This window comes from Papio anubis, chromosome 18 (assembly GCF_008728515.1).
Source record: "Papio anubis isolate 15944 chromosome 18, Panubis1.0, whole genome shotgun sequence".
Lineage (NCBI taxonomy): Eukaryota > Metazoa > Chordata > Mammalia > Primates > Cercopithecidae > Papio > Papio anubis.
This window is the reverse complement of record NC_044993.1, coordinates 37,753,727-37,897,905: the sequence shown is the minus strand read 5'-3', so window position 1 is coordinate 37,897,905 and position 144,179 is coordinate 37,753,727. Positions and strand designations below refer to the sequence as shown.

Genomic DNA, 144,179 nt, shown 5'->3' with positions numbered 1-144,179 from the left:
TTTTGAATGAATAGATGCTCCAATTATACTTGCAATGTAAGTAGAAATTGCAGAAATGCATGGTTTTCCTAAACAAAGAAAACTGTAGATACATCATTTGGTTTTAGTAACAAAATAATTTTTAAAAATTGCATGTTCCTTTCTTTTCTTCAGCTAGAAAAATTGGGATATGTTTCATGATGGGGAATGAGATCCACTTAACAAATGTGTAGTCCACTCGTTCCTCAGGGATATATATACTGAATTACATTTCCACTTGCACTACTTAATTTAGGAATTGATTGAATGCAGTCAGGTAAAGCGTGAGGCTTTTTTTCCCCCTACACATGAGTGTGAGTGATAGAAAATATCAGCAAAGGAAATATTGGTATACAGATATTACCTGGTTGTAATATCTATTAAAAGAAAATGCACTTCTGTATTATTAAGGTAAAGCCTTAACACTATGCATGCCCTTTGACCCAGCAATTTCACTTCTGGGAAACCATCCCAGGGAAATAATTAAGAGCATAGATAAAGCTCTTGGATTCCTACGGTTGCCATGCAAAAAAGTCTAGGCTGGCCTCGCCAAGGAAGAGAAGTCAACTGGTCATCCATCTGTCACAGCTGTCCTTGCTGTCCTAGCCAGTACCAGCCACCAGATTTGCAAGTGAAGCCAAAGATGAGTCCCTAAAACTGAAGTCACATGAGTGATCCTACAAGACCAGCAGCAAAATATCCAACTGAGCCTTGCCCAAATTTCTGACCCACAAAATCACCATTCCAAACCATTATGTGTAGTCTATTTCATTTGCCTTTGGAGGTAACCTTGATAGTACAGATTCTGTTACCTACATCTCCAAAGATCCTATTAAGCAACCAGTGGGTATATTGGAAGGCACCAATGGAATGACCTGAGATGTCATAAATGCCATAGTTTGTCAGAGGTGCCATAATGAAGTACCACAAACTGGGTGGCTTAAACAACAGAAACATATTGTCTCACAGTTTTAGAGGCTAGGGGTTCAAAATTCAAGGTGTTGGCAGAGTTAGTTCCTTCTAAGGACTGTGAGGGAAGGATCTGCTCTAGGCCACTCTCCTTGGCTTGTAGATGGCCATCTTTTCTCTATGTCTCTTTCCATCATCTTCCCTCTAGTCTGTCTCTGTGTCCAAATTTCCACTTTTTATAAGAACACCAATCATATTGAATTAAAGACCACCCTAATGAGCTCTTTAACTCGATTACCTCTAGTTTCAGTAAATACAGACAACTGTAAAGACAGCTATGTGTTGAATGCTATTTAGGTACCAAGGTGGGGAGACAGACGGTGCACAGAAAACAGACTTTCTGTCTCTTCTGCTTCATCCCTTATCTGTGTTCCAGAAAAACTTGGCACTTGGTGCTCATGCATCACAATTGCAGAAGCAGTTTTCTCCAGCAGCAAAAGAGTCTGGCTGTTTGGCCCTCCCTCTTTGGGGGCTCAAATGGCAAAAACCCTACACAAGCCTTTTGGGCCAGCAGAATGGACAAATAATTGAGGGCATCAGGTACTCAAGGTCCCAGCTCTGTCACTCACCAGTTCTGACTCTGTACAAATGGGATGGAAAGTAATTCAAGACTTCTGTCTCTTTTTCCCCACTGGATTCTGCTGGGGCTCCAGTGTCTTCTTCCCATCACCATTCTGTTCATTCTTGCTCTTCCTCTGAGCTATGGCACCCATGGCTTTTCTTTTACTTCTCTATCCATCCTTGCTTGTGGAGAACTCAGATAACTCCGTGAGGATGAATGGTTTTGGCAATAACAACAACACAACTACAACAGCACAGCAACAACAACACAACTACTACAATAGCAGAACAATGAAACTACTACAGCACAACAACAACTACAACAGCACGACAACACAACTACAACAGCACAACAACACAACTACAACAGGAAAACTACAATAGCACAACAAAACTACTACAGCACAACACAACTACAACAGCATAACAACTACAACAATACAACTACAACACCACAACACCCTGACAACACCACAACTACAATGGCACAACTACAACGGAACAACAACACTTGCTGAATGGTTTCTAGCACCAAGCACTGGTCTGCCCGTTGTAAATGTATTACATTTTCTAATTCTCACCATCATAAATACGTGAAATATGCATTCTACTTATACTCATTACATACATGAAGAAACTGAGTCATGAGTTTAAGGGACTCTTCATAGTCACACAACTGTTAAGTGGGAGAGTTGAGATTTAAGCCCAACTCACACTATTACCCTATACAACAAAAGGAAGAAAAGAGCTAACACCGTAGTAAACGTCTCTTTCCAGGCAATGAAAAGGATGATATCCCCCCATGCTCCATGTGCTTTTTTCCACATCTATTACCACCAGATGTCCCTTTTTGAAGGGGGAAAACTTTCACTGGAAAGCAAAAATATCTCATGGCTTCCATGGTTCTCTAGTATTTTCCAACCTTGTTCTTCAGTATTTTCCAACCTTTTCCCCAAGACCCCCTGTAAATGAGCACATGAAGATGTCACAGAGGCAACGGCCCAGGGACTGCAGCAACTCCATACATGGTTGACCTGAGCCCAGTCAAGGCACTGTACCTGCGGTTTTGAAACCTGTGCGGTTTTGAAATCTTCCCAGGAGAGCTGTTCCCAATTATTTCAGCCAACAAAACCCCCAAGGGTGCTTCCTCCATTAGCTGGTGAGGCTGCTCTTCTCATGCATCCAACACCACTTAGGACAAATGATGGGTGAAAATGACCCAAACGTGATCACCAGCGATGAGGAGTAGACCCCAACAAGCAAGAAGATTGTTTTCTCCACTCAGTCCCTTAAAGGAAGAAAAGAGTGCTTAGGATCAATGATACATCTACTAACTAATGATTGAACAATGCATGCTTATCCTAAGAAGAACCATGAATCTTCCTTTTTCTTAGTAGATACCACCAGTTCCGACTCATATCCATTCAGCAGCCACACCACCTTCCCAATGAATGTGAACAAGAGACGCAACATGGACTTATCTTTGGTTTGCAGAATATTCAAGTGTCTCCCATATCACCAGCCTTCTTCCCACACCACCATTTCATCTGCCACCCATCAGTGTCTGAATATGGGGTCCCATAAATGCAAAACTTAAAAGGGCTGACTGCACTGAATTGCAACTTGTTGCTTCTTTTCTTTAAAATTCTAGCACTGCAAGGCTGGACTCTTTACTAGGAAAACTATGCCAGGACTCTTCCCTCTCTTGGACCCCTAGACCAGACCAAGAAGGTGAGGATACCACAGTGTTTCATGCAGTATCTATCTTCTGAATGTAGGAATAGGAGAAACATGCTGTTCTGAGAGCAGAAAGCCACCAGACAATACAAGAGGCTTCCTCCCGCACTGGGCTACTACCCTTTTGATTAGATTTGGGAAGTTAGTACAAGGAGATAAGTTAGGTTCAAGCTATTGTGGCTGCTCCAGCCAGCCAATTAGGAAGGGTTAACTTAAGGACTACTATGTGCCAGAGACTTAGAACCCTGTTGCCTAAGAACTTATGATTCCACAAATGAAGAGAAGACAAGACAACACACACACACACACACACACACATACACACAAGTGATTTGATAGTAATTCAAGGCAAACATCCTTCCAGGTTGACTCTGATCCAGCCGGCTACATAGCCAAGTGTTTGTCAAGTGGTTGAATCTCTTCCAATGTTTGTTTTCTCTTGTTGTTTCTCTCTGCTATGTTATCTCTTGAATTCTGGTCTCTGTCATACAACCTCACTCTATCCCCAACATTACTTGTGTCCTCTTTCGACAAGTACAAATTTAACATTTCACATTTTTATAGCAAATATTTTCTCCATATCAAAAAGTGACAACATCATTCTTCTGATTGCTCCAGTCAAAACTTGGATGTCATCTTCCTCTCCTCTTATGTTTTTGTCATAGCTGCATCCAATTCCGTATTTAAAAATATATCAGAATCTGACAACTTCTTCCCTCCCCCTCCCCTCTTTGGTGTCAAACTCTTCCCTTCCCTCCTCTTCTCCCACCACAGCATCCATCTCACCTCTGCTAAATGGTCTCTCTGCTTCCCTGTGGCACCCCACCCACAATATCTGTTCTTATACCAGGGAGTAACCACCAATAATACCAGAGAGATGCAAAGTCCTTCCAAAAGTCTCAGACACTCTCCATGATCTGATTTCCATTACCTCTCTGACTGTGTCTTGCCTCCCATAGTGCAAAAGGATTTCATTCAATCAAGCAAGTAACTGAGCAGCAAATGGAGAGGCAAAAGAGAGACAGCATAATCACCAAGAAGGCCGAGCAGTGACGAGGCTGATAGATAAGAGTAGGACTTCCATTTGCAGAAGAGAGAGCAAACATCATAGAGAGTGGCATCTAAGCCTCTGTCTCTTTCCCTTTGCTCCTCTGCATGAAAATGAAATCCTGCGGTAATCATATTCATTGCGTCAATTTACATGTACGCCATGTTTCCTAAGATCCCTTGAGTAAGGTAATTAACACGCCCTATTCTTCAATTGTTTGTCCTTTTCTTGCCTTCCTGCAAGTACTGCAGCCAGCAGCATCTCTGCCATGGCTGGGACCTGCATCACTCTGTCCGAGGTGTGCAATGGGTGGGTTCCTGAGGCTCTTGACTAGTGTCACCAAGACCGTGCCTGATACACTTATTTTTGTCCCTGCCCCCTCTCTTGTACAACTTCCCTCTACTTTAATAGAAAACCCTACATCATTATAACTCTCCTGTTTCTCTCGGCATTCTCAGCAGGAGTGGAGGATACCTTTACAACCACAGGCAAATAAATGGTTCTAGGCTTTACTAAATTGATTAAATGAATTACTTGTCATCCACACACTTCTATAAGGCAAATCATCCAAGCTGATGAGACAGATGAAGGGGTAAGGGGGTCATAAGGACAGGTTGGGTTGGGTGGGGGTATCCTGTGTAAAAAAAATGAATAAAACAAAAACAAATAGATAACACAGATCCAGTGAAATAAAATACGGAAAGCCAACATTTGCCCAGAACTTTACTGTTGCAGAGCACTTCCACAGATGAAGACTATTCTCACACTTTGCTAGCCCATTTATGGATCACGACTTAGAAACTTGACTGTGGTTCATAGGTTTTAAATCCTGAGTTTTTCTTCAGGACAAATTTTGGGAGGCAGATTTACCTTAAATGCATCTATTAAAATTAGATATGCTAAATTTCCAAGATTTTGAAATCAGCCTTTGTTTTCCACTTTTTGGCATTTCTGAAACTGGGATGTACCCTACAACTGATGTGTAAGTTTAATCTGGCAATGCTTCTTTCTTCTTCTTCTTCTTCTTATTTTTTTTTTTCCCGGAAGGCTATGACTGGATCAATGGCGTGTCTTGCAGTCAGCAGAGTCTTAGGATTAAGGAAACAGAGTGTGCACACTTGTATGAAATGTGAGCATGGACGTGTGTACTTACCTTTCTGGGTATTTCCATTCTTAGCTCCTTTTTACTATTAAATGCATACCAACACAGCCCTAGGGTCCTGGTAGGGCCCTTGGTCCAGACTCCACTAGTCAGCCTATCGTCTTCAAGGAGAGCTACAGCCCTACACAATCGATTTCTATTCTAAAGGGAGAAGCCTCCATAAGCTCCCAGCATCATCAGTAAGCCAAGAAAACCCTGCGATTGCCCTTGTTGCTATATCCTTTGAGGCTCAGAGGATGCCCTTGGAGGAGTTCAAACTCTTGGAGTTCCTTGTTCCTCTCTGTGCCTTGTCCTTCTCTCTGTCAGCTCTGCAGAGGGACATCCTCTCTTATCTGGCACAGAAACTGTCTCTTATCTGGCACAGAGGAGGACAGAGTCTGAACTAGGACAGAGAGGGACAAGGACACAGGCCATATGCCTCTCTGTTCCGGGTTCCTATTGGAGACACCAAGGCCAGAAACTAAACTCATGCAAGAGGGAGCCATCCTCTGCAAGTAAGGAAAAGGTTTCAACATTTAAGCAGAATTTCTTTACAAATTCCTTAATTTCACCTTCCTGAATTTTACACTGAATTTTGTCAGTTTATAAATTTGCACTATAGCTTGGCACTGGGAAGAGGAGGGGGGGCAGATAATCAAACCTACGGGTGTTTTACACACAGACACTGAAAAATAAAGACCATTAGCAAAAAGTATAATTAAATTAAAATGCCAACTTGCCAAGGAAGCTCAGTAAATGGGAAATATATCAAACTGTGATAATACAAATGGGCTATTTCTCAAGGTGTGAGAATGTCAATGGAATAAACTCTGATAATTTGCTGACTTTTTATGCTGAAGGTAGAGTAATACCTTAAAAATAAATGACCACAATAACACAGACACACACACACACACACACACACACACAACCATGCAGTATGTGCCCAACTGTTTAACCATGCTAATAGCACAAGCCTAGGAGCCCCCAGGGCTGGAAGATCTAGAAAAATCACTTAAAGCCCAATTTCTCCTTTTGGGTGAGTTGGCCAGTCCCCAAATCCCAGCAGAAATTTTTTATTAGTCACTGGATCTACTTTCTTAGGTCCATTCAGCCTAATTTATTTTGAATGCGTGTTTGCCAGTTAAGTTTAACATATCCAGTTAACGATAGCTGAATATTCTCTAAAAACAATCTTATAATGAAGCCACGGTTCTTTGTAGAATATTGAAAATTACTTTTGGCATGCAAGTTCGTTTTCTTAATTCCTCTTTTAGTGTGCAAATAACCTTTGAAAACCTGCTTCTAGGTGTTTATGTGTCAGGACAGTATCAAAAATTATTCAATTGCCAAGTCACATGTCAACACTTCTACTACAAAGCCTCTGAGAACCCTGATTCTCACTACTCTGCTGCCCTCTAGTGGAAACCTGACAACCCCTCACCTTCATTTCGATTTATTTATTTCAATGGAAGCATGGAATGGAAAACTCTTTGCATCACACCATGACAGTAAGAGGCACTTTAAAAAGAGCAAAATCTAAATGACCTGAAAACAGGGGACTCAGTTGAAATCCCTTGGAAGAACATTTAACGGAGGTGAGGCTGTCAAATATTTACTAATTATTTATCTAAGAATCACCTGCCACTACAGCATGCCTCGGAAACAAAAGACGGGTTGGGGGCGGGCGGGCGGGCGGGGCGGGGGGGAGGGGGGCAACCCCTATGTTCATATGATGGGCTGAATAGACTGTCTGCTTATGGGATGTTTGGGAATGGCCTAGTCTCTCAATTCTAGAGTCACAGGGCACAGGCCCGAGTGTCAGAGGGAGAAGGGACATTTAAAGTTCACTCATCCTAATGCTGGATGATTTCAAGCAACGTAACAGAAATATTCAAATTCTTAGGTGAATTAAAGAAAAATCACTACATATATAACAGCACAGCAGGTATGCAGTTATCACAATGACGTGCCATTGATGAGTCATTTCATTTCCTTCCGTCATCTGATGAGAAGATAGATGCCCAAAGAGGGGAAGGGACTTGCCAAGCACTCAGAGCTAATAGGTGGCATAGATGTCACCAGAATCTGGGTCCTATGATTCACAGTCCAGGTCTTTCCCTGTAACAACATTACAACAGGTGCCTTCAAAATTTATTTTTTACTTCTATTATCGCAGCAGGTGTGGAACACGTTTTCATAATCAGTTGCAATGGGCATTAACAAGTAACCTAACAAATAAGAACTGAATTATGGAACCTTATGGAACATATACTTTTTAGGAACAAATTAGAGTAGATCCCAGTTTATTCTTGTAACTGCATCACTCTTGGAATCCATGAGTGGTTTGCAGGTGGTGCAGATGCAGCCATGAGGAACTGTTCATGTGAGAAATAGAAATTTCGATTCATAAATACTGATGTGTGAGAAATGTAGCTTTCTTTTAAAACTCAGTTTCTATTTAGACCCCCATCTCACTGAGTGGTGGAAGCTTAATTTCAGTTGATTCAGGGTTGGTCTGTCTTCCCACTTTATCTGGATTCGAGTAGAGGGGCCAATGTAGTGGGAGAGCACTAGAGAGGCAGGTGCAGCCCTGGTCCTCAGTGTCATCATTTCTTTAAGGTGGCACCCAGTGAGATTTCCTCATTCCTGTCAGGTGTTCCATGAACAGTCTTGAGACCTGCCAACTCCATCAGCTCCTGAATTAAACCCAGCATGCCCTAGTGCCTAGGAAACTTCTACTACTTCCCTACCATGAGCTGCCCTGTTGACCCAGGTATGGCATGTGGTTGTGTCCACCCTGGAAGCTTTGTTCCCACCCCTAGTCTTTACTTGAGAAGAAGCATCGTTTTCTTTTGCTCTTGGATCTCATTGATGTGATGTTTCCATTGCCAGCACACCCACCATACACCCCACCCACCTCACAACTGCCTTTATGTGGCAAAAGGCAAGGCCATTCCTCAGAGACCCACCAGCATCAAATACACCTCATTCATTAATTCAATCAACATTTGTTGAGCTTCTCCCCTGTGCACTTAAGACAACCTCATGAGTAGACTGACCAGGTACCAGCCCCAAAGGGGCTCACAATTTAGTGATGAGGATACCATTAAACAAGCAAAATGTACACACAGTGATCTCAGGGAAGAGTGGGAAGAGAGTGATGAGGAGTGGTGAGGAGGGATCTGATTTCAAGCTGAGTGGTGAGAAAAAGCTTTCCAAGGAAGCGACATTTGAGCAGTGATTTGCATAAACATCCAAGCAGGGACATTTCTAGTCTTGGAGCGTGGAATTTCTGCTGGAACTTATCTATTCTTACAAATAGCAAAAGCAAAAACACCTTATTTTTGTGTGTTCGCCTTCTTATGTTCCATGAAAGTGGAGTTCTTAGCTGATAGGGCACACTGGGCCTCACAGAAAGTATAGAGAAAAATATCAGCTCATATTTCAAAATATTATTTCAGGACACATCCACTCTGGGCAGGCTTTGGGAGGAACATCCCTCATGACAAATTATCTGCCGTGTGTGATGAGGAGGGGAAAATAAGGCTGATACATTATGTAAAACAGCGTGGAGTTTCCTCAAAAAACTAAAAGGAGAACTGCTTTATAGTCCAGCCATCCCACTTCTGGGTTTAGATCCAAAAGAACTGAAATCAGTGTATCAAAGAGATATCTACACTTTCATGTTTATTGCAGCACTATTCACAATAGCCAAGATATAGAATCAACTTAAATGCCCATCAACACATGAATGAATGAAGAAAATGTGGCATATACACTGTTGAATGTTATGCAGCCATAAAAAGAATGAAATCCTGTCATATTCAGCAATGTGGATGAGGCTGGAGGGTATTATGGTAAGTAAAATAAACCAGGCACAGAAAGACAAACACTGTCTGTTCTTACCCACATGTGGGAGTTAAAAAAAATTGATCTCATAGAAGTAGAAAAGAGAATAGTGGTTACAGAAGCATGGGAAAAGGAGGTGGGGAGATAGTGGATGTTGGTTAACTGACAAAAAATGACATCAAAGCAGGAGGAATAAGTTCTAATGTTCTATAGCATTGTAAGATGACTATAGTTAACAATTTATTTTATGTTTTCTAATTATTCAGAAGAAAGGATTTTGAATGTACCAAACAGAAAGAAATAATAAATGTTTCAGGTGACAAATACACTAATCAACCTGATTTGATCATTACACATTGTTTACATGTATTGAAATACTATTCTGTATCCCATAAATATGTACAATTACTACATGTCAACTAAAAAGAAAAAAATTAAAAAAATTAAAAAAAATAAGACTGATTGTATCACTATTTAGAGTCAGACTGCTGGTGGCTCAAGACTTCCTTGAGGTTTACTTTTTGCCTCTGGAGAGCAGAGACCTCAGTCGCTGTTGCATCCTCATGCCTATGCCCACCCAGCCCTCTGGCATGGCACCATGGCCACTGAAGACACCCACCCGAGAGGCTGACCTGAAGGAATGGATCAAACCACACCCATGCAAGCAAGAGTCTGAATAAGGCACCTCTAACTCAGGATAGAACTCCTGACTCCAATCAGGAATAGCCTTCAGAAAAGAAAAGTGTTTTTATGGGAGCCTCCACCCACTTGTTAGTCATTTATCCACATGAATCCTTAGTCCAGGTGTCCAAAATCCAAATACTCTTGGAGACTTAGACAGGTGACATAAATAAGAGAAGTGGGCTGGCTAAGGGATGATTCTTCACCTTCCCAAAGAAATATTTTCTTTGCCATTTTCTTTGACTTGTTCTTCTTTCTTATAGGTTCATTATTCTGTATATTATAGAGACAAGGGAAAAAAATTTATATCCCTCTTTACTATTGGTCCATGAAAGAATTACAGTAAATGGCATCTAATTCTATGTCTCAATGGCAGAAAACCACCAGGGTGAAGAAAAGAGCATGGTGAATTGAAGAGCACAGGTCTCATCTAAATAAGGAGGAACTAGAGCTAATTGTCCCCTCATGGGATTATGGGCTCAGTGTTGCCTGCTCTTTTTTCAAAAGATGCTGGAACATATTCTTGTGAAATATCCTAATATAGTCACATGTACAATTAATACATATTTTTTTAAAACCTTGTGCGGGAAACAGGGGATACATCTTTGGTCCAGATTCAGGGTATTAATCACCAATTTAGAGCCTGAATTTTTGTCACATTCTTCAGCTCTTGGGGTATCAACCAGATATAGTAGAAGAAGTCTTGGCCTGTGAATCTAGAGGCTGGGATGGGCGTCCTCATTCTACTATAAACTCTGTAAAAATGTGGACAACTTGTACCCCTCCCTGATCATCTCCTTAACTTCTCTGAACAAGGAGGAGATTAGATGACCAAATTTATTTTTATATGCACATCTAGAGTGTAAACAGCTATAATAAATAGACTGTAAAATGCATATGGCTTAAAAAAAATAAACAAACGAATAGAAGCTTCACTCTCAGTCACAGAACAATCCAGGGTGGGACAGCTGGAGCTTTCCTCCACCCTGTGATTCCAAGACCTACTCTCCTGTGATTATGTTGGCTCCCATGGCCTTGCCATTGTCTAACTCTTGCTGCTCTCACAGAAGAGATATGGTAGAGGAAATAAACACTTGCTTCTTGAAAATCATGACCCAAGATCTATACAAATCATTTTTACATACATTCAGTTGGTAAGAACTGGACACACAGCCACACCCAGATGCCGGGTGTGACATGACTACACTGTGGAAGGGAAGAACAGATTTTAGTGGATGTCTGGCATTCTTTGCCACCTATGCTTCAAGAAAATGTCACGCATGAATCCAATGTATAAAACTCATACATCATGTAGCTGTATGAGTTGAAGATGGAATAGGGAATTCCTAAACTCCATGATGAAGGTTGCATCACTGCTCAAAATATTTTTTTGGTCATGGAGAAAGAAGGTGTTGCTTTGTTGCACTGACATCAGGCTTGGCCATGTGACTCACTCTTGCCCTAGAAGTAATGGGTGCTATTGTTAAACAGAAGCTTTGAAAGCCATGGTTCACCACTCTTCTATTTTCCTTCTGAAGGAAGACCAGTATGTCCCAGAAAAGAGCTTCTTTTTCAGTAGAATTAGATTGAAAAAGATAGGAAATAAAATCAGAGCTGCTTCATGATGGTCATGTCACATGAATGAAAAATGCATCTTTAATTTTGCAGGCCATTAAGATTTGGTGCCATTTGTTACTGCAGTACAACTCAGCCAAAGCTGACTGATACACTCTCATGTCCAGTGTCCTCTTGCCTCATTAGGGGCCTGGGAAGCATTTCCTTATAACTTCTAGGACTTGGCAAAGTATTAGACTCAATCATTGCTGAGATCTCTCAAAGTCCCAGCATTCCTTGATTCTGTCTCCATGTGGCAGGGTGTCTATATTCCTAGAGGCTTTGAAGGATCTTTGTAATCCTAGAGCCTAACACCATGCAAGGTATAAAGTAGGTGCTCAGTAAGATTGCTGAATATGAAACATATTGTTTTGGCAATTTCCTGCAGCATGAAGGTTTCTAATCAGTGTCTTCCCTACAGGCCATTCTTTCTGCCTAGAGTGCCCTTCTCTCCCTCCTTCCATGTGGTAGACTTCATATTTCAAGCCAAGCTCTGGTGTTCTCTTCCCTATGACAGTCTCAGACTGGAGCCTGAAGAAGTGTGTCCCTTCTCTGGATTCCAATAACTCTGAAATTTCCCTAGGCTCTTCCATGCTATATTCCTTTGGAAGCAATGCTTGGCTTAGTGATTTTTCATTCTCTCAGTTTCTTGGATATTGTCTGATTCAACAATAAGTACTCAAAATGTTCTTATTAAATAAATGAATCAACATAGTATTTCCAAATTTGTCATGATATAAAAACTTGAAAGAATTTGATGTCAAATATGTATATTAAAATATAACCTTTATGTGGTTTGAAGTCTTTAATATTAGAAAAGTAATACCTTTTGTATGAGACACATTGTCTTTCTCAAGAACCTGACACTGTATTATATTCTAAGGTACATGTTGTATATAAATTATAGCATTTGCCATGCATCCCCTCGGGCTAAATACTGCCCTTCCAGTCATAAAAAAATGTGTTTAAAGAAACTTTTCTCTGGAAGCAAAAGTACACCAAATCATTTATACTCTAGTATAAATTAGTTAATCAGTTCACAAGTTTGCTTCTCTCTGTCTCTCTCTCTGTATATATATACACACACACGTATATATACATATATACACGCACATATATGTTTGCTCTCATTTTAAATCTATTTGAATATTTAGTTCTTAATATTTCTGCCTTTTTATAAACAATGCATTCCCGAGAATGTCTTTCCAAGATTGTGTTTAGGTTTGGACTTTGGAAGCCATGTGGATCATTGTGCTGCGGGGTTTGAATCTGTCTCCACCATCTACTGGCTGGTAAAGCTGGTCAAGACAGTCAAATTTCCTAGCTCTCATTTTCTCAAAATGAGATAATTGGTGGCTAATAAATGGTACATCAATCCACATGTATTAATCACTACTAAGGAAGAAAATGCATTTAGAATTTAGATTGATATAAATCATAGCATAAAATACAATGTTTGGAGGCTTCTCCTTATATTGCACCCACCTGGATGAACTAAACAAAGACACCCTTACTCAGGAGACTGAGGAAGGGGGATCACTAAAGTCCAGGAGTTTTATACCAGCCTGAACAATATAGCAAGTTCACATCTCTACAAAAATGATAATCATAATCATAATCATAATAAAACAGGCATAGTGGTGTACTGGTGGTCCCAGCTACTCAGGAAACTGAAGCAGGAGGATCTCTTGAGCTCAGGAGTTCACGGTTGCAGTGACTTATGATCGTGCCAGTTCACTCCAGCCTGGGCAACAAAGCAAGACTCCCTCCCCACCAACCCCCAGAAAAAAAAGGAAAAGAAGATATTCTGAATGAGAGAGGCAGGTCTGAAACAAAGGTCATGAAAGCCTCTAGAACTCTCATTTACAAATCCAAGCCACCTTTTCTTCTGTAACTAAAACAACAGGAATATTTTCTTCTTTTTATTCAACTCCACCATCTTTAAATTGGAGACTCAATGAAACTGAAACTCCTGCCCTTCCAGAACTTAAGTGACTGTGCTTGCATTGATACAACAAAAAACAACATGGAACAAAGAAAATCAACCCTGGTTGGATCACATATTTTTTTCTAACTAAGGAGATTGATGAATTGCTTCACTACATCCAGCAGAAACTGGAAATGATAACTCTTTCCCCCAGTCATAATGACTAACTATTAAACTTGAAAGGATAAAACAAAGGAAGAATCTTGTTGCCTCCCCTAAGTTACAAGCACTACAAATGGGACTGACACCTTTCATCTTCTCACTCACAACAGCTGGCTTCTGAGGAATAGCCTCCGGGGATGACAGGGTGGCTGGGTGTGCTGGGGGCATCGTGCGGAGAAACAGCTGTTTCTCAGATTTGCTGGAAGGAAATTTTAATCAGGGTCAGGCTGGAATTGGTTTGTGCAGACTTGGGCCTAGTCATTCCTTTATGGGAGACAAATGGCAAGGTGCTTTCTGGGTTATGAAAACTCCAAACTCCAAAGTCGTGCTGGGACCTGCTTCATTTCTCCCTTCAGGCACCCGTGGACTGGCTTAGGTCCGTCTGCTAACTTAGGTTACTCGGCAGCTTTATCGTGTATATAGCAAGAGAACCTCTAGGCACACACATTTTGCTGGCCCTTCTATTGAAAGGTGATGCTACTAGCTTTCAACAAAGAGATAAGCAGTGAGCACAGTTCAAACTCTGAATCTCCCAGGTACCAAGTGCAATGGTTAGTTCTATGTGCCGACGTAGCTAGGCTATAGGACCTAAGTATTTAACCAAACAGTAATCTGGGTGTTCCCGTGGAGGTATTGCGTAGATGTGGTTAACATCTCCAACTAGCTGACTCTAAATAATATGGAGATGACCTTCCATAATGTGGGTCGGCGTCACCCAATCGGTTGGTGGCCTAAAGAGCAAAAACTCTGAGGTTTTCCAAAAAAGAAGTTCTGCCTCAAGACTCTACCTTTAATTCTTGCTTGAGTTTCCAGCCTGCTGGCTCACTCAGTAGATTTCTTTTTTATTTCAATAGCTTTTAGGGTACAGGTGGTTTTAGGTAACACGGATAAATTATATAGTGGTAAATTCTGAGATTTTTAGTGCAACTGTCACCTGAGTAGTGCACATTGCACCCAACGTGTAGTTCGGTGTCCCTAGTCTCCCTCCTACCCTCCACCTCCTGAGTTTCTAAAGTCCATTTATGACTCTGTATGCTTTTGCATACTCATATTAATAGCTTAGCTCCCACTTACAATTGAGAACATTCAGTTTTTGGTTTTCCACTCCTGTGTTACTTCACTTAGAAGAATGGCCTCCAGCTTCATCCAAGTTGCTGCAAAAGACATTATTTCATTCCTTCTGATGGCTGAGTAGTATTCCATCATGTATATGTGCCACATTTTATTTATCCACTCATTAGATGATGGGCACATAGGTTGGTTCCACATCTTTGCAATTATGTATTGTGCTCAGCACATTTTGGAATTGCCAGATCCGCAGAATCACAAAAGCCAATTCCTTAAAATAATTCTTTTAATATTGACATATATACATAAAAACAAACATAGAGTTCTGCAAAACTAAAACATTCTAAGATGATAGTATACTATTTCTAGAACATTACAAGTGTTTGCCTGATCCTGGGGTCATGAGGAATGGCTAAAGTCAGAGTGATTCAAGAATTCCTCAATATTTTGAATAACTTTAGGGTCTTTTCCTGACTCCTTTTCTGAAAAACACAGAGAAGCCAAAATGGTCTGGCATGTATTGCTCCAAGGAAGAGAATGGATGAGAGAGATAAAAACTTGAATCAATACTTACCTTTTGAGTTTCAAAAGTCCTACCCTTTGTGATCAGAGTGGGTTTGTGCATGGAATGGAAAGATTTTAGGGTACAAACAGGGGGAAGAATCAAACACCTCTTTCTGTGAGCCACGCCTGCAAACTAGCTAATGATGCTTTGGTCCGAGTGGGGAGTTGGAGATGAAGAAAGTTTTGGGAAGGCAATATGGACTCTGATGAAGATCAGCCCTGTGCTCTAAATTCATCCCCTCCCACCCCTTCTCAGATCCTTTCTTGCTGGAGGGAATTCAAGGACAGAAGGCACATGAGCCTAGCTTCCAGGTTAGAAGCAGGAAGGCAGTCAACCTTAGAATGAATAGTCATTCATTCATTCATTCATTTAACAAATGTCTACTGAGTCTCTGCTATGTGCCAACTATAGTCCTAGGTGCTCGAGTAGACAAGAAGGACCAAGTCCTCACCCTACGAGAGCTCATATTCCCTTACAGGGTTCCTCAGCCATGGCTCTGTTGATAGCTTGAGCTGGATTGTTCTTTGTTGTAGGGGCTGCTTTACGCATTGTTGGGTGTTTAGAGGCATCCCTGACCTCTACTCACTAGATGCCTGCAGCAATCGCTCAGTTATCACAAACATAAAGGTCTCCAATATGCCGAATGGCCCCTAAAGGTGGTGGATGGAGTTAATGAACCCCAAGTGAGAAGCACTCTTCCAATGAATAAACACATTATAAATACACAAATAAAATGTTACAATACAGTGTCTGGTAAAGGTAAGTGGATAGAAGATAGTGAGGGATGGGGGCTGGTGTGGTCAAAGATGATCTATCTGAGAAAATGGTATTTTAAGACTCCTAAATGAAATAAGAGAGCAAGCCACAAGAATATCCTTCAGAAGAGCTTTCCAGGCAGAAGGAACTGCACATTTATAGGCCCCGAGAAGGGAGTGTGTTTATTGTGTATGAGGAACCAGAAAGAAGTCCAGCCCAGTTTTGTATTACTCTCATGATTTTTCTAATGATTTTATTTAACCTTCCTGGAAACATTCTAGATGCTTAGAGTGTTCCAAGAACAGGAAGCAAGAGGAAGAGTAGAAGGAGAAGATGTTGCAGAGGCTCCAAGGGCCAGATCACACGAGGATGCTGGGCTTCATTTTAAGTACGATGGAGAATTTTGAGCAAGGGAACGATATGAACTGACTTGCTTAAAGGGGTTATGGGGGACAGGAAAGGCGTGGGAGCAAGGAGATAGTTTGAAAACCACTAGAGGTGTCCATCTGAGTTACGATGGTGGCCACATTTGGGTGAGAGAAGAGGAGGTCATGAAAAGTAGTTGAATTCCAAGTATGTTCCAAAGGAAGGGATGATAGGATTTATGAGGATTTGAGTGTGATATGTGAGAGAAAGAAAAGGCATTTGCGAATTTTAAGGTTTAGGATGGATGGTGGTGTCATATACTGGGGTGGGGGTGACATTTGCGGAGAAGCATGTTTGAGAGGGTCATAGGAGTTAGGTTTTGATCACATTGATTTCAGAAAGCCTATTAGATATTTGGATATTTCATGGAGATATCAGTAGGCAGTCAGACATATAAGTCTAGAACTTAGGGAGTGGGTGGGGCTAGAAATAAAAATTTGCAAGGCATCAGTATATGGCATGTTTTTAAAGGATAGGGTGAAATGGCTTAGAGAGTGAATAAAAATTGAGGAAAGATACAAGGATGGGCACCTGGGGCACCACAGCATTCTGAAAAGACCCAGAGGTGTGGCTGGGAAGATACACTCTTTGATGGCCTCACATTATTATGGCATGGGAGCAGCATAGTAACCCGCACTGTCAAGAGAAGACAAAAGTCCGAGACAGGCCAGGACTCAAAAGATTCTGTAGGTGGAAAGTGCAGGTGACTCAGCTACCACTTTCATGAATTAAAGACAGCAGTCATCAGTGACTAGCACTTTTCAACACTGTCACTGTTGTGAACAGTAAGGAAAGACAGAGGAACAGTGGTCAGGGGAAGCTAAGTGAAGACTACACAGAGAATCTATGCACTTTCTTAGCAACTTTTATATAAATCTAAAATTATTCCAAATAAAATAATAATTATTATTTTTTTCTTTTCTTTTGAGACGGAAGAGTCTCTCTCACTCTGTTGTCCAGGCTGGAGTGCAGCGGCACGATCTTGGCTCACTGCAACCTCCACTTCCCAGGTTCAAGCGATTCTCCTGCCTCAGCCTCCTGAGTAGCTAAGATTACAGGCACCTGCCACCATGCCCAGCTAATTTTTGTATTTTTAGTAGAGACAGGGTTTCACCATGTTGGCCAGGTAGGTCTCAAACTCCTGACCTCAGGTGATCCACCTGCCTCGGCCTCCCAAAGTGCTGGGATTACAGGTGTGAGCCACCACCCCCTGACAGTTTATTACATTTTTATGAACAGGAGACAGTGTCTAAAGAATCGAAGAACAAGAAAGACTCCAGTTGCCTGTATCCCGATTAGAATGAGCACTTCTTAAATATCTACAATTTGCTGGGTACTGTGTAAGTCTTATTACCTGCATTTGCTTTAATAATTTCCTAATAATAATCCCCTAATAATCCTGTTGAGTCTGGAACATTTCACATTTATATAAGAATATAGAGCCCTTGGGAGGCTAACCAACTTTCCCAAGTTTACAAAATATGGAAAGGGCAGGGCAGAAAATGCAACCCAGATTTGTATGACTCTCATTTTTCTCTAACGATTTTACTTAACCTTCCTGGAAACATCCTAGATGCTTTGAAGACCAAATAAAAGCAATGGCTATCTTGCCAGAAAATACATATGTATAAAGAATGTTAATTACCATATCAGGAGATTCATGGGTACCCATACAGTATCCAGTAACCACCACTTAAAAACCCTTGTACCACACTCCACTGTATCTGAGATCTCAATGAGACATAAGAAAAACAGATGAAGTGAAAGAGAAAGAAACCAGAATGGTATTTAAAGCCTTCTTTTGGCACAGTTTAAAAATTTAAGCTCAGCCGGTGCCAGAATTCTCAATATATTTACTGTTTCCATGATTTAAAATATGATAGAAAGCTGAGGTCTTACCCTGGTCTCTAACATGGTCCTGGGAACACCTGGAAGGAGAAAGCAGCACAGGTGAGTAAAAGTCAGACACCACTGTGTTCTGGGCCACGGCAGTTTCTGCTACCTACATCCTGGGCTCCAGCAGGATACCTGGCCCCATGCATTATTTAGAGAGGTGGCCCACATTAAACAAATAATTAAACAAAGAGGTGGCCTAGAAGATCACTAACTAGGCCAGCAATGCCTGTAGCTGGAGACACATGATCCCAGTGCACCTGCATGCCAAGAGCATTAGCTCATTACCGAACATCTCCGAGCACCCTCAGAACACGTGGTCCTCGGTGACAAATTCAATTGAACTTGGCACAAAGCCATGGCGTTATTCACATGCCATGTCTCTGGGCCTTTGCCAAGGTTCTGCAGGATGTGGCACTCATTGAACCCAAGGTGTAGGCCTTGTCCACAAAAATGAGAGGACAAGTAGGAGAACCAATGGAGGCAAAAGATGGGACAGGAGATGAGAAGTAAGAGAGCAAAGTTACTTTTATACCCACACGATTATTTTCATCATTATGGGTATCAATTTCCAATAAGTGTTCCAAATGATTCCCATCCTCAGTAAAAATTTTCAGATTTTACTCATTTGGTTTATCTTAGTTCTCTTCACAGCCAAAGACAAACATACAAGCATTAAACTTTTGGCACTCAAAAAACCACAAGCAAACCTTATAAACTGGCACCCCTAAGACAAATTCAGCCCTTTGGAGGTGGTTTGCTCATTCTTCACTTGCATTCCACTTGGGGCAGGGGGCAGTTGTGCGTTTCTAATTTGAAACTCTTGAAGCATTTTCTGCTTCCTCCAGATTGCCTCAGTTCCCACCTGGCCCACTGTGCTCCAAAGCCATGTGGATTTGCTACCCCGTTTTAGAGAGGGCCAGCCTCGCCCTTCTTCTCCTGCCTTTTCCTTTTCTTAAATGTGGAAACCAATCTATTAAGGAATAAAAAGATCACAAGAATTAAAGAGAAGGAGAGGGAGGTGCCAGATCCAATCTCTGTCTTCTGGTGTGCCATCCTGTCAAAAATTGCAACATTAGGGTCCCATTCCTTTGGGTTAAGGATTTGTCTGTCAAGGAGCTGAGCAGAGAGGGACAGCACAGACTATATCCCCAGAAACCTCTGCTATCTACACAGGGTGCTGCTCACTTTGGCATCTTGAAAATATTGTAAATCCTGCGGGCTTGGTGGTTCATGCCTGTAATCCGAGCACTTTGGGGACCAAGGCGGATCATAACCTGAGGTCAGGAGTTCGAGACCAGCCTGGCCAACGTGGCAGAACCCCATTTCTGCTAAAAATACAAAAATTAGCCGGGTGTGGTGGCACACGCCTGTAAGCCCAGGTACTTGGGAGGTTGAGGCAAGAGAATTACTTGAACCTTGGGGGTAGAGGTTGCAGTGAACTGAAATCATGCCACTTCATACCAGTCTGGGTGAAAGAGCAAAACTCCGTATCAAAAATAAAAAAAAAAAAATTGTAAATCCTCATGGCCTTTCAAGAAAATACCCCAAATTTGTGATTTAAGATGTGAGTGGGTGTGTGTAAATATGCATGTAAATATATTTATATATGTTTTACGTATACATATATATTTTACATACATGTAACTTCTCTCCATAGTCTCTCTTCCTCTTTGAGGCTTTTTTCCTGATTCTCCAAACCTCTCCGAATTTTTTATTCAGATGTTGTTATTTGTGATCCCAACTCTAAAACATATCTATGTTGTGTATATATATGTATTAATATAGAATATTCTTATATATAAGAATATATATTCTTCACATATATATGAAGAATTCTTTTGTTGGAATGATTTCAGATAGAAGCAGAGCTGGTGATCTGGCTGAAGGGAGCAGTGTTACACAGAGCCCCTCAGATCTTGCCCATCTGGAATCTTCTTCGTGCAGGCTGTGCACACACCTGTCTGCTTCCCTGAAAGACACTCCAAGCTCATTATCCCTGAGTGAGCGATTTTCGTGTTTTGAGTGCCATTTAGCTAAGCTCTTTGAGAGACAAATCCTTAACCCAAAGGAACGGGACCCTAATGTTGCAATTTATGGCCGGATGGCACACCAGAGGAGGAAAGAGTTTGGGCCTGGTACCCTCCTCCCCCTCTCTAAACCATATGCCTAACACTGGCAGTGACTCTGGGAAATGAACCAGTAGGGTTATCTTTTCCCTATGATATCAAATTTTACAACCCAGTCTGAAGGATCACTTTATTTCAAGAAACAGACACTCACTTAAGCTAGCTTTGGCAATAAGGAATTTATTGGAAGGATGCAGAAAAATCTCGTGAAACCTGTTTGAAGAACTACAGCTGGCCCTGGAAAGTCACCAGCTCCCTCTGTTCTTTATCTCCTCATTTTGGGGACCACTTGAGCTCTCACGGCTGTTTCTTTTTGCAAGCCTCTTCCATTCTCCCCATGGTTTCTCTTTCTCTCTGAAGCTCTTTTCTTTGCTTCTCCAAACCTCTGTGGATTTTTTTACTCGGATGTTGCTATTTGCCATCCCAACTGTTTATGGCCTCAGTTTCAAGGCCATCATCGCTGGCTGTATTTTTCCAAGCCCTTCATGTTTTTGAAAGAAAGACACTGATTGGTTCATCTTAGATCAGGTGACTCTCTCAGTCCAATCAGCTTTGGTAATAGGGCAAGGTAAACTGGCACAAAGAAAGTTAGAGATAAGGCTTCCATTAAGACTAGGACTAGTAGGAGCATTCTGAAGAGAGGGACAGCACAGCTTCCCGAATCTGTGTTTCTCTTCCTTCCTACCTCACAGGGTTGAGGGTGAACATGGCACTCTGGCACAAGAACCACACATGAGTTTAGGGGCAATCAGCTTCAACTGTTTCCCAGGTACAGCGCAGCAAATACAGTCTTCTCCAGGAGATTTCCTCCATCACTCCTCACCCTGCTGGGGCAAGTGCATGGGATGGGCTAATTCAAAGCCCCTAGGGTGGAAAGAGAGGAGAAGGCTACAGGAGGTAGGTCCAAGCTCAATCAAAGGAAGTGCAATGTAACAGTGAAGGTGACTGTGGAGAAGGCCATCCCCAAACCTCCAGACTGGGGCTAGAGGGAGAGGAGCTCCCTGCAGGGTGCAAGGCACCATGGTAGCTCCTGAGGCTCCTTCCTTCCCCATGTTGAGAGGTGAAGCCAGCTGGGCTTCTGGGTCGGATGGCTACTTGGAGAACTTCTGTGTCTAGCTAAAGGATTGTAAATGCACCAATCAGCACTCTATAAAATGGACCAATCAGCAGGATGTGGGCAGGGCCAAATAAGGGAATAAAAGCTGGACACCCGAGCCAGCAGACTCAACCCGCTGAGGTCCCCTTCCACGCTGTGGAAGCTGTGTTCTTTTGCTCTTCACAATAAATCTTGCTGCTGCTCACTCTTTGGGTCCACACTACATTTATGAGCTGTAACATTCACCGCAAGGGTCCGCGGCTTCATTCCTGAAGTCAGCGAGACCACAAACCCACCCGGAGGAAAAAACAACTCCGCAGGCGCCACCTTTAAGAACTGTAACACTCACTGCGAAAGTCTGCGGCTTCACTCCTGGAGTTAGCCAGACCAAGGACCCACTGGAAGGAAGAAAACTCAGGACATGTTTGAATATCTGAAGGAACAAACTCTGGACACACCATTTTTTTTTTATACTTTATGTTCTAGGGTACATGTGCACAATGTGCAGGTTTGTTACGTATGTTTATATGTGCCATGTTGGTGTGCTGCACCCATTAACTTGTCGTTTATATTAGGTATATCTCCTAATGTTATCCCTTCCCTCTCCCCCCACCGACAACAGGCCCTAGTGTGTGATGTTCCCCTTCCTGTGTCCAAGTGATCTCATTGTTCAATTCCCACTTATGAGTGAGAACATGCGGTGTTTGGTTTTCTGATCTTGTGATAGTTTGCTGAGAATGATGGTTTCCAGCTGCATCCATGTCCCTACAGAGGACATGAACTCATCCTTTTTTATGGCTACATAGTATTCCGTGGTGTATATGTGCCACATTTTCTTAATCCAGTCTGTCATTGATGGACATTTGGGTTGGTTCCAAGTCTTTGCTATTGTGAATAGTGCCGCTATAAACATATGTGGTCAAGTGTCTTTATAGCAGCATGATTTATAATCATTTGGGTATATACCCAGTAATGGGATTGTTGGGTCAAATGGTATTTCTAGTCCTAGATCCTTGAGGAATCACCACACTGTCTTCCACAATGGTTGAACTAGTTTGCAGTCCCACTAACAGTGTAAAAGTGTTCCTATTTCTCCACATGCTCTCCAGCACCTGTTGTTTCCTGACCTTTTAATGATTGCCATTCTAACTGGTGTGAGATGGTATCTCATTGTGGTTTTGATTTGCATTTCTCTGATGGCCAGCATTTTTTCATGTGTCTATTGGCTGCATGAATGTCTTCTTTTGAGAAGTGTCTGTTCATATCCTTTGCCTACTTTTTGATGGGGTTGTTTGTTTTTTTTCTTGTAAATTTGTTTGAGTTCTTTGTAGGTTCTGGATATTAGCCCTTTGTCAGATGAGTAGATTGCAAAAATTTTCTCCCATTCTGTAGGTTGCCTGTTCACTCTGATGGTAGTTTATTTTGCCGTGCAGAAGCTCTCTAATTAGATCCCACTTGTCAATTTTGGCTTTTGTTGCCATTGCTTTTGGTGTTTTAGACATGAAGGCCTTGCCCATGCCTATGTCCTGAATGGTATTGCCTAGGTTTTATTCTAGGGTTTTTATGGTTTTAGGTCTAACATTTAAGTCTTTAATCCATCTTAAATTAATTTTTGAGTAAGGAGTAAGGAAAGGGTCCAGTTTCAGCTTTTTACTTACGGCTAGCCAGTTTTCCCAGCACCATTTATTAAATAGGGAATCCTTTTTCCATTTCTTGTTTTTGTCAAGTTTGTCAAAGATCAGATGGTTGTAGATGTGTGGTATTATTTCTGAGGGCTCTGTTCTGTTCCATTGGTCTATATCTCTGCTTTGGTACCAGTACCATGCTGTTTTGGTTACTGTAGCCTTGTAGTATAGTTTGAAGTCAGGTAGTGTAATGCCTCCAGTTTTGTTCTTTTGACTTAGGATTGTCTTGGCAATGCAGGCTCTTTTTTGGTTCCATATGAACTTTAAAGTAGTTTTTTCCAATTCTGAGGACACACTGTCTTCAAGAGCTGTAACAGTCAGCATGAGGGTCCGCGGCTTCTTTCTTGAAGCCAGTGAGACCAAGAACCCACAAGAAGGAATAAATTCCGGACACAATGTGTCTATCATCTCACAAGTCACACACTATTTAGCAAGTTAAGAAAGATTCTACATTTTAGCATCCTTGCTTCACTTGGCCCATTATTGCTCCATGATTTATGAGGAGAGGTAGCAGCCTATACAGTACAAGCGGAGAATAACCAATAGAATCCCCTTCCCCCAAACCCCTTCCGCCTGCCCTGCAGAAGTACCAGAACTCCACACTCCAGCTGTGCTTTAGCCAAATAATGTCCAAGCAGCAAAGGATGGAGAATACAGAATGCCCAAGATATGATAGAACATAAAACACAATCCCACAAGAAATCAGCTCTAGGAATTATGAAACATAAATCACAGTTCTCTTTGTTCTGTGATCATGTCAACACTGCAAATTTTATACCTAAATAGAAATGAAAAACAAAGAACTCACGGGATGATCTATTTCAATCATGCCCATAATATCAACCTTTAACAGGAAAGGTGTGTGGTGTGTATGTGTCTGTGCATATGCATGTGGAGAAGAGAGCAACTGGAATGTGGTGAAGCTACTCCCTGAAATTCTACCATGTGTCCATACTGGGGCTGAAACCACAAGCATACGATTTTGGCACCTGTATATACAATTTGCATTTTTAAACACCTTCAATTTCTAGAGTAGGCAATTGCTCAGTTCTCTTTCGGTTCTTAAGGAGAACTACTCTGGTGCTAACATGGCATATTCTCATGCCAGCATTCTATTTTCCTTTGCTTTCTGGCTGATGGTGATCTCCGAAGTGAGTCCAGAGTCACCCCTCTGGGAGTGCTCCCCAAAACATACACTTGAAGTGACATTTCAGGGAACTCTAGGTAATGCCTATGAGGTGCTTTGGGAAGTATTCTCTTAGTCTCTCCACCCCGAAGAGCTCAGTCATGGACTGCGGTGGGGTGGGCGTTATTGGTTTGAGTTTTGTGGCCCACAGGGCAGCTGTTCTCCAGCAAAGAGAGGCTTTTAAAATGCAAACACCATGGCACTCCCCACCTTCATCTGATAGCAAACACCCTTCAGTGGCTTCCTGTTGGTCCTCTGGGATAGAGATGATGGGTGATGGCTCCATCTTCTGCTGAACTGCCCTCATCCTTCACTCTGCTTACCCTCACCCTTATGCCCCAGCCTCGTGGCCTTCTCCCAACTCTCAAACAACCAGACATCCTCCTGTCACCACCACAGCTTTCCCCCATCCTTCCCTCTCCTTGGAATGCCACTGTCCTTCCCTTCCACCTTCCGTTCACATCTACTTCTCTTTCACATCTCAGATCAATGTGACTTCCTCATCTCTGCCCTGATGGGGTCAGTCTCTCCTTTTAAGGCCCTCAGAGCACTAAGCTTCTTTTCTTCCTCCTACAGTTAGGATTTTCAATCTCTACTTTTGTTTTTTCTTTTAAGAGATAAGGTCTTGCACTGTTCCCCAGGCTGGAGTGCAGTGGCACGATCATAAATCACTGGAGCCTTGAACTCCTGGGCTTGAGTGATCCTTCCACCTCAGCCCCCTGAGTAGCTGGGATTACAGTTCGGAGGGAAAGTTCCCTAGGGTATCATCCATGTCTGTCTTGTTGGCTGCTCTACCTGGGGCCAATAACAATGCCTGATGCATATCAAATATGTGTTGTGTGAATGGAATGAGTAAAAGAAAGAATGCTCAAATACCAGCTCTTATAGACAAGGAGAGGCTGGGCACAGTGGTTTACACCTGTAATCCCAGTACTTTGACAGGCCAAGACAGGAGAATCCCTTGAGCCCAGGGGTTTGAGACCAGCCTGGGCAAGATGGTAAGACCCCTTATTTATAAAAATTTAAAAATTAGCTGGAAGTATTGACATGTGCCTGTAGTCACAGCTACTCCAGAGGCTGAAGCTGGAGGATCACTTGAGACAAGAGTTGGCTGCAGCCAAGAGGCTGCAGTGAGTTATGATAGCACCACTGTAGTCCAGCCTGGGCAACGGAGTGAGACCCCAAATCTGAAAAACAAAGAAACCGAAGAAGTGTAAGGGAGAAACAAAGAAGAGCTAGTATGTAATCTTAAATCTTGTAGTAGACGTATTCCAAACAAAACTGGTGAAATTAACTTTATTTTACTTTTTTACCATACTCAGTCTTTGAAATGTGGTGTGTATTTTAAACTTAACACAACTTCTCAATTTTAATGGCTACTATAGCAAACAAAATAGCTCTAAATTGATGAGCAACCTTTACCTTGAAGTCAGTGATCACCCCCCGAAGACTTAGATGGTGGCTGTATCTTTAGAAGTTTTATAGGGGGAACCAAATTCAGCCCGTGGGCAAAATCTGGCCAGCTGAGTGTTTTTGTACAGACTGCAAACTCACATGGTTATATATGTATAGTTAAGCTATTCTCCTGCCTTAGCCTCCTGAGTAGCTGGGATTACAGGCATGTGCCACTATGCCCAGCTAATTTTTGCACTTTTAGTAGAGACAGCGTTTCACCATTTTGGCCAGGATGGTCTTGATCTTCTGGCCTCATGATCCACCTGCCTCAGCTTCCCAAAGTGCTGGGATTACAGGCGTGAGCCACCGCCTACAGCCGGTTTTATATTTTTTAATGACTAGGAAAAAAAAATTCAAGGGAAGGATAATATTTCATGACACACGAAAATTTTATGGAATTCACGTTTTAGTGTCTGTAAGTAAAATTTCACTGAAACAAAGCCATGCCTATTTGTTTCCATTTTGTCTACACCGTTTTGTGCTGCAACAGCAAAGTGAAGTAGTTATCTATGGCCTACAAAACCTGAAATATTTACTATCTGGTTCTTTATAGAAAAAGTTTGACAAACCTTGGGTTTAGGGTTGCCAGATAAAATAGATGATGCTCAGTTAAATTATTCTATCAGATAAACAGCAAATCATATTTAGCATGTCTCAAATATTTCACAGAACATTCTTATACTAAAAACATATTTGACGTATGTCTGAAGTTCAGAGGTAACTGGGAATCTTGTAGTTTTATTTGCAAATCTGGCAACCCAACTGGGCTAGAATATAATTATTTACTCACAGTAAAGACCTGTCAATATCTCATTGACACAGAAGAGCAAGAAGTAATAAAAAAGACTTTCTGCTCTTCAAATCAACCATTAACTTTTTGGAAACCTTCACTTTAGTCTGAACTCAGTTCAAGGGCTCTTGGAGTGACTAATACTCAAAAAGAGTTATTAGGACAATGACTTAAACTTTATTTTGTTAATGTTCAAGAAGATGAGCCCAATCAGGCCTAGGTTAGAAAAAATCCAAAAGAAGCATTCTTGTTTTATATTAAAATAGTTAGAAATATATTCCAAATACATGTTTTTCAAACACATATGCTCATATCTTATTATTATTAGTATTTCATGCTTTTTATAGTCAATTTTGTACTTTTAAGATAGGAATCTGCATCGAGGAACAAAAATCCAATTGATAACCTTTACGCAGGGTGTAAGGGGGTCCACTTAAAAGAGTTTGACTCTCAAATATCCTCCAGGAATAAATTAAACCAAAGTCAAGGGTCACCTACAAAAATTAACTTTGGCTTCTTCTTCGTTTTGCTGAAAGCCAACCCTACAATTGCCTGGAGATGTTGAAAAGAAATGTTCCCTTCAGCCGAACATGAGTAGGCTTATGTAAGACACAGGTAAGTTCTCTATTACCGTCTGGGCCCTGGGCCGTTAATATTTGATGCACTCCTCATCATCTCTGTTTGTGTAATTTGTCAACGCCCAACAGGTCCTCTGCCAGCTATGCATTAAAACTATTTTCAAAATATGTCATTGTCAGCCCTTGGCACACTCATTACTTATTAAGATAAGAGGCCGGATGAGGCGAACAGGAGGTGGCTTGCTTACTTAAACACACTTGACTCAACTGCAGGGGAATCAAGCGATCTAGAGAGTCACAGGATGGAATGGCTTCTAGGGCCCTTCCCCCTTCATTGGGCAGATGGAGAAACTGAGGCCCAGAGAGGGGAAGGGCTTGCACAATGCCATACAGAAATTTTAAGACAGAGATGGAAACAGAACCCAGGTTACTTAAGCTCTCAGCCCAGACCCTTCACCACCATCATTAACGGCATTCTCCTGTGTGCACACATTTTAAAAAGAGGAACAACTCTCCAGCTATTATCTCTTTGAACATCAGGATCAACCAAAATGGCAATTAAGACAGTGTTTTTCAAGTATTTATCTTCGATACTTGAAACTTAAGTTTTCAAGTATATATTTCAACCCCTAATGCTTCTTAAGATGATTTAAGATGTCAGACAAATAAACTTTTAAAATCAAATATTTTTATTTTATTGCATCACAAAACATACATCAAAGTTATGATTGAAGGGGATGTGCATCAAACCCATGAATTTGTAAGTATTATTGCTGAAGTTAAAGCCAAGGCATCAAAAGGGATTTAGTTTAAAATCAATTTCAACATCATTATTATGCAACACATATTTTCAGTAACATACACACGCATCTTTTAAAAATTACTTTATATCATCAACTTCGGTATTTTAAAGATAGGTGGGCTGGGCACAGTGGTTCACGCCTGTAATCCCAGCACTTTGGGGAAGCCGAGGCAGGTGGATTGCCTGAGGTCAGGAGTTTGAGACCAGTCTGGCCAACATGGGTGAAACCCTCTCTCTACTAAAAATGCAAAAAAAAAAAAAAAAATGCAGAGATTGTGGTGGCGTAGGCCTTCCTGTAATCCCAGCTATAGGAGGCTGGGGCAGAGAGAATTAAGCAGACAGGGAGGTGGGGTTGCAGTGACGGGGTGGCTGCCGCTCCCATCTCAGGAGCGGCAGAGGTGAGACGTCTCAAAAAAAAAAAAAAAAAAAGAAAAAGGTGTTAGCATTCAGGAACTGAAATTAAAACACTCACACAACTCATGATAGCACAGGTGTTTACAGACAGCAAGAATAATAAAAGTGATATTGGAAGAACCAATGTTTAAGGAAACCTTAAGTTATAATATTTAATTAAAAATTATTAACATAAACTTCAGCAATAGTTAAAAATTTATAATGTAAAAGTATGTACTTATAAGTTATAACTGTAAGTTAAAATATAATACCTAAGCACACTATCACACAGGAAAAAAGAGAAAGTTCTAGAATATAAACTGTTAAAATGGCCCGTGTTTGGGCCCAGTGCCTCAGCCTTTGCTTTAACTTCCCATTTCTGAGGTCCCAGTGTTTACACTCTCACCTATTCCCTGTGACATAGCTTACTCTTAGGGAATTCAAACTAAGGTGCTCAGACTGCCCTGTATCAATGTACTCACCATTCCTGAAACAACTGCTTTCACATAGGAGGCCCATGGGCCTGCTCCACTCAAGCCAATGAAATGGAGCACTAATGGTGGACATTCCAGTCCTCATCTAGAAATGGGAAGAGATACTGGAAAGTTCAGCAGGCCTGCAATTTCTGCCTAAATTCCTTTTTGTCAAACCAGTCAACACAAGGCCAACCAATAGAAGCTTGGTGTATTATATTTTGGTCAGATGAGTGATATCTAATAGAGGCCACTTCAGAATCCTAATGTTTTCTTTATAGAAACCTCATGACCAAGAAAAAGAGTAAGGACTTTAGTTCTTTGCAGATACAGCAATAATGGATGATTTGAGGTTACATGGAAACAAGATCATTGGAGGCTCCCTTGCCACAGCCACAGTTTTGCTCAATTTAAGCATGCACAGAGCCTACTTGTGCAGGATGTGCAGCGATGCTTGTGTGCTCTGTGAGGAAGACAACATCATCTATCTTATTCCCCATTGTATTCCCAGCCTAAGAGCACAAAGAAGGCATGCAGCAAAAATGTGTTCAACGAATAAATGAATGTTGAATGCTTGCTAATGTGTCTTTTAATTAATTAACTCATTAGTTAATTGGTTAATTGAACAAACCTATTCTCAAGGTGTGGGTCAAGTTCACTCACTCCATCCACAGCTATTACATACCTGCTCAAGCCAAGCTAGGGGTGTGTTGAAATAATAAAGGCCTCCAGGCTCTTCCTTTGGGGCTCATTGAGTATTTCATGGCACTTGACATTTTATCAAGCGCTTTCCTGTGGCTTATCTCATGGGGCTCATGTCTACAAAGCAAGCATGACTGCCATTTGACATTGGTGACAGTGAGTGTCTGATAAATCAGGGATCTTGTTTCAGATCACTCAGATAGCAGGTAGTATGGGCAAAATGAGGACTTAAGTCTTTGTACTCTAAATCCTGTTCTTTCTTTGGAAACCAATGCCGCTCACCTTTAACTTTCTTATGAAACACTCATAGATCTTGTTAACCTGCAGACACTGCTCCTGCAGGTCTGGGGGAGGGGGCCTGAGAATCAGCATTTCTAACAAGCTCCAGGTCCTGTTGCTGCTGCTGATCTGTGGACTACACTTTAAGCATCAGGGCTCTAAACTAGATCCTTGCTGTCTCATCTGACTCCAGTCATCCCATGTCTTACAGCCACTGGGGCCCAGAGGAAATAAGTATGTTGAGTTTGGCCCTTAATCTTGTTGGAGATAAAATTCAAAATAAATGCACAAAAACCTAACTGAGCTCAGCCACGCACACTGGATCACCAAGGGTCCTGACCTTTAAGATTTCTACCTCTAGAAACTGAGACCACTGTAACTAAAAGGATATGGCATTAGATCATCAGGCTCAAAGTGCAGCATTGCCAATTCCAGCCATGCAACTTTGATAAAGTTATTTACCCTTTCTGAGGCTGGGAAAGATTCATTTGGAAGATGGAGGACGTGTTAACACCACTCGAATACATGGTAGAAAAGTTTAATGAGGCGAGATCTACTTATTCCTAAAATGGGTCTTTTCAAGGCAGTTAATGTGATCTGCTGTCACTTAAGCCAAAACAGGGTAACCCCTAAGGTATGCACAGCACAAGACAAATATTTGCTGCAGGGCCTCTGCCTATACAATGAACTTCTTTTTTAAAAAATGTTTTACAAAATTCATAGGCTCATGTGAAATATAGTTACTTATTAATGAAGATTGAGAATAATAGGTGGAAAAGAGGTCTTTATTTAGTTGTTTTTTAATTAAATCAATGCAGAAGAAGATTCTTCCTAGTGTCCAGGCACAGTCTCCTCCTATTCAGATTCAAGAACCATCTCTCCATGTTCTTTTTTATCAGGTGAACCATTCCTTGTTAATTTCACATGTCTGCTGCAAGAAAAAAATAGCAACAATTATTCCTTACAGTATCATGGTTCCTTCCTAAACTGTTTGCTTTGAAACAATATAGATCTTCACCCAGTTGCTGTCTCCTAACTCTGTTAATGCTGATTATAACATTACTTATACAGCTGCATCATCCTTGTGCCCTCCACAAATACCAGCTTCCAATGACTCTAAGAGGTTGCCACTGAGCTTTGTTAATAATGACCAGAAATCCAAGTCTTACCCAATGTATGCAGAACAAGACTATGATGATTAATGTTGTGTGTGTGTTAAATTTACTGTTCCAAATTGTATGGGTTAAAAAGTAGAACAACACATCTTCCCACTACGTCTTGTTTTGAACTCTGTAGATTGCAATTGCTGCATTTATAGAATGTCATTGCTTTTAGTGTTGACTGGCCTCTGCCTTCCACATAACTACCACAGGGAGCATAGGTGAGGTTCTATGGCCAGAGGAAGACGAATGAGAGGTCCCTTTAGTGCAAGCCGTGTTCATCCCTTGCCTCATGTGCCGTAGGACTGACCTGGGAGGGCAAGACTTTATCACTTCATCTGAGGCAGGAGAGGACATGTGAGTCCCTGTGGTGATACAGAGCAGTGGTCTAGGGAGCCCGTGGAAGAGACAGGTGTGACTGCTCCTGACACCTGATGTGAAACCTATGGAGGAGATGGGGTAGCCAACCCAGGTGTCAGAGTTGGGGGCCCAACATTCTTAGGAATTGTCTCTCTACATGAATGGTAGAGAATACGTGCATAGATTACATGTGTCACTAAGCTTAGGGTCTGCAGGGGACTCTGCAGCCAGAGCTACATTGTCCTATGTCTGCTGTGAGAATTACCCCAAATCAAGGTGTCAGCACCATTCTGGCTGCAGAACCTCATACAGTTATACCCACAGTGGGAGCAGTCAACTTCTTGGTCACCTTCCTGGAAGCAAGGTGGCCGATTGACCCCACATGTGAATATTTGCAATTAGAAGTTTGGAAAATGCCCTGAACAGGAGGAACCTAGACTGGGTCCATGGGAATTCCCACTCGGCTCAAACACCCCACCAGACTCATCCAAGACACAGATGAAGGTACTTAAAACTTTTCTAGCATGTTGTTCCAAAGCAATAGGGCTTCTGAAGGTAAGGCCAGGGCAGGGGTTACCTTCTCCAACTCTAATGATTTTAGGGCTGTGTAATGGCAGGAATGGGTTAGAGAGGTCAGAGGCTTAGCTCTGGACTTCTCTTGGCATCCTAGGTCAGCCTTGGCACCACGGAGATAGAAGCTCCATGCACGGCCTGGGAGTGGTGGGGAGCTCCTCTCCTCTGAATGTCTGTTCTCTGCTAGTAGCAAAGTGGACACTTAGAACCAAAGGGACATGGGCCCCCTTTTAACAGCCTGCTGGGGTCAGGAGTGAAGCAAGCTCTGGGAAGCGATGGATTGATTAGGAAGGGACTTTAGCCTCTGCACAGCCCAGGTGTGGGTGATTCCCTAGCACAGGGTAGGCTGATGGGAGAACCCTCAGCTAGGCCTGCTGCACCCAGAAACCACCCCTGAGTGGTGAGCAAGGGCCCACAGGCTGCAGGGAAGTAGAATTTCTCCTTAAGCAGAATAAACTTCCTGTCCATTTAGATAACCATCTGATGAACAAGAAGACAGCTTCCATTCTTGAGGAGCTCCAAATCAGATGGGAGTGGTGGAGGGGAGGGAGGGAAAAATTTTAACAACAACAACAATAATAGACCAATGGAATAGAGAGGGAGGGGAGAACTAAGCATGTATTACGTGGTCACCACTGTTGTCAAGCCTTATGTGACCTCAGTCCTTCATTTAGTTCTCCCAATAACCCTGGAGGTGCTTTCACTAGTCCCATTTTACAGATGAGAAAATTGAGCTCGGCAAAATTTCAGTAACTTCCGCAAAGCCACACAGCTAATAAATGATGCAGTCAAAATTAGAACGCAGTTTTGTTTCTTAATCCCTGTCTGTTTACATTTCTTATTTGGTTTGGTTTGGTTTTTTTTCCATGCTCCATTGCCTTCCTTACTGTACCTGGCCCACCAGAAACATATATTTGGAATGCAATGTTAGTAGAGATTGTATGTATAAGGTAGGAAGAAAACAGAGGAAGAAAAATAGAAACGCATCCAGAAGACAGGGAAGTTGAGCTGTGAGAAAAGGTTGGGGTTTTGGAGAAAAAATATTGGGGAATATTTATAAGAACAAAAATAAGATGTTTGCCCACCTGTTTGTTTTTTAATGGGTAGTTTCTTTCACAAAGAAAAAAAGACTTTGCATTGCTTCATCAGTTTAGATTATTAGAGGTCTATAAAACATGGATCATGTGGCAAAATATAAAAGAACAGTGGATATAAACCTAGAAAGTGCAGCCCAGCCCTCCTACCTTGGGGAAGTCACTTTACCTCCACTCATTTATTAAATGAGAATAAAAATTCTGTGTAACTCACATAGAGTTAAGTTGCCTCATGGGGTATAACATCAAGTTATTTAAAAGTGTCAATCCGGCTGGGCATGGTGGCTCACACCTGTAATCCCAGCACTTTGGGAGATGAAGGCGGGTGGATCATGAGGTCAGGAGTTAGAGAACAGCCTGGCCAACATGGTGAAACCCTGTCTCTACTAAAAATACAAAATAAGCCAGGTGTGGTGGCACACACCTGTAGTCTCAGCTACTTGGGAGGCTGAGGTAGGAGAATTGCTTGTACCCAGGAGGCGGAGGTTGCAGTGAGCTGAGATTGTGCCACTGCACACCAGCCTGGGTGACAGAGCTCAACTCTGTCTCAAAAAAAAAAAAAAAAAAAAAAGTCAATCTAACAGCCTAAATATGCTGAAAGACAACTTTGTTCTTTACTGAAGTCTCATTAAAAGATAAAGAATCCCATTCATACCTTATAAAACTTGAAAACTTCTTTCCCAATTTCTCTATTATTATCCCCACCAAAGAACAGCTGCCTTCAATCTCTAGTGTTTCTTCCTTCAAAATCCCAACACTCTCTCAAAACAACCTCCTTTCCTCTCCTCTCCTCCCCTCCGCTTCTCTTCTCTCCTCTCCTGTCCCCTTTTCTGGTTATCCTTCCTTCCTTCCTCCCTCCTTCCCTCCCTCCTATACTTCTCTCCTTCCACCTTACACACATTGTCTGGTAAAACAACCTAGGCTGCCAGATTTCTCCAGTTCTCTGCCTCACCTATAATCACAGACATCATGAGAAAAGGGTCAAGCACTGGACAAGCTAATGGAGACCTCTTTTCAAAAGACCAAGCATAGAGGAGATAGTGAATATATACATGTCACTGTGTTTTATCCCTGTCACATGGATATCACGCTAGGCTGTTGTGAAGGGCAGATGACATTATGCTACCAAATGCTCCCACCAGGAAGGGATATTGATTATTCTTTCCTCCTATGAGATGACCTTTCAGCACACTTTTCTCCGTTGTGCTCTGTTTTAAGAGTTCCATACTTCAATTTGTATTTGAAAAAATGCCTATAACTACTATGTCAGAGAGGAAAAATACCTTTTCCTTTATCCTCCTAGGTTCATATCTGGAGATCAGCATATTAAATTGATAACAGGCAGATTAACAGGAGAAAAATTTATTGATGCATGCTATATACATACACATGAGGTGCTCAGTGATTAGTAAGTCAAAGGGGTGATTAAAATTTGGGGCAAATACACCTAACTTAGTAGGGAGAAGGAAGGAGGGGGAAAAGGCTCCAAGGGGAGGGTTATGTGGGTTTCTTTAGGAAAGACAAATGGGTTTTTAAAAGAACAAATGAGAGATAAGAAAGTTTGTGATAATATCTGCCTATGCAGGTACCATTGATCTTTCTATCCACTTTAGGGCCATAAAACTCCTCCAGGAAGAGAACAGGGTAGGTTTTATTTGTGTTTTTTCTTCTGAGAGTGGATTCGGTCTGAAGTGGGAATTTATAAAAGCTTTATTTTCCAAAAGTTGTTGCTTTCAGTCATACAAGGGAAACTCCAAGAAGGCTTCTTTCTGCATCTGTCTTCAAATCTCAGATGTCTTCAGCTTAAAATAATCATTATATTAATGACATCAAGAGACAGAGTAAAAAGATATGTCTCAACTTATCCTTTTTAAAAAAGAAAGTTTGAGCGTATGGTAGTACAAGAATATAAAGATATCAAAATCATGATGATGGTTCATGAGTTACCAAGTGAGAGATGTTATCCCCAGCCTGTTATGAAACAATGCCTTGATAGAACAATCTGAATTAACATCTTGACACCTGACTGGGGCTGCACCTGAGACAGATGGTGAGGCCTGAGCTGTCTCTCCTTTGGTCTTAGAGAAGAAAAGGCAATCACGAGTCTTCTCTCTAGCAAGGACAACACCCAGGACCACCCTCTTCAGATCCTATGCAACTTTCAAGTCTTGCAGCCTCCAGTGTCCCTTCCTCTGAATTAACACAATAACATTTTTGCTTTTATTAGCTTTTCTGACACATTAATCCCCCACATCTGACTTACTGGATAGGTAGAATCTGCCATACGTAAGCCAACCATACTGGGTGATTATAAAGCTGTGGGAGATTAGAATTCACCCTGGAATTCTTTGAAGAGATCTCAATGTTGATGAGTTATAAACATCCTCCTTTTCTTTTCAGCTAATTACTGAAGTACTACCACTTCTTTGATAAGATACTGACAGTGATCGTGGCTGTGGACCTAATTAGGAAGCTCCTCAAATATTTCCTGTTGTCCAGGGATGCCATGTTATTCTTCTAGACTGTGTCAACACAGCTAGGTATAAAAAGCAATGCTACTAGTTCCAACCTCCTTGTTGATGGGGACATCTTGGTTTCATCATCAAAAAGAATACAGAAATTTTTCAGTCCTCAATTCTTAAGACCAGAACTATCTTTTAAATGAAACTATCATATCACCTCTTAGGATTTCTAAGTTTCTTGTTTTCTGTTTTCTTTTGCTATTTCTGGAAATTTTGCTGAGGAGTTTGTAATTTCTTAAACACAGAGGCCATAGCAATAAGGACTTTAAACTCATGATGAAAAATACATTTAAAATACACACATACTGCCAGATTGGTTTTGTTTGTTTGTCTTGAAACAGTGTTTCACTCTGTCGCCCAGGCTGGAGTGCAGTGGCATAATCATGGCTCACTGCAGCCTTGGACTTCTGGCCTCAAGCCATCCTGCCTCCTCAGCCTCCAGAGTAGCGGGAATTACAGTCATGTGCTACCATGCCTGGCTATTTTTTTAAAAAAAATATTTGTAGAGATGGGATTCCACTATGTTGCCCAGGCTAGTCTCGAACTCCTGGGGTCAATCAATCTTCCCACCTCAGCTTCCCAAAGTGCTGGGATTACAGGTGCGAGCCATGCAGTGCCTGGCTTTTAAAATTTTATTATTATTATTATTATTATTATTTTAAACCTTACTTTGGTTTATTTAGAAAACTGATTATTTTCCAGGCAATAGAAAATATTTCTTTTCATCTTTGACTTAGGGCATTGTCTTTACTTACCTGTACATTTTTTAGAAAAGTTGCAAGGTTTTATAGTTGGCCTAGTTCTTCGTAAATACTTTTCGGGCAAAATTCAGATGTATTAATGAAATACCAAATACTTCGTTACCTGACATTTGGAGAAAAGGATAAAATACATACATTTCTGAGCAACGTTTTTGGAAAAGTTACTCTTGGTGACTGAATTTTAATCACCAGTTTAGAGACTTCAGTTTTTCCATCCTGGTCCTGAAGACCCAGAAAGTATTCCTAGTAAGCTGCACTGCATCACATTTTTCTGAGTCTTTGTATTTTCTAAAGGACTTCTACATGTATTATAATGTTTAGGTGTCACACAGGGTGACCAAAGTACCAGTTTGTCCAGGACTGTCCTAATTTAGCACTGAAAGTCTTGTGACCCAGGAAACCCTTCAGTCCTGGGCAAATTGGGATGGTTTTTACTGTAGCACAGCAGCCTTATGAAATAGAGAGGGAAGAGTTTATGCCCATTTTATATATTTAAAAAATGAGGTAATGTAAGATTTTATATCACTTCCCCAAAGTCACAGAATATGTATTTTTACTATGATCCAGTTCTTTCTCTACTGAAATCTACACTATTAATCTTTCTTTGGGGCTCTGGGCTCTTCATGGGCAGGAATTTTATTATTTATCTTGTATCCCTGCCCTGGGACAGCTCCAGGGTCTGAGGAGGCTCTCCACAAATGTGTCCACACGTCTGTTGAAAGAAACATAAGGTTAAAATATTGGGGATAAGGGTTTTTCTTTCTAAGGCCTACAGTATAATTAATGGAGATCAAAGTGAAACACTACAAAAAAACTGAAATGAAGGGAAAAGCTGTCATCCAGATTGGTCTTCATCTCGCCTCTCCTACCAGAGGGCTCCACCATCTGGCTGCTGCATTTCTTACAAGAGTTATCATCAACCTCTTCTAGATGTTGTGTTTTTAATTATCCATGTTAAATATATCAAATCCAGTCACCTGTGTCTTGAGAATTTCTCTCATTTCACATCCACATCTCCATTCTTACTGCTGAATTCTCATATGAGACCTTACTTCCCACCCTCCCTCCATTTCTACCTTCATTTCCTCTCCTTTCTGGACTCATCTTCCTTAAATCTTCCTCTGCTATGTCACTCTGTTACTCATGAGCTCACGATGGCTCCCTATTGCTTGCTAACCAGTTGAGACTGTCTTCTTGTCACCCAAACCCCCCTAAAAATCTCCTCCTGACCTACTTGATTTTACTTCCCACTCCTCCTGAAGTAAGCCTTCTATCTAAATCAAGACTCTTCCTCTCAATACTCTTACCCTGCCTCCAAGCTTGAAATATTTATGAAGCATCTGACAGATAGTTGGAAAAATAGATATAAGACCAGAGAGTGTAGGAGCTAGCTCTACTCTGAGTGGTGAGTAGTTGAGGTCATTGGAGTAGATGAGGTCACCCAGGTCAAGTGTCTAAACCACAGCTCACAAAGAAGTGGCCTTTGTTCTCAGTTCAATTTTTATTAGGCCCCACAAATAATGTTAAAAAGAAACATTGAAGTAGTTGGCAATATTTTCAAACGTGGCCTTTTATATAAAAAACACATTTCCAGCTTCTTTTGAAAGAGTTTTAGATCTTGGTCACCTGTGGCCTGTCCCCTCACCTGGCCATAATTAGCTGGACATGGTTTGTATTTGAAGTGAAATCCATGACCATCGAGTTCACACGAAGTCTTCTTTCCCCTTCATCTTCTCTACTTGAATCTGTGACCCTTTGTGTAAAAGAAGTGGAAGAGAGAAGAAAGGTGGAAAGAGAAGTCAAAGAAAAAGGGGAAGGAAGAGAGAGAAAAGGAGAAAACGGGAATGGAGAAGCACAGAAAGAAGTGAAGAAACCCCCAAAAAAGTGGGGTGTACAGGCTTTACTGCAAAGCTCAGAGTCTGAAGGAAGGAATCAGATACTTAAGCTGGGCCAGGAGTAAAATTCCACCAAAAAAGAAAAAGAATAATCACATCCAAGATGACATTGAAACACATGGTCAAAGGCTGAGAGGGTATGAAATCAGAGCCCATCTGAAATGCACACCTCCCATTACCTTTGTCTCCACCTGTGAAAGCTTCAGGCATGTCAGGCATCAATTTGCATATCAGTGCCTGCCATTAGCAGTATGCTCTGTCTTTCATTCCTGTACATAACACTCACTCACTGTCAAAACTAACACCTTCACACCAGGCCTTTCCCTTTGTCCACATGCTGGCCTGCTGTGACCACAGTCAGAAAATCAGATCTGCTTAGATGAGGGTAAAAATCAAATCTGCAATGGAAATATTGTCCCCTCCACTATCCACTCAGGTGGCTTCTCCAATTATGTCAGTAACTTTCCTTCCCAGGAGGTGAGCTTCAGAGCATCACGTCTGCCATAGTCATGTCCACACATACCATGCAATATTTCAAGATGCTCACAACCTCCAAATCTAGGTTTTCTGTGACACTTCAGACTGTTTGGAAGTTTCAGAAAAGTGTCAAGAAGGCAAGTGATTTGGACTATTCAATGTACAGGTGCAACAAGGCGATGCTATCAGACAAACCAAGTGTTAAGATATAAAATAAATCCTGCTTCAAGATAAAGTGGAAGAATGGCTGGGCTCTCTAACTCAGGTTTCTCGGCACAAGGCCTTTATTAAATAAATCCCTATGAAATGATGGATTGGACGAGTAGAATTGCAAACTGGATATACTGCCTACTGTTGAAGAGATAAACAGAGTTTTCATCACCTATTTTATCTTCTAAATGATATAGTTTGCCATTTCCGACAACCTCTGGCAAGCTCGCTTATTAGCCTAACAGGAATAATCTTGATAAACAAGTAAATATGATTCGATCCTTTTGGGCTGTTTGCCCAAAATCTGGATTCATTGATCCGAGCTCACGTTTAGATGGGAGGCGCCGACTGTTGTAATCTACATGTAATAGGCATTATGAGATTTAAGAAAAATAGCTCAGCTGCAGTGAGTCAGTTTAGGACAGATCATTATAAAATTCCATTATCGCCGCTACAAGTTGGACTATTTGTCATCACAGAAGAGATGACAAGCTCAGAAATACTACATTTGTTATTATCAGATGATAAATGATATTCCATTAAAGCTGCAATACATCATCGGCAAAACTGCAAAGAAGATATCAAACCTATCAGGACTTGACTTATAATTTAATTTTCAAAAGCTGTCAACTAAAATTCCAAAGGCTAAGCATTTTCATTTTTAAAGTTCATCTTATTTATTTTCCTCATCTGTTAGTCTAATTTCGGTGATATGGCAAAAATAACTGATTATGTGCAATGTATAATTCTCTTCTTTTGATTAGGTAATATATCAGGTGTCACTTAGGTATTAAAAATTAAATGACAGATAATAAAACAAGAGAGTTCCATAAAACACATCTTATTTTGATTTACTCACGTTTTGAAATATATCAGCAAAGGACAGGTCAATATTTGTTAAAGGCACACACATGCAGCAAAAAAGCATATTTACCGATTATTAAGCACTCTTTCATGCCATCTATGGGGAGCTGAACATGATTTTCTATTTAGTGTTTATAAAATCTTTTCGCAGATGGACAACTATTCTTTAGTTCAATTCTATAAATCATAATCACATATTTCTTCTATATATGCAAGTGCCCATGTTTTTTTCTGTTATTTTCATCACTACCAAAATTAAGCACTCAAATGCTGACTGGGACAGGAACAATCCTTATCAATTTTTACTGGCATGAACATAAAGACACAATCTTTCAATATATGTGTGTCTTGCTCACACCCACAGACTTGTAGACATATTTGAAAATATTTGTGGACCACCTGAGACTAGCTATAGAAATAGAATCAGCACGTCTGGGAGCTGGAGGGCAACTTTGAGACCACCTGAAAGGCTGAGAGAAGGGAAAGAACTTGTCCAAAGTCACACTGCAAGTAAGTAAAAATGACTGGAGAAGAAGCCATGATCTTGGATGCCTATTCTAATTTATTTGCTATAACACCATGCTGATTTTTGGAGTCTTATAAAAAATGTGATGCTTATTACTCAGTTTTTGGCTAAAAGTCTGGCTTATAGTTGGTACTCCTTAAAGATTTTTTAATAAAGTGAACATACAAATGGATGGATGGATGGATGGGTGAGTGGATGGATGGATGGATGAATAATTGCCTACTTCTCTAATCCACCACATGAAGGTGAAGGTCTCATTCATGTAAATAAAACCTCCAGAGCCTAACCCAATCCCACCTTTTTAAAATGTAGAATGTAAGATATTTTCCACAGAAACTGTGCCCACTGCCTCTCAGGTCTTGTAGAGACACCGAGGTACTCTAAAAAAGAAAGGGGAGTCTCTTTGCCCAACATTGAGCCGATCACAAATATATGCCTTCAAACCACAAAGGGAAGCAAAGGAGCTGGTGCTCAGAGGCATCTTCTACTGCTCAGGGATTGTAACACAACCACATGTCCAAATAGGTAAAGCTGCATTTACATCTCATTGGCCCTGTGAGCCACCGGGGACGCCACACATCTGTGACACAACAATGTACAGGCAAAATGAAAAAAAGAAGGGAAATAGAGTGAGTTTTCCAAAAACCAAATGAATTCAATTCAAAGGACTCCTTCTTCCCCTCCTCTTCCTCCTCTTCCTCCTCCTCCTTCTTCTTCCTCCTCCTTCTTCTTCCTCCTCCTCTTCTTTTTTCTTCCTTTCTTCCTTCTTTCTTCTTGCTGTTCTTCTCCTCTTTTTCCTCTCCTCCTGCTCCTTCTCCTTCTTTCCTATGGTACAATATACATAATATAAAATTCACTATTTTAACCATTTTTTAAGAATTCATTGACATTAATTACATTTTCAGTGCTGTGCAACCATTGTTACTATTTTCAAAACTTTTCATCATGCCAAGCAGAAATTTTGCACCTATTAAGCATTAACTCCTCATTTCCCACTCTCCCAAGTCCCTGAGAACCTTGAATCTATTTTCTGTCTCTATGAATCTGCCTATTTCATATATTTCATATACGTGAGATTATATATTTGCTCTTTTGCGAAAAGGACTGTCTTCTTAACTATTAAACTGATATACATTTGTTGCAAATACATGAAGCAATATATTAATTTAGAGTAATAAACAAATGTCTCAAACTTATCTTTCACCCCTCCCTCCAGCCCATCCCTTCTCTTCAGATGTAACCTCTGACAACAGTGGTGTGTGTCCTTCCCTGTGTTTTTCTAGGCTTGGACACCTAAGTTGTATCATGACTTCTAGAATAGGCTCTGGAATCAGACTACCTGAATGTATGATGCTGGGAAAGTTATTTAACCTCTTTAAGCCTCAATTTCTGCATTTATAAAATGGCATGGACAACAATACCACTCTCTCAGCATTGTGAGCATGAAAGGAGATAAGGGTTTTTTTTTTTTTTTTTTTTTTTTTTTTTTTAACATTTTGTTTTTGTTGTGTTTTTCTGTGAGACGGAATCTTGCTCTGTCGCCCAGGTTGGAGTGCTGTGGTGCGATCTCGGCTCACTGCAATCTCTGTCTCCCGGGTTCAAGCGATTCTCCTGCCTCAGCCTCCTGAGCCCCTGGAACTACAGGCTCATGCCACTACACTGACTAATTTTGTATTTTTATTTTTAATAGAGACAAGGTTTCACCATGTTGGCCAGGCTGGTCTCAAACTCCTAACTTCAGGTGATCCAACTGCCTCAGACTTCCAAAGTACTGGGATTACAGGCATGAGCCATCGTACCTAGCCAAGATAAGGGTTTTAAAAGCACTTTGCACAGTGCCAGGTAAACACTAATAACTTATCAAATGGTAACTGAGTATTATATGGAACTTTGGTTTTTAAAAGGAAAAATGTGATCACATTATTCTTGTTGTTCTCCATCTTGCTTTTAAAACTCCTTCCTTACTGGCACACGTACGCCCACCTCATGCTTTCTTAACTGCTGTATAATCTTAAATCTCTATAGTTTGTTTGCAAATACATCCTTCGGGTATTTTAATTTTATTTTATAAAATTATTGGAGCTTGGCATTCTGGAGCCAGCGGTGTTTCCAGGTGGGTCAACACAACTTGAGGACTCTAAAAACTGATGACAAAAAGGAGAAGATGAATCATTTAATGAACTCCAACTGTGTTCCAAGTATTATGCTGATGTCTCATTTCTGGCCCTCACCACACTGTTCTGCCTCTGTGGAAATAGGCTATTAGGTCAGCTGAGTGTGATGGTCCTGACTATGGTTAAGAATGGTTTTACCTTCTGGGACTGGGCTGTCCACACACAAATAACTCGCTAGTCCTTATAAAAAATAGACATAGACAAAAACCAATTACCCTCTTATTTTTCAAATATTAGATATTGAATTCAGATATTATATTATTAATACATATGAATATCTATTATGAATTATACTAAAACAGTATTATTACTTAGATTATACTTAGTATTATTAAGATCACTATATATTAATTAATTAATAATATCTTATAGTAATATTAGTACTATATTGCATAGTATATAATTATTATATAGTAATAATAATTAATAGTTATTTATAATAATATAATAGATAAAAATATCATTATATATAATTATAGTAATTATTTGTAATACCAATTTATTATATAGTAATACTAGTATTATATAGTATAATTAATTAATATATATTTAAATATAGTAATACTATATTAATTAATATACAGTAATTATAATTACTATCTTAATATCTAATACCCATTAATATCTAAATTCAAACTCCTGACATATAGTCTAGTTGCAGCAGTCTGCTTTATATTTAAAATTTCCAAGCTTCATCTACTTCTGATGAAAGTCTGGTGAATAAAGATACTCTTCACATACAGGAACATTTTCCTGGAATAGCTCAGGCCCAAGAAAAAAAAAATTTCCCGGAGGCCCCTTGTCAAGAGTTAGTTTTTTAATTGCCTGGGGCTCCAGTTGTCCTCTTATCTTCTAAAAATTCTTCCCAATTTTCCCAGCCATATTTAAGTCCCACTAACTCCATGAAATCTTCCCATATCTTCTCCAATCCACGGATTTCTTCTTTTGATTAATTCTCACAAGTGCCATATTCTAGGCAACATTGTTGGAGTATTTACTCTTTCTCTATTAATATTAGTTTTGCTGGACTGTAAATGCAGCAAAAACAGTGATGGTTTATGATTTTCTTTTGATATCTGTTACACGACCTAGAATCATCTTGAGTGTATACACTGGGCTCAGTAAATATTTGTGGGTTCTAATCTCAAGTCAGTAAGAACAACAAAAATCCCTACTTGTAAGGAAAAGAAAATGCCCATTTATTTCTTTTTCTTTCTTAACCTAATAATGAAATCCTTGGGAAAATATTTTTACATAGGAATCTTAATCTTGCCATGCCAATTTGAGAAAAGGATATTCTTTATTTGGTGTGTCACTGGATTTGTGTCAGTTCTTATGACCCATGGCTTGAAATGAGATGGGTTAGTAAACATTTATGAGTTTTTCTATGGTCTCTAAACAGAGCACTTTGAAGCGAGCGAACTCAGATTCTGGTAAACTTTAGATAACTTAGACAGAGAGAGAGAAGGTCTGTCCAAAGCAGTATTTACCAAATTTAGTTGGAGTTATTTGTAAAAGAAAAGGTTTTGATGGTCATAGAAGGCTTGAGAAATCATGATTAAACAAACTTATTTGTGTTTCTTCATTACAAAATTTCTCAATACTTTTAATATGCTAATAACTTCTAAGAAGGAAAGCATTTCCTAAACTTCGTGAAATCCTCTTCACTTGAGCAAGTGTCTATGGGTCTATTATTTTGCGAGTCATTTGTTTTCACCTCTTCTCACGAGTTAGTTTTTTAATTGCCTGTTTAATAATCTGTCACTCATCTGGTACAGAGCCCTCAATGGAGGTCTTTTGACTAAGCACAAGGCTACCCTGATTTCCGTCAAGACAGGAGTAATGCTAGTTCCCATCCACCCCACCCCCATCCCCTACCTTTGTAGAATCCTCTTTTGTAATAATGACAGTGTGTTTAGGAGACCTTCGTTTAGCTTAAGTATTTCTTTTACTAAGCCTGTCTCTTTTGCAAATTAATGTTTTTCTTTTCTTTTCTTTTTTTTTTTTTTAAACAGACGTGGTCTTCCTCTGTCATCCAGGCTGGAGTGCAGTAGTATGATCATAGTTCACTGCAGCTTCAAACACCTAGGCTCAAGCGATCCTCCCACCTCAGCTTCCCAAGTAGTTGGGACTACAGGCCTGTGCCACCGAGTGTGGCTCTGTAGATTGATTTTTTGATGGCATAGCAAATCCTATTTCTCAATTGTCATGATGGTATTTATGTGTCATAAATATGTCAATATGAAGTTATTATAAAATAATCCATCCTGTTGGCATATAAAACATGTGTTTAGGCCTGCCAAAAATGCAACTCCTGCTCTCAGAACCAGCTGCCCAAGTATAGAATGGGGAAAAGGGGTGATTAGGAGTTGACAGCAAAACAGTAAAAGCCTATAGTTCTCCACTGAGTTTAGGTATATTTGTGCCACTATTATATTGCTAAAAATAAATACAAATGATGATTTGAGGCTAAATTAACATGTTTATATGTAGAAGTTAAAGTACTTTTGCAGATCACTCAGGTACCAGGAAAGAGGGGGACTGCCCACTCTGTGCTGGTCAGACCACTGATGCAGAGTTTTGTCATCAGTTATGAGTCCTATATTCTAAGAAGCCAAGTGACAATTGTCAAAGTATAAAGAGGAAAGTGAGGGCAATCAAAAGGAGGTTGCACAAGGAGCATTAGATCTGGTACAATGTGGACATTTGTAAGGCTGTCAAGGGAGTTGCCTTTTGATCTCAGTTCTAAGTGCAAAGTCAGTGGGTGGATGTTATAGATAGACAGCTTCTGACTGCACCCAGGAAGATATGGTCAGAGGCATAAAAAAATAGAAGGTACGGCCTCTCACATTCATAAACATCTCATCATGAAGGATATTGAAGCAACTCCTTGGCCTCTACATTTGAAAGTAGATTTAATCATAAGGTAAAGATGGAACCAAGTCCACTAGGAATGTATTTAATGTAAAAGTATTTGCAGGTCCTCTAGCAAAGGCAGATGTGCCAAAAAATTGTTCACCTAAGCCCTGTTCTGGCAGGGTGGAAAATGTGTGCCTGGTTCCCCCACTTCCTTTGTGCCCTGGATCAAAGGAACTTGCTCCAAAGTTCTGTCCCAGCTCTGAGGTCTATTAACAAATATATGATAGACTCTTATCAGCTTGTCATGGGGTCACCTAGTCATGACCTCAAGGAAGTCCCATCTTGTCTCTGAGCCCTGATTTACAACTCTGTGAACAGAAGACATTAAATTAGATGAGCCTAAGATTTCCTCCTGTTCTGACATTTTGTGATTTTATAGACATGCATGAAGCAGAGCAGGAGAAGAGCTTAAAAACCCACTTACTTTAGCTAAAGCAGTTTAGCTTTAGGAATCCTCCATTGAAAAACATACCATTTTCATCCATTCTTAGTTCAAAGCATCAGACTACAGATTAGGGTTTGTGTGTGTGTGTGTGTGTGTGTGTGTGTGTAGTAAACAGGGATTCAAGGAAATAAAACATGTTTGGAAAGTTTTTTTATATTTATTTTTATTTTTTGGTTTGTTTTTTTATGATGAGGTCTCACTCTCTTACCCAGGCTGGAGTGCAGTGGTGCAATCACAGCTCACTGCAGCCTCAACCTTCTGGGCTCAAGTGATCCTCCCACCTCAGCCTCCAAAGTAGCTATGACTACAGGCTTGGGCCACCATGCTTGGCTAATTTTTTGTAATTTTTTTTCTTTTTGGAGATGGGGTTTTGTCGTGTTGCCCAGGCTGGTGGTTGAGCTCCAGAGCTGAAGAGCCCACCTCAGCCTCCAAATGTGCTGGTATTACAGGCATGAGCCACCACACCCTGCCTCAGGAAAGTTTTACAAAGCAAGATGGAAAAGATGGGTCAGGGGCCTGGAGAGCTGGATATAAGCTCTTTGAGGAACAAAGGATTTGGGAATAGGAGGAGGGCTTGGAGGGAGAACATTTCCCAGTCAGTCCCAGCAAGGATCAGAGTCCACCAAACAACCCAAAGGAAGTGAATAGAAGAAGCAGCATTCCCAAAGCCATTTCTGGGTTTCCTTCTAACCACAACAGGAAGTTTTCTCTGATAACCAGTCCTCTTCTGGCTGAGTGCCATTGTGTGATGTCTCTGTTGCTGACACTGTTTCAGTTTCCCTAGCTGGACTAGACTGTCACTCATGACCAGTTTTTGCCCTCTACAACTCTTAGATGTGATGTGGAAGACAAACCTGGAGTTTGGAGTTCCAAAAGATAAATGGTGAGCTGGATTCTCTCTACCATCCAACTCAACAAAGAAACTCTAGACTTCGTACCCACGCCCTGTAGCTAAGCTGAATGGGTCCTGCCCATTCTCAGGGACTTACCCAGGAGCTGACATGTCCATAGCTCCCACCTGCAGATCCTGATGGGTCTACCTGGGCCTGAGCTCAGGGCTAGCTAGAAATGGGAGCCAGTACCCTTCCATGAGCAGCACTCTACCAATTTAGGAAAAGAGCTGGTGGAGGATGGACCAAGGTTTCCTGGCCCCTTAGGTCCCCTCGTAGTGGTTCTTAAAGGGCTCCAAGTGGGATTGGGCCCCCTATCTACAGCAGTACCTCATGTGTGACACTCTTCATTGGCCCTTTTCCTTCCCTATCATGTGAGACTCCCTAAAAGTGTTCCTTGGAATCAGTTTCCAAACAAATTATCTGTTCGCAAGTCCCCATCACGGGGGCTAAGGACCACAGGCTTAGATCCCCATTAAACTCCACAAAGGCCATTTTGGCCCCTGCTGGGTGTAGCAATATTGCTAAGTCCTGTTTCATGGAACTTACAAGGGAAAACAATGGCAGGGCCCCAGTGGAAGTTGCTGTGAAAACCATAGCCCTGGGCACCATGTTCATCCTCCCCCACCCCCATCCCATGCATTCATCTCTGTCTTCTTTTTCAAATTTGATTTTAAATATTTACAGCATCATACATCTTCCCCCACCAGATATTACTAATGAACTGTTATTGTCTGCAAAACCTCCCAGATGAGTGATGGCCAACTTAAAAAGAGCATCAATGTTTTATTCGTGAAATAGAAGCCAGAAACAGAAAATGCTTATGCACTTTTAGGTCTTTGATCATTATTATTATTGATACTCCAGTACAGAGGAAGCACTAGGGCAATTAGCAAAATCAAACAGAACTGAAGATTCTATATAGCAGCAATAAAAATTATATAAATATGTAAATGCTTACAAACGTTTACATTAATAAGTAGGGCACATTTCAAGGAAATGTAAATGTTCAACCTATACATTTCAAGAAAAATGTGGAATACTAAATGCCTTTCCTGAGGGTGAATACCTCATTGGCAAAGAAGAAGTTCCAGATACTGCACTGTCCTGCCAGAGAGAGGGCTGTGCCACTATCAATTTGTATTTCTGGATTGCAATGAAATTTCAGAGACCCTCATGGTCATTAACATCAGCTGTCTGGAGTTGACTTGCGTTCTGTCCCCATCTACCCTGCCTTTCTTCTCTTACTGTTTGTTCACAATGTGAACCCCAGATGGAGGTTCCTCTTCTGATTCTGGCAGGCAGTCTGGTTTAGCAGACAGCAGAGAGTGCCTCTCAGTGACTGGTTTCTGAGAGCCACAGAAATTAGAGTTCAAATCTTAGTTGGCCTTTCCAGCTGTGTGACTTGGAGCATACTAGTTAGTCTCTCTGAATCTCAGTTTCTTTATCTTTTAGGTGGAGATAAGAATACCAACCTAAGCTAATGCAGACCACATGCTTAGTGTGGTGACTGGTGCCTCACAAGTGCTCAGTATGAGTGACTATTCCCTGCCCAGCATGCAGTAAACGAGCACAATTTCTACAGACTCTGCAGGCTCTGCTTATGGGAGGACCTGCATTTTTAAATGGTTTGTCTTTGCCCCGTGAATCTGTGATCCCAGGTGTCCCAGCCTCGATGAGATCATGGCATTCAAGTAAGCTAGAAAATTCTCATCACCACAGATTTAAGGCTTTTACTGGGAATAGTTTCCTTCTAGGTTGATAGGGAGTGGCTGAGAGCCCATGCCCACCACTCAGCCTCCTTCAAGTGGCAGCCAGCACAACTTCTCCACATGTCATTTTGCTAAGTGGGAATTCAGGAGGATGAAGACCGTACTGGGAAAATGAAGCAATGGAGAAACACTAGAGGGTGGGAGTCAAACACTTGGGTTTCCCTCCCAGACCCACCATTCATGGCTATGTGACCTTAGGATAATATAAGATAGCCAGGGTCTCTAAGAGTGTGAATCTGGCACCTAAAAGTCCTGGTCTAGAAATTTGGCTTTACTACAGCCTTATCTGTGTGTCTTAGGGAGAAAGGCCTATCCTTTCTTGACCTCCGTTTCCTCATCTGTAAAAGTTCAAAATACCTGGTATATGGAGAATGCTCTGGACAGCACCAGACTCATAGGAAGTGCTCATAGCCATTATTGCTTGAGTCTGGTTTCCTCGTCTGTATAATAGGATGGTCATCTCTTGCCCTGCCTACCTCAGAGGCCTCCAGAGAAACTCATCATAGGCTAGCTCTTCATAGGATGAAATCATCTGCAGCCTCAAATAATGATTGATGTTCTTACTGTTTCTGCAGCAGATTCTAGATGACCACTTGAAAGATCATGCTTCAAATTAGCACTCACCAATTACAATACAGAAAGAACACGCATATGTGATTTCATTTAATGTGTCCTAGTTGAGGTCACTACCCAAGTTATGGAAACTGATCATCTTCTGCCCTCGTGACAAGTTCATATCTCTCTATTCTTCCATTTTGCTGCAATTTTCTGAAACAAGAGGCCCAGTCCTCTTCAGAGGGTAGAATCTTCAGCTAGACCTTGGGAACCGCAAAGCAGAAATAGAGGCATCCTGGGAAAGGGGCAGCTTTCTCCTGGGATGGGGTAGGAGAGAAAGGTGGGTGATATTCCCAGTGCTACTGTGCCCTTCCTTCCAAGTTAGGCTGAATATAAAGCAGCTTGGATTCAGTCACCAAGCTTAACGGTGTGGGTGACAGAATAATTTAATGTCTTCTCCAGGAGGGCTAAGTAAACCCCAGCATAGACTTTTCACAATCATTGTTCAGACAGAGCCTGAATGCCCCTGGCTGTTGAGCATGTCATGGGACACAGGAGGTTGGCTATTTGCTGGATGCTCTCAGCAACTAAGAAATTTCCACCCTTCTCTGATTTTTTTCTAAGTCTACCTTGAGACTGAGTCACTTATCTCTGTGTCCCCTAAAACAGAGCACAGTATGTGGCACATATGCATAAAACAAGTGTTTGTTGGTTGAAGAAATAAATGCATGTACTGGGGGGGATGAGTATGGGAGAAAGGATGAATGGATTGATGACTCGTAGGCAGAAAGCAACAAAAATAAAAAGAGAACATACTGAAATGTCTTGGAATGTAGTCTAGAGGCAGTGCTCCTGGATTGCAGGTCATGTACTAAGCTAACTGCAAGGAGCCCTGCAGTATTTCGCTTCACATGTGTGCCAATTCTATAGAAGCTCCAGCAACCCAGATATAAATGCTGCCATGCACCCCTGGTCCATCTGTGTTCCAAGAATCTGAGGCAGAATCAGATGCTGGGAGTAGGATGAGAGGCACAGGATGCATTGCTGACTATCACTTTCCAGCCCCAAGCCCCAGGCTCCTTCTTTTTTGCCCTCCTATCCTTACTGCTGCACAAGTGACTCACCTGTATTGGACCTCCAGGCAAGGCAGAGTCATAGAAGCCCACTCTGTCGCAAAGATGGGAAAATGAAATAATAAATGGGGGCTTTGAAGGGAGAACATAAAGAGGATGAGAGGAATTGTAGCCTCCACATGACATCCCTGTTCCAGCTGTACCTCCAAGGAGCCCCAGGACCCACTTCCTCTTTCCACTCTTCTCACTAAGCTTTGGCTAAGTCAATTTCCATTTGCAGCAAAGGATGCTTGAGTAACCCAAGGCACAATGTTCCCTCCTTTTATCTGTGTAATCCTCAGGGTTCAAAGCAATCTCTAATAAGCTAGCTATTGGTGCTCTTTTCTCCTTGGAGAGAAAATAAGTAAATCTCATAAAGATATTTGCCTTCTAAACACCTGATCTACTCCTTTCTCTGAAAGTATTTGGCCCAAAAATGTCTTTCTCAGGGAGCTGGATAAATGGAGTTTGCTAAGGACCTAGATGCCAGGAGAGAGAATTATGGAGGTGATGATTAGCATGTTTCCTCATCCATGAGACACTTTGTGTCTCTAAGAGATGGTTAACAGGCATCTAGATCTCCACAGTGGGTTAGAAAATCAAAGGTTCTCAACCATCACCACCACATACCCCAGTGAACCAGCTACCCTGGTAACTAGATACAAATTCTGCCACAATCTCTTTGGGGTTTAATTTTCACGGGGCTCTGGTTACAAATCATCAAAGAAATTTGAACCAGTGGCAGTGCACATACAGTTAATTGAGTCATTTTTTCCCAGGATGTCAGCTTTTGTTGCTATTTCTATTCTGAAACACTGACTCACACTGTTAATTTAAACTGTGTGTGTAACCGTGGAGATTTCATTACCTTTGGCATTCTTTTTTATTCTGTCCTAGAAAATCTAATTTCAGAAAAGAGAGAAGGTAAAAGTCACTTCCACCCGCTGCACTCGAATCTTTCACATACACAAAAGTTTCCACTGGTCTACTGGAAGAAATCCCCATTGGTGCCATTTTCTACCTTGTTGCCTAATGAAATAAGAAAGGTGTGGCTCTGAGAGATGCCCTCCAATGTGCCATTCCAGAGCCAACTCTGCAGCAACCTTAACTCTGATCTGTGGTTTACCAGCCCGTAAGAGAAGAAAAGTGAACCAGATGATCTTGAAGGAAATTTCCAGCTTTGACATTCCAGAAAAATTGCTCCATGGTAGCCTTTTCCTGAGTGTACATCACAGAATACTCGTTTACTCCTTCATCAGGCCATTCAAAAGGTATTTACTGAACACCTCTTTTGGCACCACGGGGTGTCTAGACACTTGTAAACTGCAATGGTAAAGAGCATGATTCTGGTGTCAGAGGCTTGTGTCTGAGCCCTGGCTTCACATCACTTACTAGCTGTGTGAAACTGGACAAGTTCTGTGCCTCAATTTTCTTATCTATAAAATGCAGTAATCATCGTATCTGCCTCATAGGGTTATTGTAAATATGAATGAGTTAGTCCATTTATTGTAAATATGAAAGAGTCATGTGCCAAAGTACTTAGAACTATGGCTGGCCTGCAATAGGTGTTGTTTTTGTTGTTATAACGCTGGTGAGCAAAAGCCAGCGAAGTCACTCTCTTCATAGCGCTTACAGTCTTATATGGGAGACAGATATTTATCAAACATTCATTCAAACAAAGATAAAATGCAATTATGGCAAATTTTATACATGTATATGTTGCTATAAGAGCTTAAAATATGGATATTTTGACCCAGTTAAGGAAGGTTTCCCTAAGCGTGAGCTTAGATGCAGAGAATAATACAGGAGTTACTTCAAGGAATGGAGGGTATATTATATTTTAAATATGGGCAATATTGAAAAAAATAAAAGAATAAAAGGAAAGGCATTTCAGGCAGAGGAATCAGCTTGTTTAAAGGCCTATGGAGGAAGGAAGCAGGTGCAATGCACTGATGCTGATTGTGTGTCCTCCTGTGTATCTAGGTACATGCTAGGATTGCATGTTCCTGCCTCTGTGAATGTGGATGTGAACATGTGACTTTTTCCGCCCAATGGAATGTGAACAAACATTTGTGTGTATGCACACCATGCCTGCGTGGAAGCCTCAAGAGCTAGCATGCAATTGGCCATGCTTTCTTCTAGTGCATGCACCCTCCTGCAGGCTGCCACTGCTAATACACACTGGATACATACTGTAAGCAATAAATGAGCCTTTTTGCTTTTAAGATGCTGTGATTTGGGGGTTGCTTTTTGCTGCAGCTTAACCTACCATATCCTGATTCATAGAGAAGGTCAATAAAACTGGCAATAAGAGAGTAAAGGGAATTAAGGGGTAAGGTAAGATAGGGCAGTGTTTAGGGTCAACAGTAAAAAGATTTTGTTTGTCAAGTTAAGGAGAGGTGATGCCATCCTAAGAGCAAAGGCAAGTTACTAAAGGGTCTGAAATGTAGAGAAAAGATGGAAAGAGGGCAAAGAGTGGGGAAGCAAGAATAAATAGACCTGGGGAGTCAACTGCATGGCCCAGGCAAGGGATCATGATACTTGTGCTATAGTGGTGGTAGCAGAGACGGGAAGTAGTGGACATCTTTGAGATCTATTTGGGAGGTTGGAATTGATGGGACTTTGGTGATGGACTATGAGTAGTGAAACAGGAGGAGGCTTCCATATTGCTGGCTTGTCCAACTGGACAAATGATGGGGCCACTTATTGAGATGGCTCATAATAAACAAGGAGCCAAAAGCAGGGTTTCAATTAGTAAAACTTTCTCGTGTCCAAGAACGGTTTCCGGCAGAAGGCTTATAGCAACATTAATTCATCAGCAAGAAAAAAATTAGCTCTAACTGATAGTGCAGGTATTTCTAAAAATAATCCCAAGTGCTCTATCATGCAAGCAAAGAATGTGCTTCAGAAAAAGAGTTTCTTCCCCCACCACCCAAAGGAAAACATCCAGAAAAAACCTGTCATTATTCCTGTCATTTTTGCAGAGGTAGGGGATTTTTCCTCATGATAGATTATGATAAACATATCATGCCTATTAAGAGTTCAAAAAGGGAAATAAAACTTGTTTGTTCTATTTGACTTTATTGAAAGTAGTAGAAGCGACACAAACTTTGAGTCAGAGGAGCCTGTGTTTGAACCCGAGATTTTCCACTTACTAGCTGCGTGAACTCAGGTCAGTTATCACATTTCCACACACCCCAGTTCACTCATCTGTACTACTAACACAGATAATTAATGTTAACCTCTTACTGGAGGGATTATCTGATAGAGATATTAACAGGGGGTTTGTAATAGAGGTGTGAGACCTGGATAAGACTATTCACTTCTCTTCCCTTTGAAGATCTTGTTCAAAGAATTCTAAACAGAAGAAACAGTAGCTAATTGGGATTATGACTCCTGCTTCAATTCCTTCATATAGATGTTACAACTGGGTTGAACAACGTTGCTTAAGCCAAAAAACTAAAGTAGGGCTCTGGCTTTCTGCTTTTGCTTTGAATCTGAGGTGGCTAGTAGTCACAGATAGCAGAGAGGAATGGAAAGAGAGAGAGTGTGGCCAGTCCTGATTGGGAGGCTGGCTCTTTCCAGATGTTCCTGCCTTGTGCAGACAGAGCATGCAAGAGAATGGTTGTATTTCCCTTTGATCCTTACCTAGGTGAGTCTGTTACCAGTAGCACATGGGCCAGTAACGTTAATAATATCTACTGGTTAATCTAATAGCTAAGATGATTTTGAAATGGCATTGAGTACAAATAATTTTTCTCAAATCCCTGAGGCAACGGTAATATAAAATGAAAATATCAGGGATTTCTGCTGGTGAATACAATCACAGGTACCATTAGTACCATTACAGCTTGTTATGTACATTCATAATAGAAGATTACAATTCTAATAGGTAGAAGTTAGCAGAGGTACTTTTTTTTTTTTTTCGCATCCAAGTTTATTCCCCTACCCTACTGGGATTCTACCCAGGTACCTACCCTCTTCCCCACCCCACCAGTGTTTAGCGCCTGCAGAAGTCTTTTTTGTTTGTTTTTTGATTTTTTTTTTTGAGATGGAGTCTCAGTCTGTCACCAAGGCCGGAGTACAGCGGCACCATCTTGACTCACTGCAACCTCCGCCTCCCGGGTTCAAGGGATTCTCCTGCCTCAGCCACCCAAGTAGCTGGGATTACAGGCACCAGCCACTACGCTCAGCTAATTTTTTGTATTTTTAGTAGAGACGGAGTTTCAACATGTTGACCAGGCTGGTCTCGAACTCCTGACCTCGTGATTCACCCGCCTCAGCCTCCCAAAGTGTTGGGATTACAGGCGTGAGCCACCGAGCCTGGCCCAATTTTTAAAAAATGTAATAGTTTTATTCAGGTGTAATTAACATACCATACAATTCGTCCACTTAAAGCGTATAACTCAGAGGTTTTAGTGCCTTTCAGAGAGGTGTGCAACTGTCACCACAACTTTAGAACATCTTTATCATCCCCAAATGAAACCTCATTCCTGTGGCAGTCACTTCCTCCCCACTTTCACCCAGACCTAGGCAACAACTAATCTACAATTTTGCTATTCTGGACATTTTATATAAATAAAATCATACAGGCCTGACATGGTGGTTCACACCTGTAATCCCAGCACTTTGAGAGGCTGAGGTGGGCGAATCGCTGGAGGTCAGGAGTTCGAGATCAGCCTGGCCAGCATGGCGAAACCTGTCTCTACTAAAAATATAAAAATTAACCAGGCATGGTGGCAGACACCTGTAATCCCAGCTACTCAGGAGGCTGAGGCAGGAGAATCACTTGAACCCAAGAAGTGGAGCTAAGATCGCACCATTGCACTCCAGCTTGGGTGACAGAGTGAGAAACCATCTCAAAAAAAAAAATAAAATAAAATTATGCAATATGTGGTCTTCTATAATTGGCTTTTTACACATAGTGTGTTTTCAGGCTTCATTCATGTTGTAGCATATATCAGTGCTTCATTTCTCTTTTTTTGCTGAATAATATTCTGTTATATAAATACAACAATTTGGTTTATTCATTCATCTGTTGCTAGACATCTGAGATGTTTCTGGTTTTGGCTATTATGAATAATGCTGTTATAAATATTGGTGTACGAGTTTTTGTGTGGACATAAGTTTCTCTTGGGTCTGTATCTAAGAGTGGGATTTCTGGGTCATGTGGTAACTCCATGTTTAACTTTTGAATAGTGATTCAAATATTTAAAGTGACTGTACCATTAGTTATTCAAATATTCAAATAAAGTGACTGTACCATTTTACATTTCCACCAGCAGTATATGAGACCTTCAATTCTCCACAACAAATCTAACACTTGTTTTACCTATCTTTTTATTAAACCCGTCTTAGTGGGTGTGAAGTGGTATCTTATCATGGTTTTGAAGAGCATTTCTCTGATAGCTAATGATGCTGCACATCTTTTTATGCACTTATTGGCCATTTGTTTGTCTTCTTTGGAGAAGTATATATTCAAGTTCTTTGCCCATTCTTAAATTGGACTGTCTTTTTATTATGGATTTGTGTATGTTCTTTATATATTCTAACATAATTTTTAATCAGATATTTGATTTTCAACTATTCTCACATTCTGTGGATGTCTTTTAACTTTTTTGATAGTGGATTTAATTTTGATGAAGTCTAATTCATCTATTTTCTTTTGTTCCTTGTGCTTTTAGTAACATAGCTAAGAAAGCTTTGCTTAATCCCAGATCATGAAGATTTACTTCTTTATTTTCTTCTAGCAGTTTTATAATTTTCACTCTTATGTTTATATATTGAGTTACTTTCGGTATATAGTATAAGGGTCAAATTTTATTCTTTTATTGGTGAATATCCAGTTTTCCCAGCACAATTCATTGAAAATACTGTTTTTCCCCATTAAGTTATCTTGGTACCCTGATCAAAAATCAATTGACTATAAATGTGAAGGTTTATTTCTTTATTTAAGACTTTGTTTTTTTTCTAGCTTTATTGAGGTTTCATTGACAAATAAAATTGCATGTATTTAAGGTATACAATATAATATTTTGATATATGTATACATTATGTAATTATTACACAAATCAAGCTAATTAGCATACCCACCATCCCACAGTCTCTCGTGGTTATCTTTTATATAGTAAGAACACTTAAGATCTACTCTCTTAGCAAATCTCCAGTATACAGTAAGTATATATTATTAATTATAGTCATCGTGGTGTGCATTAGGTATCTCGAACTTTTTCATCTTGTAACTGAAAATTTGTACCCTTTGAACAGCATTTCCTCATTTCTCCCACTCCTTTGCCCTTGGTAACCACCATTCTACTCTCTTCCTACGAGCTCATTAAAAAAAAAAATTCATATAAGTGAGATCATGCAGTGTCTTTCTGTGTCTGCATGTCCTCATTTCACTTACCATAATGTCCTCCAGCTTCATCATGTTGCAAATGTCAAGGTTTCCTTCTTTTTCAAGCCTGCGTAATACACCACATTTTCTTTATCTCTTTTTCCAGTGAAAGATGCCTTGGTTGCTTCCATATCATAGTTATTGCAAATAAAACTGCAATGAACATGGAAGTGCAAATACCTCTTTGACATACTGATTTCAATTCCTTTGGATATATACCCAGACACAAATAAATTATTGCTGGATCATATGGTATTCTATTTTTAGTTTTCTGAGAATCCTCTATCCTGTTTTCCATGATGGCTGTACTAATTTACATTCCCACCAACAGTACACAAGGGCTCCTTTTTCTTTGCATTGTAACCAACACTTTACCTTTTGACTTTCTGATAATAGTCATCCTAACAGGTATGAGATGATATCTTAGTGAGATTTTAATTTGCATTTCCCTGATGATTAGTGATGCTGAGCACCTTTTCATATACCTACTAGTCATTCGTACGTCCTCTTAGGAAAAAATGTCTCTCCATGTTCTTTCTCATTTTAAAATTGAGTTATCTGGAATTTTGCTGTTGAATTGCTTGAATCTCTTATATATTTTGGATATTAACTCTTATGGGATATACAGTTTTCAAATATTTTCATCCATCACATAGGTTACCTTTTCATTTTGTTTATTGTTTCCTTTGCTGTGCAGAAACTTTTTAATTTCATTTAGTCCCTCTTGTTTTTGTTTCCTGTGATTTTTGTGTCATATCCAAAAAATAGCATTACCAAGACCGATATCAAGGAGATTTCCCCCGTGTTTTCTTCTAAGAATCTTACATTTAAGTCTTTAATTTATTTTGAGTTGAATTTTGTTTATGATGTCAGATAATGGTCCAATTTCATTCTTCTGCATGGGGACGTCTAGTTTTCCCAACAACATTTATTGAACAGACTATCCCTTTCCCACTGTGTGTTCTTGGTGCTTTCTCAAAGAGTAATTGACTATATATGCCTGGGTTTATTGTTAGGTTCTCTATTTTGTTCTATTGGTCTGTGTGTCCATTTTAATGCCAGTATCATACTGTTTTGATTACTATAGGTTTGTAATATAATTTGAAATCATTATGTGTGAAGACTCCAGCTTTGTTCTTTATGCACAAGATTACTTTAGCTATTCAGGGTCTTTGTGGTTCCATACAAATTTTAGAATCTTTTTGTTTTTTTCTATTTCTGTGAACAGGGATTGAATTGAATCCATAGACCACTTTAGGTAGCATGGTCATTTTGACAATATCAATTCTTCAAATCCATGAATACAGACTACTTTTTCATTTATTTATGTCTTCTTCAACTTTCTGCATCAACGTTTTACTGTTTCCAGTGCATAGATTTTTCACTTGTTAAATTTATTCATAAGTATTTTATTTTCTTTGATGCTATCATAAATGGGATTGTTTTCTTAACTTCTTTTTCAGTTCTTTGTCTTGTTCCTGATCTTAGATAAAAGTTTTCAGGTTTTCACTGTTGACTACGATGTTGGCTGTGGTCTTGTCACATATGGCCTTTATTATCTTGGGGTTCACTCTTTTTATACCTAAATTATTGGGAGTTTTTACATATGCAGATAGAACCATCCTTGTATCCCAGGAACAGATCCCACTTGGTCATGGAATGTTATCCTTTTAATATGCTGTTGAATATGGTTTGCTATTATTTTGATGAGGATACTTTGCATCTATGCTCATCAGGGATATTGGTCTGTAATTTTTTTTGTAGCGCCCTTACAAACCTAGAGTAATGTTAGCTTGATAACATACATTTGAAAATATTCCCTCCTCTTCAATTTTTTTTGGAAGAGTTTGAGAAGAATTGGTAGTAGTTCTTGTTCAAATGTTTGGTTGAATTTATCAGTGAAGACATCTGGTCCTGAGATTTTCTATGTTGGGAGATTTTTTATTATTGATTCAATTTTCTTAGATTTTTAAAAAATATTCCTTTATTCTTAATGTATGCATTTGTTGCTACAAAATTCCTTTTTTGAACTGCTTCTGCTGCCTCTTATAAGTTTTGGTAAGTAGTATTTCCATTTTTGTTTCTCTCAAGATATTTTTTATTTTGCTTTTGGTTTCTTCTTGGACCCATTGGTTGTTTGAGAGCGTGTTAATTGATATCTACATATTTGTTAATTTTTCAGTTTTCCTCCTGTTATTGATTTCTAGCTTCATACTACTGTGGTCAGAAAAGATATTTGATATGATTTCAATATTCTTAAAATTTTTGAGACTTATCTTGTGGCCTACATGTGATAGAACCTGGAGAATGTTCCCAGTATACTTGAGAAGAATGTATATTCTGTTTCTGTTGGTTGTCATGTGTGTATGTCTGCTAGGGCCATTTGGCCTAAAGTGCCATTCAAATCTAATACTTCCTTATTGATTTGCTGTCTGGATGATCGACCCATCATTGAAACTGGGATATTGAAGTCTCCTAGTGTTATTGTATTGCTGTTTATTTATCCCTTTATATCCTTTAATATTCGCTTTATGTAATTATATGTTCCTATGTTTGGTACACATATATGTGTAATTATTATATCATCTTGATAAATTGACATCTTTATTATTATATAATGACCTTCTTTGGTTCCTTTTACAGTTTTTACTTAAAGAATATTTTGTCTGACATAGGTATCCTGCTCTCTGTTGCCATTTGCATAGATATCATTTTCCATCCCTTCACTTTCAGCCTGTTGTGTCCTTAAAGTTGCAGTAAGTTGCTGAGGCAACTTATAGTTGGTTCTTGTTTTTCTTATCTATTTAGCCTTTTTATATCTTTGGATTAGAGAATTTAATCCATTTATATTTAAAGTAGTTGTTGATAGTTAAAGACTTACTATTCTAATTTTGTTCATTGTTTTCTTGCTATTTTGTCATTTCTTTGTTTCTTTCTTCTTTTACTCTGTATTTTTGTAATTTGATGACTTTTATGTCACAGTATGCTTTTATTCCATTATGCTTTATGTATCTACTATAGGTTTATGATTTATGGCTATCATAAGGCTTACGTAAAACATCTTACAGTTATAACAGTTTATTTTATGCTTAAAACAACTTAACTTTGATCACATACAAAAACTCTACACTTTTACTTCCCCTTCTACATTTTATGCTTTTGATGTCACAAATTTCACATTTCTAAATTGTATATTCATTAACAAATTATTGTAACTGTAGGATTTTTAAATAATATTGTCCTTTCGCTTCTTATTTTTTGAGACAAGGTCTCAGTCTTTCTCCTGGGCCGGAGTGCAGTGGCACAATCATAGCTCACTGCAGCCTCAAACTCTTGCGCTCAGCCACCCACCCTTTAACTTTTATACTAGGTTAAAAGCAATTTACATACCACTATTACAGTATTAGAGTATTCTGATTTTGACTACATACATACCTTTGCCAGTGAGTTTTATATTTTCTTATGTATTCATGTTACTAATTGGTATACTTTCAGTTCAGCTTGAAGAACTCCCTTTTAGTGTTTCAGGTCTAGTGGTGATAAACCCTCTGAGATATTATCTGTGAAAGTTTCTATCTCTCCTTCATTTCTGAAGGACATCTTTTCTGGGTAAAGCATTCATCCTTGACAGGTTTTTGTTGTTGTTGTTTGTTTGTTTTTCTCTTTCAGCACTTTGAATATATCATCCAACTCTCTCGGCCTGCAAGGTTTCTGCTGACAAATCTGACGCTAGCCTGTTGGAGGTTCCCTTGCATGTGACAAGCCTCTTTCCTCTTACTATTTTCAAAATTAATTGTTTTTGCTTTTTGATAGTTTGGTTATAATGTGTTCTTTTTACATTTAACTTGTTTAGAAATCTTTACGCTTCATATAACTAAACGTATATATTTCATGCCCAAATTAGAAAAGTTTTATCATCATTTTTTCAAATAAATGTCTGCTTCTTTCTCTTTCTCTTTTCCATCTAGAACTCACATAATATATATTAGTTCTTTTTATGGTATTCCATTATCCTATAGACTATTTTTTTATTTTTCTTTGTTCTTTTTTATTTTTTTTCTCCTCTGACTGGATAATTTTAAGTGACCTGTCTTCAGTTTCACAGATTCTTTTTTTTTTTAGCTTGATCAAGCCTGCTGTTTATGCTATTTATCGCATTTTTTATTTTATTCATTGTATTCTTTAGCTCCAGAATTTCTGTTGTTCTTTTTTTATATAATGACATCTCTTTGTTGAACTTACAATTTTGTTCATGTAGTTTCCTTATTTCCTTCAGTTTTTTATAAAAACTATTATTTTTAAGTCTTTGTTAGGCTATTTGCAGATCTCCATTTCTTTGGGGTCAGCCACTGGTTATTGTGTTCCTTTTGTGATGCCATGTTTCCTTGATTTTTTTCATGTTTCTTTTTTTCTTTTCTTTTCTTTCTTTCTTGTTTTTTGTTTGTTTGTTTGTTTGTTTTTTGAGATGGAGTCTCACTCTTGTCACCCAGGCTAGAGTGCAGTGTCATGATCTTGGCTCACTGCAACCTCCACCTCCTGGTTTCAAGAGCTTCTCCTGCCTCAGCCTCCCAAGTAGCTGGGATTATAGGTGCCCACCACCATGCCCAGCTAATTTTTGTAATTTTAGTAGAGACAGGGTTTCACCACATTGGGCAGGCTGGTTTCGAATTCCTGGGATTACAAGTGTGAGCCACTGCACCTGGCCAATTTTTTTCATATTTCTTAAAATCTTGTATTGCTGTATTCTCATTTAAAGGAGTCATCTCCTCCAGTCTCTACTGACTAGGTTTTAGAAAAGAAACAACTTCATCAGCCAACATGGCTAGGAATTCTTAGGTCCTCTAAGATATTTTCTATGGATGAACATGCTCCACACTTCTCTTTTAGATGGTAGTTCTTAAGATTGTATGCCTTCTCTTGATGCTAAAAAATCATGCCAGGGTCTAAGAGTCTCCTGTTTGTTTTTCCTAAAGAAGTGCCCTGAAATGCTCAATTTTGTATGCATTTTCCAAATCCCACAGAGTCAATCTGGCTGCCTGTATGTGTCCACAAGATATCTGAAAAAGCTGACACTTGCCTTCTGTAGGGGTGCATGCAGGGGGCTGGCCACAGGGGGAAGGCGTGTTTGAGACACATGGAGCATTGGGAGTCTTTGTGGGTCAGTTGGCAGGGTTGGCCAGCTAAACATTCTAAGAGACTGGTGAGCAAGCTTCCTGATGGAGTCTGTGGTACACTGCCCTTGGTTGACTTCTGAGCCCTGGTTGCATTGAAAACCTGCCTCTCTTCTCTATTGCTAACCTCTCTCAATCACTCAGCCATTCCAATCCCCTTAGCATTCTGGGTGGGGCAAGAAATAAATGGATCTTTGGGCACAGTGTCCTGCAGAGCTGAGGAAGCTAGATGCTTACTCACTGCACTCTAACTTTCCTCCCTGGGAATAACTGCCTGCTGAGGGGGTGTTTCTTAGCACTGATCTGTGCAGCCTTGGGAGAGGTGATACAGTTAAAGTAAAACTGTTTTTCTTATGCTCTTTAATATATCTATTCTTGGAGCTTTTTGCTTTAATAGTGTGCTACACTTCTCCACTGGACTCCTGTACTCCCACAAATGTACTCTTTTTCATGAATGGTGGTCAAAAATCTTTCTATACGAAGATAACTGAGAAAACTTATATTTCACCATTTTGCTGACATTCCTCTATTTAAAGAAGCCAATTTTATCTTCACAACAGTCTTATGAAGTAAGCACCATTATTTTTCTCATTTTCCAGACAAGAAAACTGGTTTAGAAATGGTAAGTTATTTGTTAAATATCAAATACCCAGAAAGAGGTGAAGCTGGAATTAGAACCTATGCATGTGTCACTACAAGCCTTGTGCAGCCTGAGATTCAGCAATAGCCTTGATTCTGGCTATTCAGCCAATCAATAGACTTAGGCTTGATTTCTTTCAGAACAGAATTCTTCCATATGACATGCAGGTAGAGGAGTTCAGCCTATCAATATTTCAAGGTACTTAATGTCCTAGAAATATTCAAATGCTGTTGACACCTTGAAAGGTATTTAAGCATGTTTCAGTGGGGAACTAAAACCTCATAAGAGCATTACTTTCTCATTGCCAACCTCAGTGTTAGCCCTTAACTGCATTTAGCTGTCCAGTGCCAATAGACATAAAAGCCCCAAAAATTTCAGCAGCAGAAACTTCCCTCTTCTCCAGGTGCCTATCCTCAGGTTAATGGCAAACACATTTTTAAACTGGCACTTTCAAGGACTCCTCTTCTTGATTTGCTATTTGAAAAATCAAAATATTGTAAACTTTCAAAGGTTACTTTTCTGATGGCAAGCACAGAGATTAATGGATTTTTTTAAAATTTTTTTTTGTTGTTGTTTGAGATCTAAAGGATATTTTACATCCCTGAGAAATTCCAAGTTGCCCTCCAAGCTCTTATCTGACATCTAACCAATCTTTAAGTTTGACTAGGCTTATCCAGGATATAACTACAGATTGTTCATTGTCAGAGGAAAGATTTTTGCCCCCAGAAGCATATATGTATGTCTCTCAGAGGATGCTAGAGGATAAATGATCAATGAGAGAGAGCTCTGTGCTCATTCACAAATGCCGGTGCATACTTTTTCTCCAGCTGACTGCCAGATTTCTCTCAAAGTTAAAGAAGAAAGGAAAGTTATAAATTCTCAATTTACTCGGAGCATGGCTAAACAGGGATCATAAAAATATACTGATAAAATGACACCAAATTCCCAAATATCTGTGATATTCTTGTTTCTGTTCTTGAATTATTATTAATGTTATGCATGTCTTAATTTCCTATGGCATATAAAAGCATAATTGTTTTTATCATGGGGTCATAATTATCCATTGTCACATTGCCTTAGTTTATCCCATTAGCTCTTACCACACCTAGGAGATAATAAAGTAAGAAATGTTAACAAGACTAGGAAAATTGTGCTTGCTTATTCTAAGATGAAAGGAAGAAAAGAAATGTTCATTACATTGAATATTTTCCAAGTAGACTCTTGCAGATGGTGCTCAGAATTGGGAGACACTGGAAAGTTAGGTATATTGAAGAGACTAAGGAATATAACACAGGTAAATCCTATAGCACAGTGCTTAACCATGGTAGGTCATGGTAATTAATTGTTTTCTTTTTGACTATATATAGAAAATAGTTGCCAGAGCTAAGCCAGTTTGATCTGACTTGTCCCAGTAAAAATAATTGTCAGGAGAGTTCTAAATTATTGGTGATGCCATGTTGCCTCCCTCCCAGGAGGTGTGCAGAACCACTTGGGGCCATATAGTTTCCTCCTAAACTATGTAACCTACAAGGAGATTCCACTGAGGGGTACTTCTTGGACCTTCTAAGCTCCAAAAGGTCAAGGACAAAGTATCTTTTTGCTCACCATTGCATCTTCCACAGCACCTGGCTCATAATAAGTGCTCAAAAATATTTTTTCAATTTAAGAATGTTGAGTATGGACATATCATATTGAACTGAACTGCTGGATCAGATGTCACAAGATAAACTATCTGCTTCACCATCATGTGCCTGGGAAATTTATGTTTGGGTTCTGGGACAGTCTCATTCTTCTTCAATTACATGGCAAGAAAGCATACCACTCATTCCTAGTTCTTAGAAGACCAAGAGTTCACTTCAAAAAGGAACTCTCCTTAGTGATGTTTACCGAGAATTCCACTGACATCACGCTTGATAAGACTCTCTGACAGCACAACTTCAAAAGATTTGATCATAAAATCCTCCAAAATTTGCAGACATTAAGCCCCTGACTCACTCAGGCAGTGGAAATGTAATTTCCACCATCTTGGCTCTTCCTCTTCTCCCTAACCTAGGGAAGGTTTGAGGAGTTGACTGGGAGTAAGTAATTTGAAGCTATTGACAGCATGGAAGAGAGAGGGAACAGAGGCATCTGGTTCTGTTATTTTCTGTCCATGCAGGAATTCTCTGAGACACCAGGCACCTTCTGCTTTTTGGCCATTGTTCCACATAGGTCTCGATTTTCCCTTTGACTCATGCCTCCTCTCAGGCTACTTAAGACATGCTTAATATTGTGAGATTTATTTTGCTTCTTCCATGACATTGGGGCATGGTTATCTCTGCAAGCCTGTTTCAGGCCCCTCTTTGAGTTATCCAAATCCTCCCCTCTGTGTCCTCCTTGACACTCACTTCCATTCCTAGCCCAAGGAAATTTTACCTAATCTAAGGAGAAGCTGACTCAATACACTTTTTCATAACATTTTGTCTTCACCTTGTTTCTCCCACATCCTAAAGACTTAGTCCCTTAAAATAAAAACCTAGAAGACATTCACTTTTCTTCTCTGCTTTACACTCTTTCATTTCCTCTCTTCTGTGGCTCCTTTTGGAGCAGAGAAAACCTAGCTTCTTGAATGAAGTGGGGTGATGTGTTTAGGGTGGACAGGGGGACAATAGAGGGAAACTGTGGTAGATTTTTTTTTTGAGAAGATGGCCACAGTAAACCTTTCCATCCCTTTACCCTGTCCCTCTGCAATGTGACTGCTGCTCCCCCAACAAGAGGTAGAATCCATTTTCCAACCCTTCTTGAATATGGGCTAACCCTTTGTTTTACTTTGACCAACAAAATGTAGAGGAATTGATATTGAGTGATTCTCAAGGCTAGACTTCAAAAGTCCTTTCAGCTTTCACTTTCATTCTCTTGGCATGCAGTGGGCATGATGTGAAAGAAGCCAAGCTAGTCTCCCTGGAGAAAAGAGAATGAGTGAAGAGAGAAACTCAGCTAATGGCCAGCACCAACTGCCTGATATGGGGTGAGGTCATCTTGGACTTCAGCCCAATTAAGCCACAAAATCACTGAAGACTTATGAGCTCACCCCAGGCAAGAACAACAGAAAACCCCATTGCTGAGCCCAGTCTATAATGCTTACCCACAATATTATGAGTAAACAAAATTACAGTTATTTAGGCCACTAAATTGTTGCACAATTTTTTTTTTACTTTCTTTTTTTTTTTTTTTTTTACTATACTTTAAGTCGTAGAGTACATGTGCACAACGTGCAGGTTTGTTACATATGTATACATGTGCATGTTGGTGTGTTGCACCCATTAACTCCTTATTTACATTAGGTATATCTCCTAATGCTATCCCTCCCCTCTACTCCCTCCCCACAATAGGACCCAGTGTGTGATGTTCCCCTTCCTGTGTCCAAGTGATCACATTGTTCAATTCCCACCTATAAGTGAGAACATGCGGTATTTGGTTTTCTGTTCTTGTGATAGTTTGCTGAGAATGATGGTTTCCAGCTGCATCCATGTCCCTACAAAGGACACGAACTCATCCTTTGTTATGGCTGCATAGTATTCCATGGTGTATAAATGCCACATTTTCTTAATTCAGTCTGTCACGCATGAACATTTGGGTTGATTCCAAGTCTTTGCTATTGTGAATAGTGACACAATAAACATACATGTGTATGTATATTTATAGCAGCATGACTTATAATCCTTTGGGTATATCTCCAGTAATGGGATGGCTGGGTCAAATGGTATTTCTAGTTCTAGATCCTTGAGGAATCGCCACACTGTTTTCCACAACAGTTGAACTAGTTTACAATCCCACCAATAGTGTAAAAGTGTTCCTATTTCTCCACATCCTCTCCAGCACCTGTTGTTTCCTGATTTTTTAATGATTGCCATTCTAACTGGTGTGAGATGGTATCTCATTGTGGTTTTGATTTGCATTTCTCTGATGGTGAGTGATAATGAGCATTTTTTCATGTATCTGTTGGCTGTATGACTGTCTTCTTTTGCGAAGTGTCTGTTCATATCCTTTGCTCACTTTTTGATGGGGTTGTTTTTCTCTTGTAAATTTGATTGAGTTCTTTATAGGTTCTGGATATTAGCCCTTTGTCAGATAAGTAGACCGCAAAAATTTTCTCCCATTCTGTAGGTTGCCTATTCACTCTGAGGGTAGTTTCTTTTGCTGTGCAGAAGCTCTTTAGTTTAATTAGATTCCATTTGTCAATTTTGGCTTTTGTTGCCGTTGCTTTTGGTGTTTTAGACATGAAGTCCTTGCTCATGCCTATGTCCTGAATGGTATTACCTAGGTTTTATTCTAGGGTTTTTATGGTTTTAGATCTAACATTTAAGTCTCTAATCCATCTTGAATTAATTTTCATGTAAGAAGTAAGGAAAGGATCCAGTTTCAGCTTTCTACTTATGGCTAGCCAATTTTCCCAGCACCATTTATTAAATAGGGAATCCTTTCCCCATTTCTTGTTTTTGTCAAGTTTGTCAAAGATCAGATGGCTGTAGATGTGTGGTATTATTTCTGAGAGCTCTGTTCTGTTCCATTGATCTATATCTCTGTTTTGGTACCAGTACCATGGTGTTTTGGTTACTGTAGCCTTGTAGTACAGTTTGAAGTCAGGTAGCGTGATGGCTCCAGCTTTGTTCTTTTGGCTTAGGATTGTCTTGGCAATTTGGGCTCCTTTTTGGTTCCATATGAACTTTAAAGCAATTTTTTCCAATTCTGTGAAGAAAGTCATTGGTAGCTTAATGGGGATGGTATTGAATCTATAAATTACCTTGGGCAGTATGGCCATTTTCACAATATTGATTCTTCCTATCTACGAGCATAGTATTTTCTTCCATTTTTTTGTGTCCTCTTTTATTTCACTGAGCAGTGGTTTGTAGTTCTCCTTGAAGAGGTCCTTTACATCCCTTGTAAGTTGGATTCCTAGGTATTTTATTCTCTTTGAAGCTATTGTGAATGGGAGTTCATTCATGATTTGGCTCTCTGTTGGTCTGTTACTGGTGTATAAGAATGCTTGTGATTTTTGCACATTGATTTTGTATCCTGAGACTTTGCTGAAGTTGCTTATCAGCTTAAGGAGATTTTGGGCTGAGACAATGGGGTTTTCTAAATATACAATCATGTCATCTGCAAACAGGGACAATTTGACTTCTTCTTTTCCTAACTGAATACCCTTTATTTCTTTCTCTTGCCTGATTGCCCTAGCCAGAACTTTCAACACTATGTTGAATAGGAGTGGTGAGAGAGGGCATCCCTGTCTTGTGCCAGTTTTCAAAGGGAATTTTTCCAGTTTTTGCCCATTCAGTATGATATTGGCTGTGGGTTTGTCATAAATAGCTCTTATTATTTTGAGATACGTTCCATCAATACCGAATTTATTGAGAGTTTTTAGCATGAAAGGCTGTTGAATTTTGTCAAAGGCCTTTTCTGCATCTATTGAGATAATCATGTGGTTTTTGTCTTTGGTTCTGTTTATATGCTGGATTACATTTATTGATTTGTGTATGTTGAACAAGCCTTGCATCCCAGGGATGAAGCCCACTTGATCATGGTGGATAAGCTTTTTGATGTGCTGCTGGATTCAGTTTGCCAGTATTTTATTGAGGATTTTTACATCGATATTCATCAGAGATATTGGTCTAAAATTCTCTTTCTTTGTTGTATCTTTGTCAGGCTTTGGTATCAGGATAATGTTAGCCTTATAAAATGAGTTAGGGAGGAGTCCCTCTTTTTCTAGTGATTGGAATAATTTCAGAAGGAATGGTACCAAGTCCTCCTTGTACCTCTGATAGAATTCGGCTGTGAATCCGTCTGGTCCTGGACTTTTTTTGGTTGCTGGACTATTAATTATTGCCTCAATTTCAGAGCCTGCTATTGGTCTATTTAGGGATTCAATTTCTTCCTGGTTTAGTCTTGGGAGAGTGTAAGTGTCCAGGAAATTATCCATTTCTTCTAGGTTTTCTAGTTTATTTGCATAGAGGTGTTTATATTATTCTCTGATGGTAGTTTGTATTTCTGTGGGGTCAGTGGTGATATCCCCTTTATCAATTTTTATTGCATCCATTTGATTCTTCTCTCTTTTCTTCTCTACTATTCTTGCTAGCGGTCTATCAATTTTGTTGATCTTTTCAAAAAACCAGTTCCTGGATTCATTGATTTTTTGGAGGGTTTTTTGTGTCCCTATCTCCTTCAGTTCTGCTCTGATCTTAGTTATTTCTTGCCTTCTGCTAGCTTTTGAATGTGTTTGCTCTTGCTTCTTTAGTTCTTTTAATTTTGATGCCAGGGTGTCAAGTTTAGATCTTTTCTGCTTTCTCTCGTGGTCATTTAGTGCTATAAATTTCCCTCTACACACTGCTTTAAATGTGTCCCAGAGATTCTGGTATGTTGTATCTTTGTTCTCATTGGTTTCAAAGAACATCTTTATTTCTGCCTTCATTTCATTATGTACCCAGTAGTCATTCAGGAGCAGGTTGTTCAGTTTCCATGTAGTTGAGTGGTTTTGATTGAGTTTCTTAGTCCTGCGTTCTAGTTTGATTGCACTGTGGTCTGAGAGACAGTTTGTTATAATTTCTGTTGTTTTACATTTGCTGAGGAGTGCTTTACTTCCAACTATGTGGTCAATTTTGGAATAAGTGCGATGTGGTGCTGAGAACAATGTGTATTCTGTTGATTTGGAGTGGAGAGTTCTGTAGATGTCTATTAGGTCCACTTGGTGCAGAGTTGAGTTCAATTCCTGGTTATCCTTGTTGACTTTCTGTCTCATAGGATCTGTCTATTTTTTTATGAGGCAAGATACTTGATAGAGACATAAACACCAGGAAGAAAAAAGTTGGGTAATGCCTCAATGTATTATTACAGTACAGCTGTGCCTTAAGTTTTATTTCCAGAGATTTCAGCATTTCCTAATGTCACACTTCTGGACTATATGTTAGGAAAATTTATAACATTTAGAACTGGGGTCTCCCCAAGGATAGTGGGGAAAAAGGCAGAGGGTGGAAATGGCAGGGATGACATAGAAGTAGCAATAGTTTCCGAGAAGTGTAGGGACTAATGGTCAACTCAGCAAGAATATAACTGATATGCCTATTATATGCCCATGCCCATGGTATTGGGATGCCAAAATAATCGCATTCATCAAAAATTTATAATCTACTTGGTGGTAGGGTGACAAACATTGAAACCAGTTTTCCTTCAAAACCAGAGTTACATCTTCTCAACTAATTGTGTATGTATGTTTCATGTTGAGAACATGTCCCTAGGGGTCTGTCTGACAGGGCATACACCGTCTCTTCTATCACTTTTGGTATATTACTATATCCCCCAGAGAAAGAGCTATCAGCAGGAAGCATTTAAAATACCTTCATTGAAATATACCCAATAATTTACTTTCTGTGTAACTTCTATTGATCATGAAAACTCTTATGTGATCTGTGTTAGGTCTGAGCTTCCTTGGTGATATTGATCAAGTAGATTCCTTTGTGAAAAGCTACATTGATTAGTTTCCTGACAAGCTGTTAAGGCCACTTGCAAAGCTGTCACTGGTGATACTTGCAATCGGAAGAGTGGGGCTCACCCATAATGTCTTTCTGAAGGGAGATTGAATGGAAGATAGATGAATGCAGACAACATTCTCTGTGCTGGGTGACAACTCAGTGATTCATCTCCCAGCTCCTTTTTCTATGGGGAGAAAATTAATATCCAGGCAGTGAACAATTCCTATACCAACAATGATTTGCATGTTTGCTGAAACATCCACATGAAACACAGAAGGCTAAGAAGAGACAGGTCAGGTCATTTTTAGCCACCTTGTTCAAGCATACCTTTGGCAAAGCCATGATCCTCTGCTCCTCCTCAGAATGGCAACTGCCCAAAACCCCACAGACAGAACTTAAAATCTGGATGGAAACAATAAATACGCTTTGTCATCAGAAATTCAATGTGAACATGGGAAAGGTTAGAACAATAGGCCTCAGTGCTTTTTGACAAAAGAACACCAGATCGTAAGCACAATGGACAGTTGGCAATGCTAATTTCTTTACAACTAAAATTAATTAATAACTTGTGCACCCAAAAGAGAACAAGAAGCTATATTTAAGTGCTGCCACATTACAAGAGCTAAGCGAGGGTCTCTAGTGTTGAGGGTACCTGGTAACAGAGTCTGACTCTAGCTGGGGCAGCTTTTCCCAAAACATGTGTTTTAGAATTTATTCCCCTGAAGTGGTCTTCAACAGGGTTCCATGATTGACTAGGTTCAAATAACATTTGAAATTCCTATTAGCTTATCTGAGAAATCCCAGATAAAAGAAGCCTCCTTGGCTTACATGGGGTAGATATTGGTTAAGCGAGTTGTCCCTTGGGTCTAACTGATAGAATCATTAACTCAGTCAATGATCATTTCTTTAACTCTGTGTTAAAATAGTTTAGGTTGCTCATCTAAAAAGAATGACTGAGGCCCTAATTCTGTCACCCACTAACAATGTGACCTTGGGCAAGCTAGGTGCTCCCTCTGAGCCCCTGTTTTGAGGATTAAATAAGAGAATATGTGTATAAGTTATTACTCACTTGAAGATAACACATTAACATTGATTATTAATTCTAAAAATGAACTTGTGCTTTCAAAGATGCCTATTTTAATATGTAGAATATTCCTGTTATTAAGGCAATGCCTCTATCTTTAAGAAGGGAGTGATTGTATAAGCTAGGATGCTTAACCAAAGATGGGACAAAGAAACAAAAAACAGATTGTACATCTAAGTAAAAACTGAAAATATTACAGAAAGGGATTATTTTCTTGTTGTTACCCAGCGGACAACAGATACAGCAAAAATGAAGTCAGAGATGATGAGTTAGTGGTTTTGTTTTTATCATGGGCTTGTTGACTGCTGTAATAGAGGAGACCATGGGAACACTTAATCTTCACCCAATAGGCAAGAGGCCTGAAATTTTCTTCTATGGGTCTGTAGAATTTTGTCTGACACCAACCATCGTGAACTCTACCTTCTGTTACACAAGCACCAGAGGCAGAAAGATCAAAAAGCAAACATTATTTCCCAATGGGCCCTCACCTAGGAAAGCAGTAACTTTTTCTTTTTCCTTTTTTTTTCAAAAAGAAGGTAATCATACAAATCAACAATTTCTATGATAAATTATCACAGAGAGTTGAGACTAGTAGTTAAATTCCAAATTTATAAAAACTATAAAGTAATTTTACAACCCCTATGCAGTACATAAACCTACTACTGTCCTGGGTAAGATCTGCTAAAAAGGCACCTCTGTGTCCACTCCGTAGCTGACAAATCTAAGATTAGTAGTTATTTATGCAAGGTCACATAGATGGTACCAGAACACTTAACTCAAACCTGTGTTATGGACCCACCAAGTCTAGTCCTTTTATTAATCTCTAAAAAGTATAGCAATAACTCAAATTCAGAAGGCAGCAGAAAGAAGAGAGGTTAAAAATTTGTCACAAAACTTCTGGGTTAGAGCCATCGTAACCCTCAGTGGATTAAGTGACAGGTGAGTCACCGGGGAAATGGAGAATCTATCTCAGGAGAAATAGAGGTAAAGTCACCACAATCCAAGACGAATAACTCTAGGATTCTCCTCTTCCAATTTGGACCTAAGAGTCTCTCCCTTCCCTGAAGTATCCCAGCTCTCGCCCAAATTGACTATGAGCAGAACACTACAACAGACTGTTCTCTGTACATATATGCAACTCCCAAAATATCTGACACCACAGTTTTCAAATAGAGAAATAATAGTTTTACTTGTCTACTTGTTTTATTTTTTAAAATCTTTTTGTCAGATGAAATTTTTTGTCAAGTTACAAAATTAACATGTGTCTACCACAATCTTTAAAACCAGTGAAATAATATAAAACCATGTAAAGAAAATGTTACTCATACTTCTACCCCCAACAAGAGTAACTAATATAGCAGTCTGGTGTCTTTCTACTTAAACTTTTTGTTTTTTTGTTTTGTTTTGTTTTGTTTTATTGAGGCAGAGTTTCACTCTGTCACCCAGGCTGGAGTGCAATGGCAGGATCTCAGCTTGTTGCAACTTCCGCTCCTCCGGGTTCAATCGATTCTCCTGCCTCAGTCTCCTGAGTGGCTGGGATTACAGGTGCCATCCACTGTGCCCAGATAATTTTTGTGGTTTTAGTGGAGATGGGGTTTCACCGTGATGGCCAGGCTGGTCTCGAACTCCTGACCTCAAGTAAATCCCAAAGTGCTGGGATTACAGGCATGAGCCACCACTCTCAGCCATATCTTTTTACATTAAAAAAAAAAATGATATAAGGGATTTGGAGTTGTTATTGTCATTTGATGCCTTTCTCACATGACAATGCAGTATCAACAGTCCTCTGGGTCAATAGAGAGAGGCTTATCCGTTTTAGGAAACATTTAATGTTCCATAAGAGGATTATACCAGACTTTATTCAGTAGCTCCCTCATTAATGTACATCCATGTGTTGTTTTTTTTTTTTTTTTTTTTGTATTTGCCTTGACAAATAATGTGATAAACATCCTTGTTTATTAAAGTCCAGCTGTTGTTTCATTAGGATAGATTCCTATAAGAGAGATTTCTGCAACAAAAGCTATGGATATATCTTAAATTTAAGATATGTTGCTACATTACCAAAATAAAATGCAGGAGGATTAAAGATTTAAATTTTATACATAAAATAATAAAATCTTAGCAACACAGAAGGGCTACCACCAGCTACTTAAAGCCTCTGATTATAAATCCTAAGTAAATGTGAATCCATATCAAAACAAAGATGAAATTCTATCCTTGAACTAAAATTAGACTTTCAGATGAATTAGGGAGATCAGGAAAGAGAGAGAGAGAAAGAGGAGCCCACAAAAACTCAGGCATTCTACTTTAATTATGATACAGTAGAACACCAAGATGCAATGAGGTACCATTATTTTTGGTTTCTGGAATGAAGTGCCAAAATTTTACTTAGATTTATTCTCATTCAAATTTTGCTATATTTCTACAAATCAGCAGATCAGGTGTGGTGATCTGGGCTGGTGTTCCCAAAAAGTGTGTCTGAGGAACAGTCAATGGTTTTGTTCAGTTATCTACAAGGACTTTGCTATTCAGAGTAAGATTTCCAAAGTGAGGGAGAAGCTGAGTCGTTCTAACTTACAGAGGAAAGTCTAAAAGCCTGTATGCGGAAAAGAGAAGGGAGAAAAAGGTGACCAAGCAGATAAGGAGAAACTAGAAAAGAATTGAAAAACCAAAAAAAAAAAAATGCTGTTTTTGCTGGAGAGTGATCAACATGACTTGCTGATTTTTCTACAAAACCTTCAGAATAGTCTACTTTATTTGCTATTCTTTAGAGTCTGACCTGTATTGGTAGAAAGGCAGGAGATGATGGGAGGAATAGGAAGAAGTACCCACTCTGGTCTCAGGGTAGGCAGGAGCTTCCCAAGGGAGACTATCACATTTGACCAGAGTTTGAAGTGTGGCTCACAAGTTGGATTAAAAATGAAACCACATTCCAATCTTAAACCCCCAAACCTCTCAATCAATCATAGTTTACAAAGCATCTAAAGAAAGGAAATTTTTGACCAACTGATCAAAGCAGCATTCAGAATGGAACCACTGATTGAATATTGACCTCAGCAGGCACTGTAATTGCATCTTATTGGCAAATCATTACTAGTTTATCTTAGTGATAGAAAGCACAGATTGAAAGTAGAGAAGCACTTACTTCTCTGGGTCAAGTGAATAATTAGCAGGCAAAAATCTCTCTGGCCTTTTAAAACATGACAGGGGGGTTGGGTAAGGGTGTGATGACTTCCTTGCTGGGAAGATCAGAGGTCAGCTTAGCCGGCCTCCCTATAACTGCGATAACAGTGTCTCCACTATCATCTGAGTCCTCACCTTCTCTTCAAAAATATAATTCTAGTCACACCCTCCACAACAAAACTTCCTTGACATCCCTAACCCTCATCCACCCCCATCTGCCTCTATATGGTTCCAGCGTAGTACAGTGTAGTGGTTAGGAGTTCAGGTTCACGCTATGTAAAATATTCCCTTTTAATCTTCACAACCACTCAGTGAAGTGAATATTAATAATATCACCACTCTCACTGCTTCTGTGCTTTTTGGGTAAGATCAAGTGTCGTAATATCACTATCCTAGAGATGAAGAAATTAGTGCATAGAATTGGCTGAAATTAAAAATAAACGTGACAAAAATAAATAGATACAGAAGTTCAAATACACCTTATAACCCCAGTAGGTAAAGATGCACTTTCTGAGAAATATGCAGTAAACTTTGCCATCTGCTTCTTATAGAAATTGGCAAACTTTTTCTATCAAAGGTCAGATAGTAAATATTTTAGGCTTTGCACATCAAATGGTCTCTGTCATAACTAATCAGCTCTGCTGCTGTAGGGCAAAAGCAACCCTAGACAATAACTAAATGAATGGGCATGGCTGCATTCTAATAAAACTTCACTTGCAAAATCAGGTGAGAGGCCAGATGGGACCCATAGCCATAGTTTGCTGACCCTGTTCTAGATAATAGACTCCTTCCAGGCTCAGCATTATTTCCAACAGGTATTATAGTAAGTCTCCAGCAAATGCAGTCTGATTCCAGAATGTAAGGTGGTCATGACCTTCAATAGGAATCAAGACCATCTTCTGCTCCTCCCCCAAGCATTAACTATCTCTGCTAGATGATTGTTCAGCCACAGCTCAAACATCTCTAGTAACAGAAAGCTCATGCCTGCACAATTTACTAATTTTCAGTAAGGGACAGATGAAGATTTGGAGCACTTTTGTATTAAGATTTCTGTTTGTTGGATTCATAAAACACTAAATTTATAACTTCCCAAATATTGAAATCTTAATAAAGTGAACACCGTCTGTCCAAGAAGGCACTTGAAATTTTTTTTCTACTAAGCAGGCTTGTGTGGAGTATCCTAAAAATATTCGTACCAGTAAACATATGAATGTTTAGACTTTAAAATAAACTCTCACCCAGCTGGAAGGATTAGTAACACTGATTTTATTTGCATTGCTCCAGTGAAAAAGCATGTATGAAATACATATGCATGCATATGGCAGGTATGCCTACTCAGACATTTTTTCTATCGTTTCCTTAGAATAAGGAAGGAGCACATCTGACAACTTTTGCTGAAACTCAAGTGCTAGATCAGCTCTTAGAAATGTTACTAGTGTGAAAGGCTGTATGATGAATATATTTTTATTTGGTCACATATAATAATGATGATTTGCATTTATATATTGCTTTGTAAACTTTTAAGTCACTTTAATTTGTATTATTTTTATATATCCTCCTTGTATAAAAGAGATATGGTAAGCAATTTTATCCCCACTTCATAGATCAGGAAACAGAAACCCAAAAGGGTGTTTTTGCCCAAGGACACAAGATAAGTAAAGGGTAGTACTGTAAATAAAACACGTCACCTGATCTCTAACTACTAGCCATTCCCATTAGACAAAACTCTCTCTCTCCTGACAATATAGATTAAACATGATGAATGCTGCTGGAGTTCTGATAATACAGGCTTGGGTTCTAATCAAGGCTGGAAAGAACAGCAAGTCTCTCAAGCTAGCTCAGATGAAAGATGGAATGTATGTAAAAGAAACATTTGGGCCAGGTGCGGTGACTCACGCCTGTAATCCCAGCACTTTGGGAGGCCGAGGTGGGCAGATCACGAGGTCAGGAGATCGAGACCATCCTGGCTAACACAGTGAAACCCCATCTCTACTAAAAACACAAAATATTAGCCCGGGCTTGGTGGTGGGCCCCTGTAGTCCCAGCTACTCAGGAGGCTGAGGCAGGAGAATGGCGTGAACCCGGGAGGCAGAGCTTGCAGTGAGCCAAGATCGCACCACTGCACTCCAGCCTGGGTGTCACAGTGAGACTCCATCTCAAAAAAATAAAAATAAAAAAATAAAAAATAAAAAAAGAGAACCATTTGGAGCACAAAAGCCATAGGGGCATGCAGGTTTTATAGACATGAAAATTCTCAGTAACAGAAGAATCTCCCGCCATCTCTCAGGGTGGCCTCTCCCATTTCTGCTTCTTGGCCTCCTCTATCTCTCACCCACCAGCCACTTCTTAAAAATGGCTTGACCTGGCCACCAGCCACTGACCTGAATCTATAGGCTCTTCTGCCCAGGCTCTCCTTCTACGACAATTGCCTCTAATTATCCTGTGGGACACATAACCTGGACTTTGGTCACATCTTTCATGGTGAAGGATTGAGCATGAGGTTTATCCTGCATGTCCTTACAGAGGCTGTGGGCAGGTTCAGCAAATTGACCTTCTTCATGGGGTTTTTGAAAAAAGTAAATGAAATGTTCCAAGTAAGGCACTTACAACAAGAATAACAATAGCCTGAGACACAGCAAAAGGCCAATAAATAATAGTTACTCCAGTCAAGTTCCACCAAATATTTATTTTACTTACATGAATTCAACCATGGGAATCTTGCACTGGAATGGAGGTGTCCAGGGAACACAGAGGCAGACTATAACAAAGATGGAAGAGACTTGTTAATCACTCCAAGAAAACAGCTGGTAATAGCCAAACCCCTTTTAAAATTCGCTCCTCCCACCCCCTCCCCTGACCTCAATAGGAATAACTGAAAGTAATTAAGAGTGGATGGTGAAATGGAAAGGATATTTAGGGTATGTGTGCCTATAAAAGTTGGGTTAATGGCCACCAGATGTGAAGCTCTCTGCTTCTTCCACCTCCTCTTGATTTCTCCATACCTGTGTTGACCCATCCTTATTGGATATCAAAGAAAGAGCTCTAGCCTTTAACCACTTCCTAGTGTCTGGCACACATTTAAAATAAGTGTATATTCAATGAAAAACAATAAAATGAATGAATGGACAAACAAAAGGGAAGTCCAGGGCTCTCTGCCATCATTGTATAGGATGCCTGCAGGAAACTTTCAGTCATTCTGTCTCTAGAAAACCTGAAAGTATGAGGGAGTTGACACCCCACAAGACCATCCTTATCCAATGAGGCACAGAAGCTGGTGGGAAGATAAACCTCCCCTCTGAGGTGCATTCCTCATGGCTCCTCTGTGAATCTCTAAGGGGTCCACTCCAGTTGTCCACAATAGTGAACAGCTTGATAATCACCTTTACTTAACTTTTCCTCCTTTCCTTCCACTCCAACAATGCCCCACTCTTGTTCTTTGAGAACACTTCTCAAAATAAACCAACTGCATGGAAACAGCTGTGCCACGCTCTGTTTTTGTTTGTTTGATTGAGGTTTTTTTATGGGGGGCACTGTCAGGGGTAAGGGGATGGGATATATAACACACTTATGAAATTATTTGCTTGAATTTTCTCCTCTCAGTATATACTCTCCCTAGGTATTTCATTCTCCCCTGTGGATTTACCACCACCTACTTTCCGTTGGTTTCCAAATCTATAGCTGTAGCCAAGACCGCCTTGCTGAGTCTTAGACAAGTCAACTAGGTTTTACACAAGAAATTTGACTTCAATATGTGTAAAAGTGAATGTTCCAACTCACCACCTACCGTTTTCCTTCTGCTATATTACACATTTCTATCCAAGGTATCATCATAAAGCTTATTATTTGGATTAAAAAATGCATACATGCTTGAATTTTCATTCTCCCCTGTATTGACTGTACTGTTCCAGTAGTGAGCTCAGGCTGGAGAGAGAAAATGAGCTGCAATTGCAATAGACCAGTCTAAGGTTCCAGTACTAGCAAGAGAGAACACAGGCATATTTGACATAGATTTGGGGGATAAATGTGCCTGCAAATGGGTAGAACAAAGAAAACTAAGAGAGTACTTACATGGATTTTTTCCTACTCACATAGCAAGATCATGGTTGAGATAGGCTGGAATCCCGGATTGCTGACTACTCTCTGGTCCAATATTCTTTTCACTATACAATTCTGTTTTGTCCTGAATTTTTTAAAGTTTTTTTTCCTGGAACTTTTAGAAGAAGCTCAAGGTAGCTACGGAGCTACCCTTTTGGAGTAGCAATTATTTCAAAGTACAAATCCAGTTAAAACCCATTAGATTGAAAAAAAAGCTAGTCAAGGAAGCAGAGAGCAGGACCCATCAAATCTGTAGAATGGAGCTATGAACTAAACTGTTTACAGCCCCTCGTGAAAACCAACTGTAATTCTTGCCCTTGAGCTCCAAAAGACGCCCTCATATCCTACCAATACTGTTTATTTCCTTTCTTTGCAATCAAAGCTGAAAATCAAAGAGGCTCTTAAATCCTGACCTATTATATTTCAAAATCCCATAGTTTCTTTATATGACATTCAAATTGAAAGTTTTGTAAGGTGCTAATTACAGCTAGACATTTATTATTTTTTGTGTGTGATTTTATCTAACTTGTGGCCTGTAAAATTATCCTACATATGGATAGCAAACGGCAAATATTAATCTTTGTGCATATAACAATAATAAATATATAATAGACACCTCCTACATAATAAATATGTTGAAATGTATAAGGTGTACAGCTCATATGAATTCTAACAACTCTTCAATTATTTCATGGAAATCTTCATAATGAGAGAGTTAAATTATTTGAGTTGAGACTTTTTTCCAATTGGACTATTTATCCTTTTTAGAATAGGGTACACATCTTCCAACCCCTCTAATGTTCATAAAAATCATCCAATAACATATTGGGATACATTATTTCTTATAACACCTTTGGACAACTTTCAACTTGGGCTGTTTTAGCTAAAATGCAGCTTAAGTTATTTTAATAGAGAAGGGTAACTTGCCATTGGAGCAGTTAACTGTTACTCAATTTGTCATAATTTGGATAATTGGGAAAGTCTTTAGCATATTTTAAAGGAAAAGAACATTTTAAACAAATTAGTAGCAAAACTAACATATAAATATGCTAACTGCAAGGAACTACTACCTATTAGGTGAGTTATTAAAATATGATTGCATGTGCTATCCCCAAGTTAGCACTTACAGAATTTGATAACATTAATATTCTATATTTAAAGTACTATGCTTAGCACTTTGCAATTTATAACATGATATAATATTATAGTGATATTAATAGAAGTTAAAATGTGTTTAATGCTAAGTGCTTTACATGATACGTCATTAGATCCTCAAAACCACTTCATGAAGTATGTTTATGATTATCTGTAAATTATAAATGAGGAAACTACAGCTAAGAGAAGGTGAGAAACTTACTCACATCTGCCAATTACAAATGTATAAACCCTTTAACTTAACAATCCCACTTCTGGGATATTTTCCTACTGATACTTACAAACATGTAAAATTACTTATGTATAAGACCATTTACCTCCATGCTGTTTGTAATAGAGGAGACTGGAAACAGTACTGTGTTCATAAATAGGTTAAATAAATTATAATATATGCATATAGCTATATCATACAACTGGGAAAAATAAAAACAATAAAGGGGCCTTCCACGTGCACATAGAGAATGGTCTTCAGGATAAATTTTTAAGTAAAAAAAGAAAAGTGCAATACGATGTATATAATGTATAAAATGTATACACCTTTTATGTAAAATATGAATTTCTATTTTTTGTCTTCAATTTCATAAGTCTGGAATATACGTAAGAAACTAAGAACAGTGGGTACCTATGGGTGCATGTCACAGAGACGGGGTGATGGGGGAACCAGGCAGATATATGATAAAGTTAAGACAAAGATGTGTCACTGTTTGAAATTTTATAATAAATTTATTGGTTTTTAACACATATGAGTGTATTACCTGGCAAAATTTGCATGAAAAAGGAAAGGAAATAAGAAATGGAGTGGGGTAAGATAGGCAGGGTAAGCAGGAGATAAATTCCCCAAAATGACACAGCCAGCAAGGACCACAGCCAGGTTTCAAACCCTGCAAGTCACCCTAAAGCCCTGCTTTCAAGTACTGTCAAATAGTGACTCTGAGTTCTCACAATAACTCCATTAGATAGCATAAAAAAACAAACAACCTGAAAAAAAGGTGTTCTCAAGATTACACAAACATTAAAACTGCAAGTTCCATATTATTCCTACTGCACCACAGCCACAATAATGAACCTGACAATTATACTGTAAAAATGCTATAAAATTTTGACTTGGTACTAATTCCAACTCACTTTCCCTTCAGTATGTTTATTTCACAAGTTTAATTGTAGAAGACCAAAAATAAGCAAGGGGTTTTTTTTAAGGAAGTATTGAAACAGACAGTCTGTATATTAGTTTCCTGTTGCTGCTGTAACAAATACCCCAACCTCAGTGGCTAAAGCAACACCAATTTATTATCTTACACTTCTGAAGCCCAACACAGATCTCAACAGGCTGAAATCAAGGTGTCAGCAGGGATGCATTCCTTCCTGGAATCTTTAGAAGAGGCTCTAAAGGGTTCTCAAGAAATCCCTTTCTTGTCTTTTTCATTTTCTAGAGTCTGCTCACGTTGCTTGGATCATGGCCCCTTCTTCCATCTGCATTGCCAGCAAGGGCAGGTCAAGTCATTCTCACATCATTCTGACCTGTTTCTATCTTCATATCTCTTTCTCTGATTCTCTCTTCTGCCTCCCTGTTCCATTTTTAAGCCCTTGTGATGACATTGAGCGCTTCTAGTTAATTCAGGATAATTGCCTTATCTGAAGTCAGCTGATTAACAACCTTAATTCCCCTTTGCCATGTAAGATAACATATTCACAGGTTGCAGGGATTAGGACATGGGCATCTTGGGACCATGAGTCAGCCTGCTACAGCCCCTTATGCAACTTGAAGGAGAGAAGCATGTCTGCATTGAGCAGTGTATTTTATGGGATGTTAGTGGATAAAACTTAAAAGTAACAGCATGTTCCCTTGTCAAATATGTTTGGGGAAACTGGTTTAAACCAAAACCAGGTTGCTGTACTATAGGACTGCAAAATTGTTGATATGTTAATGTGTATGGTGAATCGCCAAGAGTTTATTTTCTGAAAATATTTGATGTGGAATTCCCCTTAATAAATTTCCAAATATTGGCCCTTTCTAAAAATTTTAGAATAAAATGTTAAACATATAATTTTTTTCTTTTAATACATGGCTGTATTTTCTTTGCTAAAATTGTATTAGATGTTTGCATTTTCATTTTTAAGTAAGGCTAGGTTGTGGCTTTCTTTTGGGGTGTAATTTCCATTTGGTTTTGGTATTTTTTTCAAAGGAATTTGGGATCTTTGGCTTCTTGAAAATATTCTTGCATTATCTGGATAATTTAGGTGTTAGCTGCCCTTAACACCTAAATTCAAAAAGAGTGCCCTATAAAACCATTCAGCCAAGGTATCATTTTTAAATTTTTATTCATTAATTATATATATATATAAAATTATATAATTATATAATTATATTATATATAACAACATCTAATTTATTTTTTATTTTTTTTATTTTTTTTTTTTTTTCAAGTGTGGGAAACTAATATTTATTTATTTTTTTTTTTATTTTTTATTTTTTTTATTTTTTTTTATTTTTATTTTTATTTTTATTTTTTTTATTTTTTTTTAAATTTATTTATTATTATTATACTGTAAGTTGTAGGGTACATGTGCATAACGTGCAGGTTTTTTACATATGTATACTTGTGCCTTGTTGGTGTGCTGCACCCATCAACTCGTCATTTACATCAGGTATAACTCCCAATGCAATCCCTCCCCCCTCCCCCCTCCCCATGATAGGCCCCGGTGTGTGATGTTCCCCTTCCCGAGTCCAAGTGATCTCATTGTTCAGTTCCCACCTATGAGTGAGAACATGCGGTGTTTGGTTTTCTGTTCTTGTGATAGTTTGCTAAGAATGATGGATTCCAGCTGCATCCATGTCCCTACAAAGGACACAAACTCATCCTTTTTGATGGCTGCATAGTATTCCATGGTGTATATGTGCCACATTTTCTTAATCCAATCTGTCACTGATGGACATTTGGGTTGATTCCAAGTCTTTGCTATTGTGAATAGTGCTGCAATAAACATACGTGTGCATGTGTCTTTATAGCAGCATAATTTATAATCCTTTGGGTATATCCCCAGTAATGGGATGGCTGGGTCATATGGTACATCTAGTTCTAGATCCTTGAGGAATCGCCATACTGTTTTCCATAATGGTTGAACTAGTTTACAATCCCACCAACAGTGTAAAAGTGTTCCTATTTCTCCACATCCTCTCCAGCACCTGTTGTTTCCTGACTTTTTAATGATCGCCATTCTAACTGGTGTGAGATGGTATCTCATTGTGGTTTTGATTTGCATTTCTCTGATGGCCAGTGATGATGAGCATTTTTTCATGTGTTTGTTGGCTGTATGAATGTCTTCTTTTGAGAAATGTCTATTCATATCCTTTGCCCACTTTTTGATGGGGTTGTTTGTTTTTTTCTTGTAAATTTGTTTGAGTTCTTTGTAGGTTCTGGATATTAGCCCTTTGTCAGATGAGTAGATTGCAAAAATTTTCTCCCATTCTGTAGGTTGCCTGTTCACTCTGATGGTAGTTTCTTTTGCTGTGCAGAAGCTCTTTAGTTTAATGAGATCCCATTTGTCAATTTTGGCTTTTGTTGCCGTTGCTTTTGGTGTTTTAGACATGAAGTCTTTGCCCATGCCTATGTCCTGAATGGTACTACCTAGGTTTTCCTCTAGGATTTTTATGGTATTAGGTCTAACATTTAAGTCTCTAATCCATCTTGAATTAATTTTCGTATAAGGAGTAAGGAAAGGATCCAGTTTCAGCTTTCTACTTATGGCTAGCCAATTTTCCCAGCACCATTTATTAAATAGGGAATCCTTTCCCCATTTCTTGTTTCTCTCAGGTTTGTCAAAGATCAGATGGCTGTAGATGTGTGGTATTATTTCTGAGGACTCTGTTCTGTTCCATTGGTCTATATCTCTGTTTTGGTACCAGTACCATGCTGTTTTGGTTACTGTAGCCTTGTAGTATAGTTTGAAGTCAGGTAGCGTGATGCCTCCAGCTTTGTTCTTTTGACTTAGGATTGTCTTGGAGATGCGGGCTCTTTTTTGGTTCCATATGAACTTTAAAGCAGTTTTTTCCAATTCTGTGAAGAAACTCATTGGTAGCTTGATGGGGATGGCATTGAATCTATAAATTACCTTGGGCAGTATGGCCATTTTCACGATATTGATTCTTCCTATCCATGAGCATGGTATGTTCTTCCATTTGTTTGTGTCCTCTTTTATTTCACTGAGCAGTGGTTTGTAGTTCTCCTTGAAGAGGTCCTTTACATCCCTTGTAAGTTGGATTCCTAGGTATTTGATTCTCTTTGAAGCAATTGTGAATGGAAGTTCATTCATGATTTGGCTCTCTGTTTGTCTGTTACTGGTGTATAAGAATGCTTGTGATTTTTGCACATTAATTTTGTATCCTGAGACTTTGCTGAAGTTGCTTATCAGCTTAAGGAGATTTTGGGCTGAGACAATGGGGTTTTCTAAATATACAATCATGTCATCTGCAAACAGGGACAATTTGACTTCTTCTTTTCCTAACTGAATACCCTTTATTTCTTTCTCTTGCCTGATTGCCCTAGCCAGAACTTTCAACACTATGTTGAATAGGAGTGGTGAGAGAGGGCATCCCTGTCTTGTGCCAGTTTTATATATATATATTAAATTTAATATATATTAAAGTTATATATATTAAAATTAATAGACTTCATTTTTAGAGTAATTTTAGGTTTAGAGAAAATTGAAGAGACAGTACATTGAGTTCCCATAGGCCCCTTCACTCCCAACTTCACTCCCCTATACAATTTTCCCTATTATTAACATCTTGCATTACTGTGGCATATTTGTTTCAACTGATGAGCCAATATTGATACATCATCATTAACTAAAGTTTGTAGTTCATATTAGGGTTCATTCTTGGTGGTGTATATTCTATTGGTTTTGTCAAATGTATTAATGACATGTACCCACCATTATAGTATCATACAGAATAGTTTCACTGCCCTAAAAATCCAGGGCTCCACCTGTTCATTCTCCCCTCCCCTCCCTCTGCACAAGCCCGTGACAAATGCTGATATTTTGACTGTCCTCATAGTTTTGCCTTTTCCAGGTTGTCACGTAATTGTAATCATACAGTACATAGCCTTTTCAGATTGGCTTATTTCACTTAACAATATGTACTAATGTTCCTGCACATTTTTAGTAGCTTGGTAGCTTATTTCATTTCATTGCAAAGTAATATTGCATTGTATGGGCTTGCCTTCATTTGTTTATTATTTTGTTTATTGAAGGACATCTTGATCATTTCTGTGTTTTGACAGTTACAAATAAAGCTATATAGACACTAATGTACAGGTTTTTGTGTGGACATAAATTATCTATTCATTTGGCTAAATATCCAAAACAGCAGTTGCTGATTGTATTGTAAGAATATGTTGAGTTTTGAAAAAACTGCCAAACTGTTTTCTAAAGTGGCTGCAGCATTTTGCATTCCCACCAGGAATGAATGAGAGCTTTTGTTGCTCCACGTCGTCCTCATCATTTGTCAGTGTTTTGGATTTTAGCCATTCTAATTTATAGGTGAGTAGTGGTATCTCACTATCCTTTTAATTTGTAGGTCCATAGTAAACTATAATGGTAAGCATCTCTTTGTATGCTCATTTGCCACCTGCATATCTTTTTTGGTGAGATACTTGTTCAGGTCTTTTGCTCATTTTTAAAGTTGGCTGTTTTCTTGTTGTTGAATCTTAAGAGTTCTTTATATTTTGGATACTAGTCCTTTATTAGATATGTTTTTTGCAAATATATCCTCCCATTCTGTAGTTTGTCATTTCATTCCCTTGACAGTGTGCTTGTAGAGCAATTTTTAATTTTAATGAAGTAAGTCCAACTTACCAATTTTTTTGATGGATCACAATTGATTGATCACAATGTTGTTTTATGGATCACTAAGAAATCAGTGCCAAACCCAAGGTCACCTAGATTTTTTTGTTGCCTTCTAGGAGTTTTATAGTACTGTAGTTCACATTTAGGTCCATAATTTATTTGAAACTAATTTCTGCAAAAACTGTAAGATCTGCGTCTAGATTCATTTTTTATCATGTGATGTTCAGTTGTTCCAACATCATTTGTTGAAAAGACTATTATTCCTTCATTGAATTGTCTTTGCTTTTTTGTCAAAGATCAGTTGACTACCTTTGTGTAGACCTATTTCTGGGTACTCTATTTTGTTCTATTAACATATTTGTCTCTGTTTTCACCAATCCCACAGTGTCTTGATTACTCTAGCTTTATAGTATGCCTTGAAGTTGGTTATTGTCAGACCTCAAATTTTGTTCTTCTTCAATATTTTTTTGGCTATTTTGGGTCTTTTTTATAATCTGCTTGTTGACAACCATAAAATGATTTGCTGGTACTTTGGTTGGTACTGTATTGAATATATTGATTTATTTGGGAAGAACAGACATCTTGATGATGTTAAGTCTTCCTATTCATGTACATGTAATATATGTTCATTTATTTAAATATTCATTAATTTTTTCATCAAAATTTTGTCATTTTCTTCATATAGATCTTGTATATATTTTTTTAGATTTATACCTAAGTGTTTCATTTTCTTTTTTAGTGCTAATGTAAATGGTATTGTGTTTTTAATTCAAATCCTGTTGCTTGCTGGTATATAGGAAATCAGTTGACTTTTGTATAGTAGCCTTGTATCCTGCAACATTTCTATAAGTGCTTAATAGCTCCAGGAGTTATTTATTTATTTATTTATTTATTTATTTATTTATTCTTTGAAATTTTCTACATAGACAATTGTGTCATCTGCTAACAAAGAAGGCTTAATTTCTTTCTTCAAATCTTTATATATTTTATTTCCATTTCTTGTCTTATTGCATTAGCTAGGGGTTCCAATATGATGCTGAACAAGAGTGGTGAAAGCAGACATTATTACCTTGTTCCTGATCTTAGAAGGATACCATCTATTTTCTCACCATTATGATGTTAGCTATTGTTTTTTGTATAGAATTCTTTATGAAGTTGAGGAAGTTCCCGTTTATTCCTAGTTTACTGCGAGTTTTCATGATGAATGAGTGTTGGATTTTGTCAAACTTTTTTTCTGCAACTACTTATTTGATTTAACTGATTATATAATTTTTCTTCTTTGACCTATTGATGTAATAGATTATATTCATTGATTTTTGAATGTTGAACTAGACTTTTATACCTAGAATAAATCCCACTTGGCTATGTGCATAATTCTTTATATTGTTAAATATGATTGGCTAGTACCTTATTGAAGATTTTTGCATCGATGTTTATGAGAGATATTGGTCTTTAGTTTCCTCTTTTTGTAATGTTTTTGTCTAGTTTTGGTATTATGTTAATGCTGTGTCATAGAACGTGTTAGGAAATATTCCTTCTATTTTCTGGAAGAAACTGTAAAAACATAGTAGCATTTCTTCCTTAACTGTTTGGATTCACAAGTGAATACATGCAGGTCTGGTGCTATCTGTTTTGGAAAGTTATTAATTATTGATTCAATTTGGTTAGAGATATGTGCCTATTTAGATAATCTGTTTGTCCTTGTGTGAGATTTGGTTATGTCATTCATGAAGTTGGTTCATTTTCTCTAGGCTATCAAATTTACATACAGAGTTATTCATAATCCTGGTATCTTTTTAAAGAGTAGATCTTTGACAAATATTTACATTTATTTTCTGGTTACTGGAATAGTGTGGATGCTTCCTTGATTTACCTTTGTTGAGCCAATTTTAACAACTCATCTTCTTAGGAAGTTATTATTTTGATCTATATTTTTAAATGTATTGACATAATGTTGCACGAAATATTTCTTCTAGCTCATCTAATCTCTTAACATTTATATTTCTAACTTCTGTTTTATTTTAAAAGTTGTAGTTCTCTTTCTTCTTGTCTCTTCTTTTAAATACTTTCAAGGAAGAGGGGGTAACTTTAATGCTCTGAAGAAGTTTTTGGTTATTAATTGCATTTTGTTTTCTAATTTATTAAATTCAGTTGTTATTATCATTAGTTATCTAATAATTTTACTTGGATTGTGTTGGTGTTATCTTTAGTTTCATAAGTTGAATATTTAGTTTATTTAAATTTTTTGCATCTTTCTTGTTTAATAACCAAAATATCCACAATGAGGCTACATACTTTTGTAAATGATTTGTAACCTTGGGTTTGAGTTGCTCTAAGGTTTGTATGTTTTAGAATTTCTTAAGATTTTCTTTATGGTAATATGATAAATATTGACAAATGTTTCCATAATAAAAAAGAACATGTATTTGCTATTTGTTATAGATTATACAGTTTTACATATGTTTATTACATGTGCTGGTTAATAGTTTCCATTTCTTACTTTGCTCTCTTCACTTTCACTACATTTAAAGATCTAATTCTCTTCACTTTCCAGAAACAACTTTTAGAGATTTTTTACTTCAGAAGTCTAAACCCAGAGGATCTAGACATATGACCAATCATATTAGATTTTCAAAGTTTGTCCTGGCTGCCTTTCTCAGATGGAAGAATGTGTGATTGTTCTGATGGCCATTGGCAGTTTCCTGTCAAGGGAACACAGACTGTTTACTGTATAAACGAGTTGCTGGGACACACTGAATTTTCTGGGTTAGAATTTCATCTCCACACAACATAAACAGCAAAGCAGAAAAAAGGGAAAAATTATTTTCTTCTGTGTTTCCAAGGAATGAGATCTCAAAGGCTACAATGTAGCCATCCCATGAAACAGCCAATAAACACTCAACAGCCAACATCTCATCTAGATTCATTCTCTGTCATATCCTCATCAACCTACTACTCTGCATCCCACCATCATCTCTGGTCTGTCTCAAGGCCCAATTAATTCAGACCAGAGCCCATGTAAGAACTTCCTAACTGATGGTTCTGCTTTCTATCTCTGTTCCTTCCTGTCATTTAACCGCAATAATCTATATTCCTAAAGCACTACTCTGAGAACAGCGTTCCCTTAAAATCTCCCTACACGATGAAGCCAAAACTTCTTAGACACTAGATTTCTTTGATAATAGGACCAGCCCTCCTTCCCAGCCTTCTCAACCTACCCCTTTCCATCAACCCTCATGATATCCCGGTCATAAACTCATGAACTGCATACTCATTTTTTACTTTCTCATCATGAAACATTGTTAAGCCGAAAATCTTTTGTTTCCTACATTAAAAATTGGGATACCTAAAGTCATGGTTCCATAAGTACCTTGTGATGTACTAGGCATTGTAGCAAATGTTCTACATGTATTATTTTCACTTAATGTTCACAACGTTTCGATGAGATAGGCATTGTTATTGTCACTGGCCATTAAACACACAAGGGCATGGACACTTAGAGCAGCAAAGTCTGAATCCAATGCATATTGGGTTAAGCATTATGCTGTACTCTTCCTTAATTACCCTGCCAGGACCAAGAGAATCCTTGCAGCCTAGACTAATCACTCACATAAAATGGGCACTCATTATATAGTGAATAAATGGTTGAATGACTAAGGAAATGTGAAAAGACATCTTAAAATGCTTTAGAAATGGTAAATTACTATGCAAATATTATATGCCATCCACAAAATCACTATCATTAAGCTGCTTTTATATGAAAGTTGATACCTTTTTTCATTTATTTCTATGCCTTGTATTAATATTTGCAAAGTGAAAACATTGATCTAGGTTTTTGTCAATTGTTTTTCCTCCAAAGCCAAGCAGAAACTTCATCTTCCATCATGTGAACACCTCGTCCAATTGGCAAATATTGACAGTAAGAAAACATCATGTTCAAATTAGCCTTCTATTCTTGTATATTATTGAAAAATCAGAAGTACAAGACCAAGGGTTGCAGAGGAGCTGTGTGCGCACACCTGTGTGTGTGTGTGTGTGAGTGTGTGTGTGCGCGCGCGTTTGCCCAACGTTTTCAAACATTTAGTTTTACTACATTTCCTCTTTCTGACCTGGTACAATCTCAGACTGCATACAAGCAGCAGATGTCAGTGTTGTGCAACTTTCAGGCTGCAGAGGCAAGCTGTTCTTTGTCGCTTAGAGACAGAATCAACAGTCATTTGTACCCACAAACAAACACCCTTAGGTGCTAGGTAAATCGTAGGCGTCCCCCACAAAGAAACTGTAATTTGAGAAATTACACAACAACTTATCAAGATGTAGCTGTGATTCAAAGGTTGCAGAGGATGGGCACAGGATAAATAGTGGAACCTATCGCATTTTGCTGGCCCAGAAGGAGATAGGGACACCCAGAAAGCACTGGTTTGGCTCCTTTTTCACAACTGTTGTGAGCCAGAGCAAAGGAAGGTCAGACTAAATCAGCCTTGTTTGATGAAAGAACAGTGCTTTCTATTTGCAAACCATGTGGTCAGATGGCCAAACTCCTAATATGTCCTCAAAGCCCAACATAATCTGGTTCCTGACTGATTCTATAGCTTTCTTGGGAGCCACTCTGTCTCCTTTCTCTCCGCTGCAGTCACTGCATTCTTCCCAGCTCACAGGCTCTGCTTGTAATGCTCTTACCACACGCCCCTGTCTCTCCTTGAGTGTCTACTCTTCAGATCTCAGCTCAAATGCCCCTTTATCCTGAAAAGTCAGGCTCCATACATTAGGTCTTTCTTTTATGGTCCCACAGTACCCTCCATAGACTTATCACAACTTTCAATTATATATGTGTCTGATTGTTTAATTAATATCTGCACCCAGCTCCAATAAAAGTGCCAATTCCATAAAGGTAGATTATGTGACTTTTTTGCCCATTACTGTTTCCCTAGTACCTAGCATGGTACACGGCATATGGAAGATTCTCAATACATAAATGTTAAGTAAAAAAAAAAGGCCGGGCGCGGTGGCTCAAGCCTGTAATCCCAGCACTTTGGGAGGCCGAGGCGGGTGGATCACGAGGTCAGGAGATCGAGACCATCCTGGCTAACATGGTGAAACCCCGTCTCTACTAAAAATACAAAAAACTAGCCGGGCGTGGTGGCGGGCGCCTGTAGTCCCAGCTGCTCGGAGGCTGAGGCAGGAGAATGGCGTGAACCTGGGAGGCGGAGCTTGCAGTGAGCCGAGATCGCGCCACTGCACTCCAGCCTGGGTGACACAGCGCGAGACTCCGTCTCAAAAAAAAATAAAAAAATAAAAAAAAAAAAAAAAAAGTTAAAAGTTGAATGAATGGATAAATAAGTAGATTGGTGAATGAACAAATATGTGAATTGATTCCATCTACTCTTCCTCTGAATAGACAACGATGTACCAGTGAGTGAATACAAGGCAGACTGGCTTAAGAAGAGGAGAGTATCTCAAATACCTGGAAATAGAGTGATCACTATTGTTCCAGGATTCTGAGAATAACTCAGCAGGTTGAGAGATTGACCTGCACAAATGGATTCTGACTTGGGCCTACATTCTGGTGGCAGAGCTTGAGTTCTCCCCTGCAGCAATGAATTTCTGTCTAGCACTTCTGAATGCAACCATCGCATACTGGTCTTGTATCAGTAAAGAAAGGGGATCAGGTTGCAAATATGTGAGGACTACAGGCCTTTCTTCAGAATAATGTATTTGGAATGTATCATGTGAAAGAGAAGAACTTGTAGACAAAGAGAGAGATAAATGGGTTGAATTTTTTCTTTTACAGTATATACCCAGAGAAGAATCTGGCTATTTTTCTTTCTTCCACAAGATGGGGCAATCGGAATGAATTTAACTACAAAGGAGGACTCACCAGTAAATGTCTTTTCCATGTTAAACAGCACTATTCGGTCAACCAGAAAAATGGAGCTGGTTTTGAACTTGTTTATGCAACTGTATAGCATTTCCTGAAAACAGTAGGCCTGGGATAGACAACAGTTAGACTGGAGGGGAAACCCTAGGGCACATGTCCACTCCATATTAGAATCAAAGGGGTGCTGCCCAGCTTCCAGAACCCCCAGCATTCCAGCCGCAGGGAGTTGTAAGGGTCTCTGGCTCAGAAACAGGTGCTGCAAAATTGACCAAATTTACCATGCAGAAACATTTCCTCACATTAGAAGGAAATTCTAGATGAGATATAATGATGTCTACTTTGAACTAAATTATTGTAATATAATCAATCACGGTGTACAAATTCTAGTTCTTAATATCTTAGTCTGCTGCTTACAGTCTGCAAGATGATTTCATTCAGTGGAATATTCCACAATGCATTAAATCAGGCCCTATATAAAATAATTATGACACTAGAGTTTTATTATTCTACCTATGACCTATTTGCAAATAGGTCCGTGTCTCACAGGGTCCCACTGAATCACATTGTTCTGGAGAAAAGAATGCCTCTTCCTGAAGTTCCCTCGCCTGTGACTCACCCTCTCATTGGCTCAGACGGGGTTAAGGGTCCATCCCTGAACCAATCTCAGCTGGGAAGATAGGCGTGGCTTATTGCCTTAACCCAATCAGAATCCCTATGCTGAAGCCAATTGCACTCAAACCCTCCTTGCTAAGAGTGGGAGAGCTGTGCATTATACAAAAAGAAAGCCAGGAGAAGGAAAAAATGGGGAGATCATAAAATATACCTATATTTTTTGGAGTTTAACAAATTATAAAACATCGTCTCTTTTAAGTTTATAAAAATTTATGAGAGTCCTAGGCCAATCCTGGTTGATACACAATTATTTTTAAAAAGCAATAAACCATTGTCAAATATTCTGAAGAAGGCCTTAGGCATTAGCTTTAGAAAACTTAAAAACTAAATTCATAGATATTACACGAGCTACACTTGGTGCCTAAAAAGCAGAGGATTGCTCAGTAACCCTGGAGAATTCAGACATTTAGAGCAGGCAAGTGTTAAGAGGTGGGAAAAAATACCAAGAACAAAAACATCCACTTAGGTTGAAAACTTGCTAGATCCTTTATATAAACACCGTCAAGAAGTACTATCCAATAAAACCTCCGAGGGCATTCTGTCTCCTCAACCACTAATTTTTTCAAGCCCCTCTGTCCTCATTACTAGAAGCATTTGGAGTGATAGGACCTCCCTATCTCACAAGGTTTTGTGACAAGTAAAGGCAAGAATGTGCATAAAAGGCGTTGTTAATGTAAATGCTCACAAATGTAAGAATTATATTGCTGAGAATTTTAGGCATAGTTTTTAAGATGCTGTAGGAAAAAAAAGAAAAAAGACATATCTACCAAAAAACAGGTTCTACATTGACCTTAACAAACGAGTGGATGTCAATTACATATAGCTCCCTTGCACCAACCTCCTATTTTCCCACTTCATTAATCTCAAATCTCTCAGATGTTCGCCTAATGCATTCCACATAGTACACTCTGAACTTCTTGCACAACCCAAATAGTATACATGGATCCATATGCCTGTTTTCAGGATTGGCTAATTGGCCTCATTTGCACAAGAAACTATTAAGAACTCTCTAATAAAAGTCGAAAATGTTGCCACACTTTGTTAAAGAGCTAAAGGTTCTGAAATGCAATGCCTGTCACCACTTTATGATAGAGCTGAATCTGAGAGAAAAAACTCTTACAAACCCTTATTGAAGGATAATTTTCCCAATGGACACAGTCTTAGGAACAGCTGGTACCAGGGACTCCAACGCCACCCAGATTCTCTCTTTTCCCCAACTCTGTTTCTCTGCTTGCTGGCTTCATTCTTTCCATGCAAACCAGCTTTCTCAACACAGTGAAAAACATGGCTGTCTAAGCTTCCATGGCTGTAAACTTCTGTCTCCTATTTCCAATTTGAAAAATTTTGGGAAGAGATTGGCCTACATTGGGTTGGATGTCCAACCCTTTATCAATCAATCATGTCCAGGGTATAAGATCTGATCAATGCATTGTAACTGTAAACAAATATGTATAGTTGGGAATATAGGAGCTCCACCCCCAAAAAAGGGCCTAGTTTTACAAAATAAAAGAATACTTTGTCCTGGTAGTGGTTGTCCTGGGTAGGCAAAAGATTAGTGTCCACACAAAAAGGCAGAGTTAGTAAAGACATGAGTCTGCCCCTGTAAAACAGGACCAGTCAAAAATTTCCCCAGGTCTGAGATTTGTTTACTCTATAATAAGAAGAAAACACCTGCCTATTTCACCAAACTGTGGCAACAATCGCCTGAAACGTGTGTGCATTGTAACTTCAAAAATATTACATTTCAAGGTATGAATGTGGCTATTACTATCTATATAGGTAACTAAATTTCACATTTTTCACACTGATGCCTGGAGTCAGACTGACACAGCAAGTAGTTTGAACAAATTGAAGCTCATCTAACATTACAGGCTGTGAGTACACTCCTTCTCAAGCCATATTGCCGTCCAGCTGTGTGTGGTTATTATGCCAAGTTCATCAAGAGATATTTGAGCTTCTCAGGAGCAGGAGTAGGGGCAGACAGAATGAGACTCAGATGGAAGGAAATAACTCAACCAAAAAAACTCTGGTTAGTTTACTTCCTAGAGAACTTCCTTCTACTTTCCAAACTCTTAGTCACTGTTCTATCTTCCAGACAATTATCAGCTAATTAATTTTCATGTGGACAAAGATCACTGTTTAATAGGTCAGCAGTGTATCACCTTGAAGTGAAAATCAGCAAAGGAAAGAAGGGTAAATGATAAAAGGCATCAATAGTATGATGTCTGTCCTAAATCAACACTGGGAATAGGGATTCAGTCACTGGGCACCAACTTTACTGCTAATGAATGATGAGTGACTGACTATAATACCTAAGGCTTGTTATTTCTGTGCTACCTTTCTCTTTACATAATATCAAAGGGAAAGTCCCCAAATAATGATAATACATACCACTTATATTGCACACTATAATTTCCTAGGCATGTTGCCATATGCCATTTATCTAAAATGGTGCACTTACAGTCTATTAGAAACATCACTGAACTTGCGAGCCTTAAGTACTTGCCACTTAACCAGTTTGGTGGCCTTGGGAAAAGTCTTGACTTCCATTTCTTCATTTGTAAATTGGGGATAAGAGTATATTTTTCAACATGTTAGCATGAGGCTTGAATGCAATGATTTATAAGTTCTCTGTAAAGTGTGACATAAACATGAATAATTTTTCATAAGGACCTAGTGAAAATCTCAGTAAAGGATGCAATGAAAGTAAACCCTATGTTTGAACTTAATAAAACTTGGATTCAAACAATGCCAAGGGCTTGACCCAAAGTCACCCACAGGTAGCTGAAAGGTACAAGGCTTCCAGTTCCAAGCCCTCTTTCCTATACTGCCTCACTGATGATCCACCAGGGGTGGACATCAATATATTTTTTCTGAAAATATATCCTTTATTCTATTATGTAAGCTAGGGAAAGAAAATGTAACTGAAGACATAGAATGAATCATCCAGCAATTAGTTACCCTGCATAACGCCTCTGATAATACATAGAACAATGGCTGTATTTCTTCAGCACATAATGTGTGTCAAGCACCAGACTCAGCAGTTTACATGCACTACATAATTTAATCCTCAGAATTACCCTATGAGTTAGGTGTGATTAGTGTCCCCATCTTGCAGATGAGGAAGGTGAGGCACATGGGAATTAAGTATCCTGCCCCAAATCACTTAGCGAATGGCAGAGTGAGTATTCAACACAGACAAATTAGCTTCTGTGTCTGTAATCCTAACCATTATGCTAGGCCATCTCCCAAGGACACCAAGCCTAGTGCACCATCTGATTCTACCTTTTAAAAACTCAAACAAGAGAAAGATGGATTTTATCTAGAGTTTTGAGCTGTATCTCACGTATTTCCAGAGGTTTTCCAACCAGTTTCTGGCTTCATACTGCCCAGCATTCATCTGAAATATCCATCTTATCAGCATTGATCTCAGGGGTTTAAAATCATTTCGAAGGCTACAAAGCGAAACACTTGTCCTTCTGGGCAGCCCCACCTCCTGTCTTACTTTGTCAGTTTTAGCAAATGTGTGTTCAGGCACAGTCAAAGGCCCCGAGCAGAGACTTGCCAGGCTCAGCACCATCCTTGCCTTTCCCATGTGGGAAGAATCCCTCTCCAGAAACAAGGTTGGTCTTGGAAGTTGAGTGTTCCCCAAATGGCAGGAGAGAGCAGCATAAGGGAGTCACACTGAAAGTCATTTTAAATTATGCAAATTCAGCAAATACAGAAAGAGAAAGAAAATTTAAATCAATGATACTAGACCATGCTATATATTAGAATCACCTGACAAAGCTTAAAAAGCAACTACCAAAACTTGGCCCACTCTGGAACAGCTAAACCAGAATGCTTGAGGACAGGACCTTGCTTTAAATCCTGCAGGCATTTTCTACACTTGGCCAGTGAACTTGAGGTAGGAACAACTCTTCCTTTGGTCTCAGTTCCCAGGGGCCTTTCACAGTATGACCATCGCGCTGCACTGAGTGTAATTCATAATACAGTATAAAATTGTATTTAGCATATAAAATTATTATGTGCTAAACATTACTGAATATATTACACATTTATAAATATATTTAGGTATATTTAGTTGTTTTTTTTTTTTTCACCAAGACGTCAGTAGTACAGGTTTAAACTCAGAAGCAGCAATAGGGTTTGCTACTGTATCAAGTTAGCTGAAGGATAAATAGAGGAAATGTACGTATCACACCATCTTAAACTAAGTGGGAGGCTAGGCAGCCACCTAAATACGCATCTTTTTTTGTCCCCTCATCTATTCAGGACAAGTATAGCTACTGCACGTGAGTACCAATGTGAGTTCACCATCTTTATATGGAGAACCTGCAGCCTCAGTTTGCTGCCAGTCTTTAGACTTTCTGGTCTCATGAGTCATCCCCAACCTCATTGTTGTCCCTTTCCAGGAATAGTCTCACAGATGGGAGTTAAAGAGCACATAGGTAGACATACCAACTCTGTAGTTTCAAAGAGCTGGTACTGTAAGAAGACCTGGTAGCTCTTGACTCAGTTTTATCTCTATCTCTATTTTTATCTGTCTCTATCTCTATCTATCTCTAAATCTAACTATCACCTATCTATCTATCTCTATCATTTACCTATCTATGAAGAGAGATACTACCAAGCAAGTAGACTGTGAATACCTCTGTATTTGCAATATTTTGGAGAGTACTAGCTGCTGTGAAACCTCATCTCTAAGGGAGTTGCAATTTCGCAATTCAAATTAAAAATTTAGTTCTACCAGTTAGTTCTACTGAGATTCAATCAGTAAATTTAGCCTTCAGCCTGGCCGATGAGAGGTTCTGATTTAACTGGGCAATAGCAAGATAATTTAGAGATTCATGAAGCACTATAATGCTTCTCTGGGGAGCACATGCAATTGCTTACTTCTTTGTGCCCATTACACAGAGGCACTGGGAAAAGACCAGGAAGAGCTGTAAGAGAAAAGGTGGCGCTGCCATGGATTAAGCACTCTCAGCACTGACCGGACTGGGGCTTTGCTGGCCACGTCATTGAGGAGCAAGACCTATACCTGGGCTCCTGAAGCTTCCTGGCCAAGCCAATCAACAGATTCCTAAGACTCCTGCCCTGGGTTTTGAAGGCCATAAGCAGCCCCAGGTTTTTATTTGTCAAAGGGCACACATAAGGATCTCAGTCCTTCACGCTTGGTGGTTACTGTGGCTGCGTGTCTCGAAGATGGTCTCTGCTCGCTGCTGGGCAAGAGGCCCTTCCTAAACATCAGTTGTCAACATGAAACCAGTTTTGTTATGGGCAAGATGGTGTTTCCTTCTCCCAGTACCAGCACTTTGCTAAACCATATGTCCACAGGCCACACAAGTCTTATTTATTTATTTGTTTATCTTTCCAGAAATGAACTCAATGGGTCTGCTGAGACTCAAAGGCCAAAAAAAAAAAAAAAAAAAAAAAAAAAAAAGGGATAAAAGCTATCGAGTACAAATAGTCCTGTTTTAAAAGCAGGGGGTGGGGCCCCGCCTGGAGAACAAAGCCCTACTTTGAAGACTTAGCGATTCTAATTTGGAGCCATTTCCCACTCCCAATTCCAAATCTGCATCATTAAACCATGAAAGAGTGAAGAGTAATAATTGTGAGCACGCTGAGTATTTCTTAATGATTTTCTGTCTTATACCCAAAGCAAATAAGCCAAATGCTTACTCAAAGCCTAGGGGGGGAGTAGGGTGGGACCTGGTTTTGCAATTTCTTTTTTTTTTTTTCTATAGTCTTTCTTCTTCCACCGAAAGTGTCTATAAAATTTTTAAAGGAAAGTAGGTTGCTAAAATGTACTTAATTTGCCATGATAGATTGAGTCCATGCTTCAGTGACTGTAATTGAATCTGTGACCTATTTCTTTAGTAAAGTAGAAATAGTCTCTGGGGTTTTTGTCACTACCATCTTTTAATGAAATTCAAAAAGACTGTCAAAATGTCTACACTTTTTCTTCTGGTTGTTAATGTTATCACTTTACAATTTGTTACTTTTTAATTAATCTTAATAAATGTGTACACACTCTACCTGGCCGTTGGAAATGCTAGACATTGATTCTTCACTCCCTTAAAGCCAAGCAAAATTAACAGGACAGAAAGGGCACAGCAGCCAGGAAAGGTCTTCATATATATTTGGTTGCGCTTTTAAAAAATATTTTGAGGCATCAGTTTAAGGATCTGCCCCCAAGAAGAGGGGGTAGTGGAGAGTCAACAGCAAAAGGCTGAGGGGCTCTGCCCATGGCTGTCCTCTTGGTGCCACCACTAACTCCTCCCACTTTGCTTAAGGGCTGCAAATGTGGTAAGCCAACAGCCTGGGGGAGCAATATTTTATTGACAAAATGTAAGAGAAAATATGTTCGCTTGCTTTTAAGCAGTGGTGTAGGAGGGTGTTACAGAACCAGATGGTCTAAGTTAGTCTTTCATTTGCCAGGATGATGGGAAAGCACTGCCTTGCTCTGCAACTGAAATGGTGGTGGCCACTTTGCCAAATGACGGTTGGCTGTGGTTTCCAGGGACAGTTGTTCCTCCAGATGCGAAGTGCCCAAGGCTCTGAGTGAGTTCTGAAACTCATCTGCTAAGGTGTCTGGGGTGGGAGTGGGGAGTATGCCTTCAGGTATTTGCCGTGATGGTGTTAAAAGGGAAGTTTTGCAGCAGTTCTCAAAAGTGGCCCAGATCACAGCATCACTTAAACTACTGAATCTGAAATCTGGGCATGGGGCCCAGCAATAGTTCTGTTGATCACTCTATTGTGAACCATTAGGCCAGAGAAAGGAGTTAAGGTGGCTGGAGGCTGGAGGTGCGGGTAATGGATGGAAGATGAGTCACATTGGAGTGAGATTGTGAACTATCAGGAGTGCTCATGTTACCTAACTATACTCAGGGCTTTTCTATGTCTTTTCCTGTGATATTCCTTTGGCTAGAAAGCATCATCTCCCACTTCCTGTTTACCTCTTCCCTATCTCTATTTTTCAAAGTCTTAGCCATTTTCCAATGGCATTTGGAGTATCTCTTACCCTATCGTCTTTTCTGACTACTTCAAAAGCATTTGGTCTGTCTTCTCACTGAAACCCCAAGGCTGTGACTTTTCTTGCAGCATCTAGATTTAGCTTTATTTCTCTAGAGAACAAATCTTTTGAGGACAGGTGGTCTGCCTGGTCATTAGTGGATGCTTGTAATGCCTATTATGATGCTAGCAACACAGGAGATGTTAAAATGACTTTTGAAACATAGAGATTTTGATTCAGTTGAATATGTAGACAACCACCAGCTAATCTCTATTGGCTTGGTAAGTATTCCAGTTCTCCCGTTTGTCTGGTAATCAAAGTAGACCTCCACTCATGAACCAATGACTGGATCACATGGTCAGAAGGTTCTAGAAACACAATGGTTCAGTTTGACACACACTTACTGAGTAGGCTGCCAAGTCTGATGCTAAGTGCTTGGAGATAAACAAAATACAGTCCTTGTCTTTGTAAAGCACACATTTTTAATGGGAAAAGAACACATAATCAGATCATTTCAATGTACTATGATAAGCAGAGAGCTATGCACAAAGATCGATGTGAGTAAAAACCACAAACTCCCTCAGTTCCCGCTCTGGAGTTACAAAGAAAGGTTTATCAGAAAAAAAATGTGTGTGTTAAATCTTGAAGAATGAGGAAGACTAGCACGGAAAAGAGTACAGAAGGAAGCTCTAATAAAGAGAACAGCACAAAGGCATGGAGGTGTAAACAGCGTCTTGGTAAGAAGGGGAGGGCCTCATGAATGGTAAGTACTCTGGCATTGGTAGACCATAAATTTGTAGTTGGTGATTAGCAGAAGGCTATGTCGCGGAGCAGGGAACCAGTCACAGAGAGTTTTGTAGTCCATGCTAGGAAATTTGGAATTTATTCTGAAAGACTTAGAGAATAACAGGAGTAGTGGTTAGATTTGCATTTTAAATAGATCATTCTGGCTCCAATGGGAGGAGGGGTTCAAGGAGATGAGGCTGGATGGTGATGAGAGAGGACAAGATGAGCCTTGGGCATTTGCAGATTTCCCTGGGGACACAAAGTAGGATTCACTCTCAAATCAATTACAACAATGAGTTATTTCTTATTAGGAGGAAAACTTAAGCAGAGTACAAGTCTGAGTGAGACACGGCAGGCCTTACCCCTGGTAAATGCAAGGATAGCCAGGCTGGTTTGGATAAGAATAAGCTCATCTTGTGTGAGTGGCCACTCTGCCCCACCTCATTTGATTAATAAGAATTTCCAGCCTGTGGAACAGACCATGATGACTTGAACAGGCATTCATCAATCACTATATCTCCCCAAACCTCCAGACAGACTGACTTGGAGTCATAATTATTCCCTCTTTCATTCTTGCCATCTACACATTTATAATTTCTTAGTACATTTCACTTGATCAGCCAAATAGTCATTTTTTACATACTTTCCTATAGCAAATACTGGAAAGAAAAAGAGGTGTTTACACCTATCTGTTCTTCATGCAGAGATTTAAACTACATGCAATAATAATCACAGCATTGGTATTGCTGCTGAGTAATTTAAAGTCCCAAAGGGCAGTTTATTCCCATAATCAGGCCCCTGAGGTCCTAGGTGTGTAGAGAGAGAAAAGGAGAATCCTGAAGAATCTCATCACTCAATGGAAAATTAACATTTAAAATGTTTCTTATAGGATTTTGTGTTGTGGAAAATACTCATCACCAGCATTGTCCTAATGATTCATGATCAGTGGGATCATAATTTGTGAGTGCTGGTGTCATCTGCAGGAACACAGGCTCAACATCTTGTTCAAGGGTACCAGTTGGTAAGCTCCAGAATTTAAACCTAAGACATGGATTCTACTGCCTTACTCTGCTCTTCATGTCACACTGGAGCAGAATAACTTGACTCAGGATGGTTGGAGGAAGAGAGGTGGAAGAAGGCAGAGGAAACAGTGAAGATGGAAGACTTTGTTTTGGATTTTTACAGAATCTCTACTCTCAAGTGGTCCATTTTCTTGGACTACTATCCAGAGATAAGATGAGAATAAAGGGACAAAAAAATTGACTTCATATTTAATCAGTGTGAAACCCCACTACTTATTCAAATTCTAGTTTAGCTTTAAGACCTAGCACAGACTTGTAAACCTTCTTTCACTATTAGAGCTTTCAATCACTTACTTTTTCTTAGAACCTATGGAAAGAGATGGCAGACAACCCAGCATTTAATGACATCCTGCCACTTGATGTTTACTGTTAGCTGTGCTGCATCAACAATGCTAAAACGTCTGCTATACAGAAAAATAAATCCACCAGAGTGGCTGAGTCTTCCAGATAACTGATAGTTTTCTTTCTTAAGCCCAAGCATTTTAAAAATTGTAAATATTTTGGCAAGAAGAACATTTATGGTGTATCTTATACATCTCTGTCTTCTTAAACACAGTATGTTAAGCACGTTTTTGCCATCCATTATTGCACTGTGCCTTATTATTGGTACCCTTGTACTTAATGCCCTCATAGTCTGAAGCATATTGTCTTTTATCTATTTGTTTTTCAAATTTCTCCTCCTATTGCTGAGGCTTTCAGCCATTACTGTGCCTCCAATGGGAATCTTCACTCTGACGCAATCTCAGCTCACTGCAACCTCTGCCTCTTGTATTCAAGTAATTGTCCTGCCTCAGCCTCCTGAACAGCTAATATTACAGGTGCATGCCACCATGCCAGGCTAATTTTGCATTTTTAGTAGAAATGGGGTTTCACCATGTTGGCCAGGCTGGTCTCAAATTCCTAAGCCCAAGTGATCCACCTTCCTAAGCCTTCCAAAGTTCTGAAATTACAAGTGTGAGCCTCCGTGCCCAGCCTCTAATGGGAACCTTCTATCACCTTCCAACTCACTGTTCCTAAAGCATCATGAACTGGGAAATCAGAAAATCAAGATTGTTAAACACACGGGCAAAGTATGAGTAAATAAGTCTCTAGTCAGGGCCAGAGGAACAATTCCATTATTTGGAATGATGAAAGGTTTGATCAAAGATTCATGTCTCTTGACTATTTTTAGTTGGAGAAATTTCCCAAATAGCTGAGTTCTGAAAAGGAGAAATGTTCCTGGAGATAAAATTCATCAGGTAATGTTTTTACAGTATCCAACTCAGTGCCAAGGGCACGGCAGACTCTGTACAAGGGCACAGCAGACACTGAATAAGTGACTTGGTGACTACAGTGTCCTCAACTGCAAAAAGTGTCCAATAATGACCAATAGAGTCTTTGTGTTACCTGCTATTTTGATTGCCCTCAAGATTTCAGGCAGTGATAAAAATGAACACGACATCATTTTGATATGGTATCTTTGTAAGCAAAATTAAATTCTCTTTGGAACACGAGTACATGTAAGCAAAATGATGTTGTCCAACTAACTTTGAATAAATAGTGCTGCAACATCCAAAGACACAATGGATTGAGTAACCTCTAAATCAACTGCCCTTATAAATGAAGATGGTCATTGTTAAAAAAAATCTGAATGAATGCGCATAATATACTTAAGATAGGTTCTGGTTAATGTAAAGAACACCTGAGGAAAAGAATGAAACTGAAAAAAGAAAATGGCATCCAAACTTTTCTTCAGACAAACAACCTCTGTATCAGTTTTCAGTGTTCGTCATACTGTTTTATTTCAACTCTTTATGGAGAGGATATAGGGGGAATGTCAAGAAATGGCTCCAAAAAAGGAAAATATATGAGAGAATAATTTTTCTTGCTCTGTTTTAGCTTATTACATCATTGTATCAAGCGTAAGGCATCAGTGAGTTTTGGAAATTATGCCACCTCGACAGACCAGTACAGTGATGACAATGGAGATTTCTGGCTCCTGTAGTCTTTGCCCACCGTCTTCTGAACCTGCTTTTTAGCATTTTAGAAGAATTGAGAGGAGCTCTAGAAACTACAGGTCTGACCATTCAAAGGCTATCATCTGGGAAGTCTTAATGACTACATGGTTAGACTATCATATTTTTGCCCCAAGGTACTAATTGAGTCTCAAAGGTAGCATTCAGCATCCTTTCCTACTGAGATCTCATTATGCACGTGTAATGTGAGTAAACAATGAGATTCTATTAAATTGCTTTCCTCCCTTTAAATTAGCCTTAATACAGAAAGGGAGGAGACAGGGTGCTTATTCTTACAGAGATCAAGTAATTAATTTTGTAGGTTCTATGAAATATTGAAGGAAATCATGCAAATGAATTTGCAAACAATTAGAACAGGAACTACTCAAATATGTGTATTTATGAAAAAAGATATAAAGCAAATACAGATCAGTTCATTAGTCTCATGGAGTTTCTTCATCTTGGTAAGAGTGTTGTATATGTGACTAAAGTGCTAAATAAAATCTTAGATAGATGTTTATTAATTGCTAGATGTTGACTTTTACTTTTAAAATCACTTTCAGAAATTCTAACATTGAGTTCAGTTACCATTTTAGTCCAATCTCATACCTAGAAAAAATTGTGTTCATAACCATAATACTCTCCCCTTCTTTATTTATATAGAATTTCAGGGTTTTCAGCTTATTTCACAATCCAGGGACATTACAAGCACTTCAGTTAGAAATGCTATATTTTTGCAAAGCAAAGCTTGAAACAAAAACATTTTGTGGTTAAACATTCATTAACTAGAAAATGTAACCCACACAAAAAGCACAAACCCAAAGCATGTCAGATAATCAAGGTTTAATCAAGGTTTATTGTAGTATCTATTATTTAAAACTAGAAGCTAAATACATAAGGGCCTCTCTCTGGTTTTGTGCTTCAAATATTTATACACATGCTTCCAAATGCTCTAGCATTAGCATTAGGGAAATATAATTTACAGGAGGAAATATCTACATATTGCTCCTGTCAACTTCTGTGTATTTTCCCCACAATCATTTGAAATCACTTGAAATTAGTCTTGTCAGCATCCAACCTTGACCCTAGGACAGGGTTTCTCCTCCTCAGCACTATGGGCATTGTGGACTGGATAATTCTTTGTTGTGGCAGTGGCTGTCCTGGGCATTGTAGGATGTTTAGCAGCACCTTTAGCCTCTACCCATTAGAAGTCACTAGCATTTCTATAGGTGCCAGTAGCATGTCTCTAGACATTGCCAGATGACCTTGGAAGAACAAAAATTTCTGACACAAAATAATGACTAAAGACATGACATTAGAGATCTTTGGCACAATAAGGAGAGCTCCAACATGTACAGTGACTGGTAGCTTATGGCGTGGGGAGGGATGACAGAAAAAGAAATTAAAATACATGATTAGTAGATTACTGAATTAAAGGAAAGAAACACTTAATTGGGAATAGAAAGGCCTATTCACATGCTGAAGAAACATCAAGACGTAGTTTGATAATAAACTTCAAGGATTAAAAAAAAAAAAAAGATACAAAGGAGAAAAAAATTCTGCCTCAGACTTAACCAAATAAATGCTATAAGATTATCAAAAAAAGGTTCTGTTATTTGGGTGAGTTACCAAAATAAGGCATTCTTCTTTGCTTAAGAGGTGGGGCCCATGACACAGGGGGAGCCTCTACTTTGTTAGATCACTGCTCAAGTTCTGGACCACAAACTTGGGTATTGGCAGTTGTTTACTATTCCTAGTGGATACCCCCAGTGGATTCACTTATAGAGGTGGTTTGAATGCCTATTATTTCCCAGGAGCAAGTCAGTTACCCTACTCTCTTACCAACAATGCTTTTACATATGGCCAGAAGTGTCCATTTTTATCTTCAATAAATTTTAATCTTTACTAAGCTTTTATCTTCCCTCATTAGGAATGAGCAGGCTTTTGCTGGTTAATTGGGCGTTCCTATTTCTTTTTATGTATTGCCTCTGTGCACGCTGCCCATTTTCCTACCACGTTTTAAGTTGGACTGCAGTTGCTCTTTGTGAACTGTCAGATGTGTTGAGAGAATGGGCTTCTCCAGAGTGTATTTTATCTTTTGAATTTGCTTCTGGTGCTTTGCTGAACTGAAGCTTTTCATTTGAACGTGGTCAAATCCTTCAGACTTCTTCACAACCTCCGGGTATCTCATCTTCCTTGGAAAGGTCTTTATATCACTCTGGGATTATGATATTCTTATACTTTTAGTATTAACATGGCTGAACTGCAACTGATGACAGGAAATCGGATGCTTCTGACCCAGTGAGCAGAAGAACCCTGGGAAAAGGATGACCTTTTTTTCAAAAGGCTAAAAATGTAAAACATACAGACCAAACAGCAGAAAACTGAAAATCCAAGGTCTAAGGCAGAACTTCTTCCCTACTTAGAATTTGTGAACTGATAGAAAGGACAAAGAAGCATACTTTAAGGTCTACAATCAGCTAAGCTGCCTTATGGTATACTATGCATGCATATCTGCATATGTATATACACAAAACTGGCAACTTAATGATGTAAATAGGCTCTTCTACATGCCTAGAAAGAGAAGAAACTCTGACAAAGCCCATAATTCTTTCCAATTTGGCATTCTTTTAAGTGCCCAATACCAATATCTCATGGTCGTCATCATCATCTGGGACTCTCAGATTAAACTTTCTTGATTCTGAAATTTTATAACCATCCACTCTATTCCCTTCTTTCCCCAGTAGTCTAGAAAAGGCCCAAAATAAAGATTTTTCTAAACTACCCCTCCTGATCAACCCCCTACCCTACCTCCCTAGATTAAGTTCCTCTTGATTGATGGAGTATTTTGTTTTTTGTTTTGTTTTGTTTTATTGAGACGGAGTCTCGCTGTCGTCCAGGCTGGAGTGCAGTGGCGCGATCTCGGCTCACTGCAAGCTCCGCCTCCCGGGTTCACGCCATTCTCCTGCCTCTGCCTCCTGATGTAGCTGGGACTACGGCGCCCACAAGCACGCCCGGCTAATTTTTTTGTATTTTTAGTAGAGACGGGGTTTCACCGTGTTAGCTAGGATGGTCTCAATCTCCTGACCTCGTGATCCACCAGCCTGGGTCTCCCAATGTGCTGGGATTACAGGCGTGAGCCACCGTGCCCAGCCAATTGATGGAGTTTGGTTGTCTGGATTCTACAAGCTCAGGTACCCCAATTTATAGTTTGGCTCCAAGCCCCACCCACAGCTGAATGACCAGTGGCATTGTGATGTTGAACCTAAAGGTTTCTATTGTGACCAATGCAGCTGGTACAAAAGAATTTTTGCTTGCCTTCCTGAAGGTCTCGCATGCTGCTGGCAGCCTACTAGATATTTAAAGTAATCATCATGATAATGGCTAAGATTTATTAACCATGTGTTATGTGCTTTATGGTGCTAAGAACTCATGTATTTCCTCATTGAATCTTCACAGAATCCTTATGAAGTAGGTAAAATTATTGTATTATAATTCCCCAATTTGGAGTATAAGTTAATGAAAAGTCTCAAATAAAAATAATTTTAAAAAGACTCCCTTTCCAAAACAAGGGAGAGGATCCATTTGATCCATTGTAAGAAATTCTATGATAGTTATTTATGGTAAACTTGGCTACCCCAAGCAATGAATGACCCAGTGATAAAACAGACTCTTGTCTGGAGTTTTTCAAACTGTAAATGACTAATAATGTTCATTTCTTACTAAATGCCTTGAAGAAAGCAGTGCCCCTTCATGAAGGAGGTAAGGTATACATAGGAAGTAGCAGGGAGTGGAATAAAAGGCTGGGTAAATCACTTTAACACTTGCAAATAAGAGAATTCACCAAGGAGGGCTTGGAGGCTGTTAAGATTTCCTCCAAGACAAATCTCACCTTACATCACCACTGAGTATTTCCTAAGGCAGGGATTCCACCCATTCCATCTTTGGACTAGCAGTATCTGTCCCAGGGGAATGAAGAAGAGTGGGAGGGATGATCCCATAGCTAGCCTTCATGTGGACTAGAAATAACTATTGTGACATAAGAGCTTGTGAAATTTCTTTAATTCCCCCAATCTTATCACTGTTTCATTGTTGTTCTTATACTATGCTAATTATCCTATAGGAAAAAACAGTAAGACACTCAAAAGAAACCATTTACTGGTTTTGAGAGGCAATAGAAAGGGTCAAGTAGATACTCCTGTATCTAGTGCCTTCATTTTCTATTATTACATAATGAATGACTACAAACTTAGTGGTTTAACACTGTAAATTCATTATCTCACAGGTTTTGTGGGTCAGGAGCCTGACATGTTTTAGCTGGGTACCCACAAGGCTGAAAATAAGATGTTGGTCATTTACACCATCTGGAGACCAACCAGATAAATGTCCACCACCAAGCTCCTCCAGATTGTTGGAAGAATTTATTTTCTTGTGACTGTATGACTGAGGTTTCCATTTCTTGCTAGCTGTTGGCCAGGGACCTCTCTCAGCAGCTAGAGGTTGCTCTCAGGCTCTTGTCACTTGGCCTTTTGCACAGGTAGTTTAGCATGTGACTGTTTAATCCTTCAAGACAAGCAGAAATTCTGTTTCTTTCTTTATAAAGGTCTTGGGCTTTGAAGCACTCACTTGATTAGCTCAGACCCATCCATGATCATCTTTCTTGTGATTAACTCAAAATCAACTTCTCTGGGACCTTAATTCTGTCTACAGAATCCCTTCACCTTTATCATAGGATGCAACCTAATCATGAGCGTAAAGAGCGTGAACACTAAGTGGGCAAGAATTGTGAGAGCCATCTCAGAATTCAGCCTACCACAGCTGTGGACCCAGAACTTTATTAGGGATTAGAGGATGCACCATGAGAAAGCAACTCAAATCCTTGAGGAATGCCGAGGGAAGGCATAAGGACATAAGGGAGGCAGTGGCCTGGAATGAGATAGAAGAAACTGTGTTTGCCTGCCAAAGGTGTCCCTGTTGTATCTGGAATGCTTCACTAGAGGCAGAAGGAGGAGGGAGCTGCAGAAAAAGTTGAATATTTATGCCCTTCAGACTAAGATTGTCTTCTGTATCTGGCCACTCATCCTAAGAAGAGGAACCACATCACTGGCTGAGTCCAGACCTAGGAGGGCAGGTTATTTTATCTTGCATTACAACTCTGATCAACTGATACAGTCTGCATGCAGTGTCACCCTGAGAAATATTCTGAGACTGTGTTGTGGCTCAGCAGTAAAGAGTGCCGTTCTTGATTAGCTATGTCTTTCATGAACTCTGGATGGTGAATGGAAATATGTTGAACAAGTATTGACTATTCATGACTTAGACTGTACACATCACCCGAAGACATCTCAACAAATATTAAAACAAAATACAAAGTGTTTAGGAATATACACTGTACAGAAAAGAGACGGCCTTTATAAGATCGTTTTGAGGACTAAGCTCTGATTTTTTTTTTTAATCTTACTCAAATTCCTATCTAAAGGGTCTGGGAAATCATGCCCTACAAACCATGAATTCTCATCAGATGGGTTTTATTTAACCCTGTATATTGTAATTTACTTTCCAATCTGACTCTGGCATAACAAGGAAAAAAATCAAAATGTTTTACCCCAAAATATACTTCCTTGCCATACCTTGAAATTGTCCTGCAAAGTCTCTTGTGGGAAAAATCCACATTCTCTAGAGAGTCCCCTTTCCCCTTTGTTTTATTTTCCTTCCTTTCCAGATCCAGGAGACAATCAACTAAGAGCCAGGCACCCTTTTAGGTCCGATAAAAAACATTTTACAACCTGTCCTCTCTGAAGTCTGCTATCTGAGAGCTTCCTTTGCACAATAAAACTTGGTCTCCGCAATCCTTTATCTTAACCTGAAAATTTCCTTTGATTCCAGATCTTCAGATAAACTCAACCAATTGCCAACTAGAAAATGTTTAAATGTACCTATAGCCTAGAAGCCCTCACTTTTTACCCACCTTTCTGAACAAAACCAATGTATTTCTTAAATGTGTTTGATGTCTCATGCCTCCCTAAAATATATAAAACCAAGCTGTACCATGACCACCTTGGACACATGTTCTCAGGACCTCCTGAGGGCTGTGTCACGGGCCATGAGCACATTTGGCTCATATTTGGCTTAGAATAAATCAAAAAATATTTGACAGAGTTTCACTCTTTTCATCAACAGTTTCTTTGCTTCCCATCCCCCAAATTCTCATTTTTTCTACTTACAGTCTCCCATTGGGAGGTTGTTTACTTATAGACCCAATCCATACGTACTGGGAAATACCAAGAAATGTAAGAATTTGCAGACCTCAAGGAGCGATGAAGTCATAAAACAGAAACCCTTCAATGTTTGAAAATAGTTTTATAAGAATGAACAGTCTATCAACTCACCATTATGCCACCAAAGCAATATGTAAACATGTGTCTTATTTCCCAGTGCTACTTAGAAGCTACAGAAAGAAGTCCATATTAAAGAAAGGATTGATTGAATGACTTCCTGAAGAGTTGGATGAGCCACATCCCATTTAGCAGATAGAGAAATTCAGGGTCATGTCTGAGTCTCTAGGCCTCCACTAGACCTTCTCATTTTGATCAGATTCAAGTCTCCGGAGCATTTTAATATTGAGAACATTTGCAGTCCTCGTTGGAGCCATTTCTGCTTTCCCAGTCCTTGGGGTGTGGCAAGAAGAAGTCACCTGATTTTTACAACTTCATGGCATTTTCCCAATCATGAAAATGCCCTCAAGTTTGTCACTCGTACAACAAACAAAGGCAAGAAAGCAAATCCATCTGCAGAATAGTGCCATATGAAGATAGATTAAAATGCTAATGGATGAGCATGACATAGAGAAAACAGCACACTGCTGAGGGTTAAAGAAACATGGGTTTCATCCAGAAAGGCCCTTTGAACCACAGTCTGTACTACCCAGCTCTGTCTGAGGGGCTTGAGACAATGAAAGTAAGACAGAAGTGGAAACCAAACTTGTATGCCTCCTAGTCCCAGTTACTGCTCCTTTCAACACTTTGGCTTGTTTTTTCTTGGAATGAGGTTATGTAAAGCCTGAAGAAACAGCCCCTGGCAATGCTTTCTCACAGAAATTTCTCCACTTTTATTTCTTCCCCCTCCAACCCTTTATGTAATGGAACTACTTTGGTATAGACAGTAGATTGCAATTATCCTTCGGAACTGAGCAAGGAAAGAATGCACCAAGATGAGCACGGGAACAAAACTAAATAGGTATCCTTAAAATACTAAGCAGAATGCATGCCTCTGATATTCTCATCACTCCTGAGCCAAATTATTTAGTCTATAGCTATTAGATGCATCAGGACAGTTCTTCTAATCCCTGTGCTATTCCTTGGGTATCGAATTTAGCAACAACATATTGGTGAATTAATTTCAAAGATCTTTGGGAGAAAACAGAGTTGAATCCAGTGAACTCAGGGATGAATAATATCCCTGAATTTGGAAATGAAATATCTTTCCATTAAGAAATTGCTTCAGAAATAAAGTAGAACAAGATACATAAATTCCAAGTATCTCCCCTAACAGAAAGACTTGAGAAATGTGTTTAAAGAAACATATTAATTATTTACAGCTATTCTAAATGCTTCTAAAAACAAACAAACAAAATGCCTATGCATTGTGCCATTGTGTGTTTATTGAGTAAGCCCACGCTCTTACTGTGCATTGATTCTTTGGTTGCCATGGCAGAGGGAATGGTTTCTGTGATATGACAGCAGTTACCATATGTTCAGCTTCAAGCCAACTGACTCGATCACAAAAACAGAAGAGAGAAGGAGCTGTGTAGCCCCACCTATTCCAAGGGTCCTATTAGGACCAAGTTGTCTTATGAACCTTTGTACCGGGCCTGACAGTGAATACATGTCATAGCCATGTCCTTTATGCAACATATTTGCAAAGGATTTTTACGTGGAAGCCACCACTCCAGTATCCCAATCAGCATCTAACCCAGATACAGTCCTCTATAAGTTAAAACATGGCCTATGAAGCGATTTTTTAAAAGATTTGTAGTCAAGAGGAGACACATTCTTTGGGGGAGGATGAGGCAACTGGAGTCACCAATGACCTTAGAGAGTTGGAACTTGAGACACACAGAGGGAATGTATGAATTCTAGGATCACCAATAGAATCAATAAGTGTTTACCTGTAGGGGATAAATCCTGGAAGAGTTCTAGAGTTTGAAGGTGTCTGGACCATTTGAAGCAGAATCTCAGAGGGTGAGTTGGGCATATTCTTGCCCAACTCTCTCTCTCCATAAATAATTCTGGGCTGAGTGTTTCATGCTCTGACTCATTGTGACTATCATGTATGTGGTTATGTTGCCAATTAGGATGCCAATGTTCCCACTGTCGGAGCACTAATGAGTGTTTTTAGTATCCAAGAGATTACTTTTTGGTATTCTTCCAAGGTCCTGTGAGTAAGTTGGCTATTCACTGATAGAGAAATTTATTTTTTTCTGGAACTTTATGGTATGCATTATTAAATCCTTGCTACAGCAATGTAAATGATCCTTGAAGGAGTCAGAGCCCTTCCAACTACAAGCAAAGGACTTTCGATGTTGAGACACGGCCCCAATGGTGCTCTTCAGTAATCCCTATTTTCTTTACTATGGAAACCTGTAAGAAAATCTAAACTAGCAGACTTAAGGTAGGCAATCTACACTAATCATGGTTTTATCTTTATCATGGTTAAATTGTGTAAAACTTGCAGATGGCAACGCTGAGCAATTTGTACCTATACACAGTAACAGGGCTGTCATTCTTTTATCGGGTCACCAAATCAACTAGACAGCCTACTCTACATATGGGCAAATGACTTGAAGAGACACATTACCAAAGAATTCCCAACAGTCAAAATGTGTTTAATCTCATCCACATACATATCTCAATATCCATATCCATATCTCAACAGACCAAAAATGTGTTTAATCTGATCCATATCCAGAGAAATGCAAATTAAAACTATGGTAGGATACCACTGCACACCCACCAGGTTGGCTCAAATTTAAAAGTTCAGCAACATCAAGTATTACTAAAGATGTGGGGCATTCAGAACTCTTGCATGCTGCTGGTAGGAATAAAAGTTGCTGCCAACACTTTGGAAAACAGTTGGGCATTATTCAACAAAATTAAAGAAATGCAAAAATTCTTACCTAACAATTATACTCTAAGGTGTGTGTACAACTGTCTGTTTACACCAATGAGGATACTCCCAGCACCATAGCTTGTAATAGCCCCAAACAGAAATTTCCCAAATGCCTATCGGTGTTATTGACAATTGGTCCAAAAATTCACTTATCATCATTGAAAATGAACAAACTCCAGTTACACTTAAGGACACAGTAAGCTTGATAGGGTAAGGAGAGAGTTGCTGTCAAGAAGAGTAGACGGTTGGTGGCTACATAGATCTTTACATGTTATGTGTACATATAAATATATGTCTGGATTTCATTTTGTTTGGCCTGGTGACAGTATTTGTATTGTCTGACATAATTAATGAAGTATTGAACATCTAACTGTTCTTCTCAACCAGACTATAAGCTCTTGAAGAAGAAATATATATGTGCGTGTGTATGTATGTATATATGTATATATACACACATATATATTTCAGTTTACTCTCCAGTAAGTTATATTTCCCAGTTTAAAAACAAAAGTTGAAAGAAAAATCAGTATCCAGCAAGGACCATAGGTTCAGCTTCAAGTCAACTGATTCCATTGCAAAAAGAGAAGAGAGCAGAAGGAGCTGTGTAGTCACACCTATTCCAAGGGTCCTACTAGCACCAAATTGTCGTATGAGCCTCTGTTCTGGGCCTGACAGTGAATACATACCATAGCCATGTCCTTTATGCAACGTATTTGCAAAGGATTTTTACATGGAAGCCACTACCCAGTATCCCAATCAGTGTCTAACTCAGATACAGTCCTCTATAAGTTAAAACATGGCTTATGAAGCCAATTTTTAAAGATTTGTGGTCAAGGAGAAACACATCCTTTGGGGGAGGATGGGGCAACTTTTCTTGTGAAAACTTTAAAAATTTGGAATGTAATTCAAATAAATCTCAGTAGACACGTAGGAATGTAGTTTTCATTTATCTATTTCAACCCTTATTGGATCTGCCTTGTTTGTCTACCTAACAATTCTTTGGGGTAATGAGTATCACAGAGATACATATAAAGAAAAATTGACCAAAAGACAGTTCAGAGAGCCAGGGTTCTTTAGAGAGGTAAAGAAGAAGAGAAATGTTATTGCATTCTTCTTCTGTGAGGGGGCAGTAACTCAAGAGTAGAGGATCCTTATCAAACCGTGTGTTTCCTCTGATGAACTCTTGTTTTGATAATTATTATCACTCCAGAGATGTTGATAATTATATTTAGACAGTTTTTAAAGCAATATTGTATAATATTTTTCCCCATTTAACACCAGCATCAGAATGGATGAATACTCAGTCAGAAGAAATGCAGGGCTGCAGGTTTGTCCACAAAGTGTTCCCATCAACCGTGTAAGTGAGTTTGATAATGTATACATTATATTAGGGGGGAAACACACTCTTTGGAAAGGACTGATTCTTGGCGCATAATCAGTTCCCATTGAATTTAAATGACTTTTGGTCCTACACCAATGCTGATAAAATACTTTCAAATGTACAGAATATTAACCAAATGTTTATATTAAACAACTCCTTTCAGGTGAAAATGCGCTCGGCGAAGCGTAGCTCCCTGGAGCAAGTTAGTGAATATTAATGTTTAGCACGTTGTAAGGCTCTACAAGTACTCCGATGTTGGAGGCCAAGGGGGAGATAAACGAGCAAGGTTGGCGGATGGGCCCTGCCAGGGGAAGGTACAATCACATTGGACATAACTTCACTGAGATGGAAATGGAGCTTGAAATACATGCAGTCGGAGCTGCCAGGAACTGGGAGGCAAATATGGACTGAGAAAGAGAGTACCAGACTCTCCTGCGTGTTCCCAACTCAATCCCCCTGAAGACCTAGTCTGATTTCAGACCTGCCCAGGGTCCCATCAGCAGAGAGATTTATAGGGCATGCCGCATAATTAATACCAGCCAATTGCCAGTTAATCATGGCCCTCGATTTTGGGTAAGTGAAGGCTGCTTATCATGAGAAGCAGTCAGACTTATATTAAGTACTACAGTATTTCAAATCTGCCAAAGCACACAGGCCATTTCCAATTATCATTGTTTATCTGCAGGTTTCAGGAAATCATATAAATACGCAACTCACAGTGTATATACACATATTTCAGGGAAGAAGACAGCTTTTATCAACCAGGCTGAAGGTCAAAATGAAAATTCTTTTGCATATGTTTTGGTGGGTAAAAGGCCAGACTGGGGAGCATGAGACCCATGGACAATGCCCAGCTCTGAATAGGACATTGGTGGTATTTGAGTGAGCTAGCCCCCATCCACACTTCTGTTCCTCCATCCATAAAATGAGGATATTAATATTTCAGGTAACCAGGGTGAAGTGTTTTGAGCAGCTTGGAAGACCAGTGCTAAATAAGCATATGGTATTATTTTTTAGTCTTGTGTTAATAATACTTTAGAATTCAATGCATGTTCAACATTTTTGTTGTTGTGGTTATAGTCTAATTTTATATTTTAGTAGCTACTTTTAAAATTAGTAAGGCTAAATCTTCTCAGATTTATTGAAGTTCCAAATGAATAATGATAAAGGAAAACCAATGTTATTATTCCCATTTTACAGATAAAATAATATCAGTCCTGAAAAATCTCTCTCTAGAAGATTTTGTATACATCTTACAGCTTCTGGAATGGCTCTCATATAAATCATCCTAAAATACTAGTTCTAATTTTCAAACACGATTTTCAGAAAAGCAGAGTACAGAATTTTCCCTAAAATTCAATTCTAACCTCTCTACCTGTATCCTTATCTCTTTTTTTTTTTTTTTCCTGACTGTCTCACTCTGTTGCCCAGGCTGGAGTGCAATGATATGATCTCGGCTCACTGCAACCTCCATCTCCCAGGTTCAAGTGATTCTCCCTGCCTCAGCCTTCTGAGTAGCTGAGTGCCTGTAAGGCACCCGCCACCACACCTAGCTAATTTTTGTATTTTTACTAGAGACGGGGTTTCGCCATGTTGGCCAGGCTGCTCATGAACTCCTGACCTTGGGTGATCCACACAGGCATGAGCCACCGCGCCTGGCCTCATGTCTATTGAAGACTCTTAAACTTGCAGATCCTGACACCACAGAACACGGTCACACAGTAGCCATGCTTGGCACATGAAGTAAATGTTAGAGCCTAGAGAGGGTAAGTGACCAGCTCAAAATCAACACAGCTAGGACCTGAGCCAGGATTACAACCCCTATTTGAGTGTCTTCCTTACTATGTTAAACCCCATAGAGGTCTCAATCAAGAATCCACCATGCCTTTATGCTTTGCTTGGTTGCAAGGCAGACACAGAACAACCTTCAGCAAATTCTGATTGAGTAGCAATGTGAAAGCTGGAGTAGAAAAACAAATAAGTATGAAATATTCTCCCTTCTTCTTCAAGAGCTTACGATTTAGTTGAGAAAAATGTTAGGTGTTCAATAGTTCATTCACTATGGGAGACATTACAAATACTGTCACCAGGCCAAACAAAATGAAATCCAAATATGTGGGAGTAGACTAGTGATTTCCAGTGTATGTTTTGAAAAACAATCCCACAAGATTGGCCATGAATAAGTAAGTAAATACAAGCATAAATACTTTTTATGATTAAATAAGTTTGAGGTATCATACACATTGTAGAGTCATGAGAAACAAATGCGTTCAAGTGCTCTGAGATGTCCCACAGTAAAGGAACCTATTGAATAATTTCCAGTTTTGTGTTTCTCAGACTCATAAAGTCTTTTCAAGGCTTTCAACTGAGTTGGCCTTTTCCTACTTCATCTATGGTATTCTAACCTCTAACTGCACGTGTAACTACTCCAATTTTACATGCTTCATGTCCTGGTCATCTTTTAATCATTGGCTCTTAATACAGTGTCTGGCATGTGGTCCCTTGCATCAGTTTGTTAAATGAATACATAGCCTGCTTGGTACTGTGATGGAGAACAGGATCACTAACTCATGTTCTCTGTCCTCTAGAGCGGCTCTCTCAAATGTTAGTGTCTATATGAATCCACCTTGGGATATTAGTAAAATGAGTTTCTGATGCAGAAGATCTGAGAAAGTGCCTGAAATTCTGATATTCTGTCTCCCAGGTAAAACCAATATTCCCAGCCCCAGGGTCACACTTTAAGGCCACAGTAGATACGTGCTGTCACTCTAACAAAAGACGTATTCCATGAGAAGATGTGACACTTGTCACCATAGTTCAAGAACACAATTCTGGCCAGACATGCTGGCTCATGCCTGCAATCCCAGCACTTTGGGAGGCTGAGATGGGTGAATCACGAGGCCAGGAGATCGAGACCATCCTGGCCATCATGGTGAAACCCCATCTCTACTAAAATACAAAAAAAAAAAAAAAAAAAGCCAGGCATGGTGGCACGTGCCTGTAGTCCCAGATACTCGGGAGGCTGAGGCAGGGGAATCACTTGAACCCAGGAGGCGGAGGTTGCAGTGAGCCAAGATAGCGCCATTGCACTCCAGCCTGGTGACAGAGTGAGATTCCATCTCAAAATAATAATAATAGTAGTAATAATAATATAGTTCTATGGGAAGACCAGGGCAGACATGATTTATTCTGCCTGAGCAGGTAGGGAGATAGTGGAGGAGTATCTTGTAAATGTCATGGGAGGGGTGCTTTGAGATGAGCTTTAAAGAGTGACTGGCATTTTGCCAGGCAGAGGAAGTAAAGACATACAGTTTAGTCAACAGCATGAACTAAGTGACAGAGCAAAGCACCGTGTACTACATGTTCAGGGATCAATGAGGTAGGAGCACGTAGTACTTAGGGAGTCAAGGGATCAATTGTAGTAGGGACACTGAGCTGAATTGTGTTATGGTTTGGATATTTGTCCCCTCTAAATATCACATTGAAATTTGATCCCCAGTATTAGAGATGTGACCTAATGGGAGGTGTTTGGGCCATGGGGGTGGATCCCTCATAAATGACTTGGTGTGGTTCCTGTGGTAATGAGGGAATCCTTACTTCCTTAGTTCATGAGAGAGCTGAGTGTTTATAAGAGCATGGCATCCCTTTCCTCTCTCTCTTGCTCCTTCTCTCACCATGCAACATGCCGGCTCCTCTTCCTCCTCTACTATGATTGGAAGCTTCCCAAGGTCCTCACCAGAAGCAGATGCTGGTGCCTTGCTTCTAATACAGCCATGCGGAACCATTTTTCTTTATAAATTACCCAGCCTCAGGCATTCTTTGATAGCAACACAAAATGAACTAAGACAGCATTGCATTTTAAAAAGTCCAAATGTTTAATGGTGGAATTCCAGAAATAATAAACTGGCAGGAAAGCAACTTTGATAAGTGGGCAGAGATCTTGCTGCCCTTTCATGAAGCCATGTGGCCTGCATGGACACTCTCTGCTCCTGGATTTAGCCCTGCTTTCAAATTTTAATGGGATGTCAGTGAGGTTTTCAAAATGATTGATAAGGCATAATCAACCCCTTTCACTGGTTGAAGATTATGCTGTTTTTAAAAAGCACTTAGCATTTCAAGGGTTGCTTTATGGGCATCTGCACAAACCTATGAAGCAACAAACTTTATTTAGCAGTTATCGACAGACTACTACTGCTTACAGGGTTGTATTCTTCCATTCTGTTTCAGATTTCAGCCCAGCTGTTCTGGGATCTTTTATTTCAAAAACTGGAAAACCAGGGCTATTAATAGAGTCAGGCAACTAATTTAAATCTGATAATGTGCTGACACTTGGCTGCATACTTCAGCACAGATGCCCATGTGTGCAATGTGTATTTATTTCTGTACCAATGTGTACATGCATATGTATAAATAACAGCAAATACTACGAAGTCAACACTTATTATTTAACAGGGCCACCTGGGAGTTATCCTGTGCCTCATAAATAGAACACTGTTTGACATGTAAAAATCTTCTACAAGGTGATTGAAACCTGCAGGTTTAAGGGTCAGAGTGATTACAAGTGGGAGGATTACAGATACACACAGTACTTCTTCTGGATGGAAAAGAGACCCATAAAAGACCAGAACATTTTAGCTAAACTTTACTTTCCTCATATGCCTTACACTGCAACCAAATTACTTACTATTGTCCATATATATTATATAGTTTTCTTCATCTTGCTTATGTTATTTTCTCTGTGAATTAGACAAGAGTCTGGGCTTTAAAATTAGCTTTGGGTTCAAGTTCCAGCTTTGCCAAATTCTAGCTATGCGATTTGGAGCAAATTACTTATTAAACCAAGCCTGGCCTCTCGTCTGTACAATGGAGCCATTCATTTTACTTACATCGAAGGGCTTTTATGAGGATCAAATGAGATAATGCAAGTAAACACTCAGCACAATGTACGATTCTGATTCATGGTGACAGAAATCAGAGTGCTTTTCTGGAGTGAAGGGTCATGGGGTTTCACCTGGATAGGGATATAAGGAAACTAAAGCAATAAATATCTTGTATATCTTAATGGGGTGGTGGTTACATAGGTGTATTTTCCCCATCTAATGTATAGGTGTGACGATGATGATGGTGGTGGTTATTATTATTATTCTCCCATCTCCATATCTAAATGCTATTTATTTTTCAAAGTTTAGCTCAGGAACCATTATTTTTTTCATGTAGCTTTCACAGTCTCCGTAATTGGAAGAGATCTCTTTTACTTTGAACTTATTCTTTGCATGTCTAAGATACAGTCTTCCTGGTGTTAAGATTTAGCTCTTTGTATGTGTCTCTTACTTCCACTAGCTTGTCAGTCCTTCATGAGGTATCTCTGGGTGGTCTTGGAATCCTGCACAGTATCTAGGTGAGATCTATTTACTCTTTATCCTCCCATTAAATCATTGTGGAAAGGGTGAATTCAGTGTAACCCTACATAGAACTGCCTTGAGCTCCATTCTAGTACCTCAATACATCCAAAGTCCTCTCCAGGGTTTCCATAAGCACAGTTTCCTTCTGGCTTTGGCTATAATTTCCATGTATGTTGACTCTGTTACCTTCATCCAGTCATAAAATTCTATGCTACTTTTTATAATTTACACAGGCACACATATTCACCTTAGACAGGTATGTGCAAAATAAACTACTGAAAGGGTGGGGCACAGGGTTGCAAAGAGGTGGGACTCATGCCACAGCAGTGCCAAGAGCTGTGAGCAAAGCCAGGCTGTTCTCACACCTCTCCCAACCTCTCTGCCACCAGAGGCTTTATCCAGCTCTTCAGCCTCGTGCTGCAACCAGATTTCCACCATCACCGTGTCTCTTCTCTGCTTCTCCTTGTCTTTTCTCCTTCCTCTCAGGAAGAGAAATAAATTCCCTTCTTGGTTGCAGGTGGAGGAGTTCAGCCATTATCTTGACCTTGTCCTAGGCACTCCCATGTCCTCAGAGGCTCATTTTGAATACAAACACTTAGGGATGCTGTTTTTCCATATCAAGCATCTTCCTCCCGGCAAAATAATTCTGGTGACAGTAGTGAACATAATTTTCACTCCTGCTTACAGAATGACCAAACAAAAGCAAAGAGGAGAAGAAGAATGAAGTAAAGACAACCAAAAGAAAAGAGTGATAGCTCCTTAAGACTGGATCTTAATAAGGGAATGATGGCTGAGGAGTCCATTTCCTAAATCACCCACCTTACTGGCTTCCTACAGCAACACCATACAGAAAGCTGCACCTTGAGGGGAAGACACGAGAATCCTGGAGTGGAAAAAAATTGGGTGATGATGACAGTCTTTGAGGTCTTGAGAGTAAAATAGAAGCAAAAAAAAAAAAGGATTATTTTTATCTTGTGAAGACTGTTCCCTCTTAAGACTTTTGCAAATGATTAAGATTTCAATTATGTTCCAGGAAAAAAATAAGATTTGTGTTTGACAAAAAAAAAAAAAAAAATTGTCTAGAACAGGTGGGAAGGAAGAGCTAGTTTAGCCACATCCAAGACACCTGTAAATTGGGTACAGTGATGTGAATGGTGTACCACTCATAAAAGAATGTTAACTGGAGAAGTCTCTGCTGTCTTCCCAAAACTGAGGAGGGTGTAACCATCCTTGTGGAAGTGTCCACTTTTATTGAAGATTGGTTAAATAAATCTGTGCCTACTGCTACTCAAGCCATTCCAAATTGGTCTGTCCTCATTTAATTTATTAAATCTTTAATACATAATATTGAGCACATTTTATGTTATTGACACTCAGTACAAGAGAGAATGCAGTCAGGAAATGAGGCAACCTAAAAGACCAGAGGCTGTCAACCTTGGCAGCATATTAGAATCACCTGGGGAAATTTTATGACTTTGATTCCTAAATCACACTTAAGGTCAATTAGTCAGAAGGTAGGGGTGGTACCTAGTCACAAGTAGTTTTCTTTTTTTAATTGTCACTCAGTATTGAGGGAAAAAAACATGGAGCTAAGTTAAGAGATGACTACATAGTCATTCATTGTCATGATGGAAGATTGTCTAACAAGCCTATCAAAGACTATCTAATTCTTTAGGGGATTGTACCTTCATTTATTTTACTATTTACTAGGATATTTACTTAGGATATTACACAACTCTGTAAAAGCAGATGTTGCCTTGCAGAAAAAACAGAGGCCCAAGCTTATTCAGATAGAATAGAGCTTGTGTTTCTGTAATTCTAACAAGTTCTCGGGTGATTCTGACATGTGCTGAAGTTTGACAACTATTGGAAAAGTCTGATAGCAATGCAATAGATTCAGGTACAATAAAAATGCAAATACTTTTTTTCACTAGTAGAGCTGCAAATAATTTCTGTCTAATTCCAAGATTACAAGGTTTTTGCCCTATATAACATTACCAAGTTTTGTATCTCATCTAGCAATCTTATTTCAGTATTCTTTCAGGACCTATGTCTACTTGGTCTTTCAAGTTCTCTTGAAACCAGTTGAAACTTATCCTGCTGGCTCCCTCCTTAAATGAATTAAACAGCTTTTTGGCAAGTACTCATTGTACATTTGTATGAGATTCGAGCTTTCAACTTTTGAAAAACTATACTTTGACACCAGGTGATACCAATATGCATCCAAGATTGAGATTCACTGCTCTAGAGAGAAGCCAAAATCCTGGAAGGCATCCAAAGAGAAACCACTGTTTTCTCTATCCCAAGCAGAATCATATAATTATTCTTGAAAACTTTTATGAGTCCCACCTGATAACAATAAAAATTAATATTTACTGAGTGCTTACTAGTGCCAAGCACTATTCTAAGAGCTTTACACCCATGATTAAGTCCTTTAATCATTACACAACCCTGTAAGAGAGGTTCTCTCATCTGCATACCAATTTCATAGATGAGAGAACTGAGTCACAAAAGTTTAAGCAACTTGTCTGTATTGACACTGTTGCTAAGTGACAGAGCTTGAGTTCACACCTAGTAAGTACTGCCTGTGCTCTTCAGGGCTAAGACATACCATGCTTCAGGGATTGAGGAGATCTACCTTTAGAGTTATTTATCCAGATTCATAGACACCCACAACTGGATACCTGAATTACTGAAACAATCAAAGCCAGCCAAAAATGCATACTGTTTTCTTGTCTTTTTTTTAACTTAGATTTTTAAATTTTTCCTTTTTATGGATACATAGTAGATGTATGTGTTTATGGACTACATGATATATTTTGTTACAGGCATACAATATGTAAAAGGTATATCCATCACCTCAACCATTTATCATTTGTTTGGGTTAAAATTTTTCAAGTTATAATCTTTCTGTTATGTTAAAATATACAATAAATTATTGTTGACTGTAGTCACCCTGTTATGCTACCAAAGACTAGGTCTTATTGATTCTGTCTATGTTTCTGCACCCATTAGCCATTCCTACTTTTTCCTCCTCTCCCTGCTCCCCTTCCCAGCCTCTGGTAACCATCATTCTACCCTCTATCTCCATGGGTTCAATTAACATTTGTTTTAACAAAAATTTATACTCAAAGTTGATTTCTTTGGCAGGGTTACCACGCATCCACTTATTCTTTATCAAACCGTCATATTAGGAATCATCTTCATTAGGGGAGGTGGCTAACATCTCCACATGAGAGTTTGTAAATTAATTAGGATGTAGGTCCAATAGAAACCCTCATTGGTATCCAAGAGGAGACATTCAACACTGTTAGAAATTTGAAACTCTTGTCATGTAGTTCTCTGGATTCCCAAAGTGCAAAAAATAAAAACATATAAATAAAAGGGAGAAATATTTTAAATTTCTTCCTAATTTAAACTCATACCCAAATCGACATTTGGGCAGGTCCATCAAAAAGCACTTGGGGAGAAATCATCTGTGCACTAAGTGCTTTTTATACCATGAGCAAAGGTCTGAATGGTAAGTAATATTGGCAAGAACAAGCTATAAGTTAAGATGCAAATCCAAATCGAGTGTGCGGTGTTCTGGCTTCAAGCCTGGTAATTGAATTTCCAGTTTATTATCCTTAATGTTTTTTAATGTGAGTTTGCAATTCAAGGCAAAATGGAAAGCTGCTCCTCCAAAGCTCTCCCCTGAAGCACTTCCAGGAACAATTTCTTTTCAGAGTCAAGAAATGGTTTTGGGTCAGGAGTGCACTTTAACTTTTTCAAACTCTAGAAAACTCTGTTCTGGGGAGACATTAAACCACGGATCCACTGAAGGATTTTCATCTGGAGACTAGGGATTCTGGAGTCCGAACCTGGCACTGGAGCTTATTATAAAAACGGAAAAGCTGGGCTGGACGCGGTGGCTCACGCCTGTAATCCCAGCACTTTGGGAGGCCGAGACAGGTGGATCACGAGGTCAGGAGATCGAGACCATCCTGGTTAACACGGTGAAACCCCATCTCTACTAAAAATACAAAAAATTAGCCGGGCGTGGTGACGGGCGCCTGCAGTCCCAGCTACTCGGGAGGATGAGGCAGGAGAATGGCGTGAACCAGGGAGGCAGAGCTTGCAGTGAGCGGAGATTGCACCATTGCACTCCAGCCTGGGTGACAGAATGAGACTCTGCCTCAAAAAAAAAAAAAATTTTTTTTTGGAAAGCTAAATGCTGTGAGCTACTTAAGAAGCACTGTCTCAGCTGAGAGTTCCACGCAACACGGGCTGACACTCAGTACTATAGAAGGTCGATGGGGAATGTTTCACATGAAATCTGCTGCTTCAGTATATGTACTTTGTTACTCCTCCACTGCCTGAGCCTTTTGGCTCTAACAGCTAAGCCATACTTGAGCACACTCTCACATTTTTTTCCCCTAAACCTAGCCACGAACAAGGCTGAGGGACTCAATCCCCTTGAAAGAGTCTTCTTAATGAAGAAAGAGCTTTAAAGGTGTTAGCTATCTTATTGTAATAATAATGATGATCATAATAAAAACAATAACTATAAACATAACTTAATGAGGGTTTGCCATTTTGCAAGCTGTATGCAGCTTTATGCATTATTTATTACGCATTATTGTTATTCATTATTTATTACATAATTCATCTCTCATAATAGGCTTAAAAGGTAGGTTATTGCCCTCAATTTTATATAGGGAACCTGAAGTTAGAGAATTCAAGTAATTTTCCCCAGGTGATAGAACTAGAATGGCGGTTTGGCCAGGATGCAAACCCAAATTTGTCTGATCTGAAGCTCAAACCCTTTATTTCTAGGCTAAGGGCACAAGTTCCTTCAGTATCTTCTATTGGACCATATACTTCTGTCTTTCTTTAAACATTATTTAAATATTTTTGTGTGTGTGTGTGTTGAATGTGCGTGTAGAGAAGAATATAAAGAAAAAAGAAAAATGTTCCATAAGCCCACAGACCAATCCATGTACATGGCATGAAAATCCAAGAGTGGATTAGTATAACATGAAAATTAAAAACTTTCCCCAAGCTCTGTCCCCAGAGGTAACCACTTGTATATGTCTTATATATCCTACCAAGAAAAAGTATTCTGTTTCATATATATAATCTATATACATGATTTTTAACAATCATTTAATATTTCATTAATTTATTTAACTAGTTCTCACACATGTTCATTTAAATTACATCTTTTTGGCATTTAAAATCTCGAGTACAATAAACACTCTTATATATATAGTTTGGTGAAGGAACATACATTATTTTAAAACTTTTGTAGATATTCCCTCTGAAGGCATCATGTTAATTCACTCTCCCACTTTCAGACCATGAGTAGTCCTCTTTACTGTATCCATTTACTTTCATCCCCATGCCACTTGATTCTCCCACCAAGTGTATAAAGTAGAGTAGGGATGTTGATATGGTTTGGATTTGTGTCCTTGCCCAAATCTCATGCCAAATTGTAATCCCCAATATTGGAGGCGGGGCCTGGTGGGAGGTGATTGGATCACGAGGGTGGATTTCCCCCTTGCCATTTTTGTGACAGTGAGTGAGTTCTCATGAGATCTGGTTGTTTAAAAGTGAGTAGCACCTCCCCCTTCTCTCTCTTCCTCTTGCTCTGGCCATGAGAAAACGTGCTTCCTTCTTCTTCACATTCTGCTATGATTGTAAGTTTCCTAAGGCCTCCCTAGGAATGCTTCCTGTACAGCGTGTGGAACCATAAGCCAATTAAAACTCTTTTCTTTATAAATGATCCAGTCTCAGGTAGTTCTTTATAACAGTGTATGAACAGACTAATACAGACATAATCCTTGTTTCTAGCATGAGTCAAAGCTAGAACCCAGATGTTCTAAGTACAGAACCCTTTCTCTGAACAAATTATACTTCAAAGCTTCAAAGATAAATAAAAGGTCAATACCCTCTGTTTTTATCTCTGACAGATGAAGAGAACAAATAAAACTGGGCTTTGTGGTTTAGAGCTCTGGGATAAGAACTTTAACGAAGTTTAAAACCCGCTAAAATACCACTTATTTAGAATTTGGGATAGATCCATGACCTTCTATTGTTCAAAGGCATTTTCCTTTGTAATAATTCCATGGAAAGAAAAACGACTTGAAAGCCGCATTTATTAAAAAGTCCAAAGGCATTTGAACATCAATTTACATTTTTCTTTTTTATAGGAAAAAAGTAGTTAAGTGTAAATAAATGTCAAACATGTGGTTTACATTTTCTTTAAGATGCATGTGGGCTTTAAAACCTAATGAAAATACTTTAGAAAGAACATATTCCACAACATGGTAAGTGTAAGATATGTAGGATATTTGGAGCAGGTCAACATGCAGGTTGGGTCTTGCATAATTCCTGCAGATCAAACAGAGGAGGTCTTTGGTCCTCTCACATGAGATTTCAAAGAGGGGAGCATCAGGTCTCTGGACCCTGGTTTCACCCCAGTGTAGGCCTATGATTTGAGGGGCTGAGAGACATTGCATAGTTAAGGAAGCTTTTACAATTATTCCTCACCGATTTAATGAACACCTATTCTGTGCTGAAAATCAGAGATGTGAAGACAAATGAAAGACAAACCTTGTTTTCAAGACCTTGAATTCCTAGTAAGGAAACCAGAATGGAAAGAGACAAACAACAATGAAATGTGATTAGTGACATATGACATAGTGTCAGGGCAGTACAAAGAGGGGCAATTCACGTTTGCGGGAGTCATGAGGGAAGATGTCCTGAAGGAGACCTGGAGGATAAGTAGGAGTAGCTGAGCAGAGTTTGTTAAGGACATTGCAACATGGAGACTAGCATGCACAGAGCAGAAGCATGGGAAGCTTGGCGCTGCAGGGAATGCTGGTACAGCCGACCTCCTCACCAATGAGTTTGCCCTCAGTGATCTCAGTTACCTGGGTTCAACTGTGGTCCAAAAATGCTAAATGGAATACCCAGAAATAAGCAATTCATAAATTTTAAATTGTGCACCATTCTGGGTAGCATGATGAAATCTCACACCATCCCATTTTGTTCCCATTCAGAACATGAAAATTAAAAACTTAAATGAATCATTCCTTTGTTCAGCGTATCCACTTTATATACTCTAACTGCCCATTATTGGATAGGGGAAAATGTAGTGCTCTAGATAGGATTCTGGACTATTGGTGGTTTCAAGCATCCACTGGGGGTCTTGAAACATATCCTCTCCGGGTAAGGGGGAACTACTGTAGGTCCATTTGATTACGATGGAAGGTGGACTGTGGAGGGAAGAATAGTTAGCAAGAAGGCTAAAGAGGCAAGCCAGGTCAGGTTAAAGTGTTTGAATTCCATTGGGAAGAGCCAATAAATGGTTTTAAAAACAACTTTTTAAAATTATATTTATGTATTTATGTATTTATTTATTTATTTATTTATTTATTTATTTATTATTTTTGAGATGGAGTCTTGCTCTGTTGCCCAAGCTGGAATGCAATAGTGTTATCTCGGCTCACTGCAACCTCCACCTCCCAGGTTCAAGTGATTCTCGTGCCTCAGCCTCCCCAGTAACTGGGATTACAGGCACACGTCACCACACCCAGTTAATTTTTTTTTATTTATTATACTTTATGTTCTACGGTACATGTGCACAACGTGTAGGTTTGTTACATGTGTATACATGTGGTGTGTTGGTGTGCTGCGCCCATTAACTCGTCATTTACATTAGTTATATCTCCTAATGCTATCCCTCCCCTCTCCCCCAACCCCACAACAGGCCCTGGTGTGTGATGTTCCCCTTCCTGTGTGCAAGTGTTCTCATTGTTCAATTCTCACCTATGAGTGAGAACATGCGGTGTTTGGTTTTCTGTTCTTGTGATAGTTTGCTGAGAATGATGGTTTCCAGCTGCATCCATGTCCCTACAAAGGACATGAACTCATCTTTTTTTATGACTGCATAGTATTCCATGGTGTATATGTGCCACATTTTATTAATCCAGTCTGTCATTGATGGACATTTGGGTTGGTTCCAAATTCTTTATTATTGTGAATACTGCCGCAATAAACATACATGTGCATGTGTCTTTATAGCAGCATGATTTATAATCCTTTGGGTATCTACCCAGTAATGGGATGGCTGGGTCAAATGGTATTTCTAGTTCTAGATCTTTGAGGAATCACTACACTGTCTTCCACAATGGTTGAACTGGTTTACAGTCCCACCAACAATGTAAAAGTGTTCCTATTTCTCCACATCCTCTCCAGCACCTGTTTTTTCCTGACTTTTTAATGATTGCCATTCTAACTGGTGTGAGATGGTATCTCATCACACCCAGCTAATTTTTGTATTTTTTAGTAGAGGCCAGGTTTCACCATGTTGGCCAGGCTGGTCTCAAACTCCTGAGGTCAAGTAATCCACCTGTCTCAGCCTCTCAAAGTGCTGGGAATACAGGCGTGAGCCACCACACCTGGCCCTTTTTTATGTTTAGAAAGACTAATCTGGACTATGGGTGGAAAACAGATGGGAGACAGGTAGTACTGAGGACAAGAAAATCAGTTAGCATGTTGTTGCTGAAATTCCGTGAGAAATTATGAACTCAAATCAAGGGTTTAGCAGTGGGGGTAAAAAGAACTGGACGGAACCAAAAGGTTAATGCTGTGGTATCAAAGTGTGGCCAAAGGCAGAAGAAGAGTTACAGTGACCTCTGAATTTTTGACGTGAGCTTGAAAGTTCAACCTCAGGAATGAACACTTAGATGGCAGTTGGATTAAGAGGCAATACAGTTTGTTGAAAAGGGCACTGACTTTAATTCATTTAATTTGCTTCTAAACATGAATAGAAGGCAATAGAAACGAGACATATTAATGACTATCCACATAACATTTTAAAGGAATCTGATAATCCTTTAAGATTAAGTGTTAAGGACTCCCAGAAGACTCTGCAATGTAAAAGAAAGAATTTCTCACAAAAATTACATTAGACAATATCATGCCCTGGAGAAGATGTAAGGTTATGAAAACTAATATTCACTCTTGGTAATGTATATTGGTATAACCCAGAGATTTGACTTTTCTCTGTAAGCCCTAGAGAAAGTCCATTCTATACACACATGTACAAGAATGTTTATTGAATCACTACAGTAAAGAAAAAATCAGATATAATTTAAATGTCTATCAAAAAGTGAGTGAGTAAATAAATTGTGGTGTGTTCATATAATAAATATTCTCCTGATATTTAAATAAGTAAACTAGGCTTAAATTTATAAAAATGAATAATGTTTTTAACATGTTTATAAAAAACATTTATGTTTTTAAAACATAACTCTTAAAAACCTAATTTTAATTAAAAAATGAGTCAGGGAATGATATGTACAGATGATATTAAAATGATCCATTGCATTATTGATAGATATTTATATGAATAGTAAATATATTAGTAGTATATACATAAAGCATGCCCAAGGTTGCTTGCTTTAGGGAGAAGAGAAAAATCAAGGATAAATATAAAAAGGCTTTAAAAATGTCTGGTTTGCTAAACTCTTTATTTAGTTTCTCAACCTTTGCACCATTGACATTTTGGACCAAATAATTTTTGTCATGGAGGAAAGCCCTGTGCATGGCAGGATACTTAGCAACATCCCCGGCCTCTACCTACTGGATGCCAAGCAGAACCTCCCCATGTCATGACCATTGAAACTATCTCTAGACATTGCAAAATGTCCTCTGGAGGCGGGGGTGGACAGAATCACCTTGGTTAAGAACCACTGATTTTGCAGATTGGCATTTCCCATGTTTTTTTCCATATACTTGTCTCTTTTTTGAAATACTTTATAATACAAGGGCATAGGGTTGAAGAGAAGAACATTCCTTCCGCTACTGTTATAATCAACTGTAGAATGTCTTGGTGTTCCATCAAGATGCACAATAGGCCCTTGTCCCCAAGAACTCCATGTTTGGTAAGGCAACGTAGGATGGAGGCAAAGAGGCCTTGGAGTGGGACAGATCTAAGGACAGATTTAAGGCAGATTTAAAAACAGATGTAAGACAAATCCAGTACTGATCTAAGGATAGATCCTGATTCTGCCATGCATTAACTATGAGAACCTCAGTCTCCTCATGCCTAAAATAAAGATTTTTCTTCAAGTAAGGTTTGTAAGATTTTACCTTCTGGAAGTCTCTCTGCAACACAGTAAACATGCAACAAGGAGAAGTTATTATACCACTTGTTTTCATTATATGCACACACTTAATAAATCATATAAGATAGTATTGACAACATCCTCCCTATTCCCCTCTCCCTGGGCCTGCCTTCTCATTGGTGACTCCAAGGAACAGGAGAGCAGTTTGTCTCTGTCTACAATCTCTGTTCAGTTCATAAGCACTCCCATTTTGCATTCTCAGAAGTATCTCTCACAGAGATGCAGAGGAGGAGAGAGGGAGAGGGCCAAGCAACAGGAAGCAACTCACAGACTCATGAAGAAGATGGTATCCAAGACATTTTCATACACACACTGAAACTTGCATAGTCCTTATGAAACCAAACTCTCTCCCTTCTGTTTTCCGTTTTTAAATTCTACCTAGATTTTCCTTGGCCTATTTGTAGGCCCCATAGGGTGATATTTCACCACACTATTCCTATGGGTTCCACAGTGAAACCCAGTGAGCCCAGTCTGCTGGAGTGAAAACGTGGCAGCATAGAGTCCTGTTCTCATATTATGAAACATGTTTTGGCCTCTTGGACAATCTTGTTTGGCATTTGAGCAGCCTTCCTTGGTGATAGTCCTACACCAACTGATTTTTTTTCACAATTTATGCTAGTTGTATTATATTTTTGTCATAGAATCTTTGCAAGAACAAGAAATTTCATTTCCATTATATCCTGTTTGCTATCCTTAACAAGCCAGTTTTGGCTCAGATTGCTAAATTCAGTACTGAAAATACTGATTATGGTCAGCTGTGTGCCACGTCATTACACATGCCAAATTGCTGTAAAGGGCTTCAAGAGAGTTGAGGAAAAAGAGAGGTATTACCCCTGAACCAACCAAAACACCTAGAATGGAAGGAAGCCTCTGAAATGAACCAAAATGAATGAAAAAGCTACAATGAATGGCTATGTCTTGGTTAAGCAGAAAGAAAATATGTTTGTAAAAAAACAAGCATGAATTAAGACAGAGTAATGGAAAATAGGGCAATAGAGTGAAGACCTGTGATTCTGGTTTGATCTAAAATATCAGATTCAGAGCACCACATAATTACTTAATGCTTATTTACCCAATTCATACAACAATTAATTGCACCTAAAATGTATCCAGCACCTGGCTAACCATTGTGATGTATATACAACCTGCACCTTTCCATACGTCAGAGAACAAATCACTAATTATGGATGTGCCATGATCCGTTATTGGTGATAGGGAGAATGTTTACATTCTAGAAATGGAGTAAATGCTCTATAATGTCACATAGTGTCACTAGTAGTACATATTGATATATCATTGAAAATATCATCTCATATTCAGCTCTGTCCACTCACATATGAAGTTACACAATCATCTTTGCTTTCTATCACTTTGGAAAGAATGTGACCCAAGATGTACCTTCACCAATCTCCCTTTCCTCCATCATTCATGGTTCTCAAGGTCTGTCTCTGTCCTAATGGATGAATTCCATTCACAGAAATTAATTGTTTCCAGAGTTCTTTTCATCTCTTGAAATAGAGAGTATCACAGTGGACCAAGGGAGATGGCTATAAGAAAAATTTGCATTGCTGCTAAATAATCACATTCACTAGGCTTTATCTGGGCTCCACATGCCTTTAATCTGCTTTTTAGAACATCAAAACTCTTTTAATATACTTCTAAAACTGAATAAGGCAACAGAAAAGGAACACATTAATGACTATTCACTTAAACTGCTACAATTTTAACCTGATTTATAATTTAGTGTACTGTAAGTCAAAATTAATTACAAATATTGGTGCTGACCACAAGTGCATAGTTTTTAATCTTTACTGCATTAACACAGTTGAGGCACAAAGAAAGATCTCTAAGTGTTATACGAATATATTAATAGACTGTTTAGAGGTAAACTATTGTAATTCATATGATTTTGTTCACACATAACTCTCTGACAGCTCTCTTATGATATGTAATAATCCAATATCAACAGAGACTGAAATGGCTTAATAAGTACTTTCCAGAAATAAAAATTACTATCTACCCAGTGATGTAATTTTAAAGAAACACAACTTTCCAACTTACTGTATTCTACCTAATGGTTTTTTGAGGTTAAATTTACTCAAGTATACAAAATCAGTGTTCTACATGTATTGAGTTGGTGATGGCTTGAATTCTGGAACCTGGAAATCTCAGTAAGTTCTCTGTCAGGTAAAAATTGAGGCATTCCAAACCATGGTACTTGGCTGCTGGAGAACATTTTGAAACTGAGATGAACCTCTTCATTTTGAAGATGAGAAACTAGGAGACTTCCAGAGAAGTTGTATCTTGTTCAGGTCCCATTCGTAGTAAAGTTTGTCAATTCTAGTTCAGGAATTGATCCTGAATTGATGCTGAGGCTGTCCATCTGAGGCTGTCTACAGTGATAATGTGAGGCCAGAAAAGCATGGGGTAGCAATTAATAGGCAAATAACAGACTACTCTTTCTAGCTTGTTCTTGGAACTTCATTGGTATTAATTATTCTTTGGGATTCTTATACGGATTTATATATTTATATTTTTTTCTAAAGTTTCCTGTTCATGGAGAATAGGCCTTGTATAAATAAGAGCTTAAATTATCAGTTGGCATCTTGGTAGAAATCCTGCCAAAGTACGAAGAGAATAATCATGAAACCAGTGAACAGAGATGTAGGATGTTTAAATCCATGGGGAAGGAAAATGGTTTCAGTCAAACATAAGAGCAGTCCTCCAATTAGAGCAAAGTCAAATGGATGGAGGCAGCGGACTCTCCATCCCTGGGTCTATTTAGGTAGCTAATGGCTCTCACTTTTTGAGGATGCTATATATATCATTGGAGAATCAGCTAAGTGTTGAACTCTAAGAATTCTAAGTTTCCCTCTAACTCTGAGATTCCATGGCTCATTGAAAGCAAATTGGACAAAGTAGATGTTAGAGAGGTAAGGGGGTGTTAAGAAGAAAAGTAGAACATCCCAAAGACAAATTCTACCTACTTTGTATTTTTTGTGTAAAGTAAAATTGCTTTTGGAATAACTGAATAGAAAGAGAGGAGAACTGGGTCCTTTATCACGTCATATCAAGTGGCATCTGGAAATGAAGCCTGTGATAGGTCCAGATTCCTATGATATCAAAGACACTTCTAGGCTTGGAAGATCTAACAGAGGCATCATGGATTGGGAGCCTGCATTCCATTGCCATCATCTCTGTAAGGAGGAATTAAAATACGGGGGTTATTGCACCAATTATTGGTAGAATGTAGCAAGAAGATATTGAAAACTAATGACTAATTATGCTATTTCTCAAACCCTTGCTCCAAAGTGTATGACTTTGGTGTTTTAGAAGGCTGCAGATATTGTTAGTGCTCAGTACAGGACACACATATTAATGAATTAAGGTATTTATTTGTTTATGTTAAACAGCCAAGGATTAAACTTTCATGTGTAGAGAAGTTCAGCCACCTTATATTCTAGATGCCCCTCATGGCTATTGAATGAGTTGCTAGTATAGGGCCCAGCATGAACACATTACACGTGAGAACTTCCCAGCAAGTATACCATACGTGAGTTGTAAGCAGAGAAGCAGAGTTGGAAACCAGTAATGTCACATTGGAAGTGTATGCAATTTGAGGAATTTTTTGTTTTGTTTTGTTTTGTTTTGAGATGGAGTCTCACTCTGTCGCCCAGGTTGGAGTGCAGTGGCATGACCTTGGCTCACTGCAACCTCTACCTCCTGGGTTCAAGCAATTCTCCTGCCTCAGCCTCCCGAGTAGCTGGGATTACAGGTGCACACCACCACGCCTGACTAATTTTTGTATTTTTAGTAGAGACGGTGTTTCACTGCGTTGGTCAGGCTGGCCTCAAACTCCTGACCTCGTGATCTGCCTGCCTTGGCCTCCCAAAGTGCTGGGATTACAGGTGTGAGTCACTATGCCTGGCCTGGGGAATTTTTTTTAAAAGAAAATGAATGAAAAACTATAGATGCAAAATTAAATGTAGGACCGTAAAGAGAACCCACGAGAGTAAGTCCTCCTGCAGTATGAACTTCATCAGCACCTCAGTCAAGCCACCTCTGGGTGACAGGCGTACCAAGAAGCTCATCCCTCAGGGAGACCTGGCCGACTTGAGGTGAGCAGAGCCCTTGGACTTGTTGCTTCATTCATTCGTGGGTCTATTTACACCATGTAGCTCCATGTGGTACTTTTGTTGAGTGGAATACAGAGAAAAAGTTTGAGAAACATTGTTCCTATTAACTTGAAGTCCATTCCACTTTCTGTTACTAGAAACACATTACCTATGTTATTTTAAGTTAGAACTGAAGGGACTATCAGAACCTACTTCTGGTTGGGCACAGTGGCTCCTGCCTGTAATCCCAACCATTTGGGAGGCCAAGATGGGAGTATCACTTGAAGCCAGGAGTTTGAGACCAGCCTGGGCAGCAAAGGGAGACCCTGTCTCTACAAAACATTAAATAAATTACCTGGGCATGGTGGCATGCACCTGTAGTCCCAGCTATTTGTGGGGCTGAGGCAGGAGGATTGAGGATGCAAGTGAGCTATAATTGTTCCACTGCACTCCAGCCTTCAGCATGGGCAACAAGACTCCATCTAAACAAAACAAAACAAAAAACAACAACAAAAATAAACAAACAAAAACAACAACAAAAATAAAACAAAACAACAAACCAAAAACATTACTTCTTACTCTTCAATGAACTTTAAATCTCTTCCCCAATCTTTACCTGGTCTTATTATCTCTATTTGAAAAAATATCAATTTTTGTCATTTTAAATGAATGTACTTTTCTTCTTTCTCCCTTTCTTAATCTCCTGTTCCTTATCTCCAACTCCACCAGAAAAAAACTCATATTAAATTTTTATTTCACAGAATTCTTTTTATTTTTTTGAAGAAATGGAGCCTCGCTATGTTGCCCAGGATTGAATACAGTGGTTATTCCTAGGCATGATTATAGCTCACTACAGCTTGGAACTCCTGGGCTCCAGCAATCCTCCTGCCTCATTCTCCCAAGTAGCTGGGGCTACAAGCATGCACCACTGTGTCTAGCTTCACAGGATCATTTTAATGTGACTGCCATACTTATGTCATGAGGGCTAACCATATGAGCATACTTACCTTTGCAGAAAAAGTTCTAATGCCATTTTGAGTCTGTAGTCAAGACTGTATAAGCACTTAGCATCTAAACCAGAAAGTATTTATGATGCTCCATATACACTATTGTTCTGCATGTGTCATTTCCAAAATGTTCATTTATCAGGAGACCTGCCTAATTACCAGGTGCCAAGGTGATACTACAGAGATATTTCAGTGACAATTCTTGTCCCCAGGAAGGCCACAATGGCTTAACGAAAAACTTGATTTTTCTGTGCCGAAAGTCACATATATCTCATCTGAGCACCAAAAGGGTGCATGATGGTGTTTCCTGCCCTTTTTTTTTTTTCTAGAAAGATTTGTGAAGCAGTTGAGTTTAGGACTGTAACAAACTGGCTTGGCAGGGAGAGTTTTTTCTTTATTTATTGAAATTAAATGCTAATTTATCCAAAGATGCAAACAATTCCAAGATATAAAATGGCATGTATCATGAGCATTTCTCCTCCTACTGGCTTGAATCTTCCTCCAGAAGCACAGACATTGATCTATAGTAGGTGTGTTCTTTGTTGAATTATCAGATTAACAAATTAATTCATGGGTAAATTAACCACTAAAGAGGATATTGCACATTTTTGGTGGGATTTTGGTTTTAAAGCTAACTTCTGAGCTACGAGAAGCTGTTACTGATCACAATATTCTTCACAAGTTGTCTCATGTGTACAAGTCTCATCCAGCCACCTGGAGAGGAACACTCGCAACTGTTGTCTGGCCCCATCAGCATCACAGGACTTTCATCTGCATTATTTCACTAACTCCTTTGAGGGCAGGTATTTTGCAAGTAAATAAATACACTCACCTAGTAAGGTTGAGTTATCTGTTTACCTGAGGACAAGACAGCGGGTAAGCTTTACTGAGAATGCCATCTTCAATTCATTGCTAGTGTTTTCCTAGCGTCTGATGCTGAGAAGAGAAGTCACATCCAAGGTCAGAGGAAAGGACAGGCCTGAGCAATTAGCAATATCTACCATGAACACTAAACAAGGAAGTGGCAAGTAGGTGTGCCACACTTTGCTGACATTGAGAATTATACTTTTTTCACTCTATTCTTCTAACTCCCCAGTAACTTGTGGAAAGAAACTGACATTTTTATGTAATGCACCAGAGCCAAACTTAAGCACACCTTAGGTGCTCGATGGTAGGTCATTCATAAAATTGACCTAGCAAAATGGCCTTCCCTTTAGCTAATTGGCAGAGATCATAATGCTGTAATGGTAACAACAGAAGCCATAACAACAAAAAACACAATATGTTTGGCATCTATCAACAATGGTTGAATCTAAGACATGTCACTTCTCTATCATGATGTATAACCTTACCTCCCCAGTAACACCAAAGGAATGTAATGAAATAGCATTCTTCCCCATAGATGATATTATCTCTCTCTCTGTCTCTCTCTCTCTCTCTCTTTCTGCCCTTAATCGAAAATCAAATTTGAATGCTGTGTCTTCTCATGCATCTTCAAGATTTATTCATGAGTCACAGCTGAATGCTCTATGTGTTGTATTTATGTGAACAAACACACATAAAAAAAAGAAAGAATCAGTTCCATTATCTAGATAGATGTGTGTTTGTCAGCATCTGAGAGAATATCCATCCTGGATGGTATAAGTATTCAGCCACTCTTCTAAAAACATCAGTCAGGCATTGTAAGACATATAACTACAGCATAAGCAATGACCTTTAGACATGTCTCCCTCCTATTATCTACACACGGTGAAATAGAAACAAGTTGATATTGGAAATCTCTGTAATATCAGTTTAGAAGCTATTTATTTCAAATGTATTCTGCTTGGTACACCAACCATAATTTTATTAACAATAGCAATATATTGAGACATAACTCAAAAGAATTCTAACAGGTATTCATTCACTCCACCCACTCCCCCCATCCCCAACACATGTGCACATGCACACAGGCACACACACTTATGACAAGAATCACAGGGCTCATTATTTTTCCCTACCAGCAAAAAGCCCCATGTCATTTAAAATATGTATAACTTTTAAAATTAAATTTATAAAACCTTATCTAGCGTATAGTATCTTCAAGGGGCATCGCTTTCACAGCAACATACTCTACAAGCCTTGTAATCTTTCAAAGGACTCGGCCTCAGTGATTAATCGACTCTTCCCTTCTCTAAAGGACAAATAGCACTTAGAATAAAAACGGAGCTTTATTTTGGGCAGACAGTTTCCTTGGGATTTTTTTTTAGATGTAGGTCACATTACATTGGCACTCCAGCCAAACTTACTTCCTGCTGCCGCTCCCATCAATATTGAATTACTCTCAACACTAGAAAAACTGGTGGCAGGAACGTTGTCAATGACACTTCATGAAAAAAAAAACCCATAAGACAATTTGAGTTGTGAATTTTGGCAATTAATCACGCTTATGCCAATTGATGCTTTCCTATCATTCACCTTAAAAAAAAATCCATTGACCATAAAATAAAAGTGCTCTTCCTTCTTTACAACAGAAATCATGACACAATTTTCCCAGTAACTGTCTGAACATCTTACAAAGCATGTGTGTGAGTTGTCATCAATCCTTCCTAGGCTAAAAACATAATAGAGTCAAAATATGCTCAGTTTTCTATACCAGGCATAAGTCTACAAAATGATGATCTCGTTCCATCAACAATTAGCTTTCTGTTGCCACTGTAACAAATTACTACAAGCGTAGTTGCTTAAAAAAAGCACAAATTTATTATCTTATAGTTCTGGAGATCATGTGTCTGACAGGAATAAAACCAAATTATTAACAGGGCTGGTTCTTCCTGGAGGTTCTGAGGGGATAATCCAAGTCCTTGCCTTTTTCGGCTTCTAGTGACCTCCTATATTCGTTAGTCTGTGGTTCTTTCCTCTGTTTTCACAGCATACCATTCTAATCCCTATTTCTCTCATCACATTGCTCGCTTTTCTTCTGAAGTCAAATCCCCCTCTGCCTCTTTTTTATATAGATAGTTTAGTTACATTTAGGCCCCACCTAAGTAATCCAGAATAGATATCCTCACCTCAATATCCATAACTTAATCATGCTTGTGAAGTCCCTTTTGCCATATTAATTAACTTTCATGGGTTCCAGAGATTAGGTACTAAATATCTTAACAGACCATTATTTGCCCATCCACATCAACTAATTAAGTTGTTTGTCAAAATAAGAGGGAAATAAGATTGACTTCCTTTTTAAAATTAAGCCTTAATTCAGAAAGAGGATATCTAGAAGTCATAACTTGAAAAAAAGAATAAAAATCTAACCTGTAATATCAAGTTTAGTACTTAATATTATATTTTAAGCAGTTTATTGGAAATGAATAAGGATTAATATATCATTAAGAAACTGGAAGCAGAGGCTATGTACCAATCAGGGTTTTTGATTGCAAGTAATAGAATCAAGCTTGAGCTAATTTAAGAAAAACAAGAAATTTGTTAATTTCTTGTTAATTAGTTAATCAATTTAATTAATCAATGGGAGGCTAGAGGATTCAGCTATAACTCTGGGCAGCAACCAAGAAAGGCTGACCATAAGGAGGCATGACTTAGTTTACACAATAGGAACAGTTTGGTTCTGGACTTTCGATGGGGAAGCCCAAGGTGCAAAACATGGTAATAAAGCCAAGATGCCAGGGGTTTCATCAAGGAACAAGTTTTACTAATAAATTTGAACAAATTGCTTAAAATCTCACCAGTTTCCTCATATGTAAAGTGGATACCATAAGAGTACTCAATGCATAAAGTTATGAGGATTAAGAGAAGTAATATTTATAAAAGTACTTACAACAAACACACAGTGTTGAAAATAAATTGGAGAAATCAGGAACCTTTATTATTCTTGTAAACCAACTCATGAATGATTTATCAACTGTCCCTGAGTCTGCCTTGCTGTCTCAAGATTCAAACTATGAACAAGGTCATTTGAATCCATCCTTCCCTAGTTCTCAGAGGGTGGAAACAAGGAAACTCTTTTATCTTTGTTTTCATAGGGAAAGCAAAGCTGTATCTCACCCATTGAGCAGCCCTCTAATAGGAAGACTATTTGGGCATCGAATTGAAGATAAAGAAAAGACAAATGTCTCTATAGCCCATGTTGACAGGTACAAGGCAAAATTGACTTTAGAATAGGAGAAGTCAATTAAAAGTAATCCACGGCCAGAAACCACATCCAACAGAACAATACAGTGGTCACTTGACTATTTGCCCAGTGTTTCCCTTTCCTTCATTGGCCTTTGTTCATTTCCTTAATCCTCATTTATCTAATTTTTCCCATAGAAGTTTAATTTTCAATTGTATTTATTGGTATGCATTATAAAAAGTTTAAAACATAAAAAAAGGAATCTGATTTGTGGGTCTATTTATTGTACACGTATATTGGATGTCTGTAATTTGGTTAGATTTCTTAAATGGATGCATTTCACATTTGAAGATAAAGCACATGGTAGGGGGTTTTGAGAACAAGCTTTTGATATTGATAACAATCAAATAAAATTCTACATTCATCTGAAATGATTTTATTAAAATGTTTAAATTCAACCAGAAGCAAATTTAAAATAAAAATGGCATCTCATTCTGGATGGTGAAAGCACCGGTATTAATTATATTTTTCTAGTTTATTAATCTTTTGATGTCTCAAAAATATTTATACCATGTTAAGACATAACAAAATAGAAAAAAGGCCACTAATGTATTTTAAAAGCTTGAATATTTAGTAACACGTACAAACTCACAACATGGAGAGAAGGAAAAAGTCTTTCTAGTTGTAAGAAACAGAATTTAATAAAAAGTTCATTAAATTCATTGTATTTGGTCCAATGAAAACAGAAAAGTCATATGAATATGAAAAAGACCACACAGCATGGAAGAGGGAAAAGGTCTGAATAATAATTATTCCAGTCTGACTTTGCAACAGCTCTTTGTTTCACTCTAAGACAAAAGCCAAAGGCTTAAAAGAGAAGTAGACTTTTCCTAACATGTTGAGGTAAAAAACTCCTGTTTGTGAATACAGTGAGAACTGGCCTGGTCAGTCTCTGACAAAAGCAGACCAGGAACAGGAACAAGACAAAAAAGAATCATAATTCATTAAAAATTCTTACACAAAGGTCATAGACAGCTTAAAATTTGATGACATCTCAAAGGAGTTAATCCTCTCTGGTTAGAAATGAGAAAACTACGGCCCAAAGAAAGTGGTGACAAGAATTACATAACCAGTGCCTGGCAGCCTAAAAGTGGAACCCAGATCTTCTGATCCCCCGACAAATGAATATCCATCCCCTTAACATGTCATGCAAAGGGCTTTGGCATCCAGTTCCTGCCTGCCTTCCAATGCTAACCTCCCACAATGCATCCCATGCTCAAGTTTGGGTCTTCTGGTACTGCAGCAACTCTCCTTCCTCTATACCTTTGCACAGAATTTCCCAGTGCTTTGTAAAGAAGGTCAATAGAGCTCTTTTTATCATTCAAGTCTGAACCCTTCCTTTGATCTTCCCAACTTCCAGCCCAAGCTGAATACCCTCCTTTGTGTTCTCATAATAACCAGTACCTCCCTTTGTCATAGCCTTTATCATTTGCTTTGTCCTCTCTCCCACCAGACTGTGACCACCTAGAAAAGAGGGAATACATTTTTGTACACCTGTTAAATTAAGATATTTGTTGCCAAAGTACTTTGCATTGTGGGTCTAGGTACCCTCTCAGGTCCTCCTAGAGAGGTAAGAGGGGAAAAGGCATATTCAAGAAAATGATTCCTCAGAACTTCTCAGCTTTGACATTATGTCATTATTAATCCCATCCTTGAGAAGACTGAATTTCAGCAGAGAAGTGATTGAGACCCTAGATGTACAGAAACTTGAAATAACAGCATAGAAAGAGAAGTGAAGAAGCAAGCCACTTTTGGCTCAGAGGCAGGAAGGACTCCTTATTGCAAACAAAAGGTGAGATATCCCTAAAAGTTCATATTCCTACTATGGACACCTGCATTCCTAGCTACAGGAGAGCCCTTCAACCTCCAAAGGCCCTGAGACTCCGAGGCCCCTAGTACAGGAAGCTGCCTGGTGTCCACACAACTACTTTGTCCCTTAGAGGAAGTTCGCACTGAGTTCCACTCACTCCCTGGGGCAGAGGCTGCTGCAGCATGACATCATTTTGAGAGAAGAGCCAACACCAGACTAAATCTTGCCCTGGGGCCCAATAATCCCTGTATCATCAAATCTCTGGGGCCTCATCAACATCTCACCAGGTGACACCAGCTGAATCCAGTGAAGCAGCTACATCCTTGACTCTTGAGCCCACACAGTACCCTCCACCCGGGGAACAGGCAGTTCTGCACATTAAAGAGGCTGCTCCCAGGATAAATGCAGCCAAAGTGGGTGCTTCCTGAAGCCTGAAAGAAGTCTGCCAGGGCTGTTGCCACTGACAGTGAACCTCTCCTCTCCAATGGTGGGGCCACCATGCACCCAGGTGTGCTGCCCAAGACCCAAAACCTAGCTTGCTTCAGCCACTATGGCTACCACAGTCTGAGTGTGCCTTCTGGAGGCCTGAGAACTGGCTCTTGAACTGCTGCCACCACCGCTGAGTCCTGTGCATGCCACCCAAGGGCCTGGGAAGCAGCCCTTGGCTGCTTCCAGGGCAGACTGCCACCACAGCTGGTGTCCTCTTGTACCACCTAGAGGTTAGAGGACCAGCCCACCTGGGGCCCCCATCCCCAGCAGAGCCTCACCACAGCCTCCACAAATGACCACAGCCTAAGCTACTGAGGAACTCATAGACATCGCCAATACTGATTACAGCCAAAGAAATTATATGGAGACTACACTACAATGCTCACCCAGAACCGAAACCAAAGTACTCTATCCAACAGATGCTATGATATATCTATAGTAAAATGTCTTTCCCAACAAAAGCTACTCCATAAAATTGGAAGAAATAACCTTTATACCAAAGATGTAGATATCAATGCAAGACCAAGATCAAAAGAAATATGAAACAGCAATGAAACACAATAACTCTGCAGTAAAAGACTTTGAAGAAGAGAAAAATCTATTAAATGCCTGAAAAGAAATTCAAAATGATGATTTTAAAGAAACTCAGTGAGATACAAGAGAACACAATAGACAATACAAAGAAATAAGAAAACAATTCATAATCTGAATGAGAAATTCAACAAAGAGATAGATATAAAAAAGAATCAAACAGAAATACTGACAATAAAGAATTCAGTTAATAAAATAAATAATAAAATCAAGAGCTTATACAATAGACTAGATCAAGCAGAAGAAAGAATTTCTAAACTTAAAGATGATCTTTTGAAATAACCTAGTCAGACAAAAAAGAGGAAATAAGAAAGAAAGAATGAAAAAGAATGAAGAAAGCCTGCATAACATATGGGCCATCATCAAGAAATCATATGTTGAAATGCTAAGAATTTTAGAAAGAGAAAATGTTGGAAAAGGCCTAGAAAAATTATTTAATAAAATGATAGCTGAAAACTTTTCATGTCTTGGAAGAGAAATAGACTTTTAGATACAGGAAGCTCAACTATTCCAAATACATTGCACTCAAAACGTCCTCTCTGAGGCACATGGTAGTCAAACTGTCAAAAGTCTTAAAAAAAAAAAAAAAAAAGACAGCAAGAGAAAAGCATCAAGTCATATATAAGAAAATTCCCATCAGACTAATAGCAGATTTCTCAGCAGAAACTTTAGAGGCCAGGAGAGAATGAAATGATATATTCAAAGTGCTGAAGAAAAAAAAAAAAAAAAAAAAAAACATCACCCAAAAGAAAATTAAAAGGCAAAAAAAAAATAAAAAAAAATATTAAAAGTGCTAAAGAAAAAAAAAAAAAAAAAAAAAACATCAGCCAAGAGTACTATACCTAGCAAAATTCTCCTATAAAAGTGAAGGAGAAAGAAAATATTTCCCAGACAAGCAAAAACTGAAGGATTTGTCACCACTAGACCAGTCCTACAAGAACTGCTTAACAGAGTCCTAGATCTGGAAGTAAAAAGATAATATCTAACATAAAAACACGTGAACGTGTAAACCTCACTGGCAGAGCAGAAGCACAAATAACAAAGAGAGAGGAATGAAATGTTATCACTACAGAAATCCAGATCACAAAGATAAACAGTAAGAGAGGAAGACAAGAACAAAGGACACATGTAACAATCAGAAATCAACAAGATGATAGGAGTACATCTTCACCTATCAAAAATATCAAAAACAACCCTGATTATAAACAGTTTAAATTCTCCAATTAAAAAATACAGATTGCTTTAGTCAATTTTAAATAAAATACCCAAATATATGCTGCCTAGAAAACTCACTTCACCTGTAAAGACATTTATAGACTGAAAAGTGAAGAGATAGAAAAAGGTATTTCATGCAAAGGAAAATAAAAAGTGTTCAGGAATAGTTATACTTTTATCTGACAAAATAGACTTTAAGACAAAAATGTAAAAAGAAACCAAGAAGGCCCTTATATAATGATAAAGAGTTCAATTCAGCAAGAGAACATAACAATTATACATATATGTGCACTCAACACTGGATCACTGAGATATATAAAACATTAGGCCGGGTGTGGTGGCTCACGCTTGTAATCCCAGCATTTTGGGAGGCCGAGGTGGGTGGATCACGATGTCAGGAGTTCAAGGCCAGCCTGGCCAAGATGGTGAAACCCCGTCTCTACTAAAAACACAAAAAATTAGCTGGGCAGCTACTCCAGAGGCTGAGGCAGAGAATTGCTTAAACCTGGAGGGGCGGAGTTTGCAGTGAGCCAAGATCGCACCACTGCACTCCAGCCTGGGCGACAGTGTGAGACTCCATTGCAAATAAAATAAAATAAAATAAAAATTATTAGAGCTAAAGAGAAAAATTAATTCCAAGACAATAATAGTTGGGGACTTTAACATATCACTTTCAGCACTGGAAAGATCATCCAAACAGAAATCAACAAAGAAATATCAGATTTAAACTGCACTATAGACCAAATGAACCTAACATTTATAGAACATTTCATCCAAAGTTATAGAATACACATTATTCCCCTCAACAAATGGAGTATTCTCCAGGATAGACCATATGTTAAGCCAAAAAAAAACTTCAAAAAATATTTAAAAATTAAAATTATATCAAGTATCTTCTCAGACCACTATAGAAGAAAACTAGAAATCAATAATGAGAGAAACTCTAGAAGCTGTACAATTATACAGAAATTAAATAGCTTACTTCTGAACAACTGGGTCAATGAGGAAATTAAAGCAAAGTTTAAAAATTACTTGAAATAAATGAAAATGGAAACACAATATGCCAAAACCCATGGTATACAAAAAAGCAGTAATAAAAGGGAAGTTAATAGCAATAAATGCCTATGTCAGAAATGTAGTAAGATTTCAAATTTAAAAACCTAACAATGTACCCTGAGACACTAGAAAATCCAGAGCAAACCAAATCCCAAATTAGCAGAAGAAAATAAATAATAGAGATGAGAGCAGAACTAAACAAATCAGGGGCAAAAATACAAAAGAGCAAGAAAACAAAAAATTGTTTTTTTGAAAAGATAAACATAATTGACAAATCATTAGCTGGACTAAGAAAATAAAAAGATGACTCAAATAAAATCAAAAACAAAAAAGGATACATTGAGACTGATACCACAGAACCGCAAAGGATCATTAGATATTGTTATGAACAATTATACACAAATGAATTAGAAAACCTAAAGGAAACCGATAATTTTCTTGACATATACAACCTAGCAAGACTGAGATAGGAAGAAATAGAAAACCTTAACATACCAATAATGAACAACCAGACTGAATTAGTAATAAAAAGTCTCCCAACAAAGAAAAAACCAGAACTGGATAGCTTCACTGCAAAATGGGATGATATATTCATTGTGCTGCATAGAATTTATCAATTCTTCTCAACTATTTCTAAAAACCGAAGAGGAGGAAATTCTTCCTAACTAATTCTATGAGGGCAGGAACTACATTTGCCCTTACCTGTGCCTTTCAAGCCTTTTATACAAAAGTATGTGGTAAAT

At 39.0% G+C, this 144,179-nt stretch overlaps 3 long non-coding RNA genes and 1 other non-coding gene across 7 annotated transcripts; 2 read left to right on the top strand and 2 right to left on the bottom strand.

The window, feature by feature from the left end:
* Positions 1 to 41,270: 41,270 nt before the first annotated feature.
* LOC101005024 lies at positions 41,271 to 107,505 on the bottom strand. The gene is made up of 5 exons (XR_002519233.2): positions 106,752 to 107,505; positions 77,033 to 77,093; positions 70,396 to 70,470; positions 56,762 to 56,905; positions 41,271 to 41,313 (listed from the first exon to the last, which is right to left on the bottom strand). It is a non-coding gene; the product is annotated as an uncharacterized LOC101005024 (transcript).
* Positions 98,772 to 101,046, top strand: LOC103880438. Its single transcript, XR_641465.4, has 2 exons — positions 98,772 to 99,278; positions 100,673 to 101,046. It is a non-coding gene; the product is annotated as an uncharacterized LOC103880438 (long non-coding RNA).
* On the bottom strand, positions 103,688 to 105,768 carry LOC101003981. Its single transcript, XR_002519237.2, has 2 exons — positions 105,671 to 105,768; positions 103,688 to 105,175 (listed from the first exon to the last, which is right to left on the bottom strand). It is a non-coding gene; the product is annotated as an uncharacterized LOC101003981 (long non-coding RNA).
* Positions 105,946 to 122,783, top strand: LOC103880437. 4 transcript variants are annotated; one of them, XR_001898180.3, is made up of 6 exons: positions 105,946 to 106,330; positions 111,379 to 111,529; positions 113,309 to 113,384; positions 115,997 to 116,112; positions 118,749 to 118,806; positions 119,498 to 122,783. It is a non-coding gene; the product is annotated as an uncharacterized LOC103880437 (long non-coding RNA). The 4 variants fall into 4 exon arrangements; XR_002519234.2 differs by lacking the exon at positions 118,749 to 118,806 and having other exon boundaries at positions 105,948 to 106,330; XR_002519235.2 differs by lacking the exons at positions 115,997 to 116,112; positions 119,498 to 122,783 and having other exon boundaries at positions 105,950 to 106,330; positions 118,749 to 119,307.
* The last annotated feature ends 21,396 nt before the right edge of the window (positions 122,784 to 144,179 follow it).